Source organism: Apodemus sylvaticus, chromosome 6, assembly GCF_947179515.1.
Source record: "Apodemus sylvaticus chromosome 6, mApoSyl1.1, whole genome shotgun sequence".
Taxonomy (NCBI): domain Eukaryota; kingdom Metazoa; phylum Chordata; class Mammalia; order Rodentia; family Muridae; genus Apodemus; species Apodemus sylvaticus.
This window is the reverse complement of record NC_067477.1, coordinates 25,429,807-25,573,985: the sequence shown is the minus strand read 5'-3', so window position 1 is coordinate 25,573,985 and position 144,179 is coordinate 25,429,807.

Sequence of the window (144,179 nt, the reverse complement as noted above, 5' to 3'; positions counted from 1 at the left end):
CGATAGACGGCCTTTAACAAATAACAAATATAGTTGTACCCACTGGACTTCCCACCATCATGAGCCAATGAACCAAGTACACTTTGCTCCCCCACCCCCTTTTTTAGCTCCAACTGTTCTGCTCATAAGTATTTTGTCTCAGCAAGTGTGGAGATTACGAATCACAAAACATAACTCTACGTATTTACCAAAGAATAGGCTAAAGTTCTTTTCTAAAATGATTATAGCTGGATGCCCTGCTATTTGAAAGGGTTTTGGGTAGAACTGTTCAGAATGCAGAACCTGTGGGACACAGAACTCTTAGAAACAAGTTCTACAACAAAAGTTCAATAATAGTTCTTGTTATTGTTGAATATTGTTTAAGCAGTATTATTTTTGCAGAATCTTGACTGGTTTCTTTGTGTTTATTTCTAGGATCTCATAGCAAATTTCCTGGTCCTCTGTCTCTTGAAGTCCTTCAGCAATCCCTCATTTGTGGTATTTCCTGTGCCTTAGGTACAGTGGTTATGTACTGGCCTTATCTACTGGGGCTGGATACACCATGGTCATTTCTCCCAAATACTTTGACCATATTCTGTGATGGACTGCTGCAAAGATAAGCTTCTTTGATGAGTAGTAAGAGCTGAATTTATCTGTGAGTATAAGTATGACTACTTAGAATACAGTTAGGAATTATATGGGTATGAGTACATGAGAATAAATACTCCTCTAACATTCATAGACTCACTAGCCCTGGGTAGTTGGCTAGGTTTCCAGTGTGAGGCATGATTTCTCTTATGTTGAGCAGTAGTCCATAAATCTAATTAGGAAGCTGATTGTTACAAGCAAGCTATGTGTGCCATTAATGAACCTTCAGAAGCATCTTGCCCATCTGGCCTTTATTGTGATTCATAGGTATCACATATGGATATGACTGCCCATTGCATCTGTCCCTTGATAGTGCTATAATCCCCCCCCCCTTTTTTTTCAATACTACAAAACTTAGTTTTGGGATAATGCATTCAGGTCAGACACAACTTGAATTCTGTGAGTCCAGTGTCTCAATTGTGTGGTGCCTTTAGCAATAGGTACTTACCTTTAACATTCTGAAGGCAAGTAAAGTCATATTAATAGCCAATATTGTTTCAATATTGTTTTGGGAGAGTCTTGGATTCTCCTGACCAATAATTTGAAAAGAGGTTTCTCATGCCTGGTGTTAAGATGTTGTTAAATGGTCTATGGCTTTTAAAGTGACACACTGTCTAAGTAGCCTAAGATATATAATAATTGTATATATAACCATAGACAATTAGTTAAATGGTATCATTTATATTATATGCTATTTGGGATGAATGCTCTCTATTAATGCTGACGGCCTAAAAGATTGACTGGTAAACTCAAGTCTTTGAGGTAAACAGAAGAGGCAGATGATGATCCAGCATCAGTGTACTCTCCCCTGGCTTCTTACCTACAATTTTTAAGAAATAAAAGTAAGTAGATGTCTGACAATGCAGCACAGTGGAAGTGCGCTTGCATAGTACATAGAAAATCTGTTTGTGGTCCCTGATGAATCATAAATAATTATTATAATTAGCAAAATGCACTAATTTAATGTGGCTTCAAAAAGTAACTCAGTTTTATTTTCTTTAAATAAACATGTAACTGGTGTTGCACACTGACACTGTAGCCTTACAATTTTATTCTGTTCTTTTTTTCTCTTGTGTAAGAGTAGTGTTTCAGGAAAATAGTGATTATGTGAAATGGTCTCTCCCTTTTTAATATATTCATTTATTTCCCTATGTTGATAGAACAAACTGATATTTGATGTGTTATACTATAATCTTGATATTCATTTTTGACCTGCATTTTGTAGATAGTTAATTTAAAGCACAACTCATGTGGGCATTTTATCAATGAATTGCACAGCTCTCAAATGCAGTAGACTCACTGCATCTAAACATCTAAAAAGAGTTCTATGTGCTTTCGGAAAGTTCAAAAATCTCCAACCAACCTCCTTTCTCCTCAGTATAAATTTAGAACAGTGTTGCATTTCTTTCAATCTGTTTAGTCAAAGAGACTCTGTATGTGGGGATATCAGCATTTAGCCATCACATTTCTAGAACTTAATGGGATTGATCAAATTTATGATTCAAGATCAAGGGTAAATAATTATTATGTAAGCAATTTCATTTTGGTTACCATAGTAATGAAAATAAGAGAAACCCGATTTATGTTCAGTGTACAGCTTAAAATGAAATGCTTCTAAAAAGCCATGCTAGGAGAGAAGGAGCTCATTTTTTCTACCCATAGTTCTAAATTAAATAAATGATAACACTATTTATAGTAAACTGCTTTCTCTACATTCTGAATAACTTAGATGTTAAGATACAACGTCCTATAATAATGATAATCTACACTCTTTGTCTCTTTGAATATGCCTGCACACTATGTAATCCTATATTTCAAAACAGAAGGATGTAGAACATTGTGCCTAATATCAAGAAGGACAGAGATGAACCAGTGAGACACAGTCATAATTACATGGCTCCCTTTACATAAAATCTATGAAACAAAGATCAACATTCTACATCATTATTATCTAATCTGTCTGATGGAGTGATGTGGAAGAAAGAATTGGTTGAAAAGGTGCCAAGTTTTATATCACTTGAACAATTAATTAATTGAAAATATTTTAAGAGCCACTTATGATTGCTTTTTCTATCTTGATACATCAAAAAGGACTCTTCTGGTTACTTTGACAGCTTAATGAACCATGCTAGTTAACCAAGGGCAGAAAGTGTAAGGAGCTCCAAAATAGACAAAGACATGGCCCAGTGAGAATGCTAGGAAGGGGTATACAGTTTACCATTGATGATCATAATTTAAAGTAAATACTATGTAGCTGACTTCCATTCCCTGTGAATAAATAAACTATCTTAAATTCAATTCTGGGCTCAGAAAGTAATACACTCTTAAAGATATATGTATTTTATGTATATTTTAGGTATATAACTACTCTTTCTTCATGTACATGAAAAGAGGACATCAAATTCCATTTCAAATACTTATGAGCCACCATGTGGCTCCTGCAGATTGAACTAAGGATCTTTGGTAGATTAATCAATGCTCTTAACCATTGAACCATTGCCCTAGACACAGAAAGTAATACTTATATCGATAAGATGTTAACAAATTTGGTGAAATTTATAACTTTACAGAAAGTATTAACTTCCCACAAATCCCTCTCCCTCTCCCTATTCTTCTCCCTCTCCCCTCCCCCTCTGTATGTGAATGTGCACAAGTGTTGTGTATGTGTGTGTGTGTGTTTGTGTGCATGCACACATGCATGTTCATAGAATCATCTGTGAGTGGTTTTCTTTTTGTAGATTCAGTCATGTTAGATTATTAGAAAACCCAGATTAATTTAGATAATTGAAAAGTTTGAAAAGTAATAAATACTATAAAGTGACAAACAAGAAAATTTTAATAAAAGCCGGGCATGGTTTCGCACTCCTGTATTCTGAGTACATGGGAAATGAATGCTGAATGAAGAAACCAAGCTCTGCCTCCCAGGCACATAGCAATTTCATTCAAGGACACTCTGTATGGCATGAAATTCTTCCTTATATAAAGAAAAGTAAACACCAATAACAACAATCAGCAAAATATTATTAAAGCTTTAAATTTCAATTTTTCACAGATTAAAAAATCAGCTTTGAGTTTTATAATATTTATAATATCTTTGATATGGACAGTATAAAAATCCTATGAGAATAAACTAGCATTTCGAATTAAGGCAGATAAATTTTGACTGGTAAAAGCACAACTTTGTTCCTTGGATTTGAGCTAACAGCAAGTATTTCTTCTTCCCCTTCTCTCCTCCTCCTCCTCCTCCTCCTCCTCCTCCTCCTCCTCCTCCTCCTCCTCCTCCTCCTCCTTCTCCTCCTCCTTCTCGTCTTCCTCCGAATCCTCCTTCTCCTCTTTCTTCAGCTTTTATTAGTGGCAGTCAAGTGACTATCATAGATAGCTTGCCTCTGTCTTACAGTTGTATTTGGAGGGAAAGGTATAGTAAGGGGACCTTCAGTAAAGCAGTGAAGGTGAAAACCAAATTGTAGTATTAGAATCAGGTTAATGAAGATGCAAGAAACAGTATACTTATTGACTGAAGCTTCAGGGATCAAGTGAAATGGACCCAAGGCATGTCACATGTATGACAGGTGAGAAGTATGAAAACACAGACTACACTCGCCAAGTCCACTGCGGTCCAAATACTGCTGTCGAGAGCCTAGATGCTTAAAATGGAGCAGCAGGATCCTGTGTTTGCCCTGCCAAAGTTTGATCTCTGTTCTCATAATTTCATCCTTCCTTGATATTCTCCATTCCTTCTTTATGGAATACAAATATTCACCCTGTGTCATTTTGTATCAGAATTATGTGACAATTTAAAAACTGGGTTTATTTACATTTCATTTTGTTTGGGTACAGGTTGACAGCTAAGAGTTTGGCCTGAATCTCTAAAGAGTCTTAGATTTTGGACTATAAAATAGTGTGGAATATTTAAGTCTACAAGGACTTATTAAGTGAATGTTCCATTGTGAGATGAACTTGGGGCTTTGATGTTAAAGTTACAGTTCAAAATGATTTATTTGAGTTGACCAGGGTAGTTTTTTGATGGTTAATTTTAACTTCAGATTTAATGAGATTAGTAAAATGCTTTAAGCTTTATCAGGACACAGCTTTGAGTGCATCGGTGAATTTCCAGATAGGTTTACCTAAGAGGAAAAAATGCATCCAGAATGTGAGCAATAGTTTCCTTTAGGCAGAGACATTGGACTAAATGAAATAGGAAAGAAGAGAAAACCAACTGATTGCTGTAATTTATCTTTCTCTGCTTCGTGCTGTTCCAAGATGTGGGATATAATGACTTAAGAAGTGTAAGCCAAACATCCACAGTACTTGCCCACTGTCATCCTTCTTCACCAAAGTCACACCCTGTGGAATTGTATGAACAAATAGTTTCTTCTTCCTTAACTTGTCTACTGTGAGAAGTTTACTTGGAGCCATAAGAATGGTAAATGATATTATAGGAGAAAGAAATGTTGTCTAGGTCCATATATTTTCATATAAAAAGAAGATATTGATCTGTGAAGATATTCATGAAGGCCTTACATAAATTGTAAGACATAGAATTTGCTGTCATTTTGTGAGACTCATGAGTGTCTTAGAAGTGTTATATTTTGTTTTTTTGTTGTTGTTGTTTTGGAGGGCTATAAATACCTGAGATCACTACAGGGAGATTGAGCTATAGTATATTAATTTGTGTAATTTCATTTTGATAATTATTCCATTGTCTCTCTCAGTCCAAACAACCAAATTCTGTAAATCTTCCCTGTGAGGTCCTTTTCCTTTGTTTTGGACTCAGACATGTGATATGTTTCAGCAAATAGAAACAGTGATGCAATACAGTCATCGGATTGGGAGACTAATGACTATGAGCTATCTGGAGTTTTATTTGTTGTCTCTTGTCTAGGATGGGCTAGTGAAAAATAAAATGTGTATGAAGTGCAGAAGACTCACACAGCAAAGGCCCCCTACATCTAGAAAATTAGGAGAGATCCTTTAAGTGTGAGTGATGCCAACTGTGACCAACTTGTATGTCCAGTCCCAAGGCTAGATTGAGATTTATTTGGTTGTTGTTTACAGCCAGTCAAAAAGTTGTGGGATTGATTATTGTGGTTCTGCAACTGTGCAAGAGGCCTTCATAGTAAATTATACAAGACCAAGTGTGTTGCTACTGTCTGTTCAATGAATTCGGGAAACAAAATGTCAATAGCAGTTGATTTGCAGTAGTTCTGCTTTAGGCACTAAGATACTATTATCCGTTGTTTCACCTATACTTAATCATGCCTTCTACAACTCTACAATTTTAAATAAATAATTGTCATTAAAATCTTTGTTGTTTTATTGAGAAACTGAAATACCAATGCCATCCATTAGTTAAATAAGTCATCTGTGTGTGCAGAGCTGTCAATTAGCAAGTAATTAGCTGCCAAACAATTTATATCGTAAAAATGAAATCTGAACATTAACTCTTGATGCACTTTGAATTGGGTTAGCCATACTGTCAAGGGAATTAAAGTTTTAGTATGAGATTTTTTTTAAAGTATCAAGATTATACTTTGAGTTTTCAGAGTGCCACATAGAAAGTTAAAGAAAAAAAAAGAGTATCATGAGCCAAAGGTCAAGCATTGAAGGTCAGACTAAAAGATTGTGGAAAATATGGTCAAAATGGGAAAGAAATATAGAAAGAAATAAGGGGGAGATAGGAATGTAGGTCCATTTATAGAATGCTTGCTTAGCATGTATGTAGTCTAGGGATTAATCATCCCAAGCACTATGATAACAAGGTGTGGAGACTCATTAGTTGATAACTGCTGAAGAAGGGAGAAACACTTTCTTTTAGGAATATAGGTATCCCTGCCGGAGAGGATGTCCCCACCTCACTGTACATGTGGGCAACACTACTGAGACCCAGTAGTATGAATAACAAAAAAGAAACACATGAAATTAAGAGGATGAGGGAAATGGTTAAGGAGGGAAAGTTGGGAGGAAGTCAATTTTGATCACCGTGATCAAAATACACTGTATAAATCTATAAAATTTCAAAGAATACATACAAATATTAGTTTATATAAATGAAGAGCTGGTTCTGGGTACATGTAAGCTCAGTTACAAAGAGGATGTATGAGGTTTTAAGGTTTGAGTCAGAGACGTAATGTTGGACATAGTGGTCACTGCTCAGAGATGGACACATATGTTTGCCCAGTATGTGGGTATGCTGTGGAATGGACAGTGGTAAACTTTATTAAGCTTCAGCATAGGATTCCTGCATTTGATATTATTATACTTAAAAGAATAATGACATTCTTTTAAGATCTATATATAAGTAGTCGAAATAGATAATAGTCGAAAGTCACATGTAACTATTTTAATTTCAAATAAAATTAAAATGAGTGAATGTCAGGACAGGGAAGTGGGAATGGGTAGGTTGGTGAGCACAGGGAGGGGGGTGTGGAATAGGGTGTTTTTGGAGGGGAAACCAGGAAAGGTGATAACATTTAAATGTAAATAAAGAAAATATCTATTTAAAAAGTGAAGTGCCAAATTTGTAATCCTATTAGTCAGATTCCAAGTTTTCAGTAGTGGTGGCTGTTTACCTAAAGATTTATATAAAAAAGTTATATATATATTTATGTATTGAACAAACGTTTTTAAACCCAGACAATCTTTAATTTACAATTCTTCTGTTATTCTCTTAACTACTCCTGGTTACTTTGACTCCTTAAAAATTCAAGTTGCCAGACCCATTGTGCTTATATTTACATTATCAGACTAAGTTTTAAGTATTTCCACAAGAGGACCAAAAGCATCTTCTGGTTGTTTATCTTAAGATTAGTTACAGCCGAGTTTGTAAAATAGATTTAAGAATTATTTTTCCTATTACAATCATGGAGGAGACGCAAGATTATAAACTAATTCTCTTTCTTGTCTTAGACTTCATGGATCTAGATATTTATTAATTTTCTGCCCTTGTCACTGCATTAGCTGTCAGCATGCATACACTAATTATTGATCACAAAGGACACAAGAATTATCTCTTGCTCATTGTGACCAGCCTTATTCATCCATTAAACCTCTGGCTTAAGTGTAAAGTTCATTGTTAATCATCTGTACTGGCTGGTTTTGTGTGTCAACTTGACACAGGCTGGAGTTATCAGAGAGAAAGGAGTTTCAGTTGCGGAAGTGCCTCTATGAGATCCAACTGTGGGGCATTTTCTCTATTAGTGATCAAGGGGGGAGGGCCCCTTGTGAGTGGTACCATCTCTGGGCTGGTGGTCTTGAGTTCTATAAGAGAGCAGGCTGAGCAAGCCAGGGGAAGCAAGCCAGTAAGAAACATCCCTCATGGCTTCTGCATCAACTCCTGCTTTCTGACCTGCTTGAGTTCCAGTCCTGACTTCCTTTAGTGATGAACTGCCATGTGGAAGTGTAAGCTCAATAAACCCTTTCCTCCCCAACTTGCTTCTTTTTTTTTTTTTTTTTTTTTTTTTTTTTTTTTTGAGGCAGGGTTTCTCTGTATAGCCCTGGCTGTCCTGGAACTCACTTGGTAGACCAGGCTGGCCTCGAACTCAGAAATCCGCCTGACTCTGCCTCCCGGAGTGCTGGGATTACAGGCGTGCGCCACCACTGCCCGGCCCCAACTTGCTTCTTGGTCATGATGTTTGTGCAGGAATAGAAACCCTGACTAAGACATCATCCAAGCCTCAAAATGCCCTACATTTCTGCATCATGATGATAAATATATGCAAGGACTGAAAGAGGTATATGTTAGTGATATCTGCACATTTTGGAGTCTCAGTAAAAATGAGAGAAGAGCCTTGAAGACACTAGCTCAGAAATTGAAATCAGAAACAAAAATACCAAAAATAGGTATAACCTTTAAAAATCACATTACCATTCTCATGTTCAATAAAGGAGCACTGTTAACCAGATAACAATAACACTCTACTCCAGAGCATCATAGAATTTGTTTCTGAAAGACAACTGTTTTAAATTTTTACCCATTACTGGTTAGTAAGTATTCAGTGTCATCATGAATAGTATGAGAAATATATTTTGGACCTGGAGCAGTGGCAGCAGCAGCAACAGCAGCAGCGGCTGGTCCAGAGGAAGGGCCATCAGCAGTAGAACAAAGCTGACAGGGTCCAGGCAGACCCTGCCCCCACGATCACTGGCCATCGCTGGCCAGCCAGGCTGCGAGCAGCGGCGGATTTACCGGCACCTTTCACCACACAGAAGCCACATCAGAACTCTGCCTCCAGCCAGTCAGTTACAAGGCCTCCATATTGGTTCTCGGACGCCAGAGAAATCAGACAGACTGAGGTACGCAAATACAACCCGAGACCAACATCGCGGAGGTCTAAGCCCGGCAGGCTTTACCCTGCACCCAGGCACTGAGCTGGTCGGGGGGCCACCGGTGTGCAAACCCGGCCAGGAGGTTGTTTGCCCGGGCTGACGTGCATGCCCCCACCATTTTGCCTATGGGAAGCTAGAGAGTCCTAGCAGGCAAAACCAAACGAGCTAACAGGCATAGCCCGAGGCAGACATAGCAGGGGTCTCAGACGGTCAGGCCCTGGACTGCCCCCAGGCCCTGGGCTGCTCGGTGGGCCATCTGTGTGCCGACCCGGCCAGGAGGTTGTTAGCCCAACAGGATCTCCCAGCACTCTCAGGGAGGGAGCGCACACACACAGCCATCCTGGCCACCTGAAAGACCCAATTAACACTCACAGCTGAGGGGAACTTTGCTCAGACATTGTCCTGCCAGGCTTTTGCCTAGACTCAGGTCCTGAGCAGCAAGGCTAGCCTTGTATGCACCAACCTGGGTGGAAGTTCCGCTGGCCAGCACAGTGATCAGCATGCAGAAAAGGTCCCCGCAGCGTACACCCCTCAGTATTCCCTGAAGGAGCAAACGGGGCACCATCTGCTTCACAGTCACAATCCGGGGCAAAACACACTAGGGCTGCAAAAGCACCCAAGAGGAGGACAGCACATCAGCAATCTGCAACAGGAGAAACCCTGCCATCAAGTGTTGCAGAAATACCCTTAGAGCCTCTCAGGAGGCTGAAACACCAGCCAGAGACAAGACCAACTAGCTCCAGAGAACAAGAAGACAAGGGCAAATGCAGGAACGCTACTAACAGAAATCTAGGCAACATGGCAGCATCTGAACCAAACTCTCCAATATCAGCAAGTCCTGGTTATGCCAACACAACAGAGAAACAAGATTTGGATTTTTTTTTTTAATTTTTTTTTATTCGATATAATTTATTTACATTTCAAATGATTTCCCCTTTTCTAGCCCCCCCACTCCCCGAAAGTCCCGTAAGCCCCCTTCTCTTCCCCTGTCCTCCCACCCACCCCTTCCCACTTCCCCGTTCTGGTTTTGCTGAATACTGTTTCACTGAGTCTTTCCAGAACCAGGGGCCACTCCTCCTTTCTTCTTGTACCTCATTTGATGTGTGGATTATGTTTTGGGTATTCCAGTTTTCTAGATTAATATCCACTTATTAGTGAGTGCATACCATGATTCACCTTTTGAGTCTGGGTTACCTCACTGAGTATGATATTCTCTAGCTCCATCCATTTGCCTAAGAATTTCATGAATTCATTGTTTCTAATGGCTGAATAGTACTCCATTGTGTAGATATACCACATTTTTTGCATCCACTCTTCTGTTGAGGGATACCTGGGTTCTTTCCAACATCTGGCAATTATAAATAGTGCTGCTATACACCAGTCAGAATGGCTAAGATTAAAAATTCAGGAGACAGCAGGTGTTGGAGAGGGTGTGGAGAAAGAGGAACACTCCTCCACTGCTGGTGGGGTTGCAAATTGGTACAACCACTCTGGAAAGCAGTCTGGCGGTTCCTCTGAAAACTGGGCACCTCACTTCCAGAAGATCCTGCTATACCACTCCTGGGCATATACCCAGAAGACTCCCCACCATGTAATAAGGATACATGTTCTACTATGTTCATAGCAGCCCTATTTATAATTGCCAGATGTTGGAAAGATTTGGATTTAAAATCACTGTTCATGATGCTGCTAGAAGAACACAAAAAGGACATGAATGAATCTCTTAAAGAAATACAGGGGAACATGAATAAGCTAGAAACCCGTATAATGGAAACACAAAAATCTCTTAAAGAAATGCAGGAGAATAAGGCCCAAGAGATAGAAGCCAATAAAGAAGAAAGGCAAAAAAAAAAAAAAAAAAAAAAAAAAAGTAAAGAAATGCAAGAGAAATTGAGTCAACAGGCAGAAGTCATGAAAGAGGAAAAACAAAATTCTCTTAAAGAATTACAGGAAAACACAAACAAACAAATGATGGAACTGAGCAAAACCATCCTGGATCTAAAAACAGAAGTAGAAACAACTAAGAAATCACAAAGGGAGACAACTTCGGAGATAGAAAACCTTGAGAAGAAATCAGGGGCCATAGATGCAAATATCAACAACAGAATACAAGAGATGGAAGAAAGAATCTCAGATGCTGAAGATACCATATAAACCATTGACTCAACTGTCAAAGAAAATGCAAAATGCAAAAAGCTTGTATCCCAGAACATCCAGGAAATCCAGGTTACAATGAGAAGACCAAACCTAAGGATTCTAGGTATAGATGACAGTGAAGATTTACAACTTAAAGGGCCAGCAAATATCTTCAACAAAATTATGGAAGAAAACTTTCCTAACTTAAAGAGGGAGATGCCTATGAATATACAAGAAGCCTACAGAACTGCAAACAGACTGGACCTAAGCAGAAATACCTCCCGTCACATAATAATCAAAACCCCAAATGCACTAAACAAAGAAAGAATATTAAAGACAGTAAGAGAAAAAGGCCAAGTAACATATAAAGGAAGACCTATCAGAATCACCCCAGACTTCTCACCAGAGACCATGAAAGCTAGAAGATCCTGGGCAGATCTCATGCAGACTCTAAGAGAACACAAATGTCAGCCTAGACTACTATACCCAGCAAAACTGTCATTCACCATAGATGGAGAAACCAAGATATTCCATGACAAAACCAAATTTACACAATATCTTTCCACAAACCCAGCTCTGCAAAGAATGATAGGAGGAAAACTCCAATACAAGGAGGGAAACTACACCCTGGAAAAAGCAAGATAGTTACCTTCCTTCATCAAACCCAAAAGAAGATAACCACTCAAATATAAAAAGAACATCAAAAGTGACAGGAAGTAATAATCACTATTCCTTAATATCTCTTAACATCAATGATCTCAATTCCCCAATAAAAAGACATAGACTAACAGACTGGATAAGGAAACAGGACCATACAATTTGCTGCATACAGGAGACACACCTCAGTGTCAAAGATAAAAAATACCTTAGAGTAAAAGGCTGGAAGACAATCTTACAAGCCAATGGTCACAGGAAATGAGCAGGAGTAGACATTCTAATATCAGATAAAATTGACTTTCAACCCAAACTCATCAAAAGAGACACAGATATTCCATGATAAAACCAAGTTTACCCAATATCTATCCACAAACCCGGCCCTAAAAAGGATAATAGGAGGACAACACCAATACAAGGAGGGAAACTTCACCCTGGAAAAAGCAAGATAGTAACCTTTCATCAAACCCTAAAGAAGTTAAGCATTCAAATTTAAAAAATAACGTCAAAAATGATAGGAAGTAACAATCACTATTCCTTAATATCTCTTAACATCAATGGACTTAATGCCCCAGACACAGACTAACTGAATGGATACTTAAACAGGACCCTACATTTTGCTGCTTACAGGAAACACACCTCAGGGTCAAAGACAAACACTACCTTAGAGTAAAAGGTGGGAAGACAATTTTACAAGCAAATGGTCTCACGAAACAAGCTGGAGTAGCCATTTTAATATCAGATAAAATTGACTTTCAACCCAAAGTCATCAAAAGAGACCCTGAGGGACACTTCTTGCTGGTCAAAGGAAAAATACAAAAAAGAAGAACTGTCAATCCTGAACATCTATGCCCCAAATGCAAGGGCACCCTCTTTCATAAAAGAAACTTTATTAAAACTAAAAGCACACATTGCACCTAACACAATAATTGTGGGTGACTTCAACACTGCACTTTCCTCAATGGACCGATCAGGAAAACAGAAACTAAACAGGGACACAATGAAACTAATTAAAGCTTTGGACCAATTAGATTTAACAGATATATATATAGAACATTCTATCCTAAAACAAAAGAATATACCTTTTTCTCAGCACCTCATGGTACCTTCTCCAAAATCGACCATATAATTGGTCACAAGACAGACCTCAACAAATATAAGAAGATCGAACTAATCCCATGCCTCCTATCTGATCACTATGGAGTAAAAGTGGTCTTCAATAGCAACAGAAACAACAGAAAACCCACATACACGTGGAAACTGAACAATACTCTACTCAATGATACATTGGTCAAGGAAGAAATAAAGAAAGAAATTAAAGACTTTTTAGAACACAATGAAAATGAAAACACAACATACCCAAATCTATGGGACACAATGAAAGCAGTGCTAAGAGGAAAACTCATAGCCCTGAGTGCCTCCAAAAAGAAAATGGAGCGAGCATACATTACCAGCTTAATGACACACCTGAAAGCCCTAGAACAATAAGAAGCTATTTCGCCCAGGAGGAGTAGAAGGCAGGAAATCATCAAACTCAGGGCCAAAATCAATCAAGTAGAAACAAAGAGAACCATACAAAAAATCAACAAAAACAGGAGCTGGTTCTTTGAGAAAATCAACAAGATAGATAAACCCTTAGCCAGACTGACCAAAGGGCACAGAGAAAGTATCCAAATTAACAAACTTAGAAATGAAAAGGGAGATATAACAACAGAAACTGAGGAAATCCAAAAAAATCATCAGATCCTACTACAAGAGCCTGTACTCAACACAACTGAAGAATCTGGAGGAAATGGACAATTTCCTTGACAGATACCAAATACCAAAATTAAATCAGGACCAACTAGACCATCTAAACAGTCCCATAATGCCTAAAGAAATAGAAGGAGTCATAGAAAGTCTTCCAACCAAAAAAAGCACAGGACCAGATGGCTTCAGTGCAGAATTCTACCAGACCTTCGAAGAAGAGTTAACACCAATACTCTTCAAACTATTCCACAAAATAGAAACAGAAGGAACACTACCCAATTCCTTCTACGAAGCCACAATTACGCTGATACCAAAGCCACAAAAAGATCCAACAAAGAGAGAGAACTTCAGACCAATTTCCCTTATGAACATCGATGCAAAAATACTCAATAAAATTCTTGCCAACCGAATCCAAGAACACATCAAAACGATCATCCACCATGATCAAGTAGGCTTTATCCCGGGAATGCAGGGTTGGTTCAATATACGGAAATCCATCAATACAATCCACTACATAAACAAACTCAAAGAACAAAACCACATGGTCATTTCATTGGATGCTGAAAAAGCATTTGACAAAATTCAGCATCCCTTCATGCTTAAAGTCTTGGAGAGAACAGGAATTCAAGGCCCATACCTAAACATAGTAAAAGCAATATACAGCAAACCGGTAGCCAGCATCAAACTAAATGGAGAGAAACTTGAAGCAAACCCACTGAAATCAGGGACCAGACAAGGCTGCCCCCTTTCTCCTTATCTTTTCAATATTGTACTTGAGGTACTAGCTCGGGCAATTCGACAACATAAGGAGGTCAAAGGGATACAAATTGGAAAGGAAGAAGTCAAACTATCATTATTTGCAGACGACATGATCGTCTACCTAAGTGACCCAAAGAACTCCACTAGAGAGCTCCTACAGCTGATAAACAACTTCAGCAAAGTGGCAGGTTATAAAATCAACTCAAGCAAATCAGTGGCCTTCCTATACTCAAAGGATAAGCAGGCTGAGAAAGAAATTAGGGAAATGACCCCCTTCACAATAGCCTCAAACAGTATAAAGTATCTTGGGGTGACTCTTTTTTTTTTAATGGGATATAGATTGTTTTATTATAGCCAACCCCAAGACAGTTATCTTTTACAAATCAATTCTCTATATTACTAGTTTTACTAAATAGAATTATGTTAATAAGGTAATTTAAAACATTTAGGGATATCTCATTTTAAAATGCCATAAGAACTAATAACTAAAGGACTTTTAAATTACTAACAATTATCAATATGAATACTGTTGATGCCTTAAAGGACTATTTAAAATAAATTTTTTTTAATTTTTTTTTATTCGATCTAATTTATTTACATTTCAAATGACTTCCCCTTTTCTAGCCCCCCCACTCCCCGAAAGTCCCGTAAGCCCCCTTCTCTTCCCCTGTCCTCCCACCCACCCCTTCCCCTTGGGGTGACTCTTACCAAACATGTGAAAGATCTGTATGACAAGAACTTCAAGACTCTGAAGAAGGAAATGGAAGAAGACCTCAAAAAATGGGAAAACCTCCCATGCTCATGGATCGGTAGAATCAATATAGTTAAAATGGCCATTTTGCCTAAAGCACTATACAGATTCAATGCAATACCCATCAAAATCCCAACTCAATTCTTCACAGAGTTAGAAAGAGCAATTATCAAATTCATCCGGAACAACAAAAAAACCCAGGATAGCTAAAACTATTCTCAGCAACAAAAGAAAATCTGGGGGAATCAGTATCCCTGACCTCAAGCAATACTACAGAGCAATAGTGTTAAAAACTGCATGGTGTTGGTACAGTGACAGACAGGAGGATCAATGGAACAGGATTGAAGATCCAGAAATGAACCCACACACCTATGGCCACTTGATCCTCGACAAAGAGGCTGAAAACATCCAATGGAAAAAAGATAGCCTTTTCAACAAATGGTGCTGGTTCAACTGGAGGTCAGCATGCAGAAGAATGCGAATTGATCCATCCTTGTTTCCTTGTACTAAGCTCAAATCCAAATGGATCAAGGACCTCCACATAAAGCCAGACACTCTGAAGCTAATAGAAAAGAAACTGGGGAAGACCCTTGAGGACATCGGTACAGGGAGAAAGTTTCTGAACAGAACACCAATAGCGTATGCTCTAAGAGCAAGAATTGACAAATGGGACCTCATAAAATTACAAAGTTTCTGTAAGGCAAAGGACACCATCAAGAGGACAAATCGGCAACCAACAAATTGGGAAAAGATCTTCACCAATCCTACATCAGATGGAGGGCTAATATCCAATATATATAAAGAACTCAAGAAGTTAGACTCCAGAAAACCAAACAACCCTATTAAAAATGGGTACAGAGTTAAAGAATTCTCACCTGAAGCACTTCAGATGGTGGAGAAGCATCTTAAAAAATGCTCAACTTCTTTAGTCATTAGGGAAATGCAAATCAAAACAACCCTGAGATTTCACCTTACACCAGTCAGAATGGCTAAGATTAAAAATTCAGAAGACAGCAGGTGTTGGAGAGGGTGTGGAGAAAGAGGAACACTCCTCCACTGCTGGTGGGATTACAAATTGGTACAACCAATCTGGAAATCAGTCTGGCGGTTCCTCCAAAAACTGGGCACCTCACTTCCGGAAGATCCTGCTATACCACTCCTGAGCATATACCCAGAGAACTCCCCACCATGTAATAAGGATTCATGCTCTACTATGTTCATAGCAGCCCTATTTATAATTGCCAGATGCTGGAAAGAACCCAGGTATCCCTCAACAGAAGGGTGGATGCAAAAAATGTGGTATAGCTACACTATGGAGTACTATTCAGCCATTAGAAACAATGAATTCATGAAATCCTTAGGCAAATGGATGGAGCTATAGAACATCATACTAAGTGAGGTAACCCAGACTCAAAAGGTGAATCATGGTATGCACTCACTAATAAGTGTATATTAGCCTAGAAAACTGGAATACCTAAAACATAATCCACACATCAAATGAGTTACAAGAAGAAAGGAGGAGTGGCCCCTTGTTCTGGAAATACTCAGTGAAGCAGTATTTGGCAAAACCAGAACGGGGAAGTGGGAAGGGGTGGGTGGGAAATCATTTGGAATGTAAATAAAAAATATATCGAATAAAAAAAAATAATGCATTACAATTCTTGAAAAAAAAATTCAGGAGACTGCAGGTGTTGGAGAGGATGTGGAGGAAGAGGAACACTCCTCCCCACTGCTGGTGGGGTTGCAAATTGGTACAACCACTCTGGAAATCAGTCTGGCGGTTCCTCGGAAAACTGGGTACCTCACTTCTAGAAGATTCTGCTCTACCACTCCTGGGAAAATACCCAGAGGATTCCCCACCATGTAATAAGGATACATGCTCTACTATGTTCATAGCAGCCCTATTTATAATTGCCAGATGCTGGAAAGAACCCAGTTATCCCTCAACAGAAGACTGGATGCAAAAAGTGTGGTATATATACACAATGGAGTACTATTCAGCCATTGGAAACAATGAATTCATGAAATTCTTAGGCAAATGGATGGAGCTAGAGAACATCATACTAAGTGAGGTAACCCAGACTCAAAAGGTGAATCATGGTATGCACTCACTAATAAGTGGATATTAATCTAGAAATTGGAATACCCAAAACATAATCCACACATCAAATGAGTTACAATAAGAAAGGAGGAGTGGCCCCTTTTTCTGGAAAGACTCAGTGAAGCAGTATTTGGCAAAACCAGAATGGGGAAGTGGGAAGGGGTGGATGGGAGGACAGGGGGAGAGAAGGGGGCTTACGGGACTTTCGGGGAGTGGGGGGCTAGAAAAGGGGAAATCATTTGGAATGTAAATAAAACATATATCGAATAAAAAAAAGAAATATATTTTTCTGTGAAAAAAATTTACCAGACTAGAATGATGAAATTTTATACTACAAGCAATTTAACAAGTGTATTATTGATTAAATCTAGTAGTGAAGAACCTTTTTATTATCTAATATTTACTGTTAGCTAATAATCAGGGTGTCTTCTAAAAACTAATTGCTTCTTAAATGAAATTATGAATGTTTACCCATATTTACTGAGTTGCTACTATAACTAAAATAGGAGCAAAATGAAAATCATACTTGTATCTTATTGGCTCCCCAGACTACCAGTATAGCAAACTGTAATCTGCACAACTAAGCTATTAAAAAACGTGCTATGCCATCAGCCTTGTCCCATTTGTCATCAAGTGGAGAAACTTTTTCCTTTTTCTTTACCAGTGTTTTGAGATGAAAGAATATTATTTCTGTGTGGTTTTCATTAACACCAATATTGTGAGATTGTTTCTGTCTCCTGAGTCAAGCACACTATCTGAACTATAGCTGTCTACCACACATGTTCAGATTGCCCGGGGCAACTGTGACCTGAGCTAATGAATTGTGGAAAGATAATTTTCTCTGCCTTTTCCCCCCTTTAAACAAATTGCAGCCTCATATTTCAACTAAATGACCTTTCTCAAACTCCACAGTGAGTAATTATAGTCCAACAAGGGGCATTTACTATTAACAGAAATGAGATTAAGTTTGGTTGTAACCTTGGGAGGCAACACAGCCAATGATGTTTCTAATTCGAGGTGATTAGAAAGGAGTCTCTTCCAAAGGATGTTGCAAGCACTCCTGGTACTGTGCTTATGAGCTGAGTCTATTCAATGCCACAGAGTCAGCAACTTAAAGTTCCCTGTCTGCATTTTATACCACTAATAATGTTCAAATTAGTACCACTAGAAGGAAGGAGGGATATAAGAAAGATCAAAGAGAACTGGTAAGGAAACACCAGTTCAGGGAAATAGGTAATAAAAGGTAAAGGAGAATAAATGTAGTGTAGCTAATTATGCACCCCTAAATGCAAAGATTGTATATTATGTGCAACAAATTACACTGGGGATTCAGAATGCAGAATGTAGGGGTAGGATTAGTTTTCATTTTTGATATTTACAATCAAGTTGAGCACACAGAAGAAAAACAAATAAAAAAGTAAATACTAACATGTAATAACTGAGGTGATAGAATGAGCAGAATAAAGAATTATATAAATTAATATATCGCCCCCAAAATCACAGAATCTCCTTCAAATAAGCTGAGGCTGAGAGAATACATATAATCTAGAATATTAGAAAGAATATGAAGAAAGGGATAGCAGAAGTGAAATAATTGGAATATGAGAAAGATAAGTACAAGGAAACTACAAGTCAAAGGCTTTTTGTTGGTTATATTTTTAATATTCAAATTAAAGACAAAATTAAATATTCAACTTAAATGCAATTCAATCAAAATTAAAGACAAAAAAAGATTTGTACATTTTTTTCTCATATTGTCAAAGATAACCTAAGAAATTTAGGTTTGATTTAGTTACTACATCTAAGTCACAATTACTTTTATTTCTTTTTTCCTCCCAAGACAGGGCTTCAGTGTGTAGCCCTATCTTTTCTGGAACTAGCTATGTAGATCATGCTGACTTCAAACATAGTGATCCACCTGCCCCCGACTCTAAAATGCTGAGATTAACAGAGTATGCCATTACACATAGCTTCTACCACCTTCAATATGTAGTTCACCCATTTCCCTTAATACTTCAGTCATGGTGGGAAGACAGCTGTGACTTCAGCAATGTTTCCTCAAACTTCAGAGAGTAAATGGTTAAGTAGAGACAAGTCTTTTTTTTCATGTTGTGTTAATAAGAAATACCCTCTGAATGGGTCATATGGGGAGGGGGGAACCGGGAAAGGGGAAATCATTTGGAATGTAAACAAAGAATATAGAAAATAAAAAAAAAATAAATAAATCTAAAAAAAAAAAGAAAAGAAAAGGAATTCCCTCTGTAAATATGTCATTTTTTAAACCTAGGCCAGTATAAGGATACTAAGTCAGTATTTATGCTCACACTTAATAGATATTCACACTTAATAGATATTCATTATCAAGAATTGATTATGACAGCTGCACCTACAGAAAGAAACTGGTAATAGAAGAAATTTAATAAACATATGCCTAAGAAGAATGAATTTGGAGTGAATATTTTGAAATTTTTACTACTACTGATACTACTACTACTACTACTATTACTATTAACCCTTTCAGAAGCCAAATGCCTATTCCTTTAGATTGAACAGGTCTTCCCTGAAGCATCCAAACTAAATTTCGCTCCTTTGTCACTTCCTGATAGTTTACCTCATCTTTGTATAAGAATACACAGCAGTGTAGGAGAATACCAGGACAGGGAAGCGGGATGGGATTAAATGGGGAACAGGGGGAGGGGAGAGGGCTTATGAGACTTTCAGGGAGGGGGAACCAGAAAAGGGGAAATAATTTGAAATGTAAATAAAGAATATATCTAATAAAAATAAAAAAAGAATACACAAAATTTCACAGATTCGTTCTTGAGATGGTGGTAGCTAAAAAATCCAAGATTAAGATGATGGTAGCTGGTGAACCATTCCACACTAAAAGATAGAAAGGGGAGAAAACAAATATAAAGGAAAAGACAGAGTCGCATGCACCTTTCATAAGGAGCCTACCCTGAGGATGATGGTGGATCCTCTCAGTCTAATCACTTCTTGTAGGTTCTGTGCATTAAATTGTCTCAAGACAGCAATTATTCTCAACATATACACTTTAATTACTGCACTTACTCACACCATCGCACCCTGAATTGAAGTTTCTCAGCTTCAGAACTGTGAGTCCATAAATTTGTGGGACACAGGATTTTGGTGCATATTAACATTAGTCAAGAGAGAAAGGACGTGCAGAATTTTGAAACATTATCTGGTTTTTCTTATATTTTCTTAGTGAAATTTCTTCAAGCCATCAATAGATAATAAACACATATAATGGATAAAAATCTACCAGGATATTAAAATTATTTTATAACTCAAAGGCATCATAAATCTGGGTATGTATTTCTCTCTTTTACTGTAGACTATCAAAGTTTTTGAGATGTGATCATAGCTTTCTATATGACTATAATTAAATTAAATTTTATAAAGTTACTTTGAAGTATTCTGGATGTCTCGAAGAATCACACTTGTACAATATTGTATTCTTTATCATCATCTTTGTACTAGGAACACATATTGAAACAGACAAGTTAGGTGTCCTAAAATCACATATAGAATAGGAACTAAGTCCTTAAATCAAAACAGTGACTTCAATGATGAGAAAAAAAAAACTTCATTTATGTAGTTTTACCTTTATCATTGCACCTTACTTTTTCCATTTCTAAAATGAGAAATGAGGAAATACAAAATTGATTAATTAAAACTTAATATGCTACAAACATCTTCTTCCATTGCAAATTTTAATAAGATCTGATGAATTCCAACCCAGCTTTGGAAAATTAAGTAAAAAAGATTTGGCATTTTGTATCAAGATAAATTCTTATTTAATCAAAATATCAAAGCTAGGTATAGAGGCTCATGTTTCTAATCCCAGTACTTGGGTTGCCGTGATGGATTTCCACAAGTTCAAGTCCATTCTAGGGTCTAGAGTAAGACATTGTCTCAAACTAAGAGAAACAAAAATAGGTGTACTATGACATAGTATCTATTTATATAAAACTAAATATAATGTTCCTAAAATCTAACCCACAAATACAGAGGAAGGCAAATATAGAGGAAGGGTTTTCTAAGAAAAATGTAATTTAAGGGAAAAATATGAATTAGAGACATATTTCAAATCAGAATAGAAACTTGAGAGAATAGGAAAGACAAAGATATTTTGATGTAACATAAGAAATTGTGAGTTAATCATGGATAAGCATTAAAACATAAGGCCTGGACTAAATGAGCTGTGGTACAAGATATATGTTGACCTGCTTTTTGTCACTTTCCTCAAAGTGAGAAGTAGAACCCACCAGTCTCTTATGATCCCTGCACTTGGTCTTTGGAGGAGGTGCTTATTTAATTGTTGGTCAATGGAATAAAAAAAGTAAAATAAGAAAATATTCTTGAAACAAATTTCAATTCTGTACTAATTTTAGCCTTCTACAAAGACAGTGGTAATGAATGGCCTGAGACTTGAAGTCACACAGTTATAGAGAATTGCAGCTCCCAAGGAACTCTCCGGCTATTAGTCTAGGAAGATTCTATACTGTAAAAGAGATAAACTCATTTTTGCTGCTCAGGTGTTGGAATCTATTATGCAAACCACTGATTTCAAATTGAGTTCTATAAATGCAGTTTTTACATGCCAGTTATACTAGCAGCAGCATGTGATAAGAAACATTAACCCAATAACAGGAGAGGTCTTAGGCAACAGGTGTTTTAGTCTGTTAAACTAATAAGTTTATGGAAAACAATAAATTCTATTGCATGGCCAGTAATATAATTGAAATTAAACTTTTTAAATGGTGTCTTGCTAATCTATTTTGCAGTTTGTTTTCTGTTTCTACACAATATGTTTTGTTTGTTAGTAGGCAGAACTTCTGAGCTATAAATAATAGAAGATGCTTGTCAATGTTGATATTTAATAAATAATGGGAGTTTAAAATAGAGAGTATTCTTAAATACTGTAGGACACGTAGAGATCATTTTGAAATTCCCCATAAAGCATATTCTTCCAACCTCTCCCCATAGTTTTCAGTGAGAAAGGATGTGCTTGGATAAAAATCAGCCCACTGAATTTTAGGGTACCCAGTACTATAAGCAATTCCTTTGGAATATCTGCACTGTATTTCCACTCATGTTTTCTTTCTTCTGATCTGTGATTTAACATTTTCTCTCTAAAAATTCTACTTGTTCCATATGACTGACCTTCAAATATGTAAATTGTAACCATCATTGAAAAGGAAATATTCCCAAGTCTGCTGATAGTTTTGAAATTTTCTGTTATTGTCTTTAAACTTTTTGTTCATTGAGTTTTTCTGAGATTTCTCCTAATTTTCTATTTTGCAATACTGTTCTAGTTATAGAATGATGTCTTTTTTGGATGTATGTTTGAGCTTTGATCAATGTATCTAAGGTCCATATTGAGCTCACTGGTGACCTTCTAATTCACATTAATCTTACAGTTGGCAAAGATAGCAGGAATACCTCAACCTAAGTGACTGTCTAGCTTGCCCTACTATTCATTCTTTGAACCACATACTTCTTGACCCATGTGCCAGAAAGTGCATTTTTCTTTATTAAATGTCATCTTTTATGGCTCAAGCCACTCTTGCATGCTGTCAGAATGCTTTGGAATCCTGACTCTGTCATCTGGTAAATTAGTTATGTTTTTGATCTTATTGTCAGCCACAGACTTGATAACATGTCTTCTCTGTCCTCATCCAATTCAACGATAAAGATGTTAGTAGGACCACGTCTAGGAAATCACAGTTTTACTGGCAGCATACCAAACTCTGGATGTCGTGCATATCTGAATTTCATTCACCTTATTGAAAATTTACTTATCATTATTAAGATTCTATACATAATTTTACCTTATGTATAAATATATTTTGATTGTGTCCTTTTCCTTTTTCTTTGAGTTGGTTTCTTTTTTTCTTTTTCTTTTTCCAGCATGGATTACTTTCTAGCAGGACTAGCAAACTTCCTGCTCTTTCAATGACTTTTCTTTACTGAAAATAGTGACTACCATCAGTACATTTTATTAAATTGTTTTGTGGATAGAAAGGACATGTGACACATAACTGTGATCAAATTAAATAGAAATTTATATGATGAAAAAAGTAAGAAAATTTTTCATGCACAACTTACTGATGGCAAAGTAGATTTGAGGGATAATAGACTCTAACTCTATTGAAAAATACAAACTTTTATTTGTAGAGAATCTGATTATAGAAAAAAATATATTGAAACTTCAATATTCAAAGAAATAATAGAATAAAGTGATATATTCTCACTTTCAAACAGAAGAATGGAACAAATCTAAGAACAGCAGGATACTGAAAAGATGTAGAAATCAAAGTAAAAGGACCATGGCATAAAGTCACAGACAAGAGATGAATATAATGTTACTAAATTTAAAACTAACTTTTATTAGAACATACGTTTTTATTTTATTCCATCAACTGACTTCAGTCATTATAAAATCCCTTTTGCGGGGGACAGCAATGTTTGAAATGTTTTCATTGTTTCACAAATCTCAGTGGTGTATCTGAGTCATGTGTCAGAGTGGTAGCACACTTTTAATAATCTCTTCATTGAGAAGATGAAATAAAAATTATCATAAAAATCAATACTATTTTCACATATCATTCAAGAGTAGTTGCTACTGCATTTCACTCAAAACCTCAAGAAAGAGATGTGTTTCAATGTAATATCATAAAACTTTTCAACATGCTAAAGCCAAGAGCTCGTAAAATAAATATCACTAAAGTTTATCATGAGAAAACTTAATGACATAGATTGATATATACAGGATACTGCTTTGTTCACTAAGCAGGTAGTTTAACAGAAAAGTGAAAACCAAAGCAAACAAAAAAGTCAATTTCAGTTACTTCAGACAAATGAATGTTTTTATGGGCTCACTGCAGAAGTCTCTCTTTTATTAAGGGTACAATTTTCAGAATTCAAGGGTCAAAAAATTGTTCATAAAAGGAAATATTGATACTAACATCAGAATCACTGACTAGTAGATGCCACAAGTCAAACATTGTTGTCTGTGAGTAATTGTGACAAGAATATAGATTTGAGTGAAGGAGGCCCACATGCTGCCTTATCTTGAAGTCAGAAAAATCTCAGTGGAAAACTTAAAGATGGAATAAAAGTCAGTATTTTCTGAAAGACAGAAAATTTCCTGAGCTTTTTATGCAAATTATTCAGTGAATCCATTTGGTTAAAAGTCAGAATAGATAATATATAAGGAAAAGTGTATGAATGAGTTTGTACAGTGGAACCAAAACAATGCTGATGAGGTATTTAAAGGGCCATTGCTGGCTAATCGTCACTGTACAGTTCACCATCACTGAAAGATGAGAAAGACAGAATTTTATAAATATATATATATATGACATTTTTACAAAAAATCAAGGCTAGTAGACTTAACTGGAGAACCTCAAAGGAAATATGAGAAGAATCTAAATATAAAAAAATGATAGGATTTCAAAAGATACAGAAATTGATTATATTGAGATCAATAAATATCTAAGAATAATTACTACAGAGCAGGGAGCATAGAGGCTAGCGAGATGGCTCAGTGGATAGGAGGAATTTATGATGATGTGATTTCAGATCCACTTGTGCATATAAAAAGCAACGTAGGCGCAGTTGTACCTTTAAAGTCACTGTTGTGCATAAAATGGAAAGACAGAATGATGACATTTTTTGAATAAACCCCCATCACCACCACCACCACCTAAAAGTTCAGAAAGACTCTCTACCTCAAAAGAATAAGATGGAGGGTGACAGAGAAGGTTTTCCGAAATTCTCCACTGGTCTTGGCTTGGGCGAAAATGTGGTTCAGGTTACTAGACATCTATGTTCACATAACACACACACAAACACACACACACACACACACACACACACACACAAACAAACACACACACACTCACACAGGTACCTCACAAAAAATAAGCAAAGAGTAGTACCTGTATTCCTTGGCTTCAAGAGGTGACAAAAGCAACCACCACTGAGAAAGTAATTCCCATGTGGAGTGACATGGAGAAAAAAACTTATACTACTAAGAATGAAGTACATCAGGACATTTTTTCCTCTCTAACTTTACAATGCTAAGATGATCTTGAAACTATTATGAACCTGACATAAATTGGCAATGCTAAAATGCAATTATTTCCCATGGTTTCAATGTGAAATGTCATCCTGGTGACTGTACTTACTTAATAAAAGCAGTCCAGCAATTGTACTGACAGGCATCTTCAGATGCTAAAGCAAAAAAGTTCTTAAGCCACTATCAGGGAGAAAGGGATGTAGGAAGTGATAATGTCAATGTCTATTAAAATCGTCTTTTGAGTCACTAATAGATTACTGCAATGTTGATTATTTCATTGTATAGTATTTCTTTTCTTGTTACTTAGTGAAAAGAACATAATTATTTCTTGTAGATCAACATCTATGATGTTTCCTATACCAAAAGAATGTGACATATATTGCATTATATGTATATATATATATGAAATATAAGAAATATAAGAAATATTTCTATGTAAGTATTTAACTGAAAACCTTTTCACCATATAAATTTAGGTTTTATTTAAGGTAGGAAAAAAAAACACCAAAAATCTGCAGGATCACTTTTCTAACTTCATGAGTATTGTGTTCCAAATATTGGTCAACCCGACCAAGTTTAAAATCAATAAGAAGACAGGTCTCTGGGAATACTTGTGGGGATTACCTGGATCAGGTTACCTGAGGTAGGAAGACCTGCTTACTTTTGATGATCCCATTCTTTTGCTGGTATCTTTGACTAGATAACTGAAGAAAGGCAATCAAACAATAGCATGCTGTCTTTGTCCTCTGATGTTCAAAGGTGAATTTAATTTGTTAGACTCAATGTCAAGTCACTGTTACTGTATGGTCCTGCCACGATAGACTATAATGTAAAATGGTGATGATTTCATTTTATAAGTAGTGTATCATAGCAACAAGCAAGGAAATCAAGACAAAAATGAGAATGTGACACCTTAAGTCATTTGTCTAGGTATTATCAGTCTCAAGATCAAAGGATATTTGAAGAAAAATTCATTCACCACCAACTATATCTTACACTTGAAATGTTTTCAATATTTGATCCATGAGTATATACTCATCCTAAAAAAGGACTCCAAGGGATTGGAGGCCCTATTTTATTAGAGAACTGTCTACTGGGTTCTCCAATATTGCACTCATCCCCATTCTCATAAATAGAATTTTGAAAATGGTATTTGTTTTTCACTGCTCAGAAGACAGTCAGCTGAACACTATTTTGTCTGACAGTTTTAATTTCTGGCTGGAAATTATCATGCAAGTCTAAAAAGAAAAAAAAGTTTCTTTATGATACTGAGTTGCTGAATACATCATTATTGAGAAAATTGAGAAAAAAAAAGAGTGGTGAATGATGATTTTCGGTGCCTTTAATCATTTACCAAATCTGATGTTTATCTAACAGAAATGCATGCGCTGAGTTGAATTTTATGCAAGTAGATAAAGCCTTGGGCAGTCACCCAAGATACTTCACATGGAAGATTAGCATTAACATTTTACAACACCATTAAATACAAAGTCGATGAACATAACCAAAATAAAGCCTGCATCTGTTCTGCTTAGTTTTTGTCAATGTAAAAGAAACTAGAATCACCTGAAGAGAGGGAATCTTAATGGAGAAATTGCTGTCATCTTTCATCGTGGCAGGTTTATGGGGCATTTTTTTTAATCATTGATATGGGTGCCCAGCCCACAGCCCATAATAACCCTAGGCAGGTGAGTAGGGCTATTTAAGAAATGTAGCTGATGAGTTACAATTGTCTAGCCTTAGTGGGAGAAGAAGCATGGAGCTTCACAGAAACTTAAGTGCCAGGGTGGGGGGATACACAGGGATACACAAGTTCAGAGGAGAAGGGGAGGGATGGTAGGGGAAAGATTATGAGAAGGGGTGACCTGGAGGGGGGCAGTGAGCAGGATGTAAAGGGCATAGGTAAAAAAAAAATAATTAATTTTTTTAAAAAAGAAATCTGGCTAAACCAATAAGGAGTCACAAGGCAGCAACCAGGTATTCCTCCGTGGCTCTGGCTTCTGTCAAGGAGGGTCTATAGCTTACAAGTGGAAACAAACCCTTTGCTTGCCCAGTTGCTTTTTTTAATTTTTTTTAATTTTTTTTTAATTTTATTCGATATATTTTTTTAGTTACATTTCAAATGATTTCCCCTTTTCTAGCCCCCCACTCCCCGAAAGTCACATAAGCCCCCTTCCCTCCCTCTGTTCTTCCACCCATCCCTTCCCACTTCCCTCTTCTGGTTTTGCCCTATACTGCTACACTGAGTCTTTCCAGAACCAGGGGCCACTCCTCTGTTCTTCTTATACCTCATTTGATGTGTGGATTATGTTTTGGGTATTCCAGTTTTCCAGGCTAATATCTACTTATTAGTGAGTGCATACCATGATTGATCTTTTAAGACTAGGTTACCTCACTTAGTATGATGTTCTCCAGCTCCATCCATTTGCCTAAGAATTTCATGAATTCATTGTTTCTAATGGCTGAATAGTACTCCATTGTGTATATATACCGCATTTTTTGCATCCATTCTTCTGTTGAGGGATACCTGGGTTCTTTCCAGCTTCTGGTTATTATAAATAGGGCAGCTTTTTGTCAGTGTTTTATCTCATTAACAGAAAGTAAACCAGGACACTATCTTTAAATCAAAGACAAAATTTGCAGTAAGTCATAAGAAAAATTTACTTGATGAATGTACTGAAATTGTGCCATTAGTGTCTTGATTAAAATCAAAGCTTATGTTTTGCTCCATGTTTTTTTCCTGTGATTTATGGGAAGTCATTATTATAAAGTTTATCTTTCGCTGTACGCAGTACTTCATGTCATTAATTTTTCCTGAAAATGAAATTTGGGTAAATCCATCCTTAAGAAATATTCCAGGGATACAGGACATAAAATGGTGTTTCTTATAAAAGCAGCAATGTTTTTCTACTCATAATTTACCTACTTGAGTAATCAAATTTTTTAACCTTCCTTCAGGCTGTTTAGGAGTGATACAACCAAGCAAGGCAGTGGCATTATTCTCAAAGTAGATATTACAGCTTATTCCTGTCAGGTATTAAAACAAATACCTGAGATCTATTCAAAGAGCAAGCTTGGATGGTGGGCTTTATTACCATTCTAGATTGACAGTCTAAAATCAGAAAAGTTGATATCTCTTAAATACAACCTTTTTAAACTTTTAGGAAAATATTTTTTCTCAATTGTTCTGATTCAAATGATTTTCTTCTTTTCTTTTTACTTAAATCTGACAGCATTATTCATTTAGTCAAATACTTCTGAGAGTACTGATTATGAATTCAGAAGAAGAAACAAAAATCTTGAAGTTGAAATGTCATTAGTTGTCTTAAACAATATGAAATGGATCGAGTTTGCTGCCAAATATTAACTGTTGCCTGTATTTCATTTCTCACATAAATATAATTCATCTAGCTATTTACAGAAGCACATTTTGAAATAGGCTTCAAGAAAATTGCGGTCTTTTAAATGTTCTGCACTTACTACATAATATCAGGGCTAATTCAACTTTATCATTTCTACTGAAATTGAAGTAGACTATATATTGTTGTTTAAATGAATTCCAACTTAGAGAATCAATAAGAAACTGACAAATACTCTTTCTTAAATCTTAAGTTCTAGATAATTTCAGATTGAACACTTCATGCAGGGTCCATTTAATATTATTCAAGCACTACAAAGAGCAGTTTAATTTCATCTGGAGTAAAGGCAACCTATGTGTGATAGAATTCAGGTTAATCTATAATCCTCAAAATAGCAATACATAGTCACGGAGTTAGATACAGGAGATAAATAGTTTTTAAAAAGATATAGATGTGGATTTGAGTTGCTTAGTGATATAATCACTTAATCTATCATCTTCTCCAGTATCATCTCAACCCTAGGAACATTTGTTATGAAAACCTGCATTATTTATCCAGATCACACGAAAACTGCCACCTAACAAATAATTATTCTATCTAAAAATCTTTAGTGGGCAATTTTGTAAATAATTCTAAAGATGGACAGATATACAACAGATAATATTCAGTATTTTATACATACATGTATTTAGGTCTATAGATATATGCAATTATGAGGGAAGGATAAAGTGACACTTCATTTAATAATTTAAATTTGTTTTTACTTGTATCATTTTGGATATTTTAAAATAAATTAGTTTTATTCATGAATTTCAATATTTATAAATAGAAAATTATAATTTTCATAGCAGTTATAGCTATGATTTCTTCAAAATCATGAAGACTATACTGCCATAGGAGACAATGCCAAGACATTGTGCCAATGGCACATATGGAGTCAGAGACCATGTAGATATCCTTGGTCCATGTTGTCAGCAGGAACCATGTGGAAGTTCATGATCTGTGTTCCTGCTGACAGTAAAGATGACGGAAGCTAAATGTAGAGTGGTTTTGGTGACTGTACACTCATAGTTGAGGAAAACAGACATAGAAATTTTCTGTGGCAACCCTACTCCAACCCCAACCCAAACCCCCAAAAAAACAGTAACAGCCTAGACAGAATGATATTGAAGAGACTTCTTAAAATATGTGATAATAATTCTGAAGTGTAGCTCTCCACAAGTGATGGCTTCTGGTGGGAGGCATGTGGGTAAGGACTCAGTTTGTATGCACAACCTAGACACTGAGCATTTGACCATTCTCCAGTCAATACATTGGTAACACAACTGAAAAAAAAATTGGAACTTGTCCTCCTCCTCCTCGTTCTCCTCCTCTTCCTCTTCCTCATCTTCGTCCTTCTTCTCCTCTTCTTCCTCTTCTTCTTCTCCTCCTCCTCCTTCTTCTCCTCTTCCTCCTTCTCCTCCTCCTTCTTCTCCTCCTCTTCCTCCTCCTCCTCCTTCTCCTCCTCCCCCTCTTCCTCCTTCTTCTTTTCCCTCCTCTTCTTTTTCTATTTTGGGGAAGTTCCCAAAATTTATCATGGACTGGGGAGGATTAGAAGTGAGTGTAATCAGAATGCATTATATGAAATTTCTAAATCATCAATAAATATATAATTCTAAAAAAAAAAGCATGGGGAGAAACAAAAGAAAAGACCTGTAATAAGATCTGATTTAAACTAAAAAAAATGTAAATTATATTAAAATAATTAAGACTATTTTGGGGAGTTTCTGTGTATATGAGCTCATATAAGTATGTACTTTTATGTGCATGTGAACAGGTACACATATCTTCAAGGAACATATGTCAGAGTTCATTAATTCCTCTATCTCTAGCACACTTTTGGTGAAAAAGACTCTTACTTAAACTGAGGCTCACAAGATCAATGAGACCATCCATAAAGGTCAACATTTTTCCACTTCCACAGCACTAGGACAACAGATACACACTGCAACACTTAGCCTTTTACACGAATGCTAGACACTATTATTTATATGGTAATACAATCATTGTTATTCGGACCATTGCTTATAATTGGATCTATTTTGCCAATGTAGACACATTGGGTTTTATTGACTTAATAATAATCACTGAGGATAAGTCTTGCTTTAACACCATTGAAAACTAATAGTGGTATTAGTTGTGATGTGCAGAATAATTTATGACAGCCATTCCAACAACATTTCTTAGAAAATATCTCAGAAATTATTCTAAATGTGCTCATCATTTTAGACTGTTTTTGAAACCTAACAGAACACTATTGAACTTTATTTTTTTAATAAATAATAATGAGAAAATCTTGATTATTATACTAATATAATGACCCCCTTCCTTGTCATTTTTCTGCTTATTTCCACTAGAAATGAACTTTCATCTGCAAAGCAGAAGATCCAGTCCTGAGTCCTCTGGCAGAGCCTTCTCGTCTCCAGTCTCCGCCTCTGGATCTGGAACAGTCTGGGCAACAGTGCCCCAACTCCAGGCAGTTCAGGAGGCCAGCAGTGAACCCGGAGGTCAGCTGGGAGGAGGCAGCCTGCACTGGTGACTTTGACATTGACAACAAGACCCACTAACACCAGTGAGAACTAGATGGCAAAAGGCAAACATAGGAACATTACTAACAGAAATCAAGGCAATATGGCCGCATCTGAACTCAATTCTCCATTAACAGCATGTCCTGGATACCACAACACAACAGAAAAACAAGATTTGGATTTAAAATCACTGGTCATGATGCTGTTACAGGAACACATGAAGGACATAAATAAATCTCTTAAAGAAATTCAGGAGAAAATGGATCAAAAGTTAGAAACCCTTACAAGGGAAACACAAAAATCATTGAAAGAAATTCAGGAGATTACAGGTCAAAAGATAGAAGCCAATAAGGAAGGAACGCAAAAATCACTTAAAGAAATACAGGAGAACTTTGGTCAACAGGCTGAGGTCATGAAAGAGGAAACACAAAAACTTCTTAAAGAATTACAGGAAAACACAAACAAGCAAGTGAAGGAGGTGAGCAAAACCATCCAGGATCTAAAAATAGAAGTAGAAACAAAGGGAGACAACTTTGGAGATAGAAAACCTTGGGAAGAAATAAGTGGCCATCGATGCAAATATCAACAACAGAATACAAGAGATAGAAGAAAGAATCTCAGATGCTGAAGATACCATAGAAACCATGGACTCAACAGTTAGAGAAAATGCAAAAAGCAAAAAGCTTGTAACCCTAAACATCCAAGAAATCCAGGACACAATGAGAAGACCAACCCTAAGGATTATAGGCATAGATGAGAGTAAAGATTGACAACTTAAAGGGCCAGCAAATATCTTCAATAAATTAAGGAAGAAAACTTCCGTAACCTAAAGAGAGAGATGCCTATGAATATACAAGAAGCCTACAGAACTCCAAACAGACTGGACCAGAACAGAAATACCTCCTGTCACATAATAATCAAAACTTCAAATGTACTAAACAAAGAAAGAATATTAAAGGCAGTAAGAGAAAAGGGCCAAGTAACATATAAAGGAAGACCAAATCAGAATCACACCAGACTTCTCACCAGAGACTATGAAAGCTAGAAGATCCTGAGCAGATAAAAATGCCAGCCAAAACTACAATACCCAGCAAAACTCTCAATCACCATAGATGAAGAAACCAAGATACTCCATGACAAAACCAAATGTATATAATATCTTTCCTCAAACCCAGCCCTACAAAAGATAATAGGTGGAAAATGCCAATACAAGTAGGAAAACTACACCTTGGAAAAAGCAAGATAGTAACCCTTCTTTCATCAAACCCAAAAGAAGATAACCACTCAAAAATAAAAATAACATCAAAAATGACAGGAAGTAATAATGACTATTCCCTAATATCTCTTAATATCAATGGACTCAATTCCCTAATAAAAAGACATAGACTAACAAACTGGATAAGGAAACAGGACCCGACATTTTGTTGCATACAGGAAACACACCTCAGTGTCAAAGACAAACACTACCTTAGAGTAAAAGGCTAGAAGACAATTCTACAAGCAAATGGTCTCAGGCAACAAGCCGGAGAGGTCATTCTAATATCAGATAAAATTGACTTTCAACCTAAAGTCATCAAAATAGACACTGAGGGACTCTTATTGCTAGTCAAAGGAAAAATACAACAAGAAGAACTTTCAATCCTGAACATCTATGCTTCAAATGCAAGGGAAACCTCATCATAAAAGAAACTTTACTAAAGCTCAAAGCACACATTTCATCTAACACAATAATTGTGGGTGACTTCAATACTGCACTTTCCTCAATGGACTGATCAGGAAAACAGAAATTGAATAGGGACACAGTGAAACTAATTGAGGCTTTGGACAAATTAGAGTTAACAAATATACATAGAACATTTTATCCTAAAGCAAAAGAATATAACTTTTTCTCAGCACCTCATGGTACCTTCTCCAAAATTGATCATATAATTGGTCACAAGAGAGACCTCAACAAATATAAAAAGATCAAAATAATTCCATGCCACCTATCATTGTGGAGTAAAAGTGATCTTCAATAGCAACAAAAACAACAGAAAGCCCACATACACATGGAATCTGAACAATACTCTACTCAATGATACCTTGGTCAAGGAAGAAATAAAGAAAGAAATCAAAGATTTTTAGAATTTAATGAAAATGAAGGCACAACATACACAAATCTATGGGACACAATGAAAGCAGTGCTAAGAGGAAAACTCATAGCTTTGAGTGCCTCCAAAAAGAAATTCGAGACAGCATACACTAGAAGATTAAAAGAACAACTGAAAGCCCTGGAACAAGAAGAAGCTAATTCACCCATGAGGAGAACAAAACAGGAAATCATCAAAATCAGTGCTGAAATCAATCAAGTAGAAACCATGAGAACCATACAAAGAATCAACAAAACCAAAAGCTGGTTCTTTGAAAGAATCAACAAGATAGATAAACCCTTAGCCAGACTAACCAAAGGGCACAGAGAAAGTATCCAAATTAACAAAATTAGAAATGAAAAATGGAGATATTACAACAGAAACTGAGGAAATTGAAAATAATCATCAGATCCTACTACAAAAACCTGTACTCAACACAACTGGAGAATCTGGGGGAAATGGACATTTTCTTATATACAAATTACCAAAATTAAACCAGGATCAAATAGACCATCTAAACAGATCCATAACCCCTAAAGAAATAGAAGGGGTCATAGATAGTCTTCCGATCAAAAAAAGCACAGGACCAGATGGTTTCAGTGCAGAATTCTATCAGACCTTCAAAGAAGACTTAACACCAATACTCTTCAAACTTTTCTACCAAATAGAAATAGAAGGAACACTACCCAACTCCTTCTTGAAGCCACTATTACGCTGATACCAAAACCACACAAAGATCCAACTAAGAAAGAGAATTTCAGGCCAATTTCCCTTATGAATATCGATGCAAAAATACTAAATAAAATTCTTGCCCACCGAATCCAAGAACACATCAAAACAATCATCCACCATGATCAAGTAGGCTTCATCCCAGGGATGCAGGGATGGTTCAATATAAGGAAATCCATAAATGCTACCCTCTACATAAACAAACTCAAAGAAAAAAAACCACATGATCATTTCACTAGATGCTGAAAAAGCATTTGACAAAATTCAGCATCCTTTCATGCTAAAAGTCTTGGAAAGGACAGGAATTCAAGGCCCATATCTAAACATAGTAAAAGCAATATGCAGCAAACCAGTAGCCAACATCAAACTAAATGGAGAGAAACTTGAAGCAATCCCACTAAAATCAGGGACTAGACAAGGCCTCCTCTCTCCATATCTTTTCAATATAGTTCTTGAAGTCCTAGCTAGTGCAATTAGACAACATAGGAAAGTCAAAGGGATACAAATTGGAAAGGAAGAACTCAAACTATCACTATTTGCAGATGATATGATCGTATACTTAATTGAAAGAGCAATTCTCAAATTCATCTGGAATAACAAAAAACCCAGGATAGCTAAAACTATTCTCAACAGTAAAAGAACTTCAGGAGGATTCAGTATCCCAGACTTTAAACTTTACTACAGAGCAATAGTGATAAAAACTGCATGGTATTGGTACAATATCAGGCAAGCGGATCAATGGAATAGGACCCAGAAATGAACCAACACACCTATGGTCACTTGGTCTTCGACACAGTAGCTGAAAGAACCCAGTGGAAAAAATTAGTCTTTTCAACAAATAGTGCTGATTCAACTGGAGGTCAGCATGCAGAAGAATGCGAATCGATCCATTCTTATCTCCTTGTACTAAGCTCAACTCCAAATGGATCAAGAACCTCCATATAAAACCTGACACACTGAAACTAATCGAAAAGAAACCGGGGAAGACCCTGGAGGACATGGGCACAGGGGAAAAGTTCCCGAACAGAACCCAATAGCTTATGCTCTAAGATCAAGAATTGACAAATAGGACCTCATAAAACTACAAAGTTTCTGTAAGGCAAAGGACACTGTCAAAAGGACAAAACGTCAACCAACAGATTGGGAAAGGATCTTCACCAACCCTAAATCCGACAGAGGGCTAATATCTAATATATACAAAGAACTCAAGAAAGTAGAACCCAGAGAACCAAATAACCCCATTAAAAAGTGGGGTACGGAGCTAAACAAAGAATTTTCACATGAAGAACTTCGGAGAGCTGAGAAACACCTTAAGAAATGTTCAACATCATTAATCATTAGGGAAAAGCAAATCAAAACAACCCTGAGATTTCACCTCACGCCAGTCAGAATGGCTAAGTTCAAAAACTCAGAAGACAGCAGGTGTTGGCCAGGATGTGGAAAAGAGGAACACTCCTCCACTGCTGGTGGGATTGCAAGGTGTTGCAACCACTTTGGAAATCATTCTGGTGGTTCCTCAGAAAACTGGGCATGATACTTCCTGAGGACCCTGTTATACCACTCCTGGGTATATATCCAGAGGATTCTTCAGCATGCAATAAGGACACATGCTCCACTATGTTCATAGCAACCCTATTTGTAGTAGCCAGAAGCTGGAAAGAACCTTCAACAGAGGAATGGATACAAAAAAATGTGGTATATTTACACAATGGAGTAGTATTCAGCCATTAGAAACAATGAATTCATGAAATTCTTAGACAAATGGATGGAGCTGGAGAACATCATACTAAGTGAGGTAACCCAGTCTCAAAAGATCAATCATGGTATGCACTCACTGATAAGTAGATATTAGTCTAGAAACTTTGAATACCCAAGATATAATCCACAAATTAAATGATGTCCAAAAAGAATAGAGGAGTGGCCCCTGGTTCTGGAAAGACTCAGTGCAAGCGTATAGGGGAATTACAGAACAGGGAAGTGGGAAGGGGTAGATGGAGGAACAGGGGGAGGGAAGAGGGCTTATGGGACTTGTGGGGAGTGGGGACCAAGAAAAGGGGAAATCATTTGAAATGTAAATAAAAAATATATCAATAAAAAAAGAGAAAGAAATCAAAGACTTTTTAGAATTTAACAAAAATGAAGACAAAACATACCCAAATCTATGAGACTTAATGAAAGGAGTGCTAAGAGGAAAACTCATAGTCCTGAGTGCCTCCAAAAAGAAAATGGAGAGAGCATAACCTAGCAGCTTAATTACACACCTGAAAGCCCTGGAACAAAATGAAGCTAATTTACCCAGGAGGAGTAGAAGGCAGGAAATCATCAAATTCAGGGCTGAAATCAATCAAGTAGAAACAAAGAGAACCATACAAAGAATCAACAAAACCAGGAGCTGGTTCTTTGAGAAAATCAACAAGTTAGATAAACCCTTAGCCAGTCTAACCAAAGGGCACAGAGACAGTATCCAGATTAACAAAATTAGAAATGAAAAGGGAGATATTACAACAGAAACTAAGGAAATTCAAAAAAAATCATCAGATCCTAATACAAAAGCCTATATGCAATAAAACAGGAAAATCTGGAGAAAATGGAGTTTCCTAGACAGAGATAAAACACCAAAATTAAGTCAGGATCAAATAGATCATCTAAACAGCCCCATAAACCTTAAAGAAATAAAAGGGGTCATAGAAAGTCTCCCAATCAAAAAAAAGCAGGGAACACAAGGGTTTAGTGCAGAATTATATCAGACCTTCAAAGAAGTCCTAACACCAACAATCTTCAAACTATTCCCCAAAATAGAAATGGAAGGAACACTACCCAAATCATTCTAAGAAGCCACAATTACACTGATACCAAAACCACAAAAAAATCCAACAAAGAAAGAGAACTTCAGGCCAATTTCCCTTATGAATATTGATGCAAAAACACTAAATAAAATTCTTGCCAACCGATACCAAGAACACATCAAAATGATCATCCACCACAATCAAGTAGGCTTCATTCCAGGGATGCAGGGATGGTTCAGTATAAGGAAATCCATCAATGAAATCCACTACATAAACAAACTAAAATAAAAAAAAAACCATATGATAATTTCATTAGATGCTGAAAAGGCATTTGACAAAATTCAGCATCCTTTCATGCTAAAAGTCTTAGAAAGAACAGGAATTCAAGGCCCATACCTAAACATAGTTAAAGCAATATACAGCAAACTGGTAGTCAACATCAAACTAAATGGAGAGAAATTTGAAGCAATCCCATTAAAATCAGGGACTAGACAAGACTGCCCTCTCTCTCCCTATCTTTTCAATATAGTACTTGAGGGACTAGCTAGAGCAGTTATACAACATAAGGAGGTCAAAGGGATACAAATTGAAAAGGAAGAAGTCAAATTATCACTATTTGCAGATGATATGATAGTCTACTTAAGTGATCCAAAAACTCCACTAGAGAACTCCTACAGCTGATAAACAACTTCAGCAAATTGGCTGGTTATAAAATCACCTCAAGCAAATCAGTTGCCTTCCTATACTCAAAGGATAAGGAGGCAGACAAAGAAGTTAAGGAAATGACACCCTTCACAATAGCCACAAACAATATAAAGAATCTTGGTTTGACTCTAACCAAACAAGTGAAAGATCTATATGACAAGAACTTCAGGTCTCTAAAGAAGGAAATCAAAGAAGACGTCAGAAAATGGATAAATCTTCCATGCTCGTGGATTCCCAAAAGCAATATAGAGATTCAATACAATCCTCATCAAAATCCCAAGTCAGTTCTTTACAGAGTTAGAAAAAGCAATTCTCAAATTCATCTGGAATAACAAAAAACCCAGGATAGCTAAAACTGTTCTCAATAGTAAAAGAACTTCTGGGGCAATCAGTATCCTAGACCTCAAGCAATACTACAGAGCAATAATGTTAAAAACTGTGTGCAATTGGCACAGTGACAGGCAAATGGACTAATGGAATAGAATTGAAGACACAGAAATGAGTCCACACACATATAGTCACTTGATCTTCAACAAAGGAGCGGAAAACTTCCAATGGAAAAAACATAGACTTTTCAACAAATGGTGCTGGTTTAACTGGAGGTTAGCATGCAGGAGAAGGCGAATTGATCCATTCTTATCTCCTTGTACTAAGCTCAACTCCAAGTGGATCAAGGACCTCCACATAAAACCAGACACTCTGAAACTAATAGAAAAGAAACTGGCTAAAACCCTTGAGGACCTGGGCACAGGGGAAAATTTCCTGAACAGAACACCAATAGCTTATGCTCTAAGATCAAGAATTGACAAATGGGACTTCATAAAATTACAAAGTTTTTGTAAGGCAAAGGACACTGTTAAAAGGACAAAATGGCAACCAACAAATTGGGAAAAGATCTTCACCAACCCTACATCTGATAGAGGGTAATATCCAATATATACAAAGAGTCAAGAAGTTAGACCACAGGGAACCAAATAACCCTATTAAAAAATGGGGTACAGATCTAAACAACGAATTTTCACCTGAAGAAATTCAGATTAAGGAGAAGCACCTTAAGAAATGCTCAACATCATTAGTCATTAGGTAAATGCAAATCAAAACAACCCTGAGATTTCACCTCACACCAGTCAGAATGGCTAAGGTTAAAAACTCAAGGACAGCAGGTGTTGGGGAGGATGGGGAGAAATAGGAACACTCCTCCACTGCTGGTGGGATTGTAAGATGGTACAACCACTATGGAAATCCGTCTGGTGCTTCCTCAGAAAACTAGACATGACACTTCTGGAGGATTCTGGTATACCTCTTCTGGGTACCCAAAAGATTCCCTGGCATGCAATAAGGACACATGCTCCATTATGTTCATAGCAGCCTTATTTATAATAGCCAGAAGCTGGAAAGAACCCCAGATGTCCCTCAATGGAGGAATGGATACAGAAAATGTGGTATATTTACACAATGGAATACTACTCAGCAATTAAAAATAATGAATTCATGAAATTTTTAGGCAAATGGTTGGAACTGGAAAATATCATCCTAAGTGAGTTAACCCAATTACAAAAGAATTTACATGTTATGCAATCTCTTATAAGTGGATATTAATTAGCCCAGAAGCTCTGAATACCCAAGGAACAATTAGCACTATAAATGACTCCCATGAAGAAGTATGGAAAGGGCCCTGATCCTGGAAAGGCTTGATCTAGCATTGTAGGGGAGTGCCAGGACAGAGAAAAAGGAGGGAGGTGATTGGAGAATGGATGGAGAGAAGAAGGCTTATGGGACATATGGGGAGTGGGGAACTGGGAAAGGGGAAATAATTTGAAATATAAACAAAGAATATAGAAAATAAACAATTTAAAAAATTTAAAAAATTAAAAAAAAGAACTTTCCCATCGTAATGTGCATTTTCCTCGTCACTGCATCAGCCCAGGAAGAGAGAGAGACAATACCTTTCTGCTAGTTATTGACAGAGTCACATTCTTGCTGTATCTAGCTAAAATCATGACTTCATTTTCCTTTATTTTTCTCACCTCATAAATGAATGCCCTGTAAAGTCTGAATTCCAAATTAGATGCCACCATCTCTGCTTATGAATTGTATAATATATCCATTCCATGTCAGCCTGTGTTCCTTATCTGTGTTCCTGCTATATTTTTTTTTCACTGTGTAGAATTGCTTCTGTATTGGTCCATTTCCCCACATGGGGACATCAACAAGGAGACATCATACAATTTTTAACTACAAATTCTATACATTGTGTTCAAGATTCTATAAAAAGAGAAAATAAATGTTTCCTTAAAAATTTGGCAAAAGTCTGAAGAAAAGATGCCTTTATGCTGTTCTCTAGACAAGCCAATTCTTCAAAGTAGCATTTATTCAATTATTCCGACAGTTCACTTTAAGTCTTTGCTTATTTACCCACTACCATTTACGAGATACTTCTCTGGGTTTTAGTAATTGTATTGTACTGTGTGTTTGTGTGTGTGTGTGTGTGTGTGTGTGTGTGTGTGTCTGTGTTCATATGTTGTGTTCTTGTGGGAATACAGGTGAGTGTATATCTGCATACCACAGGTATACCACCTGTATACCAGAGCACATCAGCAGAGATCAGAGAACAGCTTCAAAGTTTGGTCCTTACTTTCCAGCTTGTTTTGAGACAGGACCTATTTGCTTTTCCACTGACCTTACAAAGGCTAAGTTAGAAGCGTCCATAAATTCTCTAGACTCTTCATCTACTCTCCATCTATCTATCTTCTCAGAATTTCCCTTTGAACAAAACTGCGTGAATTCTTGACTCTATACAACATCTTCCTTGAAAATGTATCAAGTGACATATCCAGTGAAACCACAGCATGCAGTCCTCCATAACAGAAAGGGAACAAATCCACATACAAAATAATCCAAGAACAATTAGATTCACAGTCTCTGAAGAAAAGTATTATAAATAAAGTGTGTTATGTTGGTAGTTGTGAACAGCTAGTCATTCAAATGGTTCAGAAGCCACCTAAAATCGACAGAATATTATGAAAGGAGTAAGATGTTTGCTTCAACACATTTATTTGTTTTATTCTTTGCTTCTTTTCTAATTTCTTCCTTTCAAGCCTTTTGTATTTTCTTTCTTTCTTTCTTTCTTTCTTTCTTTCTTTCTTTCTTTCTTTTTTCTTTCTTTCTTTCTCTTTCTTTCTTTCTTTCTATATCTCTCTCTCTCTCTCTCTCTTTCTCTCTCTCACGCACACACACACACACACACACACACAAACACACCCACATCATTGTGTTTGTTTTCACCATGGTGAGCCATTGTTTTCCCTTTCAACTTCATAGCATTTCATCATATACCACATCTCTCCCACTATCAAATATACTGTAAAAATGTTGACTTAAAGGTTTGACATATTTCCCCCACTTCAAAGATTTTATATTTTTGGAAATGATGACATTGGCTTGCACTAGACTTCTACTGGTAAGGAGAAGAGCTTAGATCCAACAGAGTGTCATTCCATTCCTGACTGAATTTATCAATGCTAGAGTCATGCGCAAAGGAAGGTTGATAGACCACAAACATGTTCTTTTTCCTTACTTTCTGGTCATTCTTATACATTCAAAAATAGTGATCAATGAATATTAGCTAATTCTATAAGTAAAATATAGATATATTTTTGTGTTGTTTTGTGAAGCACAAGCTAAGGTCGAATATTTTTTCTTTCTTTCATCACTTTCCAACTCGTCCACCTGATTTGAACTCCATTTCCTTTCAAACTCATTGATTTTCTAACACTACTTCATCTTCAGACTGTAGCTCTCAGAGGAAGCCTCACTGCTGCATTAGATTGATCCTTGATCTGGCAGAGTGTCACCAAGTGACTTGATTCGTATCTTATTTTGTATCTTATGGTTACAGAGTTATTAGTAATGTCATTTCTAGCACATGTCCACAGCCACTCAGTTGTCACCTTTGTAACTGACAAGTTTGCAAAGTGATCAGCATGTAATTCTTTTCCTCAGAGTTAGACTTTGAACAATGATGTGTACACTAAATTTCCATGTAAGGTCCTATAATGTAGATACAAACTTGATTTTCTTCTCCATTTTTAGATAAAAACTTAGTAACATTTATTTTATTTTAGATTGTCTAGGGGGGAAATGTTTTCTTTGGCTTCAGGATCCACCTCAATGTAAAATACTACTTCCATTTCTTCCAGTTTTATAATGGAGTTTTCAGTGAATATTCTGTATCAGTCTTTGGTGAAATGCAGGCATTCTACTAGTTGCAATTTAGTCACTACTTTTAATTAGGGATCACTGTCTAAGGGTCCTGAGATCCTTAGTCTTTCTTGCATTTAATCAGTATTTTTCTGACATCATAGAAGCCCAGAACGTTTCCTCATTTATTATTAATGTAGTGAGTATTCTCTGAAAATCTACTATATGTAAATCCCATTGTTGGTGTTTATACTAATCTCAGCAAATACAGCAAACATAAACACTTACTTTTATACAGCTTACATCCCAAAGTGGAAAAATAAATAAGACAATCAAACAAATGCAATCATATTATTTGCTAAATACTCTAGAAATTAACATAAAAATAAAATTGGCTTAAGATCTGCTAGACAGGATTATCATGTGGCAGTTAAATTATGAATGCAGTGTCAACAAGAACCTGAAGGGGAGTCAGTAACTTTGGGCACTGACTGCAGGAACTGAGGGACAAGACATGGATGGGTATTTTGTAACTGCAAAAAAAAAAAAAAAAAAAAACAACAACAACAACAAAAAAAAAACAAAACAAAAAACAAACAAAAAAAACATAGTGTGCTCAAATGCCCATGAGTAGTCAGAGACCTGGGCTATTCTAGGAAAACTAAGATGACTACTATAGCATGAATAGAATAAAAGGAATATTACAAATTGGAATAGGCAAACAACAGGAAAGAATTGGACACCTCACTGCCTTTGAGCAGAAGTTATATGATTGAGCTTAAGGAAATCAATGTGTCTATCACCATGGTAATAGCTGCTAGGTGGGAAGCCGGCAGACTAGTTAGGGGATGAATGAAATAACCTGTTACAGAGATTTAGTGTGCACTGGGATGGTGCAATTTTGGGAATAGCTAATGAAATGGCTTTGATTTGAAGGTAGAACTACTGAAATGGTGTTAAGAATTGAATAGCTGGAGCTGAAGGGAGTTGCAACCCCATAGGAAGAACAACAATATCATCCAACCAGAACTCACAGAACCAAGTCTGCTGGTCTATCTCCAGCAGACTTATTCTGGGAAACCAGCCAGGGAAGAAAGTAGACCATTGAAGCAGGCAATGAGTTCAAATCTTCACCTCTCTTCTTTCCTTTATATCTAATCCCTCACCCCACCCCCACCTCTCCACCCCACTCTCCTACAACCCCAAATTCTCCAGTCTCATCCCTAGCTCTGTACCAGACTATCTGCTGTGCTCTTTTCTCATGCTCAGCCCCATTCCCAGGCCACTAAGAAGATTTTGTAGTGCATCCTACTTTTCTCCCTAATGTGAATCCCCATTGCCAACTTCTAGCCCATTCACATTCCTCAGTATCAGGTCCCAAATCATTGGAACACATTGTAACCCAAATCCACAGCATCTAACACTAAAAGGATCCCTCAAACATTTATTTACCTGCAGGCAATAATGTGCTACCATATTCTCAAAATAAACCAAAAAGTACAACAGAAACCAAGGAAAAATTGCCCAACCAATAAAGATGACAACAGATATCAGAAGCTGGAATTACAATCATCCCATATCCACATGCCTATATGTTAGGGAAAATACAATCCGAAATATCTAGAACAGGATATACTTCTCAAAACTCAGAAATCCTACTACAATAGGCCTTGAGAAACACTAAATACCTGAAACACAAGATAAAGACCTTAATATAAACTTATGACTATGTAGATGGTCTTAAAGATAAAATAAAAAAAAATTCTTGTAAGGAAATCTATGAAAACACAAACAGTGGAAGAAAATGAATTAAACACTTCCACTTTGGAAATCAGTCTGGCGGTTCCTCAGAAAACTGGACATGACACTTCCGGAGGACCCCGCTATACCTCTCCTGGGCATATACCCAAAGCCTTCCCTGGCATGCAATAAAGACATGCTCCATTATGTTCATAGCAGCCTTATTTATAATAGCCAGAAGCTAGAAAGAACCTAGATGCCCCTCAAAGGAGGAATGGATACAGAAAATGTGGTATATTTACACAATGGAATACTACTCAGCAATTAGAAACAATGAATTCACAAAATTTTTAGGCAAATGGTTTGATCTGAAAAATATCATCCTAAGTGAGGTAACCCAGTCACAAAAGAATACACATGGAATGCAATCTCTGATAAGTGGATATTAATTAGCCCAGAAGCCCTGAATACCCAAGGCATAAATTGCATAACAAATGACTCCCATGAAGAAGTATGGACAAGGTCCTGATCCTGGAAAGGATTGATCTAGCATTGGAGGGGAATATAAAGACAGAGAAAAAAAGGAGGGAGGTCATTGGAGAATGGAAGGAGAGAAGAAGGTTTATGGGACATATGGGGAGGGGGGATCTGGGAAAGGGGAAATCATTTGGAATGTAAACAAAGAATATAGAAAATACAAATATTTAAAAAAGCCACACTTTAAAATGCTAAGAGATATTATCCACTTAGGTAAAAATATATAATATATATAGTAAAAAAAAAAAAAACACTTCAAGATTTGAAACTAGAAAGAGAATCAGTGAAGAAAACCCCAACTGAAGAAGTCTGAAATATATATATATATATATATATATATATATATATATATATATATATATATATATATATATATATATATATTAGGAACCAGAGCATGAACCCTGGAGGTGAACTTCATCAACAAAATATAAGAGATGAGTGAGAAAAAAATCTGAGGCACTGAAAATGAGAGAGAAGAAATGGACACATAAGCCAAAGAAAAATTAAATCTAATATATTATTATTGTGAAATATTCAGGAAATCTTGAACACTGAAAAGACCAAATATAAGTATAGTAGGAATAAAATAAAGGGTAGAAACCCAGGCACAAAAATTAATTTTAACAAAATTTTAGAAGAAAGCTTTCCTAACCTAAAGAAGGAGGTACTGATCAAGGTACAAGGCCAATCAGAATACCAATCAAACTAAAGCAAAGAAAGAATTCTTGGCACAAAATAATCAAAATACTAAGTGTACAGAACAAAGAAAGACAATTACCCAACAAACAAAATGTTAGAAGAGAAAAATACTAAGAAATACGTAGGAAGATCTGTTAGAGAAATATGTGACTTTTTGAGGGAAAAAAATATAAAAGTAGAAGGGTATGAACAGATGTTTTACATCTAATAAACAACTGACGCCAGACAAGATTACTCTATACCTTGTGAAACTGTCAATCTTAGTAGATAGATAAAGAAAGACAACCCACATGAAAACTATGGAGTACTATTCAGCCATTAGAAACAATGAATTCATGAAATTCTTAGGCAAATGGATGGAGCTAGAAAACATCATACTAAGTGAGGTAACCCAGACTCAAAAGGTGACTCATGGTATGCACTCACTAATAAGTGGATATTAACCTAGAAAACTGGAAAACCCCAAACATAATCCATACATCAAATGAGGTACAAGAAGAAAGGAGGAGTGGCCCCTTGTTCTGGAAAGACTCAGTGAAGAAGTATAGGGCAAAACCAGAACGGGGAAGTGGGAAGGGGTGGGTGGGAAGACAGGGGGAGAGAAGGGGACTTATGGGACTTTCGGGGAGTGGGGGGCTAGAAAAGGGGAAATCATTTGAAATGTAAATAAAAAATATATCGAATTAAAAAAAAGAAAAAAAAGAAGTATCAATCTACAGAAATAACTAGAAAGAAAATGTAAGCATATAAAGGTTAACTGCACACACTCACACACACACACACACAAATAAAAACCCACAAGGAATAATCTGGCCAAAAAAATCAAAAGAGGGAAACACACACACACACACACACACACACACAGAGAGAGAGAGAGAGAGAGAGAGAGAGAGAGAGAGAGAGAGAGAGAGAGAACAAATTAATATAGCAGAAATCAGTGAGCACTGTTAATTGGTAACTCTCAGCATCAATGGACTCAATTCCCCAGTAAAAATCCACAGGCTAGTCCAATGAATGTGAAAATAAGACTTATTTTTCTGTTGCAACCAAGCAACACATCATACCATCAAAAATAGATATCACTTCAACATAAAAAGATGGAAAAAGCTATTTCATGGAAATGGACATAAGGGATGAGCTAGTGCATCCATTTTAACATCTCCAAAATTATACTTCTAACAAAATCTAATCAGAAGAACACTACATCCACATCAAAGGAAAAATTCACGAAGAAAACACTAAAATTCTATGTACCAAACACAAGGACATCCAAATCCATAAAAGATATCCTACCAGAGCTTAAATCACATATTGCCCATCACACACTGACAGTGGGGAACTATCATGTCATCTGCAAATAATGCTAGTTTGACTTCTTCCTTTCCAATTTGTATCCCTTTGACCTCCTTATGTTGTCGAATTGCCCGAGCTAGTACCTGAAGTACAATATTGAAAAGATAAGGAGAAAGGGGGCAGCCCTGTCTAGTCCCTGATTTTAGTGGGTTGCTTCAAGTTTCTCTCCATTTAGTTTGATGCTGGCTACCGGTTTGCTGTATATTGCTTTTACAATGTTTAGGTATGGGCCTTGAATTCCTGTTCTTTCCAAGACTTAAGGGTTTCATCATTTAATTTTTTTTACTTGCTTGATTACAGTTACTGTAAGGTATGTTATTTTAGGATATTTGAAAGGTTTTACTTATTTTTCCATTTTCCCCACTTTTTCTCAGTATTTTAATCATTTGTACATAGAATGGTTACTGATTTTTATGAGTTAAGTTTGTATTTAGCTACTTTGTTGAAAGTGTTTATGAGATGTAGGCATTTTAAGAGTCATTTATGTATACTATTATATAATATGAAATAGAGATATTATGAATTCTTTCCTTACAATTATGTCTCCTTAATATCTACTGTCTTAGCTACGACTTTGAGTATTATGTTTAATAGATATGGAAAGTAAACAACCTTGACTTATTCTTCATTAATGTAATCTGAGTTTTTTTCCACTCAAGTTGATGTTTGCTATGGGGTTTCTGTAAACTGTCTTTATCATGGTGACTATATCCCTTGTATCACTGATCTCTACAGGATGTTTATAATGACAGGGTGTTGGGTTTTGCCAAAGACCTTTTATTCATCTTATGAAACTATTGAGCCATTTTTGTATTTCTGGTTGTTTATATAATGGATTATATTTATTGATTTATTTATGTGAAAATCATATCTCCATCTCTGGGATGAAGAATAATTGATCGCAATACATAATCTTTCAGATGTTTACTTGGATTAGGCTTACAAGTATTTTATTGGGAATTTTTACATCTAGGTTGATAAAGAGAATTAGTCTGTAATTTTCTTTCTTTAGGAGTCTTTATGTGGTTTAGTGTTTAGGATAATGATGGCCTTATAAAAATGAATATCCCTTGTTTTCACTTTGTGCAATAATATTAGATGTTTTGTCATTACTCTTCTTTAAAGTCTGATAGAATTCTGGGCTAAAATAACCTTACCCTATTTTTATTTCATTGTCAGATTTTAAGTACAGATTCCATTTCACTATAGGTCTGCTTCAGATCCTTGTTGTATTTTAACTGAACATTGGTGTATGCTTTGTATTGATAAAATTATCTGTTTTCTTTGTTTAAAATTTGGTGAGATGCAATTTTGTAAAAAAAATGATAATTCATGAATTTCCCTGGTGTCTATTGCTGTGTCTCCCTTTCATCTCTATCATCTTTAATTTTGTTAGTTTGGATCTTGTCCTTTACTGTTTTAGTTGTTGTAAATAAGTGTTTGTCAATCTTATTGATTATTTCCAATAACTTTTCATTGATTATTTTCTATTTTTCTTTTTCCACTGTATCAATTTCATTCCTGAATGTGATGATTTCTTGCTGTCTTCACTTTTCACCTGTTGTTTCTCCTTTCTGCTCTGTGTCTTTCAAGTATGAAGTAGCTGGTATGGGATCTCTGCAATATTTTTATATAAGCACTTGCATGGTCTGGCCCTTTAGAATTGCATTAATTGTGTTCCATGTGTTTAGGCATGTGTGTCTTCAATTGCATTTGATTCTAGAAAGGATTTAATGCCTTTCTAAATTTTTTTCCTTAACCCATATATCATTCAGTGGTGCATTATTCAGTTTCTATGAATTTGTAAGCTTTGTTTTAAATGTATGTATATATATATATATATATATATATATATATATATATATATATATGTGTGTGTGTGTGTGTGTGTGTGTATGTGTGTGTGTGTGTATGCATATGTATGTGTATGTGTATATGTATATACACACACAGTTTTAATCCATGATGGTCAGATAGCACACAGGGAGTTATTTCAATTTTTTTCTTTTTATTCTTTTAATTGTTTTATTTATTTACATTCGCCTTCCTTGTCCTTCTCCCACCATTCCTCCTCCCATTCCTGTAGGTTAGTAACACTGTTGCTCCACTTGAGTCCTTGTCTACCTACTGGAGGAGGACTGTTTGAGTTCCTTCGCCCCAATTTTGGGCATTTTGGCTAAAATTACCCACATTGAATCCTGAAAGTCTTTCACCTCCCGTGTCTCTGGTACTTTCTAGAGGGTCCCGCCTCCTCTTGCCCCCATGAGGATGATTATTTCCATTCATTTTCCTGGTCCTCTGGGCTTCTCTTCTGTTCCCCCCAATACCTGATCCTGGTCCCATTTTTACTCCCTCTTCCCTATTCCACAAAGGTCTCTCCATCACTCGGCCTCCAGTGATTATTTTCTTTCCCCTTCTAAGTGGAATTGAAACATCCTCACTTGGTTCTTTCTGCTTGTTAAACTTTTAAAGTTTGTGGGTTGTTTTCTAGGTATTCTGTGTTTTTTGGCTAATATACACTGATTAGTGAGTAGAAACCTTGCATGTCCCTTTTGGTCTGAGTTAGATCACTTAGGATGCTATTTTTTAGTTCCATCCATTTGACTGCAAAATTCATGATGGCCTCATTTTTAATAGCTGAATAGTATTCCATTGTGTAAATAAAACACATTTTCTGTGTTTATTCTTCTGATGAGGTATATCTGAGTTGTTTCCTGGGATATAAGCCTGCAATGAACATAGTGGAGCATGTGGTCTTGGTGCATGGTGGGACACCTTTGGGATTATGCCCAAGTACAGTATAACTGGGTCTTCAGGTAGAACTATTTTCAATTTTCTGATGCACCTCCAGATTGATTTCCATAGTGGTTGTACCAGTTTGCATTCCCACCAGTGATAGAGGAGTGTTCCTTTTCTCCATATCCTCATCAGCATGTGCTGTCACTTGAGTTTTTGATCTCAGTCTATCTGACTGGTGTGAGGTGAAATCTCAGGGTTTTTTTAATTTGTGTTTTCCTGATGGGTAAGTATTTTGAACATTTCTTTAAGTGTTTCTCAGTCATTCATGATTCCTCTGTTGTGAATTCTGTTTAACTTTGTGCCCCATTTCTTAATTGGGCTATTTGGTTTTTGTGAAGTTAAGATTTTGTTGAAACTTTCTTTGTGTCTGAGTATTTGTTCAATTTTGAAGAAAGTTTCATGAAGTTCTGAGAAGAAATAATATTCTTTTTTGGGGTGAAATGTTCTGTAAATATTGGTTAGGTTCATTTGATTTTAAATATCAGCCATCTCTAGCATTTCTCTGTTTAATTTTTATCTAGATGATTTGTCTATTCATGACAGTGGGATATTGAAGTTCCCCAGAGAATGGAGCTAGAGAATATCATACTCAGTGAGGTAACCCAGACTCAAAAGGTGAATCATGGTATGCACTCACTAATAAGTGGATATTAACCTAGAAAACTGGAATACCCAAAACATAATCCACACATCAAATGAGGTACAAGAAGAAAGGAGGAGTGGCCCCTGGTTCTGGAAAGACTCAGTGAAACAGTATTCAGCAAAACCAGAACGGGGAAGTGGGAAGGGGTGGATGGGAGGACAGGGGAAGAGAAGGGGGCTTACGGGACTTTCGGGGAGTGGGGGGGCTAGAAAAGGGGAAATCATTTGAAATGTAAATAAATTATATTGAATAAAAAAAAATTAAATGATGAAACCCTTAAGTCATTGAACAACAAAATCAAAGAAGATCTCAGAAGATAGTTCTCCTATGCACTTGAATCAATAAAATTAATATAGTAAAAATTCTTATTCTACCAAAAGCTATCTACAGTTTCAACACACTCTGCATCAAAAATCCAACAACAGATCTTGAAAAAACAGTTTTCAGTTTCATATGGAATAATAATAATAATAATAATAATGTCTAGCAAATTACAATCTGAATAACCACAGATATAAGGTAATAAGTAAGAAAAATCAAGAAAGGGACAGATCTCTCTAGGAAAAGGAAATAGAATAGACAATCACATATGAACAACTTGGGGAGGGGTACTGCAACTGGAGGATATGTATGTATGTGTATATATATCCTAAGTAGTAAAAGAACTGCTTTAATAATATCACCATCTCTGACTTCAAATTGCACTCCAGAGTTATAGTAATAAAAACAGCATGTTATCAGCATACACAAAAAAAATACATATTGTAGAATGGGCTCAAATTAAAGTCTTAGATATAAGTCTATGCATATTGTACACCTGATTTTGATAAAATAGCTGGAAACACAGTATTTCATAAATAGATCCTCATGAAAGTGCAAAGTTTATGCATGGCAAAGAACACTGTCATTCAGACAAAGGCTGAAGCCTACAACAATATTTTTAGCAACTACAATATTGTAAGAGGTCTAATATACAAAATATTTAATTAACTCAAGAAACTAGATATTACAAAAAGAGTAAGCCAATTTAAAAAAAATGAGGTACAGATATAAAGAGAGAGTTCTCAATAGAAAAGATTCAAATGTTTGAGAAACATGTGAAGAAAGGTTCAGCACCCTTACTCATAAGAGAAATGCAAATCAAAACTACTTTGAGATTTCATCTTACGCCAGTCAGAATGGACATAATAATGTAACTAACAACCCATGCTAGAGAGGGTATGGAATAAGGGCATTGCGAACCCATTGCTGGTAGATGGTCAAATTTGTTCTGCCGATATGTAAATCAGTGTAATGGTTCCTCTGGAAGCTGGGAACTGATTTACCACAAGATCTAGCCATACCATTCTTTGGATTATATCCAAAGCATGCATCATCATACCACAGAGACACTTCTTTAACCATGTTCATTTCTGGTTCCTTTAGTATAGCCAGAAACTGAAAATAATATAGATATACATCAATGGATGAATGGATTAAAATAACTGTGATACATTTGCAAAATTTAATATGAATCAACTTCTTTTTTTTATTCGATATATTTTTTATTTACATTTCGAATGGTTTCTGCTTTTCTAGCTCCCGACTCCCCGAAAGTCCCACAAGCCCCCTTCTTTCTCCCTGTCCTCCCCCCACCCTTTCCCACTTCCCCGTTCTGGTTTTGCCCTATACTGCTTCACTGAGTCTTTCCAGAACAAGGGGCTACACCTCCGTTCTTCTTGTACCTCATTTGATGTGTGGATTATGTTTTGGGTATTCCAGTTTTCTAGGTTAATATCCACTAATTAGTGAGTGCATACCATGATTCATCTTTTGAGTCTGGGTTACCTCACTTAGTATGATGTTCTCTAGCTCCATCCATTTGCCTAAGAATTTCATGAATTCCTTGTTTCTAATGGCTGAATAGTACTCCATTGTGTAGATATACCACATTTTTTGCATCCACTCTTCTGTTGAGGGATACCTGGGTTCTTTCCAGCATCTGGCAATTATAAATAGGGCTGCTATGAACATAGTAGAACATGTATCCTTATTACACGGTGGGGAATCTTTTGGGTATATGCCCAGGAGTGGTATAACAGGATCTTCTGGAAGTGAGGTGCCCAGTTTTTGGAGGAACCGCCAGACTGATTTCCAGAGTGGTTGTACCAATTTGCAACCCCACCAGCAGTGGAGGAGTGTTCCTCTTTCTCCACATCCTCGCCAACACCTGCTGTCTCCTGAATTTTTAATCTTAGCCATTCTGACTGGTGTAAGGTGAAATCTCAGGGTTGTTTTGATTTACATTTCCCTAATGACTAATGAAGTTGAGCATTTTTTAAGATGCTTCTCCGCCATCCAAAGTTCTTCAGGTGAGAATTCTTTGTTTAACTCTGTACCCCATTTTTTAATAGGGTTGTTTGGTTTTCTGGAGTCTAACTTCTTGAGTTCTTTATATATATTGGATATTAGCCCTCTATCTGATGTAGGATTGGTGAAGATCTTTTCCCAATTTGTTGGTTGCCAATTTGTCCTTTTGATGGTGTCCTTTGCCTTACAGAAACTTTGTAATTTTATGAGGTCCCATTTGTCAATTCTTGATCTTAGAGCATACGCTATTGGTGTTCTGTTCAGAAACTTTCTCCCTGTACTGATGTCCTTAAGGGTCTTCCCCAGTTTCTTTTCTATTAACTTCAGAGTGTCTGGCTTTATGTGGAGGTCCTTGATCCATTTGGATTTGAGCTTAGTACAAGGAGACAAGGATGGATCAACAGCATTCTTCTGCATGCTGACCTCCAGTTGAACCAGCACCATTTGTTGAAAAGGCTATCTTTTTTCCATTGGAGTTTTTCAGCCCCTTTGTCGAGGATCAAGTGGCCATAGGTGTGTGGGTTCATTTCTGGATCTTCAATCCTGTTCCATTGATCTGCCTGCCTGTCACTGTACCAATACTTTGCAGTTTTTAACACTATTGCTCTGTAGTATTGCTTGAGGTCAGGGATACTGATTCCCCCAGTCTTTCTTTTGTTGCTGAGAATAGTTTTAGCTATCCTGGGCTTTTTGTTATTCCAGATGAATTTGAGAATTGCTCTTTCTAACTCTGTGAAGAATTGAATTGGGATTTTGATGGGTATTGCATTGAATCTGTATATTGCTTTTGGCAAAATGGTCATTTTAACTATATTGCTTCTACCGATCGATCCATGAGCATGGGAGGTTTTCCCATTTTTTGAGGTCTTCATCCATTTCCTTCTTCAGAGTCTTGAAGTTCTTGTCATACAGATCTTTCACATGTTTGGTAAGAGTCACCCCAAGGCACTTTATACTGTTTGTGGCTATTGTGAAGGGGGTCATTTCCCTAATTTCTTTCTCAGCCTGCTTATCCTTTGAGTATAGGAAGGCCACTGATTTGCTTGAGTTGATTTTATAACCTGCCACTTTGCTGAAGTTGTTTATCAGCTGTAGGAGTTCTCTAGTGGAGTTTTTTTTTGGTCACTTAGGTAGACTATCATGTCATCTGCAAATAATGCTAGTTTGACTTCTTCCTTTCCAATTTGTATCCCTTTGACCTCCTTATGTTGTCGAATTGCCCGAGCTAGTACCTGAAGTACAATATTGAAAAGATAAGGAGAAAGGGGGCAGCCCTGTCTAGTCCCTGATTTTAGTGGGTTGCTTCAAGTTTCTCTCCATTTAGTTTGATGCTGGCTACCGGTTTGCTGTATATTGCTTTTACAATGTTTAGGTATGGGCCTTGAATTCCTGTTCTTTCCAAGACTTTAAGCATGAAAGGATGCTGAATTTTGTCAAATGCTTTTTCAGTATTCAATGAAATGTCCATGTAGTTTTTTTCTTTGAGTTTGTTTATGTAGTGGATTGCATTGATGGATTTCCTTATATTGAACCAACCCTGCATCCCTGTGATAAAGCCTACTAGATCATGGTGGATGATCGTTTTGATGTGTTCTTGGATCCGGTTGGCAAGAATTTTATTGAGTATTTTTGCATCGATGTTCATAAGGGAAATTGGTCTGAAGTTCTCTTTCTTTGTTGGATCTTTGTGTGGTTTTGGTATCAGCGCAATTGTGGCTTCATAGAAGAAATTGGGTAGTGTTACTTCTGTTTCTATTTTGTGGAATAGTTTGAAGAGTATTGGTGTTAGGTCTTCTTTGAAGGTCTGAACAATCTGCTCCTGTGCTTTTTTTGGTTGGAAGACTTTCTATAACTCCTTCTATTTCTTTAGGGGTTATGGGACTGTTTAGATGACTCAACTTCTTAAAACAAAATGAAATCCTAAGGTTTGCAGGCAAATGGACATGATTATCCTGAGCCAGGGAGCCAAGATCCAAAATGGCAAAGATGGTATGCAATTATTTATATGCTGAAGTTATATTTTAGCTGTCAAGTCAAAGATAAGCAAGGTACAATCTGAACAGATAAAAAGTAATGAGTAAGAGAATTCAAGAGTGGGACAGATCTCTCTAGGAGGAGGAAGTATAATAGACAATTATGAATGGACAAATTCAGTAGGGGCACTGCAACTGGAGGCTCAAATGAGGCACAAAGAGGATGAGCAGGACAAAGGTTGAGATAGGAGAGGGACAGCTAAAATTATGGGTCATTTGAGGGGTTGTGTGGAAACTTGCTATAATATGAGCTTCCTAAATTATGCACATATCTCAAAGGTATCCAGATGAAGTCTCTAAATAACAGAGGAGGCAGAGCCACAAATGAACATCTTTTATTACTAAATAAAGCTTTCATTCCCTTATGTGGAAAAGGTCACATCTAATCAAGTTGTTGGCCAAAAGGTTTTCAGGGGAACCTCCAAACAACCCAGCATTTTATCTCTATCTGCAAACTCATGGTAGGGCCCTTTTGCTGAAATTAACACTTGTATGTCATTGAACATGGAGAAATCAAGCAGGTACTGGTATAGAGCTTTCAAACCCATTTAATAACATCCTCATTACAGGAAGGTATTCTGCATACTATCAAAAATAATCATGAACATGAAGTCAGCTACAAAGCCATCAATCCACATTAAAGTTCCAACAGCAAGATACACAATCAATGCTGGCCCAAAGCTTGTGATAGTAACCAAACAATTTCTGATTTAATTTAAGTCCATGAGATGGAACATATACCCAACACTGCTCAGGTGACCAAGAACCTGATACAAAGTAGCTGAGAGACCCATAGGAAAGCCAAATGTCACTTTCTACAAAGTAGCAATATACAGTTATTAAGAAGAGATCAAAGAAGTTGATTCTAATGTATTAAGTAATATGAAGCATCTGAAGAAGCACTACAGGAGAATGTTAAAAATCATTTAGAAAAAGAAAAAATGAGAAAGCTTCATGGTGGGACAAATGAAAACTAGAGCAATCAGGGACTCCTAGAAAGGACTAGAAAGTGTCCATTGCAGTTCTCTGTCTCAGCAAAAGGCTGCTTAGTAAAGGAGTAAAGATCAGCCCAGACACGAGCTACTTCGTATGATTATTTCATGAATAGTTCAAGGGATCCTTAGTATCTGTGGCTTTTTCTAAAGTCTGCCTCAGTGAAATAATTCAGAGTATAATGAACTAATCTATGTTAAAAAATAATATTGGATAAGCTGGAGAGAGAGGGTTCCACAGTTAGAGTTTAGAGGCTTCATTTCTAAAGGGCAGGAACACAGTTTCTAGCATTTACAAGGCAGATAAAAGTCCTCTGTAACTCAAGTTCCAGGGGACCTGATGCCATCTCTGAGCACCAAACATATAAGTGATGCACAGATTTTTATGCTGGTACTACACTAAAACACATAAAATAAAATAAAAGTATAAAATAGCTTTCAAGAAAAACAGACTATTAGACTGGGTGATTATTTTGAGAGAGAAGAAAATAATGCAAATATTTGAGAACTTATTCCCATCAAACCCAATGAAATTTTCTGGAGGGAAAGAAAGTGATGCATAGATAAGGTAACTATGAAATCCTAAAGCTGTCACTCATATTCTTATATCACATCTTTGATTACATGGAGGAACCAGGCTGTGTCATCTAGTTTGCTTATGGAGTAATTGTATGTGATAACTCTAACCTAAAGAATTATTGGAAGTTACTGCAATATGTCCATGATTCACACTACTGAAAGATCTTTAGATAAAGACAGTAATCTACCAGTTTAAACATTTTTTCCTATAGGTTGATATTTAATTTAACTCTTTCAGAATGCAAATACTCAAATACACTATTTTATTGCCATGATTTTAAGAATGGTTAGAGGTGATTTTCCTTGATATGCCTTAAATGTTTGCCTTAGAACTCACATTTATATAAGCAGGGGCGGGGGTATAAAGAAGGCTTTCTTATCTATCTTTGCCTCTTTTCCCAAACTCTAGAGCTACTGTGGTTCAGTCATACCATTTCACCTAGTGACTCAACAAATGTGTCAAACTCTCATATTTGTACCTTTCCATGATTTAAGAATCTATTTCTTTCCTTCTATTATAAGCCTGCTCAAGAGAGTTCCTACAATTTCAAATTTTATAGAGGACTCTGAGAACTAAAAGCATGATATTCCTGATTATCCCCAAACTTATTCTAAAGATACATTGCCATATACATGAGTCTGGAATGTGTGTAGGTTTAGATGGAAAAATTCTTCTTCCAATAATCAGACTGTGGCCTGTTGTTCTAGCACATCAAGGAATTGAGTGGAGGGGAAAATCTAAAACAGTTTTTATCACATTTTTGATGGCCTGGAATGCAGAGATAAATGTAAAATCTTTCTCAATCTTTCTTCTACATTTGTAGTTCGACCTTTGGGTCACTACCATTTGGGTCACTACCATCACATATCAAATATCCTGTACATTACGAATTTATATTAAGATTCATAATAGAAGCTGGGTGGTGGTGGCACACGCCTTTAATCCCAGCACTTAGGAGGCAGAGGCAGACATATTTCTGAGTTCAAGACCAGCCTGGTCTCAGAGTGAGTTCCAGGACTACACAGAGAAAAAAATCTTCACCAACCCTACATCTGATAGAGGGCTAATATCCAATATATACAAAGAACTCAAGATGTTAGACCCCAGGGAACCAAATAACCCTATTAAAACTGGGGTACAGATCTAAACAAAGAATTTTCACCTGAAGAAATTCAGATGGTCAAGAAGCACCTTAAGAAATTTTCGACATCATTAGTCATTAGGGAAATGTAAATCAAAACAACTCTGAGATTTCGCCTCACACCAGTCAGAATGGCTAAGGTTAAAAACTCAGGAGTCAGCAGGTGTTGGCGAGGATGTGGAGAAAGAGGAACACTCCTCCACTGCTGGTGGGGTTGTAAGATGGTACAACCACTTTGGAAATCAGTCTGGCGGTTCCTCAGAAAACTGGACATGACACTTCCAGAGGACCCTGCTCTACCTCTCCTGGGCATATACCCAAAAGGATTCCCCGGTATGCAATAAAGACACATGCTCCATTATGTTCATAGAAGCCCTTTTTATAATAGCCAGAAGCTGGAAAGAACCTAGACTTCCCTCAGTGGAGGAATGGATACAGAAAATGTGGGATATTTACACAATGGAATACTACACAGCAATTAAAAACAATGAATTCATGAAATTATTAGGCAAATGTTGGATCTAGAAAATATCATCCTAAGTGAGGTAACCCAATCACAAAAGAATACACATGGAATGCAATCTGATAAGTGGATATTAATTTATCCAGAAGCTCTGAATGCCCAAGGCACAATTAGCATAACAAATGATTCCCATGAAGAAGTAAGGAGAGGGTCCTGATCCTGGAAAGGCTTGATGTAGCATTGTAGGGGAATATAAGGACAGAGAAAAAGGAGAGAGGTGATTGGAGAATGGGTGGAGAGAATAAGGTTTATGGGACATATTGGGGGGGACTGGGAAAGGGGAAATCATTTGGAATCTAAACAAAGAATATAGAAAATAAAAATATATAATAAAAAAGTTTTCAATTTTATTTTGCAAAAAGAAAAGAAAAACCAAAAAAAAAAAAAAAAAAAAGATTGATAACAGAAGCAAAATACAGTTATGAAGTAACAGCAAAAAATTTTATATAGTTAGGGGGCTACTACTACATAAAGAATTGTTTTAAAGGGTCCCAGAATTTGGATGGTTGGTCTATATGTTAGAAGGGTGGAAGGAAGCCAAAATGAGTGGCTTAAAAAATGGGCTGACACACTTTACCAGCAAAAAAGTTATCAACACTTCCACTGAATTCTCTGTTAGGAGCAATTTCTAGCCATCCCAAATTTAAGTAAACACTACATAAACCACAAATCCCGATTGGCTATATATATCAGAAACCTTGGGACAATAATTACTCTTCAAGATTTAGCAGTCTTTCAATGGATAAGAATCAATTTTCAGAATGGATTACTTTGACTGAGGAAAGAATTAATAGCATTCCAGAGAATAGTTGATTAGATCATTTTCTTCTACCAGCATCATCTGCAAAGTTTTGTTAGAGATTAAATGATGGAAGACTTGCCTTGTCAAGCCAAATATGGAGAAAAAATGTGGGGAGTCTGTGCTTTCTGTCCGTCCTATTCAATGCTTTGCTCATTAAGAGAAGTGTGTCTGATAAAGAAAAGACAACTACCATGATCATCACAGATGTGACCCTCATTCTCACCATCTTCTCCATCATCATTTTTCTAGATCCCATTAAAATCACATCTGCACAATGAGATGACCACACAGAAAATCCAAGCCAGGAAAACACAGTACACACAATGACTTCAGGAGAGTAAGTGCTGGACAGGAAAAATAAATCATGTGTTTGTTTCTTCTTTCTCCCACAGAGAAGAAGAGTCACATTTTGTGGTTTTTGAAGATAAGATTATTTATGCTATTATCTTGGGCCCTCATTATATTATACCACTCGATGTCTCTAAGTTAGGCTCTGGGGAAAAGAAAGTTTGCACAAAAGTATCAAAGGTTACCAAGCATTCACATACATTGTCTGATATTTCACTGAAGTCCTTTAAAAATAATGCACATCTGCAAAAGGAATCACTGAAATAGAATTGTTGTATAGCTGCTCCTCAGGCATGAATAACTGCCATTGGCAGTAAATGTCATTGTCATTGACTTGGTAACAGTATGTTTTTTGAGTAAATGACTTACTTGTTTACAAGGAAGAAATTCAAGAAGCATCTACACCAAAGAATCAGAACAAGCCGACCCACCCTTTCTGAGGCTTTATAACCAATGACCATCTTAAATAATGACTAAAGATTTGTATTTTATGGGTAATGTGTAGTATGCTGAACAAAGATCGATTTCAAGCCTCTTCTTAAGTTTAACTGACGGAGAGAAAGGAAGCACAACAAACACAACCTCACAAACCAACACAAACTCAGTATCTTCTCAGGCATTGCAGGTAGAGAGATGATTTCCAAGGCATCCATACCTCATAACACCAGCTTCAGCCTACCTGGGTATGTTATTACAAAGAAAAAATGAGAGCTAAAACAGTGGAAAGAAACACATTAAAAGAAGATAGCTACATAAATTTTCTTGCAATAAAATAAATTATTTCTAATGAGTTATGCATTTTAAAAGATTTTTCCAAATGCGAATGAACTTGTCAAAGTGATCTATTTTCTTAGCAAACATGATTATGTTGGGAAAAAATATATATGTTTGTGGCAGTACCAAAATCATTTTAACTAGTTTTCAAAATGAGAAATTTGATTATGAATTATTATACTTCTTTGAAGTTTTCTATAATAGAACTTGAATTATTATAAACTGGGTGTTTTCCTCTCTCTGTGAAGTTTAGCTTAAAATATTTGATGTCTAAATTATAGCCATAGCACATAACATTCTTTTTATAAGGCAATAAACAATAGTTGAGTGGTTACGTTGGAGATGCTTGTAAGATCATGAAAATGAATTATATCATGTTTATCTAGCAGTTTGCATTTTCCAACACTTTCATTAACTCTGATTTCATGAGTCTTTGCAAATTTCTGTGAAACAATCCATAATAAAAGGTTTAGGCATAAGTCGTGGTTTTCAGGTGAATATTGAAGCATGGCCACAAAATAAAATTAAAAAACATGAATTTTTAAGCAAACCCTTCCTTTGCTGCAAGGCTCTAAACCTATGTAAATTCTCTGTGCTGAAGCACTGGAACTTCTGAGACAATTGGATGTTAGAAAAGTCACTAGCTGGGCTGCTTTACGTTACACTTTCATATGCTAAACATATGTTGAAATATGTCCTATGTTGAATCTCACAGTGTTCAACTAGAAATTCCAGTGGTTACAAGCCAAGATTTGGCCAGATTATGTAACAGAGAAAAGAAATATTAGGTTTTGTATGGTATAACCAAAATCAACCCTGGCAGACATGTATTTTTAACATATATGGAGGGGTTGAGGGTTTTCGAGGAGGGGAGAAAACCAACAGGGAAAAGTTTTAGCATTTGAAATGTAAATTAAAATTTTATTCAATTAAAAAATGTATAAAAAAACTTTAGCTATCTATGTACCTTTTGAAATAAGATTATAGTCATGTGACTCTCTGCTCAGCCAACCAAACTGACATGAAGATAGTTATAGATGAAGGCTGATTGGAGATGGTATCTGCCTTTTCTTTGTTCTGTTGCCTATGTTCTGCCTAATTTTACTAATTAGTTCAGCATTGAAGGTGATACCTTAACCAACAAATGCACAGGAGTAAGATAGCATGGTCAAGACATTGCAGGTGCAAGAGTTGCCTATTTTAGCAGCTACCTAAATTATTAAAGCTTATGCAGTATAGATCTTGGAAGAATAGAAAAATGAACTGTACACCTGAACCAGAATTCATGACAGTGACTAGGGATTAATTATTTTTTAAAATTTTTATTTTATTTTTTGGGGGGAGGGAAGTATTCATGGCACAGTTTCACAGTGTAGCCATGGGTGTCCTGGAACTCACTCTCTAGACCAGGCTGGCCTCGAACTCAGAAATCTGCCTGCCTCTACTTCCCAAGTGCTGGGATTAAAAGCATGCGCCACCACTGCCTGATTTGGAGATTAATTAAACACTGTTTCAGCTACACAGCATGTATGCTGGCCTAAGAGTTATTGTGGATGTAGCCACATCTTAAAGTTCAAACTCAAGCAGGAAACTGTGCCTTCTTGATAACAATGACATATCTCCTCCTATGTAATATGTAGCAGAGCACAGAAGGGTCAGATCAAAAAGAATGTGAAAAACAATAGGAGAGCAGGGCAGGGCAGGCATAGAGAAAACTGGTGGTTTACTATCAACCACAGAAAGAAATGGTTTGAGACATTTGGGAGAGATATTATGGCTTTCAGTACATGTAATAAATAAACTGGTTATTAGAGCTTTAAATGGGACAGATTTAATAGATTTCAAGTAAGGCAGCTCAAGGAAGAACTCTTCATTTTTATGACCCTTGAGTACATAAGAAAAGTTAGTATCATTCCCATTGCACATTCACATTAAGTTTTAATGGCAGAGATGATGCTTTTAAAGATACCTTAAGAAAACAATTTTTTGTTTGTTTGCTTGCTTGCTTTTACTTAATGAAAATTCAGCAGAAACTATTCTCATGCTGAATGCTGACACTCTGGTATCAGAAGGCTGATTCCAATCTTAACTCATGCAATAAACAAGATGTTACATTCTTATGGTGTTAAGCCACACCACTGGATTTAGAACAGTCCAACTTTTCTGAGTTGGGAGCCTTGCACTGACACTTTCTCTTTTTTCTGAAGTTGTTCATCATAAAGAATGATGGGAGAACAGGGGGAGAGAAGGGGGCTTATAGGACTTTCAGGGAGTGGGGGGCTAGAAAAGGGGAAATCATTTGAAATGTAAATAAAAATATATCGAATAAAAAAAAAAGAATGATGGGCACTTTCCTTAGGGAAAAAGTCCACTGAATCTGCTCATGGACATATTTCAAATTGTAGAAGACCTACTATGTTTGAAATGGCAGAGTCTTGGTTAGAAAGATTTTTTCCCCACCACTTCAAACATCAGTGATAGACAACTTCCAACTAAGAAAGGCAAATTGTTCTTAATAGCTGAGTAGTATTCCATTGTGTATCTGAACCACATTTTTGTATTCATTCTTCTGTCATGGAACGTCTGGGTTGTTTCCAGCTTCTAGTTATCACAAACAAGATGGTGGGGCATCTTTTGGATATTGTCCCAAGAGTGGTATTGCTGGGTCTTCAGGTCCATCTATTTCAAATTTTCTGAGGAACCTCCAGATTGATTTCCAGAGTGGTTTTACCAGTTTGCAATCCCACCAGCAATGAAGGAGTATTCCTCTTTCTCCACATCCTCACCAACATGTCCTGTTGCCTGAGGTTTTTTATCTTAGCCATTCTGATTGGTGTAAGGTCGAATCTCAGGGTCAATTTGATTCCTATTTCTCTGATCACTAAGGACTATGAAAATTTCTTTAGGAATTTCTCAGCCATTCGAGATTACACTGTTGTGAATTCTCAGTTTAGTTCCATATCGCATGTTTTGATTGGATGGTTTTGTTTTTTTGGAGGTTATCTTCTTGGGTTCTTTATAAATTTTGGATATTTGGATATGGCTGTGGGTTTAGTGAAGATTTTCCTAAGTTTTGCAAGTAAATGTATGGAACTAGAAAATATCCTTAGTGAGATAACTCAGACTGAAAAGGACATGCATGGTAAGTACTCATTAATAAGTGGATATTATCCAAAGAAAATGTAAAAAATGCCCAAGATACAGTCCCCAGAACTCAAAACATTCAACAAGCTAAAGGGCCCAAGTGAGGAGGCCTCATTCGCACTTGGAAAGGAGAAGAAAGCAACCACAATAAATCATGGAGAGAGAGACCTGGGAGGGAAAAGGGATTGGGGAGAGGGAACTATGATCTGGTATGGGATGGGGGAAGGACTGAAGCCCTGAGGGCCAACAGAAAGAATGGAAACAGGCAACCTCAGGAGGTAGGAGGTTGGGAGGACCCTCCAGAATATATCAGAGACCTGGGAGGTAAGAGATTCTCAGAACTCAAAGGGAGGGACCTAATATGAAATGCCTGATAGTAGGGACTGGGAACTTGGAGAGCCTACCTCCAGCAGAAAGACAGGGCATTAAGTGAGGGATGGGTTGCCATCCCACAGTCAAAACTCTGACCCATAATTGTTACTATCTGAGAGACTGCTGGGATGGAATTGGAGAGGAAGCTGAAGAAAAAAAGGTCCAGAAATAAGCCCCAAGTGGGATGCAGCTCAAGGAGAGGCCCCAAGACCTGACACTAATACTGAGGCTATGGAGTGCTCACAAAAAGGGACCCAACATGACTGCCCTATGAAAGACCCAACAAGCAGCTCACTACTCTGATGCAGATATTTGCACCCAATCAATGGACAGAAACTGATGACACCTGTGGTTGAATTAGAGAAAAGCTGGAAGAAGCTGAGGAGGGCTACTCTATAGGAGGACCAGCAGTCTCAATTAACCTGGACCCCCCAGATCTTTCAGGCACTGGACCACCAACCAGGCAGCATACACCAGCTGATATAAAGCTCCCAACACATATACAGAAGAGGACTGCTGGGTCTGGATTTAGTCAGAGAAGATGTACCTAACTCTCAAGAGACTGGAGGCCCCAGGGAGTTTAGAGATCAGGTCCTGTGGGGGCTTGGGGTGGGAAATCCTTGTGGAGAAAGAGAGGCAGGGAGGAGGTATGGGATATGGAACATATGGAACAGTCAGAAGGGGACTAAAATCTGAAGTTTTTAATTAATTAATTAATTAATTAATTAATTTAAAAAAACAGGCCATAACCAGTTGGCCTCTTTGTGTGAGCTTTTAAAGCACACTGAAAAAACACCTTATATCAGAAATTGGTTTTAATAAGATTTCTTTTTCCTTTATCCATCAACATATCTTACCTGAGATAAACTTTGAAATTCACATGCACATTTATACACTCACACACATAAAAAGAAACTTACATGACAGTTTATCTTCTCCCTTAAAGGTCTTAATTGAGATTGAAAGCCAGAGGAGCAACTGCGAGTCTCCTGAAAGAAAAGGACTTAATTAATCACTGGATTAACCTGAGTAACTTTGATTTTCTTTCTGAATTTATCTTGAAAATGGCATCTACCTTCCTTGACAATGATTAGAACATGTATTTGTTTGATATGTATTAAAATCCATGTTGGATTTTTATAGTCTACGGTTCAAAGCTATAACAAAATCAGCTGGATATTCTTGACAATTTTAGGTGTCAAATGTTAGAACTGAACTGATTTTTTTAATGGGTCATTCTTCTAGTAAATTTTAGGGAACGTAGGAAGGATTACAAACTATTTTACAAAATTCTTCTTTATATTTTTTGATTTTGTTTCTGTAGTATCATTTTTTTTGTTCTGTGCTCCTATTCCACGTAAGCAATAACATAATTTGTAATCTCATGTCTTCCCAAAATATTGGGTGCTTTACTTTCCCTATGATAAAATATCATAAGAGAAAGAAACGTGAGAAGAAACAGGTTTGCTTTTGCTTATGGATCCACATGGCTAAAGTTTGTCATTGTGAGGAAGGCTTGGCATCAGTCAGAAGGAGGTAACAGCAGGAAGCAGGCTGACCATATTTTCCCTTACCCAGAGTAAGGAGTAAGAACAGGAAGTAGCCTAGGCTATGAAAACTCAAAGACCATTGCTGGTGGCCTACTTCCTTCACCACTATGCCTTACCAAATAGCACTGCTAACAGGAGACCAAGTGTTCAAATACATGAGCTACTGGGACAGGGGACACTTCTCCTTCCAGTCACCATTCCTATCCTTCCAAAATAAGTTCTCATTGATTTACTTGCAATGTAAACTTACCAATTTCATGAAAGACAGATTGTGACCTTGGTAATTACATCTTTCTCCCTACTACTGTTTTTATAAAATGAAAAAGCAAGAATTACTCAAAAATTTTCCTTAAATAGCTTTATTCAATTACATTTTAGTGTTGTTCTTAAACTGTATCTGTATTTCTTTCAGAAATACATATTAATATATAAAGCCCTTGGCACAGTGACTATGATAGTAAAATGACCACATTTCTTAAAGCCACTAGCAGTGGGGTTTTTTGTTTTTTGTTTTTTTTTTTTAAGATATTTGTTTAGGGCTTGCTTTCCAGACATGCACTTCATATTTTTGTTGGAGCATCTTCCCTTGGGGAAGGGAAACAATGTTTAAAAGAAGCATTTGCATCAAAGAAATCATAGTCCCTACTGAGGCCTGCTCAAGGACAAGAATATATCAAAAAGAAAAGACTCTTTGTCCTATGTCGAGGTTAAATACTTACCACTCCTCGGGAAAGCTTACATTTCTTTTGTGTAATGTGTCTGTGAATGTTTTATGAATCCAACCGAGCTGAAGAGTCAAGTTTCTTCGACAGGCACAGTTTATTCAGAGGAATAAAGATACAGCAGAAAGTTATTGATTTTTGAGGGATCTACGTCTTGTGAAAAATTAACCAGACATTCCTTCAAGATCGATACGATTACCCTTGCTGTTTCAGAGTTGCAACCCACAGTCTGACTGAAGAACAGCTCCATTGCAGAGGGCACTGGTCAGCTCAGGGGTCTGTTAAAAACCACAGAAAGTGGCATTTCCTGTTTATTCTATCCCTTTCCTCCTTCCATGTTTTCTAGTGCCTCATTTTATATATATACATATATATCATGCATCAAAAATCCTTCCAAATTTTTTGGCATGCAGCTAATACGTAATGTGTTCCACTCTATGACGTATAGTGTAGAAATGACCCCCTCAGTCTATGTTCACATGTCATAGAGGGTAGTAACATGTAAATTAAAATTCATCTCTCTCTCTCTCTCTCAGACTTTAATGTTGCTTTCTATTTTTGGTTACCACTCTCTTGTCTGGAATGTACCGATTCTGATTATTTTTTTTTCCTTTTTGTGTTTTGTTTCTTACATCTGACAATGGGCTACCCTTTCCTGTCTCTACTCAGAAACAAAAGGTCTCATTTTCTTTAGCACTGAATCAATATAAAGTCATATTTTATGCATTCCCATAATTCTATCTAGTTTACCATCAAGTAGTTGAAGCCTATTTCCAGCAACCTGAACACCCAAAGGAGCACCAGAACACTGCCACCGAGGATTAATAACATTTCTCCGAAAGAAATGAGCTCTTGGCATTTGGGAGAACTTCCTTTTTATAGGCTGTGTGTACTTATGAATTGCATTTTTCATCCATAGTCCTAACACATAAAAGCCGAGAACCTAAATAATACTATTCTGTGGTGCTGCCTATTAGAAATATCTATACACAAAGTTTAGAGAAGTATCACTGGCTATTTTTGAACATCTAGTTGACTGTGAACTGTCTGCCTTGATTCCTGAAAAACAGGTTTTATATTGCCTCTGAAAATAAGGTTGTGGAGGAGATTCACAGCTTTTGTCTTTTGCTGCCACTTTAGGCCTTGGTCGCTATGGGAACCCTTGATCGTGCCATGTCAGCAATGTCTTTTGATGCCTTGCCCATCAAGTTTCCTGAGTGTCTTCTGCACATTTCTCTTGCTCTTGCCATGATGAACAACATGCAGCCCAGCACATTTAGTGTTCCTATTCATTAACCCTCCAGTGATTTTAGCATGTTCTGTAGGGATATAGTTTGAACAGATATGCTCACTTCTCATGTTTTTGTATTTTTGACCTTTTTAAGAGTTTTGTTTTCATTTGAGATTGCGTCAAATTCTCACTTCTTTCTATTCTACAAACATTCTCATGTACCCCTTTGTCTTCTTTCAAATCCATGCTGTCATTTTGCTTGAATATTCTTTGTGTGTGTGTGTGTGTGTGTGTGTGTGTATGTGTGTGTGTGTGTGTGTGTGTGTGTGTGTGTGTGTGTGTTTCTAAATGCATAATCACAACACTCTCAGCCCATATAATGTTGCTTGCTTGTGTATGTGTTTCAGGGCAATGATTTGGTATTAAATGACCAACTGGTATATTCTTCCCTGGTGAGGAGTACTTCTTTTAGTCACATCTGTTAAGAATTGGTTCTGATTCTGTCTCAGTTCAATTTAGCTCCTAAAGGCAGAGTTCCCAGACACAGAGGGTCTCCACCCCACCTGGATTTGATTGGCAATAAAGAATTGCTGTACAGTTTTCGGAGGAACCGCCAGACTGATTTCCTGTGTGGTTGTACCAATTTGCAACCCCACCAGCAGTGGAGGAGTGTTCCTCTTTCTCCACACCCTCTCCAACACCTGCTGTCTCCTGAATTTTTAATTTTAGCCATTCTGACTGGTGTAAGGTGAAATCTCAGGGTTGTTTTGATTTGCATTTCCCTAATGACTAATGATCCAGAAGATCCTGCTATACCACTCCTGGGCATATACCCGGAGGATTCCCCACCATGTAATAAGGATACATGCTCTTCTATGTTCATAGCAGCCCTATTTATAATTGCCAGATGCTGGAAAGAACCCAGGTATCCCTCAACAGAAGAGTGGATGCAAAAAATGTGGTATATCTACACAATGGAGTACTATTCAGTCATTAGAAACAATGAATTCATGAAATTCTTAGGCAAATGGATGGAGCTAGAGAACATCATACTAAGTGAGGTAACCCAGACTCAAAAGGTGAATCATGGTATGCACTCACTAATAAGTGGATATTAACCTAGAAACCTGGAATACCCAAAACATAATCTACACATTAAATGAGGTACAAGAAGAAAGGAAGAGTGGCTCCTTGTTCTGGAAAGACTCAGTGAAACAGTATTCAGCAAAACCAGAACGGGGAAGTGGGAAGGGGTGGGTGGGAGGACAGGGGGAGAGAAGGGGGCTTACGGGACTTTCAGGGAGTGGGGGTGGCTAGGAAAGGGGAAATAATTTGAAATGTAAATAAAAAATATATTGAATTAAAAAAAAGGGAAAAAAAAGAATTGCTGTACAGCCAATAGTTTGGCAGGTAGATTGAGGTGGGAATTTTAGATTTGCAGGGGCAAGAAACAGGGAATATCACCAAGATTTGGAGAGAGACAGATGAGATTTAGAGCTGCAGAAGGAAAATTATCTGAAATGTAGGTGAGAAGAAATGTAGCCCCGGGAAAGGCTATCCAAAAGCTTCTTGGGCAGTACAGACTACGGAGACACCCAGAAGAAGCCAAGGCCATAAAGATTATTTGTTTGCTAGCCACAGGGAAAATTAAAACTTCCCAGGCTTTGAGCTAGCCAAGGCTTTTTAAAATTAATTGGCATGGTGTGTGTGGGTGTAGGTGTGGGTGTGGGTGTTTCAGTTGCCAATCCAGAGGGCTCTGAGCACTAGGCTCATCACGTGTTAGATGCCTGTGTTTTTGTCTAGGGTCAAGGCTCTCTTAGCATTGTTCCTTCCACACTAGCATGAATAATGGTGTCTTTCTTGCTTCCTGGGATGACCTTAAACTATTGATTTCTCTGCCACCACTTCTCGTAGGTTGAAATTTTAAGTACATGGCATCCAAATTTCTTGAATAATTATAAGTATCATTCATTTTTTCAGAATAGCTCACTAGGAAAAATTTACCTTTTCTAGCTTTTCATAAAGCCCATTATTTAGATAGTCATTGATCAAATAAAAAATATCTGATAGGTGATTATTCTATGACAATTGGGATGTACATTGAAATGAGAATGGACTGTATATTGAAGTTGTAATTAAATTAGCAAAATAGAATAATACTGATGATGATCACTTAAATAAACTCAATTTAAAAAAAAATCTGAAACAAACAAACAAAATCAAAACAAAACCAAGTTGAAGATGAAAGCAACAGCAGAAGTGGCCTTGTCAATAGCACTGTGCCAATTATCCAAAGGAACTGGTAATTAAGAGTAATTATCAATGAAGAATTACTTGGAACACACAAGGAAAATGAGGGGCAACACACACACACACACACACACACACACACACACACACACACACACACGAGGAACAGTTTTATATGAGCAAAACAAGTGAAATAGAGACTCCAAAGGCAAACAGTATGGAGAGAGCACAAGTCAGTGATCTTACCCAGTGATAAGCCCTGGATGCTACAATACCAACATGACAGGCAGGATGCCTCCACTGGATAAGTAGTGGCATGTCTGTTATGGGAATAGCCACTAGTTAAATATGAGTCCATGCTAGAGAGAATGCATGCATGGAACTGTAAGCCTTGAGAAAAAAATGCTGAAGAGGTCATGAGCTCTCTTGGTGGGTGAAACTAGGTAAATGGCCATGTTGTCAAAATAAATTCTGAGTTTATACAAGTAGCTTTGTGCTGTTCTCAACCTTGCACAGAGAAGCTTCCTTTTGTGATGGGAAATGATTAATGAAGAAAATCACAAGTACTTTCTCTCTCATTTAGTTTAATGCTCCATTCTTAATGCCTTTACCAAGTATTTCCCAATGTGATCTATTTCTTTTCAGTTAAATAACTTAAAATAATATATTTCATTGAAGTGGATATTTTCTGGGATTTGTATCTTTTAAAAACTATAAAGGACAGTTTTTAACAGTTACAGCTAAGTGGAAATGTTAATAAAAGAAACCTTGTAGTGAGTATTTGTTCTCTTTTTTCTAAACTCTAATTGTTCATTATTCACATATATCTTTTGACAATGCCTATGGCTATTTCTGGATATGACAATTCAAAGTGTGTCCTAGTTTTTGTTTTCCCTTTTATGTCCTTGGCCCACAGTCAATGACTTCTTAAATCTTTATTATAAACATTAGAGGAAACTGATTCAGCCACTAATCCCAGTGCTGAACAAGTCACACGCCATGTATCTCAAGCTGTTTGGTATAATAGTTTGTTAAACACTAGTTAAATACTAGCATCAGCTGGTCCTCTCATTTTAGCTTAAATGTCTCCACTTCATTCATTTACTCATTTGCTTATATATTTAACTTGTGTGTGTGTGTGTGCGCGTGTGTGTGTGTGTGTGTGTGTGTGTGTGTGTGTGTGTGTGTGTATGTTGGGGTTGGTTTAGTGCAAGTAAGTTTCCAGGTGATCTTCTGCATGTGTTTGTATGGAGGTCAGAGGTCAACTTCAGTTTATGTTCTTCAGGAGCCCCAAACTTTGGCACTTGAAACTGGAAGTGTCATTGATATCTGTGGCTCTCACTGGGCGGGGCTGGCTGGCCAGTAAGCTTCAGTGATCAACCTATTTCATTTTCCCTAGAACTGGGCTTATTAAAGTAGATCTCCCCACCCCATCAAGCATGCTTTTATCTCTAAGTGCTCAAACTCCAGTCATCATAAATCAAGTGCATTGCTAATTGAGCTTTTTTCCCTGGGTCCCAATTGTCTCTGTTTCAAATCATATCTGCCTTTTAATCCTAAACAAATTCTGATCAGAAGAAATTTTCTTGAAAAATGCCTACAATCAGGGTGAATTGAATAGAAAGAGGCCAATCCTGCTCACATGCCTGTTTTCCCTTTTTTATCAAAACGGAATTGTTTTATCAAAACACTTCAGTAAATCTCCTCTAATGTCTCCTGGTACATTACAATCTTGAAAATGTACCACTAAATATGCCCTGAAGAATGGATAGTGAATATTTTTATTGGATTCTATTAAATGTTGAATAGTATATTTTAATTTAATGAAGATTTCAAGCCTACACTTTAAATGGATAACATTGTAAATGATCGTTTTGGGGTTTTTGTTGTTGTTATTGTTTTGGTTTGTTTTGTTGTTGGTGATGGTTTTGATGTTTTGTTGGTGGTATGCTTAATTGTGTGTTTTGGTTTTATTTAGGGCTGTTGGGTGTTTTCTTCTCTTTCTAAGTACTCTTGAATCCTGAAATAGAAGAACAAACTAAACAGGCAATCTTTCTTACTAAATGTCATTGATGAAGCATAGATTTCTGAGAGACAGGACAAAATCATTCTTTCAGGATTCAAGGTAGTTCAAATTAACTTTGCAAGAGTGACTGATTCATTTATTTAATACTGTATTGGAAATACTAAGGTCAAAAGACAGTTGGCCATCTTGTTATCTCATAGTATATTGGAACAAAAAGAAACAAGAATTCATTCATATATAAAAACATATTTATACATGTATAGATACATACATACATACATAATACATATATATTGATCATGTACAGGACTGATGAATGGTAATGAATTATTATTATTCATGATTACTATTTTTATTAACTATTACAGTATCACAAACAATATTCAATGGCTTAAAAGAAAAGCCATTATGTTTGTCATATTCAGTAATCTTATCTGGATCGAACTGTGACAGTCTCTGGTACAGCACAAGGAATTATTTGCCTGAATCCAGCAGCCTAGGCTGCTGAGAAGAGGAATTAACTTCATGGTTATGTAATTCCTTCTGTCTATTCAGCCTTTCCACAGAGCATGTGCATCTAATTTCCCTGTAGGATTATTCCACATCTGTCTAGCATCAAGCCTGGCTTTCAATATGAAATCTCAAGGCTGAAGTTCACAGAAGCAGAAATATTCAAGACTGTGTGTGCTTGGTACCTAAAAACAACAAGGATAACATTCTTTTATTTCATTCAAAAATTTAGCTCCCTAGTCGGCTGAGTTCTAGAGGAAGAAAGAAAATGAATGTGATATTTTCTAATTTGTGAAGTAGGAAGACACTTGAGAAAGCATGTTATAACTACTAAAATACTTTTCTTCTTTGTGATTTATCTGAGTGGACCAAGATTGAAAGCAAAGGTAAGTTAGAAAGCAATTTTCACCATGCATAAGAAAATATGACTGAAATAAGTCATGGCAATGTTATGGGGAAAGAAGTAAATTATTTTAGAAAGATTCCATGGAACAAAACTGACAGGAATTAACACTAAATCCGAAGTATTTTCAGCCAATGAGAAGTATCCATGTCGCATGAATAAGCGTGAGGGTGCTGTGATTTATAAATATGGAGGAGTTAGTTGGGGAAGCTTAGGTTATCAAGAAATTTGGATCTCTTCTCTTTCAACTGCCTATTCAGCATTCAAATGGATCTGAAATATGAGAAGTGAGGCAATTCAGCTCATGATCCAGAAAGTCCCAAAGGGTCTATTCTTTAAGAACCCTACATCTGACAGAGGGCTAATATCCAATATATACAAAGAATTCAAGAAGTTAGACCCCAGAAAACCAAATAACCCTATTAAGAAATGGGGAACAGAGCTAAACAAATAATTTTTACCTGAAGAAATTCAGATGGCTGAGAAGCATCTTAAAAAATGTTCAAGATCATTAGTCATTAGAGAAATGCACATCAAAACAACCCTGAAATTTCACCTCACACCAGTCAGAATGGCTAAGATCAAACTCAGGAGAAAACAGGTGCTGGCAAGGATATGGAGAAAGAAGAACACTCCTGCACTGCTGGTGGGGTTGCAAATTGGTACAACCACTCTGGAAATCAGTCTGGCGGTTCCTCAGAAAACTGGGCATGTCACTTCTGGAGGACCCTGCTATAACACTCCTGGGCATATACCCAGAGGATTCTCCAGCATGTAATAAGGATACATGTTCCACTATGTTCATAGCAGCCCTATTTATAACAGCGAGAAGCTAGAAAGAACCCAGGTTCCCTCAATGGAGGAATGAATACAAAAAATGTGGTATATTTATGCAATGGAGTACTAGTCAGCCATTAGAAACAATGAATTCATGAAATTCTTAGACAAATGGATGGAGCTGGAGAACATCACACTAAGTGAGGTAACCCAGTATCAAATGATCAGTCATGGTATGCACTCACTGATAAGCTTGCCTAGAAACTTGGAATACCCAAGACATAATCCATACATCAAATGAAGTCCAAGAAGAACAGAGGAGTGGCCCCTGGTTCTGGAAAGGCTCAGTGCAGCAGTATAGGGCAGTTCCAGAGCAGGGAAGTGTGAAGGGGTGGATGGGGGAACAGGAGGAGGGAAGAGGAATTATGGGACTTTCGGGGAGTGGGGAGCCAGAAAAGGGGAAATCATTTGAAATGTAAATAAAAAATGTATCGAATAAAAAAATAACAATGATGAAAGAAAAATAAATTATTTTTTTCTTTACTAAAAAAAAAAAAAAAGAAGAAGAAGAAGAATCATTGGCTATTGTAATAACACTAATGAAAGGGCATAAGTAGGTGAAACCCAGAGAAAGAGACCTTGCAAAGGATATGAAAGGATAACATACTACCTTTAGATTACATAACAATAATGCTAACTACAGGGACATTTGAGCAACATAAGGGAGGTTGCAAGGGCAGGGAGACAAACTGTGAGTCTAGAAAAATAACAGCCATGCTTTCATGTAGCACAATTGTGAGAGGGAAGAGGACTTGTGCAACACTCGGGAAGAGAAACAGTAAGATAGTGTTCTATAAGAGGGCAAGGTATTGTGAAAGACTTCTATTTGTTCAATTTTCTTCTGAGGCAGGTCCATATCAATTACCAGCTTTAGGCTCTGACACCAACTCTTTCTCTTCAGTGGTGTCTAGGTAATTTGAAAATTATGAATACAGTGTATACCTTGGTTATTTGGAAATGTGGAATTGTTGGCTTCAAAGCTATGGCTGTTTTCTTAGCGTGGATAAGACACTTCACCATTAAAATGAAGCTCTTTGGGCATGTCTTGGGAAGATTTAAACCAGTAAGTAGGCTTAGATATTTCTATCACCATTTAAAAGTTCAAGTTCTTTCATGTCCTCTCATGACTTCTTGATTTACTATTTTGAAAATAATTTTCTAAACTAGTCCAGAGTCAGATGCACAAAAGACAATGGATTAAAACACTTCTATTAGTGCCAACAAAAACTTTGATAGCTTAAAACACTGTTCTTTTACTTTGGATTAAATAAACCCCTGCTGCCCCCTAGTGACAAATTACTGTGGAACAAAATCTGTGGGTCTCCTGTTTATCTAATAAATAAAGTGGACAACAAAATGCAGGTGTTTTATAAAACTCAAACTGTCACCTCTAGTTGCATAAATTGCTTGAATCATTTCAATCAGTGTAACTCAATTCAGGAATTATTGAAATGGCGTCCATGATCCCTATGCAATGATTAGGAGAAGGATTGAAGCTGCTGAATGGGATTGCAACCCCTTGGGAATAGCAAAAGTATCACCTCGCCAAGACTCATCAGAGCCCCCAGAGCCATGGGCACATATGCAACAGAGGACTGCCTTGCCTGGCCTCAGTGGGAGAGGGTGCATCTAATCTCATAGAGACTTGATGCCCTAGGGAATGGGAATGCTGGCAGGGGTGATGTGGGGGAGGGAGGGAGAGTAGCAGAGCATCCTGTCAGAAGCAAAGGGGAAGGGGTAGGGATTGAAGAACTCTTGGAAGGGGGACTATAAAAAGGGGCAACATTTGGAAAGTAAATAAACAAATGATTTAATAAAAACATGGCACCAATGATATTTCATATGTTCATTTTAAGTTATTTATTCATCTTAATTTCTAACAATCTGGATTTTAAAATCCACAAACCCAAGCATCATCCTTGTGCAAATATCTGGGTTTACTAAACCTTGAGCAGATTTAATAACAACAGAGTGAGCCCTTTGCAACTTAGAAATTGTTGTTCCATGTTTAATATCTTCATTTTTCTTTCTTTTTTCCTGGCTGTGAAAAGCAAAATGGCTCTGTGGCCCAAAGGAAAACACTGAATCGCCAATAGTAGCACCATTCATATAGGCCTTTGCGACTCTTCTGACTTGCTTCCCCACGGTTGGAATAATGATGATGATGATGATAATAATAATAATAATAATAATAATAAATATCCATCATCACATTCCTAAGATTCTCACAGCTCAGCTTCTTGTTTTCAAACAGCCTCCCAGAGATAGACATATATCACTCAATGTGAAAAATCCAAATTTTAGAAAATAAGAAAATATTTTAAACTTTAAGAAAGATAATGTATTTCTATTATTAGCATAAAACCTTTGACTTGAGGCTGTTTTAATGGAAATTATCTAAGTAAATTGCACTTTAGGATTATAACCATTAAAAGAAGATGCCAGAGAGGTAAGGAGCACAGACCGTCACTGTGCGTGAGCCAATGAGGGCATGACACACAGTGTGATTTGGGGATGAGAGTGGGGGTTGACTTCTCCTTTGGAATAAGAAGTGAGTTTGCAGTTCTTATCATTTTGAACTTATGGATCTGGTACAATTCTTGCATAATTGTTCTGTTCTATGCCAGATCCATACACTGAACTATGGCCTTATAGATTCTCTCCCTATACATTGTAAATGTAAGTTTCTGTATCATTCCTCTCCTTCTGAATGAGTTTCTTCACAGTTCTTATTTCTCCCTTGAATCCTTGTTTGTATCGATCTAATATCCAAGTTTTAGTAAAGTGCTCCATTATGGGACAGGTGTAAATGCACGTATTTATCGAAGTGAATCAGTCTATAAAGCAATAGCAGTTAAATAAGACATTGACACATCATCAGAGAACATAAACGTGTGTTCCATATTGATGTACTTGTTCTCCATTAAAATGTGGCAACTGATAATCAGTCAATCAATCAAATCACAAACATGGCAGAATAGAAGAGCATAGCAATTTGGATGTAGTAATCGAGCCATCCTAAAGAAATGAGCAAAAATGTTAATAAAATTAGGTGCCTTTCTCTACGTTTTGATTTGTTTTGTTATAGAGTCCAGCTAATAAGAGAAAATAGTTTGAATATAAGAAAAAATATATCTGTAATGCCTTACAGAGTGGCTTAAATGTGCCCTTTTATAAATACACTGTATTTACTGATTTAAACAGGGAGATTCATTTTACTATATGTTAAGACAAAGTTTCCCTACAGGCCAAATGATGTTGAAACTTCAGGGAAAAGTAAGTGTAAACAGAGCTTGTGGGAGGTGGGAAGACATAAAAGAACACATTAACAAATTGTGCTGAAATCATTCTTGAGAAATTATTTAGGCTGGGTTAACTGGATGGAATACTATTGGAAATAAGCAAAAAGACTCAGGAACATTTGAAACTGGTAAGAATTTCCTTTACCTACTGAATTTTGGTACACATTCATCACATGTATTGGTGAAATTGTACCACCCAGACAGGACATGCAGTCATCATTCCTTCCAGGTGTTTGAAATAATAAACTTCAGCAGGTCCAAACACAGCTGGGTATTTTCTAATAGTATGTACCGAATTCAACATCAGGCAGTGTGAATGTGCTTGGTTCCACAAATGTAAACACAGCATCAATAAAGTACAGTATCATTTATTTAGAGGGACAAGAAGCTGGGAGATACTCACGGGTGTTTCAATCACTTGTCTTTGGCTTTCTCTATAGCTCTTCTCACGTCAATACACATTTGCTGCTTTCTGTGTCTGAGCTGGACAATGGCAATACAGTTATTCATATCTGCTCTGACTCATTTATAATAACCAGAGAAATTGAAAGACTGCATTTATTAAGCACATTTTCCAGAAACAAACTGCATGCATTGCATGTTCAGAAGCAATGTGAAAAGGTTTGAAAATGCTGTCCAAAACCATTTGCAAAGGGAACAAGAAACTACAGAGAGTAAATTTGCTTTGGAAACCATCAAGTGTGACATTAACGAGGTATTCCCACAGGCAATACTATTCTTACCCTCTAAATTTAGTTCTTTTATTAGTGTATTCTTACATGAAGACTAGAAAAAATTCCAAAGTTGGAATTGATGCCTGAAAACATCTCAGACTGTGTCTCTATCATATTAACATCAACTCCTGAATGCTCACTGTCACACAGGTATCTGATCCAAATGTGATCACTGATTTCTTTTGAATCCTATAGCTATATGTTATCAAATATTGATGGTAGAAATGAATTTCAATCATTAACTCCAAATGTTAACACCTCCAACTTCTACTTTAATCATATTTTATAGGGGGATGTAAAGACACTTTACTTACCATTCTCAGATAAGGAGTGGTACAAAAAAAATATTATGCAACTGTGTGAAACCAGATTTTGTTTGAATACAGAAAAACAACTGAACTAAAAGATTTCCCAGTCAAAAATAATGACTGCAAAATAATTATTTCATAGGACACATGATGTAATGGAATCAAGAGGATGTAGACAGGATATAAGGTAATAATGTCTTAGTGAAATCATGGCAAATCCATTGTTTCCAGGAAACAAACATCGTTCTTATTTATTGGATTATTATTACCATTGCATGGCATTTCCTCAGGGAGACAAAACTAAATGCCTAGTCACCCTAGTTAAGAATCAAGGATGAACACAAGTCCTGATTCTACCCATCTAGCTTATTGTATTAATGAGATTATCCAGGTTACTTAGAGAGCTAGAGTAAGAAACTTTTAATAAAGTAAGGGTGATCCCTGAATATCAGTATCATCAAAAAGTGATCTCCCAACTAAGAATATGACTTCTCCACAGCCAAATAAATAGAAAGTCACCTTTACTTTTTCTTCTGTACTGTATCATCTATAATTTCCCAAAACTATAAAATATGCAACCCAAGAATTACACATAGTTGTCTGTGAAGCAAAGAACAGGGCAGCTGAGATCTCATGCGCAATTCTGATGGTTTGTTCTATCTCTTATTAAATTGGAGATTGTAAAAGGCCTGATCCCGTGGGTCTCTTATGTGTAGTCTTGAAGAGGATAATGACTATCATGTTCAGATGATGATTATGGTTAAGGTAGATCAGATGACTATGATATAGGACACAAATCCTTCCACAATCTACATCACCTGATACTAGTAGATCTAGCAAGGGAAATTACTAGAATCTCCCATTACACATAAAGAAACTAGTCAGTGGCCAGGTCAAGTTATTTTTCTAAAATGTTTCACCGAGCAAGTGAATACATTAAAATATAAATCATAAGTATTTAATTTAAAGTTTAATTGTATTTGTAATTACTCATATATGTGAGTAATGTCAATATGTGGGTAGGTGTTCATGAGTGCAGGTACTCACAAAGGCAGAAGGGGCAGATTCATATTCTCCCCATTACAGATGAAGAAACTGGTCAGTGAATCATGAAAGCTTTAATTATAGGTGTTACTGAGCTGCCTAACTAGAGTGCTAAGAACTAAACTTTGGTTCCCTGGCACAGCAGCAAGTGTCAAAACCAGCGAGGTCTCTCACCCCTATAACTATTATCCCCTTTCAATCTACAGGTTGGAGCTGTGAGATTTAATCCAGCAGCAAATGAATGAGATTCCTTCTTTGCCATATTTATCTCTTTTAGAAAAAACATTTTCCTTTTGTGACTTCCAGAATTGTAAGCTTAACAATTTCAATTCGCAAACCAAACATGGATTACTATAGAAACGTTTCACAAGTCAGTAAGCTCTGGCATCATCCTGGATCCTATACATCCTGATTCCCTTTTGTTTGTTTCTATCCCCGAGGTCACCCTGACCACTGACTCCTTTAATAAGCACTTCAAGCCTTAACACTCCTGTACTAGCTAAGTGGACATCAATTTCTTAAAACCCATCCCCCTTAATATTTTTCCCATTCTCAGACTTTGTACTTTCTGTTTACTGTCCAAAAACTTACTGCTCTCTGTTTTTTAACGCCCTTTTAGTTCCATTTCGGATCACATATATAACAGGCAGTTTCACCATGGAAATCTGCTGCTCTCCACATTCTTAACCAGAGTTCATTAGTCCGTGTTGTTTCACTCAGTGTGCATATGGCCTTAAACTAAAGTGCATATTATTTGCTTATTAATTGTTTTAAAAATTCTCTACTTGAGTTTAAGTGTTAGGAGGTCAAGAGCTACTGCTTGTTTAGTCACCATAGCAACTACAGAGATGCCTGTTATATATCGAAGCCGAAAGAGATGCAAGGATGACACATCTGTTCTTTCACGAATGCTCATATTTATGTGCTAGATTCCAATGTAACTTCGAAAAGGAAAAACCTGTCAGTAGGAAAAAAAGCAATATTAAAATAACCAATGAATTATGGAAATAGGTCACATTAAGTATATAACAAGCAAAACTTTGGTTTGACAACCATCCAGCCAACTCATAGATAGATGAAATGATATCCTTACTGGACCCTATAATTCCAAAGCATCCATTTACTTTTGCTCCTGTATTGCATGAAATCATGTCAATGATAAAACGGAACTCTGGGCAATGGAAAGCAAGGACGAGAAATGTGCCATGGCAGCTCTGCCACTCACAGTCAGAAGCACTTCTCAGAAGGGGCATTTTCTCTAGGTTCTGAAAACTGAGGAGGGACTTGACAGGTAGATTAGAGTGGCAGGGAGACATTCTCAACCAATGGAAACTATATGTCAGAAGGGAAGGTATGTGAATAAACAAAAGTCCATTTAACACCTACTTCATAAAAATGGTCTCAGCTATGGCAACAGGGATTTTATAAGTCACATGTAACAATATCCACAAACAAGATTTGGCCACTAAAATTTAAACCAAGACATTGATAGCTATCATCCAGCTCACTGAGAGAGTAACAAATTGACACTGGCCTCTGCCTCCCACAGCAGACCTATAAATTGAGTGTTATGCCTAGACATCAAAAACCTCACTGGCACAAATTGGGGTAGAGCTGCAGAATACAAAAGTCACCTCTGGCTTAGCTAATAGACATTCATGAAGAATGTAGCTTACCGTCGGTCATTATATTTGTGTTCATTTGAGACACATTGTCAGATCTACAAGGTTAACTGTTCATTGAACAGCACCACAAAGTCCAAGAAAAAGAATATGAGTATTGATTGTCACACTTCATAAGGTGAATTGGCCTCAGAAATCTCTTCTCAAAGCTGCATCAATATTTGTATCCTGATATCACTGGGAAATTGTTCCTGTGAAGTATATAAGCTGTTGTTCAAGAATTTGTCAAAAAGTAACTCATTATTGATGTAAATATTACAGCAAAGCTACTGATTGTCCAGACTGGGGTCTTAGCATTAAAAGCTCACTTCACAGACAGGTCTATATTTCTTATAAAGAGGCAATATACTTACAGGCAATGTGCAGGAGCTAATGCATCTCAAAAGCAGAGTGCATACCACTTTCTGGCATGAGTCACTATTCTTAACAATTTTCCCTAGCATGAACTAGAAATAAGTCAGCTTTAGCTTTTTTTTTATTTCTGAGATTTTAATAAAATTGTATCATTTATCCATTCCTGTTCCTTTACTAACTCTTCAAATATACTCTACTCTATCTGTATATATGGATGTGGATATAAGGATGTATGTATGTGTATATGGATGTGTATATATGTATATGCATATAATATATACTTACATATATGTATGCATGTGCATATATGTTATATATGTATATATGTATATATGCATATATGTAAATATATTTCTAATATAACCTGCTCAGTCTGCATATGTTTACATATTTTTTTTCAGGACTGAACATTTGGTATTAGATAAGCAATTGGTGTACTCTTCTCTGGAGACTGTCTCTTCAACTCTCCTTGGAGACATATAGGAATCTGTATATCATTGAGACCTTGTGGGATTTTTTCTTCTCTGGTTTGGCATGCCTATTATTTTCCTTTAACAAATCATATTTAAATAGTTATGTTAATGAGACTCTATGGGTATAGAAGATTACTCCTACACATAAGACTCAGGGAACATTGTTGAGGAGGGCATAAAAAATTGTAAGATACAGACTATAAGAGAATTTCCTATGAAATTGACTCCACTTAATTTGTTTCAAATGCTAACTTTCACTTAGAATTAAAAGTTATAATGTATGAAAATGTGCAATTATGTGTTTGTGTGTATATGTGTCTATGTGACTGCACCTATGTGAAAGTATATGTTGCTATGGCTTTTGCTCATGCCATTGTTGATGTGTTGTATGTGCCTCTAGGCAGGGTATTACCCTTTACTTGCTTTTTAATAACTGAAGTGAGAGCAGGTATTAATTACTAGAAGTCAAGCAATACTACAGACATTTTCTGATGAATTATTGCTATGGTTTCTTTTAATAGCTTGAGTATTAAACATCTGAAGGAAGTTACATACTATTTCTAACTGTATTAGCATTGAATCATTGCTTCTTCAAGAAATAAAATGGTTTTCTCTGTTTCATCACTTTTTATTCCATGATCATATGCATGTAAATGTCTTTGATAATTTTAGCCCTTGGAAATTTTGCATACTTACAAAGAATGAAAAGGGAACAGAGTTAACCAACCAATCTAACATCCCTGTCCCAAGCAGCCAGTAGGAATACATTTGTGAGGTTAAAAACTGCTATGATTTGAACTAGGGAGCTATTAAATGTGCCTTTATAACTCAATGAAAATATTAAATTCTGTATATAGAGCTCTGTTTCTACATCTCAACCAGCCTTTGTTTTGACACAGAAGGATTATTAAATCTAGGAAGCCCTAGAAAAGGACCAAGAATATATCTTTGTGAGCATATTTGATCTTTTAGGCTTCTACTAAGTTATAAAATTTACATAATTCTTTGTTGTAAAAGTTGTTGAGCTTGCCTTGAGAGGAAAGCAAGAAAAGTAGGTTATTGCTCTCTGTCAAAGCAATCCGACAATTTTCCCAACAAAAAATTATAGATGCCATTTAAAATCCAAATTAATGAAATGAACTATTGTATGCAATAACCAATGGAAGCAAGGATTTTAGATTGTCACTAAGGACCACCTATTTTAGAAAAAAAGAGGAATCAGGCTCACCAGTATGTTTATAATAAAACTGATGAAAATCCTACTTTTGAAAGAAATCAAAAGAAATGTATAGAAAAGATGATTATGTCATGTAAAGGCAGTGTTAAGGACATATAAAAATAATCCCTTAATCTTATATTCAGAGAAATGCTAGTTACAGAAGTAAATGCATTGAGTTATTCTTCCTTAAGTATCAATTATTCTAGAGAAGATTTCATGAATATATTAGAGAATAAAGATTTTACTTCAGTTAACTTATAACCAAATGAAGATGTATAATAATGTAGTAAAGATACTTAATAATATAATATATTAAATATTAATAAAGAATACATAATAACAATAATAAAATCAATTGCTTTGGGGATGTATAATTTTATCTTAGCTTCAGACAAAGAGAACCCCAGATGCAGGTAGGTGAGACAATGCACTCACACAAATGAGACGTTGAAGGTTAGTACCTAGCTCAGAGGTGAAGAGCATCCCTTCATTCACTCATATGTCAGCCTTCAACAGAATGGATATATGACCTTAGAAATGTCAGTTTAAACTATTCCTTTAAAAAAAAGGAATCTTCAATTCAGTGTATAAATTGCATTAAAGTCCCTATAGAATGTGAATTTATTATTACCTGTAACTGGTGGGTCTACCTAGGCCTAGGCCAGTTTCCAATTTAACAAGTGCAATGCTATTAGGATTAATGGTCAGTGTCATTTCAAAGGTCATGGTTTAGTTTTCTACAACTACCTTAAGCCTAGTCACTGTCACATATGGGATTTTAAAAACTACTCAGATCATAGCCATGGAGAATTGATTTCTTTGTCTTCTAAAATAGAATGGTGACATTGCCTTTGCCTCAGACCAGCATGATTTGAGAGGTACTTGGTCACTGGAATCCACACTTCTGCAACTGGAACCCTCCAGAAGCTGCCTGTGAAGGCAGAACACTATCCCGGATGTCCACCAATGCCCTTCCTATGTAGGAAGACAACACTTTTGTCTCAGTTGCTATAACAGAGGAACTGAAAAACTCCCTTTGCCTCCCTCTGCTTAGCTATTTATAGGGCTTCATAAAGTCTGTGCTGCACAATGCAAAACTGGCCTATTAAAAGCAGAGAAAGCTAAAGCAATCCTACTATTGTCTAGAATATCACTAGTCCGAGCTTCCTGTTATGTGGCCTGACAGTTTATAAAGAATCTAGTTCTAAGATTCTAAGAAAGATGGCATTTTAATTCTGAAATCCTATAAACATGAAATTTCATAAAAATATATTTTGTATGTGAAAATAATATGCGTTTTTGTACTATCATATTTTTGCAAGTTCTATGAAGTAACCTTTTAAAACATAGCAATGTGCTTTGTGTTAATGGCCAAGAATGGAGATAGTTACATTTTTTATTTTCTCTTCTTGGTATTGCATAGAGTACCCAAAGAGAAGCTGACATTCCTTGAGCTTAGGAAGCTATTTATCTTAAACCCTGTGTACATTGGCAGAGAAGAAAATAACATGGGAGAATGTCATCAAAATAGAGCCCAAATGACTGGAGAGTAAGAATACCATATGTGTAATGAAGGGCATATCCGAATATGCAGTTATGGTCACACAAACACAGAACATTCACAAAGCAGTTACTCAAAACCTGGAGTCTTTCATATAGCAGAACTTTTACTATTTCCATATCAGATTCTTTCATTTGGCAGTAAATGCGATTTTGAGATGACAGAACATGAAAATAGCCTGGGTTTCACAAAGCCTCTACAAATCAACTCGTGAATTAAAGAACTAAGGGTGAAATGGGAGCAAATTTTTTTTTCATTTTTAGCCACTGATGAATTTGTATTGTCATCATGCACACATTCCCAATGTGACAACATAATTAGCGAATAGACACGAAGAAAGACACACAAATGCTCATTCATATGCACCTATAATATACTTCCTTTACAGCCTTGAAATGAGCCTAGAGCTATAATCTTTGTGGAGCTGCCATCATGGGGGAAGGTAAAATGTCCAGACTACATAAAGCACACAGAACACATGATCTTCTTTAACATATGAAGATGTGCATGCATTCTGATGCCTTAAGTATGAAAAGCAGATGTTTATTTTAATTCTCTTCTTCTTCTGGACCACGCATAAGGGAGTTCCCCTGCATTTGTGGGCATTAGCCCTAAAAAAAGTACAACTTATCCACTTTATTCTCAATAGTCTATCTGCCCTTCTTGTATTTTCATCTCAGCTTCTTTTATAAAAGTATTTTAATAATCTACTTCCAAATGAACTTATTCCTTAATTTTGATTGTGACTATTTTGTCCTCTATATTTCATATGCCTATTCTGTTGTATGAAGTATTTCTGTGGCTTTAAATAGTCTTTTTTTAAGAATGAATATTAAAATCATATATATATATATATCATATATATATATATGGATCAGAAGTTTTCTTTGTATGTCTACCATTAGAAATATCATGCTATAATTCATATGTGATATAAAACTTCATCTTCTCTCTAATATGCTGATTTCTTTATCTCACAAAAAGGCTTTACAGCCTGGTGAACTTGTTGAAGAAAAAAGTTCCAAATCAGGAAGATACTATCATTGGCAATAGAGAGGCTTTGTTAAACCATTGGTCTTGACAATATACTGTGTGAGGCTGGAGAGATGGCTTGGGAGTTAGCAGCACTGTCGACTCCTCCAGTTGACTTGGGTTCAATCCATAGCTCCCACATGGTAACTAGCAATGGTCTTTAACTCCAGGGGATTTGACAGCCTCATACAGATAGATCCACATGTTGATAAAACAACAGTGGGACATAAATAAAAATAAATAATTCATAAAAAATCTAAAATATTATTTTGGGAAAGTGTGCTGTTTGACCTTTAGCCACTATTGTACTTCTCTGGGTCAAACTTGGAGCATACATTTCAGTTAGACTAGGATGTAAAATGCCACAGCTAGGATCAGTTAAGTTAAAGACATTCATTTCTCACAAGCTTGGGCTCCGGTGTCTGAAATGATGGTCAGGTTCTGAAAAAGGCCTATTATTCAAAGGGTGATTTTCTGCCTATGTCTGTCTTACCTGGTAGTCAGAAAGACAGTGAAAATAAAAAGATAGTGTATGTGTGTGTTACAGAGACAAAGAGAGACACACAGACAGAAGCAAAGATATAAGGACATGGAGAGTAGAGCAGAGGAGAGGAAAGGAGAGGAGAGAGAGAGAGAGAGAGAGAGAGAGAGAGAGAGAGAGAGAGAGAGAGAGAGAGAATATCTTATGCTTCTACTAATAAACATTCAAATTCAATTCGTGAAGATTCTATCCTTTTTTATTAAATATTATCTTTATTTACATTTCAAATGTTATCCCTTTCCCTCCTTTCCCCTCTGAAAACCCCCTAACCCACTCCCCTCCCCTTGCGCACCAACCCACCCACTCCCTATTCCCTGTCCTGGCATTCACCTACTCTGGGGCATCTCATCTCTCTCACAGAACCCAGGGCTTATCCTTTCTTTGATGTTGAACAAAGCCACCCTCTGCTACATATGCAGCTTGAGCCTTGGGTTCCTCCATGTGTACTCTTTGATTGATAGTTTAGTTCCTGGGAGCTCTGGAAATACTGGATGCTTCATATTGTTGTTCCTATCCAGATCAATTATATGTAAACTGCTCTACATGGTTCTTTACTTGGGGCAGTGCGAATGGATATATGCTCTACCTTTCATCAGTAGCAGCACCATAATACCCATCAGCACAACCATCATATTACTAGCCTCATGATTTTCATCATGTTTGGGTTTGCACCCTTCATAGCCACCCTATGAGAATGTATGCATACTTTACATACACAGTAAAATGTATTTAAAATTTTCAATACAAATATATTACCTGTATTTTTATTTGCATATGCATGAATGCATTTAAAAATATATCAAGTAGTTATTTTTCTTCTATTTGTCTCTCACTAGTACAAACAATGTGTGTTTCTTCCTCAGACTGTTGCGATAGTGTTCTAGTTGGATTTGTTTTCTTATTACCTTATGATTTTCAGTACAGAAAAACCAAATGTACATGCACCAATAATTTGCTTCAATATAATCACATTGTAGCTGAGAATAAGATTAAGATACCATACAGTTATTAAAGAAGCATTATAGATTGTGAGCATATATCCATATTATAATATACGTATGTATACACACAACAACACATGCATGCACAGACACACACACACATTTCATTCTACTTTGTTCAATGAGAAGACTCATTATCTTACTTGTTGTGTTTACAAACAATGTTGTCAGAAAAAAATACATATTTTTTCTCTATCTACTGTATCTGTCTTATCAAAATATATTTGTTTATCTTAAATTATCTTAAAATAGAAATGTATACCAACCCAGGAGAATGATGAAAATTTTGGATTATATAAATATTCATCTCTTATGATAATGAGGAATATAGGGAAAAGTGGATTGCACATTTAATGAATACATGCAGAATTTGCCATTATTTCTGAACAAATAATAAATGACAACTACTTACACAACATTTATGTTATAATAACTACTATAGGCTATATGAAGATGATTTACAATTTTCCTTCATATAGATATTTAAGATTCATACAATTGCTTGGTGGATTGAAATAATTTCACTATAAAATATCCCTGCAAATTTCTAGTAATTTTATTTTAACTAATGTTTATTCTACATTTATAAAACTGTTCTGCTTTAATTTTATTACTATATATCGATAACCAATACACATACATTTTCCCTCATTTTTTCCTGATGGAGATCCAATCTAGTATATTCAATGTGTTAAGCAAGTACTCCGCTGCTCAGAAAGTTTCCCATCCATCGTCCCCTGCTTAGTGTTCACCATCTACAAAGTTATGTTTGAAGGGTTTTCTATATTTTTTTAAAATATAAGTGGTTCATGTTTCCAAATATATTCTCTTACAGCTTGAATTTGATTGGTGTGGTTATAAGGCCTGCATTGAGGTGACTGGTCCCTCTGATGTTTGGTTGTATACTTGTTGCCAGTACTCTGTTTGCCTTCACATTTCCATGCAGCCACATAGACATTTTTAGGAAACAACTTAGATTTTTCTTCAGTGTATTTCCCTATTTTTCTATAGCTTGATTTAAATGATCTCTTTTAGTGATAGGTGATGCATGTCACTGTCTTCGGTATTTGTCTTTATACTTCTTAGGATGAGGGATATGTGACTCTATTTTCCTTTTTAAAATTTAATCATTTAAAAACTATATACATACACTTACATATATGTGCATATATTAATCCATACTGTTTGCAAAACTCTTTAGTCTTAACAAAAATATTTACATTCCTTATTGTTATAAAATTCCTATTTAAAACAGTCTAAACAAGGTGACTTCTTTTAGAGTTTGTTAGTGAGGAACACATTTATTTTGTTCCTTGCTGATGTCTTTTTCTGAGTCTGGGTTGAACAATTTTTTTTACTAAGACACTTAAAACTTCTGCCTCCTCTGAACTCCATGTTTTTCTGTAAGAAGTCTCTTTTCAAATTGTCTTCTTCCAATTGTTTGATATTGTATTCTATTTATTTTTACAAAACCACACAGGAATTTATCTTCATTGTGTTTTTGTATTCTTTTTCTCACTATTTCCAAGAAATTGCATTCAAGCATTGTAAAACGGGGATGAATTTCTTTGTAGATTGTTGAATTAATGCTTTTGTGTGTTGCTTATGTTTGTAAATAACATGCTTAGAGCTTCTGTTCTTACATACCTAAACTAAACATAATTAGGTAATTGACCATCCTTCTATAGATGTGATCATTAGAGATGTTAATGTAGTTTCTCTGAAATCAAGCTTGAGAAAGTTGAGCTCCAACAGTGCTAATTAAAGAAAAGCCTCATCAGGAGGTAAGAGGCCAAAATATAGAAAGCATAATATTTCAGACTATGTAAATGAGAAATTACAGTTTTAGTACATTATAATAGACTTTTTAAAATGAGAAACTAGTTCAATCATATGAATGGAACACTTTTTATATCAGAAAACAATATGTGGATCTTTTCAGATTAAAGCATCATGCCTTATTATTAAAATGCCACTTTAAAAGGAAAGTTGAGGAGGAGGGCGACCCCATAGGGAGATCAGCAGTCTCAACTAACCCGGACCCCTGAGATCTCTCAGAATCTGAGCTACCAACCAGGCAGCATACAGAAGCTGGTACTGCCCCCCTCACATCATACCTGCAACCCATATACAGCAGAGGACTGCCTGGTCTGTTCTCAGTGAGAGAAGGTTGCCTAGCCCTCGAGAGACTCGAGGACCCAGGGAGTGTGGAGGTCTGGTGGTGGGGAGGACATCCTCTTGAAGACAGTGGAGAGGAGGAATGCAGTGAAGAACTATGACAGAGGGAACTGGGAGAAGGAAAACAGCTGGACTGTTAAAAATTAAATGTAATAAAAAATAATACATGTATATTTTCATATTAAAGCATCATGTCTCATTATTAAAATGCCATTTTAAAAACATATTTTTAAAGGTTAAAAAAGTCTTTACATTCTATTAGACTAAAAGAATCATCTGGGTGAAATAAACGCAAGGATAACCCAGGAGACTGATCGAAAGCCTTGCCATTCAACTCACAGGGGTTTCCAAGCCTCAAAATGAGGGCTTGTCTTCATGTATCTTGTTTTATTGTATTTAGTTGTTGTCTCTTGGAGACCTGGTCTTTTCTGAAGGGAAACAGTGAGGCATTGGATCTAGAGGAGAGAAGAGATAGAGAGGAGAAACTGTGGTGAGGATTATGAGAGAAGAATCTATTTTCAATGAGAATAAATAATGATTAAAGAAAAGCAATGACCAAAATGGCAAAAGTAGAAGAGTCTGCACCTGCCCAGCTTTACAGGGCTAACAGTGAACTGGCCAAAATGAAAACGCCCTCATGCAAACCTGAACTAGCTACTGCACTGTTTCAGAAGTCAAAACAAACAAAACACACACACACAGATACACACACACACACACACACACACACAAACCCAAATAATAATTGTGCAGTAATTCTATAAAATGGAGATCTGGTAATTATATTTAAAAGGAGTAGAACTGATGAAAGGTTAAGGAGAGCTAGAGTCATGATGTACTCCAGGAAGGAGCTGACAGGTAAAACTTTTCCTAGTTTCCTCAAAATGTAAACACACTTGCATGGAGTTCTCAGAGCTTTAGAGATTATCAAAAACCATTTGTACATATCAAGTCTGCAGAGGTCTCTTTTTCTGTTCTCATTATTTTTTGGTTGTTTTTTTGTTTGTTTTTGTTTTTTGTGAGCATTCTGTTTCTGAATTCAGTTTCTCAAGAAGCACAAACACAACCTTTTCTACTGACAGACAAGCCTAGAAGCTTTCTCTTCTTATTGCTGGAAGTCACAAAGGCTTTAATCAATTCATTGACATAGTTAGTCCTTTGTCTACTCAATTTGTTCTCAGGTGTAATGAATGAGATTTTTTGATTACTTAATTTTGTAAAATGTTTTATGCTCTTGGCCAAATTTTCTTATAAACTCCACAGAATTTTCTGCTAGAGATATTGCCCACAGGTTCAGCTCAGCCGCACTCTTTTATATTACTATATATTTGCTTTGTCTCAGTGCCCACAGCTGATTCCCTAACAGTTTTTCTATAAAGTGGGTCATAAACAAGCCTTTTGGCTTTATATTAAAAATAAAATTTTCCTTATAAAGTGTCTTTTAGACTATGTTTTGCTAAGAATTTGTTTTCTTATAAAACGCTGCCTTGAGCTTCCACTTCAAAAGTTAAACTTCGCTGAATGAACAGAAACTTTTATATACCATGCAAGAATTAATTATTCCACCATGCACCCCCGCCCCCGAACTCAGTATCTTCTGTCTACTGAACAATGCAGCCTCATAGTCAAATACTTCAGACTTAACACTAGGAGTGACTTCAGTTGGACATATTTCCAGAATATGTTAATTAAGTTTGTAAGGGTAACATCTAATCCATGATCTCACAGGACTGGTGTCTTCTTAAGAAAAGACAAAAGCAGTATAGATCTCGCTACTCTCGTTTTACAAAGAAGACCCCATGAGAGGACATAGAGAGACTCAAATTCTATGCAAGCCATGAAGGTAAGGGGCGGGGGCACTAATCATTCCCAGTGTTTCCTAGCACCTTAATCTTGGATTCTAGCCGCCAAATTATGAGATAATAACAGTTGTTTAGATACCTGAACTAATGTCTCTATTAAATAGTCTCCTCTGTCAGTGCAAAGATAACCCTTTGTTTCGCTAGCTGAAGGCCTGACTTGTACTTGATGCATTATAAGCGTATCAAAATCAGATTCTGAATATGTCACTGAGCATGGTACTCAGATTTTCTTTTGATAATTATATTAGCTGGTCATGGGTCCTTGCTATAGAAATAGCAATCCTTTTATCCTATGTCCTTTGTATGTAATGATCTTATGAGAGACTGACAGAGATGCCACATGTATGTTGACTAAGGGAATAGAGAAGCCACATGTTTGCAAATTGAGTTGCATTCAAATGATCAAATAATTCTGGCTGCTGGCTGTCTTTCTCTATGGTTTACTATACTGTTTGCCAGGTTTGAGATGCTCTCTATCGGATCTTGGGTCAGAATACCCATTGGCTGTATCATATGCATGACCTTCAAGCTTAGGCAAATGCCATTGAGGGATATCTAAACACAATACATTCAGGAATACCAAGTCTTGAGGCCTGGGGTGTGGTTAATACATCTGACTATAGGTGAGGTGATTCTAAGTTCAGCTCCAGGTTGCACTGTGGGGACTGACATTCATTTATTTTTCTCTGGAGATACAATTCAGTGGTAGACATGCTTGCCTAGAATGCAGAAGATCCTGTGTTTCATTCCCAGTGCCACAAATAAAAGTAATAACCAAAACAAAACTCATTCATTTTAGCATGTTGTTTAGCACTGACAGTACCTGCAAAGCATGTAATATTATCATTCATAATTTCCCAATTAGGAATCTGATATAAGGGACAAAAGATGTTCAGAAACACATCCATCCAGCCATGTTACCATATAGAAAGTCTGGGCTCAGAGACTATGTTTCTCACATGCTGTCTGTGCTACATCTTTTTTATTTTGTGACCAATTGATTTCTTTTTAGTTTCAATTAAAAAGAACTCTTATTTAGTTTATTAAGGCAAGATGGCCATCCTAAAGGCAGCTACTCTATGTCCAGTGAACAAGAGCAAGTGAAACTTGGTGATTGGCTGACAGTAATGGAAGAGCAAGCGATGGATTAGGTATCAGCCCAGATTTTGGAAACACTTCCCAAAGAAGTTTTGGCATTGTTTGCTAAATAAAATTGAAAGTATTGTGAGCAAGACAAAACAATGGTTGTCTAGTACAGCTTCACATCTGCTTTGCTCCTTCCCAATGGATGTAATCAAGAATACAGAAAAGAGTCATTTGAATAACTTTCTGCTTGTGTGGCATTCTTTTAGCATTTGTGTCAAAAAAGCATTCTCATCAAACATGAGTAATTTACAGATTATATTTGGAACAGAATAGCACTTTACATACCATTGCTTACATAACTAGCAATGTGCAAAATATTTGATTTTCCCCTTGCTTTCTTTGGCTGATTTTTCAGGGTATTCCAAACAGCTAAGACATATAAATTTGCTTAATGCAGATTCAGCAATTATAAAATATTAATAGATGATTTGCGTGTACTTTATAGAAAATATGCACTCATACTCACATATGCACATTTATGTGCAAAATTTGAGCATCACTGACAAAAGCTAATACTATAGTGACACACACTCTCATCCCCATTTCAGCCTAAAGGAACTGAGTATGCACCAGCTTGAACAAGTAAAGTTGACCATTTCTGCCTTTTGAACTCAATAAATACATGTGGGTACCGAATTATAGTGAAATAAACCTTTAGTGATAGTAATTCCCTGCATTCAATACAAAGGCTTTTACAGTCTCTGAGTATGTGGGCATATATCTCATAAAACAACTAGTTTAAAGAGGGATTAGCAGAATCTAAGGTTTCTTCAACTGTGGTTTACTAATGAAAACAGAACCATTGCAATGCTTGGCCGAGGGTAGAAAATTAGAGAGAGAATGTGCTTTGAAGGGAACATGAAACAAGGAACAAGTAAAGTAGATGGCAAGGTGTAGTAAAAGCTGACATAATTCCATGCATGACCCCATTGCACTGGCAGTGAGTCAAAATTCCAAAGCCCTGGAGTCAAGAAAAAACAGGTATCTCTGACATCATGAAAGATAAGAATTCATCCAGAAAATCTAGTCTAGAATGTACCACAGTACAGTTTTTGAAACCATTTTGTCTTAGAAGGCATTATCCTTTAAGATGCTTTGTGCTTATGGTTTCCATAAAATCAGCAGCTAAAGAAACATTGATGTGTGTGTTGGGGTAAGAGGGGAGACAAAAGAGCAACATGGAAAAGCTATCATATGTACCAGTAATGTAGAGACTATTTCTATCAGGTTAAAAACTGATTCACACACCTGATAAAAGCAAGGATGGAAAACTATATAGCAGAAAAGCAAGAGATGAATAAACAAAAGGAGTTAAGTGGATTATAAGATATTGATGTTAATATGTGCAAAATAACAACAGAATTTTAATCAGGTTAATATATAGGGTTGTGAAAGTCAAAGTAAGCTTCTTTCAGGGAGGAGAGAAATTGGACATTTCCAATAGTGTAGCAAAGACTATCATCAGGTAGTCACAAAGATTTCAAAGGTCAGACAGTTAATATGGCTTATGCTAGAAAAGATGCACTTGAAAACTAATATGCAGTGTTTGTATGATGAGTCTCTGGGTGGTCTTGTACACTAGATCCACTACTTCCCAGTTTATTATGCAAAATTTACATCAGAATCTGTGTTTTTGTCTGAATCACAAATGTTCCCAGACCTCATTGATCCCCTTAGTAATGTTAATGGAAGCTGGTAGGATCTTTCCAAAGTCGAGTTGGATAGGAGGCCTTTAGATCAATAGAGATGTGGCCTTTAGTAATGAGATTGGTGGCAAAGCCTTTGTGTTTCACTTTTGTTCCATGGCTCTTCACAAATGTCCTCTCACCATTGACATCCAATATTCTCACCACAAGCTCATATAAATGTCCCTCATTCCAGCCACCGAATCTATGGACTCAATGAACCACTTTTCTATATGAGAGCTTGGTCTTGACTATTTGTTACAGTAGAGACTAACACATAAAAACTAAATAAGAATAGATATTCTAAAAGCTAACATGTTAAAGGTAGACTCAAGATACAAGAAATATCAAGATGGTGAATTTTCTATTAACTTCATAATTCTTGGATTTAGAATGGGCCAAATCAGGATCTTGGGAAAGCTAGGAGTAAGTGACAAAAGGCCAAATGAAAGTGTGCTTTTTCATATGTCATCATCATATAAGTTTTTTTTATGCAGTGGATGGGAGGAAAGTCAGGAACTCACAAATAGTCTGAGTTCGGAGTAAGTAATTATAGAGTACTCAGCCACAACAGAGCTTCTATACCACATACACTCCCACAGGCTCAGGGGTGCTTCTGAAAGTAGTGGGTATAATGATAACATCCTGGGGCTGAAGAGTACTGGGTTAAAACAGGGTCTTCTGGATATTAGGAATGTTATTCAAACAAACTCACAGAAGCTGTGGTTGTCTAAATATGACCTGCACAAGGTCAGTCCCATCTACAACCCAACATTGATCAGAAGCTCCTGTGTTGAAATCTCTAACTGAGGAGCTATGAATGGTTGATAGCTTATAATGACAGAAGAGAGTTTCATTCCAGGATGTGGATCCTTGTAGGCTGGTCATGGTCCAGGGGCTATCCCCATGCAAAGAAACATATAGACAAAGAACTGGAATTTATGTGTTTTTAAAATTAGAAATACAATAAAAAAGAACATGAAAATAAAAGAGGGGCAATGAAAGTTATGAAGGAAGCAGATATGGAAAAGAGAATCAAGGAAGAAATATAAAAAAGCAGAAGAGGTGCTTATGATAAAAATACATCTCATGTATTTATGCAAATATTATAATAAACCTATTGATGCAAGTTTTAAAAACTACATATTGTTGAAATCAGTCCCTTATAGGGAGAGATCAACTGAAGAAGGGGTGAAGTGATTTAATAAAAGACTACTGCTTACAAAATTTAGAAATATTTGTGATCTTTCTTCTTCTAAAACATTCCTCCTCTGGGCAGTAAAAGTTACTTGGGTGGGAGGACAGGGGGAGAGAAGGGGGCTTACGGGACTTTCGGGGAGTGGGGGGGCTAGAAAAGGGGAAATCATTTGAAATGTAAATAAAAATATATCGAATAAAAAAATTTAAAAAAAAAATCTTCTCTTTTTATCCCCAAATTCTGGAAGTATTAACTAAATATTCTAAACTTTTTCAACAGAGAAATAGTTGGTACAATTGCTATTAGATTTTCCAGCATATAGCATGCATCTAGTTCCTAAATACTTAATCAAAACTTCTAAAGTTCTACATTACAAGATAGAGTTGTACTAAAAATTAGATACAGAAAATTTTCTTCCTTCTATCTCTTGGAAGTTTAATATAAATCTGATATCACAACATATCATCTGTTAAAATCTAGTAGGATAAATAAGATCTAAGACTGGGATTTTCACAAAGGTTATAATTAAAAGTTGATTGTGTCTTAAAACATATTCAAAAATATTGTAATTATCTATTAAAATGTACATCTATTTGAAGAATAGCATTGTGGTATATTTGTCCTTCAGGATACCATGTTCATTGTGTAAACTTTCTTTGATGAAACAGTAAATATGAAGTTTTATAAGCACATGATTTTTAAATTCCATACATTGTTTTTGCAGATTTCTTTGTGAAATCATTTGTTATTTTATATACTAAATATTTTTTAATAAAAATTTTCTCGACTTCTTTAAGGTAGTTTCCTCAAAAGTCAAACTTGGCAGTTGTCTTTCCATAGTATGTATAAAGGCTTACCAATAGTGTGGAATTTCATCACATTCCATTTTTCCCTGTTCAAACAAATTATAAGATAAAAAAATTTTTTTGCTGAGGTAGGGCAGAGAATAGGGTACACTTAGAGCTGTGCACTATAATAACAGAGTAAAATGTCCATCATGAAATATCTCCAAGTTGAAAGACACTTTCCAGGGTAGCATATGGAGAGCATCAACTAACCAGCAGGGCAAATGAATGGCCCTGTAATAAAATATGTTTTCACATGCAATTAAAGCTGCTGTCACACTTCATTGCATAGACAACTTGAAGTTCATGGTGATGGAACATGAGGTCAGTTTCCTAAAGCAGCCCAAGTTACAAATATGCAATTCTTTCCCAGAGAGCCCCTGGAGCTGGGGAACTTTCAGTGTTGAATTTTGTCACTTTCCCGAAGGGAAACAAGCAATATCCCTCCTGGAAGCAGACTTTCAAATGGGATTGCCAAATAGTCCTTATGGGTAGGCATTGCCACAGAGGATCCATCCAGATGGCAAGAAACAGAATGGTGATGAAATCTCCACCCAGGAAATGTGTTACTTATAAGATGTCTGGAAGATAGCTTTTAGTTTCTGTCACAGGGAAAAGGGATTGATGGCTTTGCTAATAATCACTTCCAACACATGTTAAGGACAGGATTCTGTGCTAAGGTCATCTATAGAAACTTGCTTGGTCCTGCATTATGAACCACAGACATCTGAAAATGAAAATAGCAAAATTTTATGTTTAATGATTTAGTGATGGTGTTAGATATTAAAGGAACATAATGCTTGTCAGTAGCTGGTTTTCTGGGTTGTAGAAATTAAACAGTTTGAATGGCCTAAATGAGTTACTTATGTTTTATTCAAATATCACCTCAATACTTTCTCAGTCAGGTTTGTCACAGAAATTTTACACTTGGGATAGTGGTTCAACTTGTATGGTTCAGACACCATAATTTTCTTGCCAAATTTGTTTCCCTCTCCTTTTCTTTGTAATGGTATACAAATTACAACATGTCTAAGAAGCATTTCTCACACATATTTATGATGAAGACAAGATGCATAACCTATGAAATTCCATCTCTCTCAAGAACTTGATTGTAGTTTTTAAAGATTTATCAGAACATTGACATACTTCTTTTTCACTTTTCAGATTAAAATTATGATTCTTCCTTCCCTTTATCCCCTCTTTTTTATGCTTCTTCCTGTAGTCCTGTAAATGATGTTGTCTCCTTTTTACCAATTGTTATTGCATTTGTGTATGGTTATGCATACATATATGCATAATATATATTTTTCTGGATATAACCTGTTCAGTTTAAATAATGCTACACACACAAGCACACACAAACATACACACACAAATATATATATATATATATATATAATACATATATATTATATAATATATATATATAATTTTTCAGGGATAACTATTAGGTACTAAACAACCTTCCTAGTTTTCCTCCATTTCCTATAAGCTTGAGTCCTATGTGGCCTCTTGGAAGTTTCACATGCCCCAGCACATAACCTCATGCCCATGAACCAAAGGGCATTAGTAACTGGAGTCAGTAGGTTGAAACATAAATTATACCTTGAGCACATGAATTTGGGAAGAAAATGTGAGAGGAAATCGAAGGGGGAGTCATAGCGGGGGGTAAGGGTGAATGGGATCATGATACATCACCCACTTCTACACAACACTTTCAAAAAATAAAATACAAATTGAAACAGCAGCAGCAACAACAACAACAAAATAAATACAAGTAACATTGTTTCTTCCTGCCTTTATTTTAGCCTTCTCTGTATGCACTGGGTGTATCAGAAACCACAGGGCATAGCAAAAATGATTCTGATTAAAGAGATAAATGCTTCTCTCTTCTTAGATGTACCACAACCAATGTAGTTCACCTGGCATGTAATTTGTTATTGTAAAAGGAAGTGTCAACTTCCCTTCTTTGAATTCTGAACAATAATAGCTTTTTTTTTTTTACCTTTTCTTCTAAACTTTGGCCTTCCTCTCCCTTGCTCATCTAGAACTCAATTTCCTGAAGCTAATCTTACAGCTGTCTGCATTCAGCTGTGACAGAACTGTCTAAGGACTGCAAGGTCATGTTGTCAGCGGTCAACATATAAGCTGACAGTTTGAAAAATCAGAGAGTAGGCTAACAGACCACGGTACAGTTAATTGCACCATTACTGTAGACCTCACACAATCTTCCAACCCAAGGACATGAGTATTTAAAATCAAAGGAAAGAAGAATTGGTGTTTTATTAACAATTTCATAATATCTTCTTTAACTATGAGTGGACTGCAATTTCTTAAACTATACATTCTAATTGTGTGCATTTGAGAGCACACAATCATATTCTGCAGATTTAGTGAAGCAGAATTCTAGGACTCCTTATAATTTAAGAGGATTTCTTTTCCCTTTGAAAATTTTTAACAGGCTTGGAAAATGTGTGTAAAATACTAATGCTGATGACTAAATAATTATATAAAATACATGTACCACATGTACCACAACCAATGGCGGCTTAAGAGAGGTCACTCAGTCCCACACAGTCAGATGCTGCATCTCTTTCTTAACTCTGTCTGTCTGTCTCGGGCTCTGTCTCTGTCTCTGTCTGTCTGTCTCTCTCTGTCTCTGTCTCTCTCTCTCTCTCTCTCTCTCTCTCTCTCTCTCTCTCTCTCTCTCTCTCTCTCTCATATTTTGGTCCTACCTTTTATACTTTAGTTTTGTGGATTTAACTTTGAGTTCCTAACAAACCTAGAAAGTTAAAAAGGAGATATTGGGGGAGGGGGTAACTACCTTAAAGGAGGGAGATATTAGAAGAGAGGTAAATAAAAATGGACAGGGTGTAATTTGAAGACGAAAAAGGATAAGTGTGGAAGGGTGTGGAGGATGAAGAGATGAGGGACAGAGCAGAGCACTGACCAAACTGAGGATGTGTGAACTAGCAAAGTGGATGGAAACCTATTCTTAAAAAAAAAAAAGTTAGAAAATCAGTTATTTTATTTATTTACAATACAAATGTTATCAACCTTCCAAGTTTCCCCTCCACAAGCCCCCATCGCCTTCTTCCTCCCTCCTTCCCCTATGAAGGTGCTCCCCAACTGCCTACCTACTCCTGCCTCTGTGGTCTAGTGTTTCCCTATCCAGAGTCATCAAGCCTCCATAGGACAAAGGGGCTCCCCTCTCAGTGATGCCAGATAAGGCCATCCTCTGCTACATATCCAGCTGGAGCCCTGGGTACGCCCTGTGAACTCTTTAGTTGGTGCTTTAGAAAATCAAGTGGAAAAAGTTTCAGGTCAACCTCGTTATCAACCAATCATGAAGTCACTCCTACTAGTAAATGCTAGTGGCACTCAACTCCATCAAAGAGAAATATGTTCACTCAAAACGACTTCAGAAGCCAGGAGCCAGAGGTGGAGCACCTCATTGCCACTCACTGGTGAGCCAAGCAAGGAACAAGCAGCTGAAAGATATACCCATCAAATGATGCTCACGATATTCAGTGCTCTGCTCCTCCAGAGGGCTAAAAAGCAAAAACAAAAACAAAAGCAAAAATGTGAGCACTGCCTCATGTATATATAATGCCAAAGCTATATGCTTTCAACTAAAGGACTTCTCTAAGAGTTATTTAAAAATAAGCCCCCCCCCCCACCCAGTGATTTCCTGACTAAAACACTTAGATGTGTTTCTGTTAAGGGTTAGGAAAAATCTCTCTCTCTCTCTCTCTCTCTCTCTCTCTCTCTCTCTCTCTCTCTCTCTCTCTCTCTCTCTCTCTCTCTCCCTCTCCATCCCTCTCCACTCCCCCCTCCCCCCTCCCCCTCTCCCTCCCTCTCTCTCCCCTCCCCCTCTCCTCCCCCTCTTCCTCTCCCCCCTCTCTCTCTCTCTCTCTCACACACACACACATACATACACACACACATACACACATACACACCACATACACACACAATATATATATATATATATATATATATATATATATATGCTGAGTTTTTGAAAGCTCTCCAAACTCTTGGCAGTAATGTGAAGTTACACTTTCCTATCTCTTAGACTATATTTAACCTATGACAAATTAAAACTAACAGATTATGACATCAATCTTGATTAATGTAGCAATTTGGGAACAGAGATACAGAGACTTGGATGAGAGCTGAGACTGTTGCAGATAAACACTGTGAAATGGTTAACAAAAAGTCAGTGAGACAAGAACACATTCACTAACGTAGAACTTCCTATAAGCATATTCACATTTCTTGTTTTCGTTTTTTTAAAGCACTTCTCAGTTTTGGGAAAGCTTTTACTTAATGCTGAAGCCCAGATAACCTCTGAGTTCAGCACAAAGTGAGAGACTCCCTTGTTAGCAGGTTTTCTTTTTGTCTGACCTTGTCCTGGGGATTCCAAGCCCAACACTTGCCTCTGTCTGAGGAATGTCACATCCCCTCAATCAGTTTATAGGATCAATTTCCTCTCTCCTGACAAAACTTCTTCAGCCACCATCTGAGATTCCTGAAAATCTTCACCATGTTAATGAGGTTTTCCAGGTACATCTAGCCCCGAGGCAATGACCCTTGCCTAGTCTGAATGTCCCTACACTTGATATCTCGAAACGTTATAAACCTTCAATCCCCCTAAGTAAGTTGACCCCACTACTGACACGTGGTCCTGATGCCACCATTCACCATGCATACTCACAGGGCTTTCAAGTCCCCTGTTCATTGTCTCTCCCACTGCCTTGCTAGAACTAATAGGCCAATGATCAACAAGGAAAGGGAGATACACACTCAGTGACATATTTACCATGAATGATACAAATACATTTCTCTTTTGTTAAATCTTGTAGAAGCATAATCATATCCATTCAAAAATATTTATATGACTTTTATTAAACAAATTATTTTTCAAGTATTATTTTGCTTGATTAACAACTATGTATGTATATGCACTGGCTATGATTTTCTATGTTTCAATTATTCTATTTTATAAAAATAGTCTATGATCATATACATATGTTTTCATTAGCCAGTAGTCATCCCTGGTACTTGTTTATGAATTCCTTGGTAAATAGATTATAATAGGTTTCTATAATATTTAAGCAAATTTATGTATCCATTAGGAAGCAACTGCCTTCCCGTGTATGCGTTCCAGTGAATGTGACTTTCACCATTCGGAAGTCATCCCTTGACAAATCAACTTCAGATTGTGTTTCTCATCTCTTTCTGATAACATGCATGATTCTGTGGAAATATTTGTAAATGGAATTAAACCAAATATTGTGACATACCCCAGTCATTGTGGGTGATTAATTCTCCTGATAGCCTGTACAAACTGCACTCACTGATATTCTTAACAGAGACTAAGGTTTCTAATTTATTTCTTGCCCACCTCACACCAGAACACCCCCTTTTTAACAGTCAGGGTCTCGCTGGGATCCTCATTAGTATCCCACTAGCTCTTCTGCCAGGCAGCCTCTGAGGCCTCAGCATCACCTCAGAAATCATTAATGTTACTGTGCTGCAGGCTCCACCTGCCAAGCTCAGAGTAATCATTTTAGAACTGAAACCAGCTCCTCCATAAATGAGCATTCCGGGGGAGAGAGAGTGGGGACGAGAAAGCTAATGTGCTTGAGTCATCTTCTCCATTCCATGGAGATCATAAACAGAGTTCAGGTGACAGATGCTCGCAAGGATTCTGGCCCTGTGTGGAGAGCAGAAATGCTCTAGTGGGAGGAGGGGAGCAAAGTGACATTCTCTGGATTTATGAAGAAGAGACATAAATTTTATTCGTTAATTATTTATTAAAATCATATCCTAATTGCACTGTAAATGTATCCCCTGCTCCGCCACCTTCAGATTCCCCTCTTACACAGCCCCCTTTCTCTCCTTCTCCTCTGATAAAAGTTAGAACCTCTCTAGGTATCACACTACCCTGGCACATTAAGTGACTTCAAGACTAGGTGCATCTTATTCCACTGAGGTTAGACAAAGATACCCAGTTTGGAGAAGAGGAACCACACAGTCAGGCAACAGATTTAGGAACCCTGATGTGTCAGGAATGGGTACTAGGTCCAGCTCATATATGCTCTTTGGTTAGTGCTTCAGTCTCTGGGAGCCCCCAAAGGTCTGGGTAAATTGACCCTGTTGGATTTCCCTTTTAGTTCCAAGGACATCGAATCACAAACTGTCTTCCTTAAAGTATTTCACTTCTATAGTGCGTACTTTTGCCTACAGTCTATGGGGATATATAGGCCCTGTGGCAATGTAATAGTCTATTCTAAACAAAGATAATGAAATACCATTCAACTTTAAATCAGAGCAGCCATATTTTCTTTTTTTTTAATATTTTTATTTTCTATCTTCTTTGTTTACATCCGAAATGATTTCCCCTTTCCCAGATGCCCCCTCCCCATATGTCCCATAAACCTTCTTCTCTCTATCCATTCTCCAATCACCTCCCTCCTTTTTCTCTGTCCTTATATCCCCCTCCAATGCTAGATCAATCCTGTCCAGGATCAGGACCCTCTCCATACTTCTTCATGGGAGTCATTTGTTGTGCGATTTGAGGCTTGGGTATTCAGAGCTTATCAGAGATTGCATTCCATGTGTAATCTTTTGTGATTGGGTTACCTCACTTAGGATGAAATTTTCCAGATCAAACCATTTGCCTAAAAATTTTGTGAATTCATTGTTTCTAATTGCTGAGTAGTATTCCATTCTGTAAATATACCACATTATCTGTATCCATTCCTCCTTTGAGGGACATCTAGGTTCTTTCCAGTTTCTGGCTATTATAAATAAGGCTGCTATGAACATAATGGAGCACGTGTCTTTATTGCATGCCGGGGAATCCTTTGGGTATATGCCCAGGACAGGTATAGCAGGGTCCTCCGGAAGTGTCATGTCCAGTTTTCTGAGGAACCACCAGACTGATTTCCAAAGTGGTTGTACCATCTTACAGCCCCACCAGCAGTGGAGGAGTGTTCCTCTTTCTCTACATCCTCAGCAACACCTGCTGTCTCCTGAGTTTTTGACCTTAGCCATTCTGACTGGTGTAAGGTGAAATCTCAGGGTTGTTTTGATTTGTATTTCCTTAATGACTAATGATGCTGGGCACTTCTTAAGGTGCCTCTGGGCCATCTGAATTTCTTCAGGTGAAAATACTTTGTTTAGATCTGTACCCCATTTTTAATAGGTTTATTTGGTTTCCTGGGGTCTAACTTCTTGAGTTCTTTGTATATATTGGATATTAGCCCTCTATCAGATGTGGGATTGGTGAATATACTTTCCCAATTTGATGGTTGCCGTTTTGTCCTTTTAACAGCGTCCTTTGCCTTACAGAAACTTTGTAATTTTATGAGGTCCCATTTGTCAATTCTTGATCTTAGATCATAAGCTATTGGTGATCTGGTCAGGAACTTTTCCCCTATGCCCATGTCCTCAAAGGTCTTCCTCAATTTCTTTTCTATTAGTTTCAGTGTGTCTGGTTTTACATGGAGGTCCTTGATCCACTTGGAGTGACGTTTAGTACATGGAGATAAGAATGGATCAATTCACATTCTTCTGCATGCTGACCTCCAAATGAATCAGCACCATTTGTTGAAAAGGCGTTTTTCCACTGGATGTTTTTGGCTCCTTTGTTTATTGCTCTGTAGTATTGCTTGAAGTCAGGGATACTGATTCCCCCAGAATTTCTTTTGTTGTTGAGAATAGTTTTAGCTATCCTGGGTTTTTTGTTATTCCAGATGAATCTGAGAATTGCTTTTCCTAACTCTGTGAAGAACTGAGTTGGGATTTTGATGGGGATTGCATTGAATCTATAGATCGCTTTTGGCAAGATGACCATTTTAACTATATTAATCCTGCCGATCCATGAACATGGCAGATTTTTCCATTTTCTGAGGTCTTCTTTGATTTCCTTCTTCTGAGACCTGAAGTTCTTGTCGTATAGATCATTCACTTGTTTGGTTAGAGTCACACCAAGATACTTTATATTGTTTGTGGCTGTTGTGAAGGGTGTCATTTCCCTAGCTTCTTTCTCAGCCTGCTTATCCTTTGAGTATAGGAAGGCAACTGATTTGCTTGAGTTGATTTTATAACCGGCCACTTTACTGAAGTTGTTTATTAGCTGTAGGAGTTCTCTGGTGGAGGTTTTTGGGTCACTTAAGTAGATTATCATTTCATCTGCAAATAGTGGTAATTTGACTTCTTCCTTTCCAATTTGTATCCCCTTGACCTCCTTATGTTTTCTAATTGCTCTAGCTAGAACTTCAAGTACTATATTGAAAAGATAGGGAGAAAGAGGACAGCCCTGTCTAGTCCCTGATTTTAGTGGGATTGCTTCAAGTTTCTCTGTCTAATTTGATGTTAGCTACCAGTTTGCTGTATATTGCTTTAAGGATGTTTAGGTATGGACCTTGAATTACTGTTCTTTCCAAGACTTTTAGCATGAAAGGATGCTGAATTTTGTCAAATGTTTTTTCTGCATCTAATGAGATTATCATATGTTTTTTTTTCTTTGAGTTTGTTTATGTAGTGGATAGCATTGATGGATTTCCTTATATTGAACCATCCCTGCATCCCTGGGATGAAGCCTACTTGATCATTGTGGATGATCGTTTTGATGAGTTCTTGGATTCGGTTGGCAAGAATTTTATTAAGTATTTTTGCATTGATATTCATAAGGGAAATTGGCCTGAAGTTCTCTTTCTTTGTTGGATCTTTGTGTGGTTTTGATTTCAGGGTAATTGTGGCTTCATAGAACGAGTTGGGTAGGGTTCCTTCTCTTTCTATTTTGTGGAATAGTTTGAAGAGTATTAGTGTTAGGTCTTCTTTGAAGGTCTGATAGAATTCTCCATTGAAGCCATCTGGTCCCGTGCTTTTTTGGTTGGGAGGCGTTCTATGACCCCGTTTATTTCTTTAGGGATTATGGGACTGTTTAGATGATCTATTTGATCCTGATTTAATTTTGGTGTTTGATATCTGTCTAGGAAACTGTCCATTTCCTCCAGATTCTCCAGTTGTGTTGAGTATAGGCTTTTGTAGTAGTATCTGATGATTTTTTTTAATTTCCTCAGTTTCTCTTGTTATATCTCCCTTTTCAATTCTAAGTTTGTTAATCTGGATACTGTCTCTGTGCCCTTTGGTTAGTCTGGTTAAGGGTTTATCTATCTTGTTGATTTTCTCAAAGAACCAGCTCCTGGTTTTGTTGATTATTTGTATGGTTCTCTTTGTTTCTACTTGATTGATTTCAGCCCTGAGTTTGATGATTTCCTGCCTTCTACTCCTCCTGGGGGAATTGCCTTCATTCTGTTCCAGGGCTTTACGGTGTGTCAATAAGCTGTTAGTGTATGCTCTCTCCATTTTCTTTTTGGAGGCACTCAGGGCTATGAGTTTTCCTCTTAGCACTGCTTTCATTGTGTCCCATAGATTTGGGTATGTTGTGTCTTCATTTTCATTAAATTCTAAAAAGTCTTTAATTTCTTTCTTTATTTCTTTCTTGACCAAGGAATCATTGAGTAGAATATTGTTCAGTTTCCACGTGTATGTGGATTTTCTGTTGTTTTTGTTGCTATTGAAGACCACTTTTACTCCATAGTGATCTGATAGGAGGCATGGGATTAGTTCGATCTTCTTACATTTGTTGAGGTCTGTCTTGTGACCAATTATATGGTCGATTTTGGAGAAGGTACCGTGAGGTGCTGAGAAAAAGGTATATTCTTTTGCTTTAGGATAGAATGTTCTATATATATCTGTTAAATCTAATTGGTCCAAAGCTTCAATTAGTTTCACTGTGTCCCTGTTCAGTTTCTGTTTTCCTGATCGGTCCATTGAGGAAAGTGCAGTGTTGAAGTCACCCACTAGTATTGTGTTAGGTGCAGTGTGTGCTTTGAGCTTTAGTAAAGTTTCTTTTATGAATGAGGGTGCCCTTGCATTTGGAGCATAGATGTTCAGGATTGAGAGTTCTTCTTGTTGTATTTTTCCTTTAACCAGCAAGAAGTGTCCCTCAGAGTCTCTTTTGATGATTTTGGGTTGAAAGTCAATTTTATCTGATATTAGAATGGCTATTCCAGCTTGTTTCCTGAGACCATTTGCTTGTAAAATTGTCTTCTAGCCTTTTACTCTAAGGTAGTGTTTGTCTTTGACCCTGTGTTTCCTGTAAGCAGCAAAATATAGGGTCCTGTTTACATATCCAGTCGGTTAGTCTATGTCTTTTTATTGGGGGCATTGAGCACATTGATGTTAAGAGATATTAAGGAATAGTGATTATTACTTCCTCTCATTTTTGATGTTATTTTTTAAATTTGATTGGTTAACTTCTTTTGGGTTTGATGAAAGAAGTTTACAATCTTGCTTTTTCCAGGGTGAAGTTTCCCTCCTTGTATTGGTGTTTTCCTCCTATTATCCTTTATAGGTCTGGATTTGTGGATAGATATTGGGTAAACTTGGTTTTGTCATGGAATATCTTAGTTTCTCCATCTATGGTGATTGAGAGTTTTGCTGGATATAGTAGTTTTGGCTGGCATTTGTGTTCTCTTAGAGTCTGCATGAGATCTGCCCAGGATCTTCTAGCCTTCATAGTCTCAGGTGAAAAGTCTTCTGTGATTCTGATAGGTCTTCCCTTATATGTTACTTGGCCTTTTTCTCTTACTGCCTTTAATATTCTTTCTTTGTTTAGTGCATTTGGTGTTTTGATTATTATGTGACGGGAAGTATTTCTGTTCTGGTCCAGTCTGTTTGGAGTTCTGTAGGCTTCTTGTATATTCATGGGCATCTCTCTCTTTAGGTTAGGGAAGTTTTCTTCCATAATTTTGTTGAAGATATTTGCTGGCCCTTTAAGTTGTAAATCTTCACTCCCATCTATGCCTATAATCCTTAGGTTTGGTCTTCTCTTTGTATCCTGGCTTTTGTATTCTCCTGAATTTCTTTCAATGATTTTTGTGTTTCCCTTGGAAGGGCCTCTAACTTTTGATCCATTTTCTCCTGAATTTCTTTAAGTATATCCTTCAGGTGTTCCTCTACCAGCATCATGACCAGTGATTTTAAATCCAAATCTTATTTTTCTGGTGTGATGGGGTATCCAGGACAAGCTGTTAAAGGAGAATTGGGTGCCTCCAGGTGCACACCTGGAATTGGGTGCCTCTTGCACTTCCTGGAGACAGAGTGCTGTGGCCCAGGCTGTTCAGATCCTGAAGCAGACACCTGAAGGCTCCCGCAGAGGCCTGCTAGACTCACCAGAGCACACTGACTCCTCCCAGCCGGCCTCCTGGGTGCCCCTCTCCCAGCCATACTTTCTTTTTTATTTCATTTTATTTTATTTTATTTTTATTTTATTTTATTTTATTTTATTTTTTATTGATATATTTTTTATTTACATTTCAAAGGATTTCCCCTTTTCTGGGTCCCCACTCCCACAATTCCCATAAGCCCTCTTCCCTCCCCCTGTTCCTCCATCTACCCCTTCCAGCTTCCCTGTTCTGGAATTCCCCTATACTCTTGCACTGAGTCTTTCCAGAACCAGGGGGTCACTCCTCCATTCTTTTTGGACATCATTTAATTTGTGGATTATGTCTTGGGTATTCAAAGTTTCTAGGCTAATATCCACTTATCAGTGAGTGCATACCATGATTGATCTTTTGAGACTGGGGTACCTCACTTAGTATGATGTTCTCCAGCTCCATCCATTTGTCTAAGAATTTCATGAATTCATTGTTTCTAATGGCTGAATAGTACTCCATTGTGTAAATATACCACATTTTTTGTATCCATTCCTCCGCTGAAGGACACCTGGGTTCTTTCCAGCTTCTGGCTACTACAAATAGGGCTGCTATGAACATAGTGGTGCACGTGTCCTTATTGCATGCTGAAGAATCCTCTGGGTATATGCTCAGGAGTGGTATAACAGGATCTTCAGGAAGTGTCATGCCCAGTTTTCTGAGGAACCGCCAGACTGATTTCCAAAGTGGTTGCACCATCTTGCAATCCCACCAGCAGTGGAGGAGTGTTCCCCTTTCTCCACATCCTCGCCAACACCTGCTGTCTTCTGAGTTTTTGAACTTAGCCATTCTGACTGGTGTGAGGTGAAATCTCAGGGTTGTTTTGATTTGCATTTCCCTAATGATTAATGATGTTGAACATTTCTTAAGGTTTTTCTCAGCCCTCCGAAGTTCTACTTTCAATCTTCATGATTATAGGGTTTTGTTGTTAGAAATATCTTCCATTCATTGGTTTATCCAAGTCTTTGACTCCGATAGACATTCCTAGAAACCTGTAGGCTACTTCAACCAGGGAATCTAAAAGTCAGCCTACTACTTTCTTCCTCTCCCTTATCTCTTCTAAACCCAAAAACCATGTACCACCCATACTCCGTAGCAGGCCACTACCAGCACTCCCTTTCTCTCTGTCTTTATCTCCAACAGATCATGAAAATCTTCTCATTCAACTTCCCTGCCCTCTCTCATCCTCTTATTCTAGCCCCCAACATCAGAAGACTCTCTCTTGGTCTCTGCTAGACAAACCTTCCAGAGAAGCAAGTAGGTGAGCTTAAGGTCTTCACTTCTTTCCACAATATCCAGCCCATGGCCTCAAAGCCTGCTTTGTGCTAGACTACTTATAGTGATCTCTCCTCACTCTCTGTCACCATTGATTGCCAGGAGTCTCATCAGGTTCTGGTGAAACACTTTACTTTCCTCCTTCCTGTAGACCTCTTAAAGACCCCAGCCCATTCCCATCCCCTAATTGTCAGCTCTCAATACCTAGAGACGCATTTGTCACAGAAGCCTGTGTAGCCACACCTATCAGAATCCCTACTAGGCAACACAGAGATGCCACACCATCCTAAGAATTAGAAGGACCAATAAATATCAAGGCAGGGACAGGAGGGCTAACAAAGACAAGACCAGATATCAGCACCAAGAGCTGTAATCAACCCATGTTCATATGCATGGATGGTATCATTAAAACACAATACAGCCAGAGAACTGTTTCTCCACTAGAAATCAACAACCCTACCACAATAGGCCCTGAGAATTTCTACATAACTGAAGCACAAAACAAAGACTTTAAATATCCTTTGTGCATATGATAGATGTCCTTAAAGAAGAAATCTACTAAAAGAAGAAAACAGTAGAAGGGAATAAATAAAAGTTACAAGACATGAAATATGGAAATAGTATCAATAAGAAAAAACATTGAGGAAAATCTCAAATTGAAAAAAAATAAGGAAATCAAGCAGAAACCTCAGATGCAACTCTCAACAATAAAATAAAAGGGATAGAAGAAAGAATTTCAGACACTGAAAACACAATAGAAGAAATAGACACCTCAGTCAAATTTAATGGTAAATCTAAGTATATATATATATATATATATATGCCTGGTACAAAGGATATTCAGTTTCAGTGATTTGGAAGAGCATTTATTAGTCTTATTAATACTCTCAAAGCACCAACTCCTTTTTTTCATTGATTTCTTTTTTGTTTCTGTTTTATTTATGTCATCCCAGAGTTTAATTATGTCTTATCATCTACTGCCTTATAGTGTATTACTACTTTTTGTTCTAGAGTTTATTTTCTGGAGAAGGATGTAAGGAAGCTTAAGATCTCAAAGAGAATTCACCTAACCTAAAGAAAGTAATGTCTATTAAGGTACAAGACGCATAAATAACACTAGATAGACTGGTCCAGACAAGAAATTACTCTTGACAAATAAGAAAACACACAAATAGAAAACAAAGAAAGACATATTTATAGCTACAAGGGGGAAAGACCAAATAAAATGTAAAGGAAGACCTGTTGGAATAACACCTGACTTCTGTAATTGCTAGAATGGCATGGATAGATGTTCTACAAAGTATAAGAAAGCAAAGATTCCAGACAAGACTATTATACTCAGCAAAAATTTTAATCTAAGTAGAAAGAAAAGACTCCAATGAACAGAGATGAACACAGCCAGGAAAACACAAGAAATAAATAATCCTAGATCAGACACCAGACAGATCTGACAGGAAGCGCCAGGTACACAGACATATCCCAAGTCTAACAGCGCTTGGGTCTCAGTCCGTCAAGCTTCTACATACACCCAGGGCCTGGACAAATCTTCAGTCTGTCTGTGTGTCAGCCCTGTTAGGTGACATTTGCCATGCAGACTGATCTGCATCTGGAGGGGGTCTCCACCATCTTGCCACCTGGATGCCAGACTGATCTGACAGGCAGTGCCAGGTATACAGACATATCCTGAGTCTAACATAGCTTGGGTCTCAGCCCATCAGGCTTCTGCCTGCACCCAGGGCCTGGGCAGTTCTGCAGACTATCTGTGTGCCAGCCCTATCAGGAGACTTTTGTGATACAGACAGATCTACACTTGGAAAAGTTTCCCACAGCATCCACCATCTTCGCTCCCTGACAGAGCAGATGGGCAGCACTAGGTTCACAGAGACAACCCGAGTATTGCTTGGGGCAAGAGACACCAGGGCTCCAATGGCACCCAAGAGTAGGGCAGCATATCAGCAAACTGTGCCAGGGAAAACCCAGTCATCCAGTGGTGCAGAAATAGTCTTACAGACTCACAGGAGGTTCAAGAACCAGTCAGTGACAATAGGACCAACTAACACCAAAGATAACCAGATGGCAACAGACAAACGTAGGAACCTTACTAACAGAAATCAAGGCAATATGGCAGCATCTGAACCCAATTCTCCAACAACGGAAAGTCCTGGCTACCCCAACACACAAGATTAACAAGATTTGGATTTAAAAATCACTTGTCATGATGCTGTTAGAGGAACACAAGAAGGACATAAATAAATCTCTTGAAGAAATACAGGATAAAATGGATCAAAATTTAGAACACCTTACAAAGGAAACTCAAAAATCATTTAAAGAAATTCAGAAGAATATGGGTCAACAGATAAAAGCCAATAAAGAGGAAATGCAAAAATCACTTAAAAAATACAGGAGAACTTGGGGCAATAGGCAGAAATCATGAAAGAGGAAACACAAAAATCTCTTAAAGAATTACAGGAAAACACAAACAAACAAGTGAAGGAACTGAGCAAAACCATCCAGAATCTAAAAACAGAAGTAGAAACAACTAAGATATCACAAAGGGAGATAACTTGGGAGATAGAAAACCTTGGTAAGAAACCAGGGGCCAGAGATGCAAATATGAACAGAATACAAGAAATAGAAGAAAGATTCTCAGATGCCAAAGATACCATAGAAACCATTGACTCAACAGTCAATGAAAATGCAAAATGCAAAAAGCTTGTAACCCAAAACATCCAGGAAATCCAGGACACAATGAGAAGACCAAACCTAAGGATTATAGGTATAGATGAGAGTGAAGATTTACAATTTTAAGGGCCAGCAAATATCTTCAACAAAATTATGGAAGAAACTTTCCTAACCTAAAGAGAAAGATGCCCATGAATATACAAGAAGCCTACAGAAATCCAAACAGATAGGGCCAGACAGAAATACCTCCTGTCACATAATAATCAAACCCCAAATGTACTAAAAAAAGAAAGAATATTAAAGGCAGTAAGAGAAAAAGGCCAAGTAACATATAAAGGAAGACCTATCAGAATCACATCAGACTTCTCACCAGAGACCATGAAAGCAAGAAGATCCTGAGCAGATCTCATGCAGACTCTAAGAGAACACAAAGGCCAACCAAGACTACTATACCCAGGAATCTCTCAATCACCATAGATGGAGAAACCAAGATATTCCATGACAAAACCTAATTTATATAATATCTTTCCTCAAACCCAGCCCTACAGAGGATAATAGGTGGAAAATGCCAATACAAGTAGGGAAACTTCACCCTGGAAAAAGCAAGATAGTAATGTTCTTTCATCAAACCCAAAAGAAGATAACCACTCAAATATAAAAATAACATCAAAAATGACAGGAAGTAATAGTCTCTACTCCTTAATATCTCTTAACATCAATGGACTCAATTCCCTAATAAAAAGACATAGACTAACAAACTGGATAAGGAAACAGGACCCTACATTTTGCTGCATACAGGAAACACACCTCAGTGTTAAAGGCAAACACTACCTTAGACTAAAAGGCTGGAAGACATTTTTACAAGCAAATGGTCTTAGGAAACGAGCTGGAGTAGCCATTCTAATATCAGACAAAAGAATGACAAATTCTTACCTCAATTAACCTGAAGGTAGAAAGACGATATCCAAATTAACAGAGCTAGGGATCAGAAGGGGACATAAAAACCAATAATGAGGAATTCCAAAACTCACAAGGACATGCTTTAAAAACCTGAACTCTACTAAGTTGAAAAATCTTTTAAAAAAATGTTAAAGTTAATTTTTTGATATTTATCAATTATCAAAATTAAATTAAGATAATAGAAAAGGGGAAATCATTTGAAATGTAAATAAAAAATTATATCGAATAAAAAAAAAGAAAAAAATAGACCTATGATCCTTAGCTAAATAGAAACAGTCATTAAAAGTCTCTTAACACCTCACCCTCCCCAAAAAAGCTCAGGGACAGATGTTTTTAGCACAGAATTCTGACTTTCAAAGACTTGTTAATGCCAATACTCCACAAATTATTTCACAAAATTAAACAAACATATGGAACATTGTCCAATTCATGTTCATCAGAGAAGCCTCTTACTGTAGCACACAGAAACAAATACGAAGACCCATAGTCAGAAATTCTGTACAGAATGAGAGACTTCAGGTCAATCAGACCTAAAGAGAATGTCTCTATCAAATTCCTTACCTTAGTGCTCAGGCTGTCAATCAGAAGAGGACATTAAGATCTACAAGCCAGAAAAGATGGAGGACAACAATAAAACAAAGGCACTTACATCAACAGAATCTATGTACATATGAACTCACAGCATAAGATGATGATCTTTTAGATGACATAAAGAGGGCCTGAATAGGACTGTATCAGATGGCATGTTAGAGCTGGAAGAAGTGGACCCATGTCTTCATCCCTAAGTCAGAAGATATGTCTAACAGATAACTGCTTGCAAATGAAAATTTTGTTTATCCTCAAGTCCTCTTACTGTGAAAACAAACAGCTCTTAAAGATAGCCAAATGGGCAATATAAAACTAACACTACTTTTCTTAAATGTTCCTTACCTCATAATGCTGTGTCAGGGCTTTTTATTCTTTTTTATATCTTTTTTCTTTTCCTTTTTTCTGTTTAATTTTATCTTATTTGCTACTTTATTTTATTTATATTTTTCTCACTTTTTACCCTATAAGTACCTTAGGTATATACCATGACTTCCAGTTCAGTATTTTTATGGAATTCCTGAGTGTGCACATGAGAGAATCTCTTCATCTACTTGTCTCTTATTAGTCCTTTCCCTGGGCTTTTTCCTTTCTTTTTGTTTATTTTGTACTATTGTAAATGTGTGTGTGTGTGTGTGTGTGTGTGTGTGTGTGTGTGTGTAGTGTGAGTGTGTGTATGTGTGTGTACTATCTTATATTGTACCTTAATGTCATCCCACAAAATACTGTCTATCTTGTAATGAGAGAGAAAAAGTGGTAGATCCAATGGGAGGTGAGGTGGGAAGGAACTGGGAGGAAAAGAAGGAAGGGAAACCATAGTTAGGATATATGATGTGAGAAAAATACTTATTCCCAATAAAAGGGGGAATGTGAAAAAAATAAATTAATTAAAACAAAACAACACAAACAAAAACACACAACAAAAACAGAAAAGCTATAATTGCCCCTTATGCAAAACTGTCTTCTTCACTTGGGAATTCAGAGTCCATTGTAGGCTTACTGTTATCATTTGGGCATGAAATATCCCATAACATGGATCATGTGTTGAAGGCTAGGTCTTCATATGCAGTGTCTAGAAGTCCAGCTCTGGAGAAGAGATTGGATCCCAGGGAGTTGGCCTAACTGTGTTAATCCCTTAATAAACTTATAATTGAGTTGATTTTTGAGGCAATGGGAGGTAATGATAACTATAGAAGATGATCCCTGACTAGAGGAAGTAGGTCACTGAGGGCATGTGTTCCTCTGTCATGCCTTTCTGGCATTATGTTTAAGCCTAGCCTTAGTTTCATAGCAAAAGAGAAGCTGAAGAGAAACTTTACCAATGAAGCAATGAGCCTAAATAAAAGTCTCACTCTGTATGTTACTTTGTTTATTTAGCAACTGAAAATTAAAAATAAAAAAGTCTAATACTTCCTGGTTTCAAATGTAATGTAAAAAGAAAAACAAAGTTCAGCCCATATAATCCCTAGCTCTTGAATGCATAGAAAAAGATTTGTAAGAAAAAAATTGACTGGCCACCTCTTATTCCCCAAACTTTATCTGACCTGCAGAGCAGGAAGCATACAGGTTTCATTCCTCTCCTACCCCCTGCTGTCTCTCAGACCTCTACTGTCACATCACCTCTCCGATTGCCCTCTCTGCCTGCCTTCATCAGTCCTGCTGAAGTGGAAACATACAGGTTAGATCCCTTCTCAGCACCCATCCCCCTGCCTAGTCCTCTAGTGCACACCCATGAACCCAGAGTAGAATCCTAACCACACCAAACTCTGTTGCCCTACCACCTCTCTGCCTGCCTTCATCCTTTCTCTAATTCCCTACCCTCAATTCCCTCCACAAGGGAACTGCTGGGAGACTTGCCCTGCACACCAAGTTCCATTATCAAGACTGAGAATGTCCACCAGAGGCCAGGTGTACCAAGTGTGGCACTCCTTCAGGAATACCTGCTATAAGGACAAGCAAATAGTCCTTGGATGTTTAAGAACATCCAAGGACAACTACATGGCTAAAGGTCAGTGTAAGAACAAAACCAACAAAATTGGGCAATATGAAACATGCAGAGCACATATCCTATGACAACAAGCCCTGGATATCCTTATACAATTAAAACACAAGAAAATCCAATCTTATATAGATAATAGAGGACATTAAAGAAGAAATGAATAAATCCCCCAAAGAAATAAAGGAAAATACAATCAAACAGGCTAAGGAAATAAGACATTGGAAAACGGAAATAGAAACTATAAAGAAAATACCAACTGAGGGAATCTTGAAGATAGAAATCCTAGGGAAAAGAATAGGAACAACAGATCCAAACATCACTAACAGAATAGAAGAGATCGAAAGAAAGTCAGGCATAGAAGATAGGCCAAAAGAACTTGATACATCAGATGAAGCAATGGTCAATTCTAAAATGTTCCTGACATAACATCCAGGAAATTTGGCAAACCATGTAAAGGCCTAACCTAAGAATAATAGGAATAGAAAAAGAAGAGTTCACCTGCAAGGACCAGAAAACATTCTCACCAAAATTGTAGAAAAAAATTCCCAACCTAAAGAAAGAGATGCCGATAAACATGCAAGAAGCTAACAGAATACCAATTAGATTGGATCAGAAAAGAAATCTTCCTATCACAAAATAATCAAGATACTAAATCTACAGAACAAAGAAAGAATAATAAAAACTGCAAGGGGAAAAGGCCAAGTAACATCAAAAGGCAGACCTATTAGAACTACACCAGAATTCTAAATAGAGATTTTAAAAGCTAAAAGAGCCTGGACAGAGTTCTTGCATGCTCTAAAAATGGTAGATGCTAACTTACCTAGACTATTATACTCATCAAAACTCTCCATTACCATAGATGGAGAAAAAAGTTATTTCAAGACAAAACTAAACTTAAACAATATGTTTTCACAAATCCAGCCCTATAGAAAATATTAGAAGGAAAACTCAAACCCAAGGAGGATAGTTATGCCTAAGAAAACACAAAAAATAAGCAAATACATACCAGAAAAAAAGCCACAGTAAATGGAAGCACACACACACAAACACACAACAACAACAACGACGACAACAATCTAGGCATGGTGGTACAGGCCTTTAATCCCAGCATTACAGGAGACAGAATCACTCAGATCGCTAAGTTCAAGGTCAATCAACAGAGCAAGTTCCAGGAAAGCCAACCTTGGCAGTGAGGGAGTTGGAAAACAGAAAGATCATAATAGAATAAGGTAGGCAATGTTCCAGTCCCAGCAAGCAATAGAACACAGCAGCTTCAGTCATGTGACTCTGGCTTTAGAGTGAAAAATAGAATGAACTACTAGGACAATTGATGATGGTTAACTGGAGCTAAGAAATTAGTGGTGATTAAGAAGATAGCCGCATCCTTGAGGTGAAATCTTCTAGGAAGTATTTTCTGAGAACACAAAGAAACTGTGTTCCAGAGATAGCCTAGGTTGTACCTCATGCTGCAGCTGTACTTGGTACTGTGTAAGAGTCACCCAGGTGGTATGGTTTTGAATGCATGAAGGTGTCATAAAGGATAGCGGAGGCTTACCACTGCGAGAAGCCATGAAAGGCCATTTGTTAAGGTGCAGCCCCAGTTGTATTTAATGGTTCAGGACTGAAGGGGTCATGCAAAGGAGCTGAATCTTAGCACCATGAAGAAAGCCTATGAGAGGTTATTGGTGAGGACTGGTTAGAGTAGGAGACACCAGTTTATTAGAGATGACAGTACTACTGGATGATCACCAAGAACAGCAGTGGCAGTAAAGTGGATCAATCTGAGTTTAGAGTGCTACAGAGGGCAGCGCTGAAGAAGTGATGCCAGCTCTTTGGAGGATCCCAGAAGGTCTAGTGTTGATCCCAGACATTGACACGAGAAACTGTAACATGAAAGCTGCTTTGAAGACTGCAAGATGTTCGAGGTGTCAGTGGCACAGGATGTCTCCTGAGGAATGCCGCTAACAGAGAGTAGAATCAGCAGAGGAAAAGAAGTTTGTTACAGTTAACAACGATGAAAAAGGAGCTGGAGATCTGAAAACTGCTTTGGCATCAGACATGGAGATGCAGAGGTTAGAGTTTGTCCAGCTTGTTTTCTGTCTTGCTTTGGAGGATAATAGCTAAGTGTATGATGAATCTCAGAAGAGATTTTTGGGGATTTTTGAAGTTGGACTAAGTGTATCTTTCTTATTATGCTATGGCCTCCATAAACTCATGTGTTTGAACAAAGCAATGGGGGCAAGGGCGTGGAATGTCATGGCTGAATATGCTTGACCCAGGAAGTGGCACTATTTGGAGGTGTGGCCTTGTTGGAGTAGGTGTGTCACTATGGGTGTGGGCCTTAAGACCTTTACCCTAGCTGTCTGGAAGTCAGTCTTCTACTAGCTACCTTCAGATGAAGATGTAAAAATCTCAGCTCCTCCTGACCAAGCCTGTCTAGATGCTGCCCTCCTCCCCCCTTGATAATAATAGACTGAACCTATGAACCTGTAAACTGCCCCAATTAAATGTCCTTATAAGACTTGCCTTGATCATGGTGTCTGTCCATGGCAAAAAAAAAAAAAACCCTAAGACATACCACTTACTAAAGTTAAATCAAGTCAGGTGAACTATTTAACTTTTTAAACAGTCCTATAATGCTTAAGGAAATAGAAACAGTCATTAAAAGTCTCCCAACCAAAAAAACAAATAAGTACAGATGATTTTATTACAGAATTCTAGAAAAAAATAAAGAAGCAAACACACAGAGGATTAGATGGTTCTTTCAAAAAAGAGCTATTATCAATACTCCTGAAACTCTTCCATAAAAGAGAAACAGAAGAAAGAATGTCAAACTCATTCTATAAGGCCACAGTTACCCTGGTATCTAAACCATCAAAAGGTCAACAGAGACAGAGGTTTTTCAGATAAACTTTAGGAACATTTATGCAAAATTAGTGAATAAATTCCTCAAAAAACAAGTCCAAGAACATATCAAAAATATCATCTACCATGATCAAGTGGTGTCATTCCAAGGATTCAGGAATGGTTTAATAAAAAATTTCTATAAATATAATCCACCAAATAATCAAACTAAAAGAAAATAAACAAATAGTATTACATTAGATGCTGAAAAAGACTTTGACAAAATTCAGCATCACTTTCTATTAAAAGTCTTGGACATATAAGGAATACAAGCAAAGTACAGAAAACTAAAAGACAATATTAAATTAAATAGAGAGAAACTTAAAGCAAGCTCAATAAAATCAGGGACAAAACAAGGGTGCCCATTCTCTCACTATCTACTTAATATAGTATTTGAATTTCTAGAAAGAGCAATAAGAGAACTAAATAAAAGAGATCAAGGGGATGCAAATCAGAGAGAAAGAAGTCAAAGAATTACTCTTTGGGGATGATGTGATAGTACTCATAAATGACCCCCAAAATTCTACCACAGAACTCCTATAGCTGATAAATACCTTCAGCAATGTGGCTGTATAAAAAAAATAATTAAAAAAGTCAGTAACCCTCCTTTATACAAATAATAAATTGACCAAGAAAGAAATTAGGTGAACAAAATCTTTTACAATATCCACAAGTATTATAAGATAGTGTGTAACTCTAACTAAGCAAGTGAAAGATTTGTATTACATGAACATCAAGTCTCTAAAAAATGAAATTGAGGAAGATATGAGATCAAAAGATCTCCCATGATCATGGATCAGTAGAATTAACATAATAAAAATGGCCATCCACTAAAAGCAATTTACAGATTCAATGCAATTCCCATTGAAATTTCAACACTATTCTTTACAGATCTTAAAAAAGCATTTCACAACTTCATATAGAAACAACAACAACAAAAAAAAAAAACCAACAAAACAGGATAGCTAAACGTTCTTATACTATCCTTGATCTCAAGCTGTACTACAGAGCAATAATTATAATTACTGGGTGGTATTGGTATAAGAACAGACAGACTGATCAGTGGAAACAAATGAACCCACATACCTACAGATACTTGATTTTCAACAAAGAAGGCAAAAATCATACAACAAAAATAAAAGTATCTTTAAATGATGCTGGTCTAAATGAATGTCTGCACATAGAAGAATACAAATAGATCTATATTTATTACACTACACAAAAGTCAATCCCAAGTGTATCAAAGACCACATCATAAAACTGGATTCACTAAATTTAATAGGAAAAAAAAGGTAGGGAAATTTTTTAAGTCAAAGGACACTGTCAATAGGACAAAATGGCATCCTGTAGATTAGTAAAGGATCTTCAACATCCCAACATAAGGTAGAGGGCTAACATTAAAAATATATAAGAAACTCAAGAACGTAGACACCAAAAAGCCAACTAACACAGTTAAAACATGGAGTACAGCTCTAAACAAAAAATTCTCAACAGATGGCTATCAAATGGCTAAGGAACAATGAAAATGAATAGAAATATGTAGCAGTGGGAGTGCAGAACAGAGGGAACCACTAGAAAGTCCCAGAAGCAAGAGGTTCCCAGGACCAAACAGGGATGACATTAGCAGAAATACCAAACAATACTGAGATAGAACCGGTAGAGACCACCTCTAGTAATAAGCACAGCCCCCAGGTGAGGGATGGGGTTAACCACCCATCTTGAATTTTTTAAACCAGAACTGTTCTTGCCCATTGGAAATGTAGGGACAACAAATGGAGCAAAGAATGAAAGAAAGGCCATCCATAGACTGCCCCACCCAGGAATCCACCCCATTTACAGACACTGTTGCTGATACTAAGAAGTGCTTGCTGACAGGAGTCTGATATAGCTGTCCTCTGAGAGGCTCTGCCAGTACCTGAGTAATGCAGGTACAGATAGTCATGCCAACCATCAGACTTATCCTGGGGACTCCAATGCAAGAGTTAGGGGAAGAACTGAAGGAGCTGAAGGAGATTGCAACTCCATAGGGATAACAACAATATCAACAAACCACAACCCCTCCACACACAAAAACAAAAACCTCCAAGAGACTAAATTATCAACTAAAGAATATATATATATATATATATATATGCATGACTTCATGGCTCTAGCTACATAAACAACAGGGATTATCTGGAGGGGGGACCCTTGGTCCTGTGGAGGTTTGATGCCCCAGCATGGGATGATAGAGGGTTGAGGTGGGATTGGGTGGGTGAGTAGGGGAGTACTCTCTCAGAAGCAAAGGGGAATGGGATGGGAAGTTGTAGAGGGGAGACCAGGAAGGGGGGATGACATTTGAAACATAATTAAATAAAATAATCAATTTTTTAAAAAAGAAAAAATTGTTCAACATCCTTAGTAATCAGGAAACCGAGAATCAAAACAACTCTGAGATTCCATCTTATATCCACCGGAATGGCTAAGATCAAAACCTCGAGAGACAGCATATGCAGGTAACGGATATGGGACAAGGGGGAACACTACTCCATTGCTAGTGGTGCTCCAAACTTGTATAGTCACTTTGTAAGTCAATTAGATAGTTTTTCAGCAAATTGGGGATAGTTCTACTTCAACATCCAGCTCTACCACTCTAGAGCATATACCCCCAAAATGCCCCACTATACCACAGAGATACTTGATTGACTATGTTCATAGCACCTTATTCATAAAAGTCAGAAACTGGAAAGAACCTAGATGTTTATCAACTGAAGAATGGATAAAGAAAACGTGGTACAGCTACACATTGGAGTTATTAAAAACAAAGATATAGTGATTTTTTAAAGCAAATGGATGGAAGTAGAAAATATGCTGAGAGCAGATAGAGCCTTGGAGCTCACAGAGCCTGGGTTTCCAGTCAGGGAGCATGCAGGGGCTGGACCTAGAGCCTCACACCTATAAGGGGACATTAGCCATAAAGTGGAGTTTAGCCATGTTTCAATCCTCAGATCCAAAGAAACTGGGTAATAAAGAGGTCCCAAGGGAAGATTCACAAATCTCACACGGAAAAAGAAACTAAATAGTCATCAACTGTGGATGGAGAAAGCATACAGGATAAGAGAGGAGGTGAGAAAGCTAAAGGGGATGGTGATCAGGGGTGGGGAAAGTAGGGGCAGAGATGGCTGGGAATTGGTGGGGGTATCTCTGGTGACTAGCTGAAGGTTTAGGACAGAGGAAGATATGGGGAGTCTATGGGAGTGACCCTAGAGGAGATTCCTACCAGATGGTCATACAAACACTGAAGTAGCCATCTCCTATATCTGGGCAGGACTTCCAGAGGAGGAATGGAGAATCAATACACCCACAACATTCTTCAACCTAAGATTTGTCTTGCCTACAAACTGTGCATGGATAAAGATGGTGCAAAAATTGAGAGACAAGCTAACCAATGGCTGCCCCAACTCTAGCTCTATGCCATGTAAGAGAGCCAACACCAGACACAATATTGATACTCTGCTATGCTTGCAGACAAGAACCTAGGTTAACTGTTTCTTGAGAGGCATTGAGCAGCTGCAGCAACCCACAGCCAAATATCAGGCAGAGCTTGGGAATCTGTGGAAAAGTTGGGGATAGAAGTTAACCAGCCTCAGGGGTCAAGGGAATCTCAAGAAGACCTACAGAGTCAACTAACCTGGGAACCTTGGAGCTCACAGAGCCTGGGTTTCCAGTCAGGGAGCATGCAGGGGCTGGACCTAGAGCCTCTACATACTTGGAACAAATGTATAGCTTGATCTTCCTGTGGTTTCCCTAACAAGTTTAGTGGGGACCGTCTAAGTCTCTGTTCCCTGCCATTGGATTCCCTTCCCTCCACCTGGACTGCCTGGTTGGGCCTTAACAGGAGAGCATGTTCCTAGACCTCCTATGACTAGAAGTCCCAGGGTAGGCTTGTACCCAAGGGGGCACTCATCTTCTCTGAGAAGTGGATTTGTCAATGGGAGAAGAGATTTGTAAGGATGGGACTGGGAAGAGAGGAGGGCAGTCGGGAGACTGATCAAGATATAAAGTGAATAAAAAGTAAATTAATGGGAAAAACTGAAAAATGACAGTTACAAAACATCACCATGGACAATTGCTCTGATTTTAAGCCTTGTTGTCCAATGTGTTTGACCCCACAGAACCTGCTTTAAATCTCCAGCCTAGGGCAGTAGGAAATTATTTGGCATAGTAGAGCAATCAGGCTCTGTATATAACAAAAGCCACAGAAGTTGGAATTTAAAAATTACTAATTTTTTTTAAAAAAATTGCTGAGTTTGTAAGAATAATCCCATAGCAAGGGGAAAACCTCATGGGTATCTGAGGGCCCTGACTTGTGAGTAAATGGGAAATTATGGCTGACCACTATCCTGGTTAACTTCTCTTATCAGCTTATATACAATTGAAAGTGATGAAGTCATGTTTTCTTCCTGCTGGACCCCTTTATCAATCAAGGAAAGTGAATGTCATGAAATAGCAATTTTCTGCAATTGGACATGCAAGGTGGTAGAAAATGGAGAAAACATGTGTCCCCATTGAGTTAGTTATCCATCAAATGTGCTATGTGTGTGCCTGCATAGGACAGGGAAGTTGTCTTCTATGCCCTGGCCAAAAACTCTCCACTGAATGAATACTATCCCCTTGATCATTTTGGTCTCCCTACTCAGCTCCTCATCAGTGATGCAAAGAGGGGCAATAGCAGGACAGTATCCAACAGGAACACCCACATCTTCCCAGGGTTCTATGCGGACAAAGCAGAGAGATCAATTTTCAGGAAGAAAAATAGTTCTTTGGCAAAAAGCTCCCTACTTCACATCACACAGCATGGTGCCCCTTAATACATCATTTATGTAACAATGATGCATTGTAAATCATTTCAAGAACATGAAACCCTATAGGAGGATAAGTCCTCAGAGTAAGAGTCTCTGAATCATCTGCAGACCTACAGTCTTCAAAACAGCTTCATCAATACCACCAGTTCTGCTTCTTACAGTGGCTTTGGCATAAGCACAATATGCCCTTCTTCTCTTATTGGATCACCATAGGCAAAATAAAGGGTTTAAAAATATTTTCTAAGATCTTATTTCTAAGATTTCAGAAAAGTGTCTATTGCATAACTGTCCTTTTAACTTCACAATATATTCCTTGTAACAGTGTCAAGTAAAGATATACTAATTTTAAAGTTCCTCTCTTTGTATAACAAGGTTGTTACCTTATAAAAAGGATATATTTTGAATATGTCTTCTATAGTGTAAGACTATACTATAATATGAAAAAATTGGAATTGACGCATAACTTTAGACCATATTGATATTTCATAAACAAACTCCAAGTAATACTTGGAGACAACTGAGATTCTAGTTCACATGACATAAGACAGAAATAAATAATATAATAGAGTGAGCTCTTTGGTGATAGAATGCCATGCTGTGTACATTAGCTTTTAATCACTGTGATGACAAATTCCTGACATATCCTACAAGGAGAAAAATTTATACTGATTCCTGTTTACAAAGTTGTCAGTACTTGTCTGTGACTGTGTACACTGTTTCTCAGACAGGAAAGGAGTAGAACATCATCAAGAGTTGTTTGTAACCTTTCTATTGTTGCTACCCTTTCACATAGTTCCTCATGTTGTAGTGATCCAGAACCTCAAAATTATTTTGGTCTCACTTCTTAACTATAATTTTGATACTTTTGTGAATACTAATGTAAATATATGATATGAAGGATATGTGATATTAGTCCCATAGGAAAATGTTGTTTGACCCCAAATGTCCTGACTCACAGGTAGAGAACCACTGTTCTAGAAGGATGTACTTCAGAAAGGTTACTAACTTATGCAAACCATAAGCAATAAGCAGCAGTTTATTTGGGGGGGAAAGAAGATCCATCAAGAAAGATGCTCTCCCAATGACTTTCCTTCCAGTTAGGACTAATTGCTATCAATGCCCAGTAATGCCAAAAAACTATGCATCTATCAATAGACTAGTCTGTTGATTAGGTCAGGACCATCATGATTCAATCACTTCCACAAAAGTCCACCTTTGAACATTGCTCTGGAGACTAAATCTTGACGTAGTGCCAATTCTGAAATCTTCTGGAGGTATTGATTATGGTTATTGGTAGACAGAGTTGCACAGAAGGGCTTGAAGCTAGAGTCACCAATGATTCGGGGCTAATTTTGTGTGAATTTTCAATTGCACACACCCTTTATTATCATGATGTTTGTTAAGATATCATCTAAGAAATCCTTCCTATCTTGAAACCTTAACACATGTGAGCCTAAAGCAGGAGCCTTAATATCTATTTGAGGCCAGCATAGATTGCAAAGTAAATTCTGTGCAAGTGTAAGATACAGAATGAAACCTTTCTACATATAGACAGACAGACAGACAGACAGACAGATTTGAATACATATGCATACAAAAGAATTTTTAAATCTTTCCTATAAATACGAATCTTGCCACAATTATGCGAAATTCTGTAGATTGTAGATCCAAAAAGGCAAGAAGTAATCAAGCCACCTTCTCCAAATTTTCATTTTTCTTATCAGATGATAACATGTGTGAGAGCAACAAACATACTTAAGATTGTGTTGATATATAGGAAGCTCAATTCTGATTCCAAGATCAACACCAGTGTTGTCTCGGATGTTATTTTCTGATGGTGTTAGTGTTTACTTGTTTATGCCACCAAGGCTATTTGAAGTACTTTAGATGTTCCCTTAGCTTTGTCTGGTCACTTCTCAACTGTTTATCTCAAAATTAAACTAGCTTCATAGCATTATTATATGAAACTGTATAGTTCCTCTTTAGTAAGTAAGCCTCAATCAACAAGGTCCCATCTATATAAGTCACTATTATGAATATATTGATTAGTTTAGTCACTGCCATGGGACATTTAGAATAAAAATATGAATGAATGTAGGTTTTATTAACATTCTCAATGGTCTTTAAAGCAGTTGTCATCGGTTTCAGAGAATTAGACTTTATGTAAATTACTATAGTTTGGAATATTGTCTATATTTTGGCATATTAATATATTTTGTATATATGAGAATATATTGTACCCAATGCATTCATATATCTTTTACAGACTAATTGCTTATGTATATATAATTTGATCAGTGTATGTACATACCCATATAATTCAGATTTAAATGATGATACTAGGATTAACATAAAAAGAAAAGACAAGAGGAGTAGCAAGAAGAGGGAACAAGGTAGAGGTAAAAGCAGCATGGGAGGGAAATGGTTAAAATAAAATAAAGCAACACGTAAATATGAAAATGTTGTTATTCTGAATGCTAACTTAAAAAGCAATTTTGAAAGCAAAGCATAAAAGCAACATTAAAAAATTAAAATAATTAAAAAGTTAATTAAAAAGTAAAAATGCACAGATGAATATTTCAAGGAACTTATTTTTTATTACAAAACACCTACTTAATGCATAATTAGCTATACAATGCCATAGTGCTCTTTCATTTTCTTTTCTCCAAATAAGTTGGAATCAGCATCAAAGATTGAGTCAAGAGAGGCACAGAGAACTGGACCAGGTAATCAGGGAAGATAAGAAAATAATAAAATGAAAATAAAATCCAATTGCAAAGAGCTTCACAACCTGTCAGTCAAAAATATTCAATAAAATTATCATTATTTTTTATTATTAGCAAAGAAGATACCATCTAGAGTTTATCCTAATGTCTCAGTTATCAGCACATGCCTCTCAGCTATGCATACATGACGTGTGCATTTCCTCATACACATTAGTGGGTGCATATGATAGAAGTCAGCAAAGACTAAACTTTACAATGAATACTGTACTGTGAAGTGACAAGGAAGGAATCTTTCTGAGTTATAAATGGATGTCCTTTAGGCTGAGTAATGTTGCATGCTAGTGAGAAAATGGTTCATGGAGTATAGAATCATTATTTTCCTTAAGAGCATTGCATCTGCTGCCAGCCTCCTCCATTGCAGAATGCACTGCATGTGCTTTGTATTCTGCTGACTATGCTGACTATGCAGGGCCTGTGACAGTGTGGTTACTCTGAGGTTAGTCAGTGGGCAATGAGATACTGGCAGGCTGGAGATGCATACACAGCGAGCAACTGGATCAAAACACTGATTCTACAAATTAAGTGCCTCGTTTATACATTTGTAACAAATATGAGGGAATGAAGTTCCTTGCTTTTCTACTGCGTTCCTAAAGATGTTTTCCTCTATCTCACTGTTCTTCTTTGCCTCGATATTTTTTTGTGACAGAGAGAAATGTGGCTCCAAAAATTCAGTTCCTTTTTTTTCCTCGATGACTGAAACAGTGGAGGTAGCTAGTATGACGTTACTGGTAAACAATTCCCACCACAACTAATAAAACGATATTTACTAAATACTGATGCAGGGAATTCTATGCAACTAAAATGCATAAAGAAGGGCTGAAATTCCTTTGTAAAAAGTAAATTATTTCTTGTTCAATTCTGCACAGGAACAGAAACCTTTCTAATTTTTTGCACACACTGCTCCTTTCTATCTTCCTCACATTCCTGTGAGTTCCCTCCTCCATAAAAATCTCCTTTCCATATCTTATGCTTGTAAACCATTAAGCAGGCAGGGCATGATTTTTGACAACCCTGAATCTAGACAGGATGAGATATTAAAACGTGTGTTAATATGTTATAAAACCTTTGTGGTTGAAAGTGCTAATAGCACAAGAATTCTCTAAAATTCTATGAGAAAATAGGAATATAATTGTTTCTTCAGTTTTGTGATTTCTTAAGGAACACATCATTTAACCAGGTATTTCTTCTCCCCTCTCCTACCTGAATCTCAGATTTCTCCCTTGTAAGTTTCTTCTTTGCCATCTTCCTTTCTTTATCTTTCTTTCCATCCTTTCTTCCTTCCTTCCTCCCTCCCTCCCTCCCTCCCTCCCTTTCTTCCTTCCTTCTTCATCAATAACTTTACATGCCATCTATTTTTCTAATATATATTGAATTTTATAGAAAAATATGCCTTTTTCTAATCTGTTAGATATCAATCAGATACCCTATTATATCCTAAATATAAACATATTCAGAATCAATTATTTTATACTTAAAAAATTTTAAGTCTAATCAGTTATCTTGTACTTAAAATCTAAATGGAACAATTTTTTCAAATCTAAAGGAATAGCTAACAATGATGAACTAATTGGACCATATGATAGATTAAAAAATCACTGTTTTATTTCTTTGTATTTTAGGCTTATGAATGAATTGAAATAATTATAGAATAGTCTTTAATATTATTTTATTTCTTGTAAATATAATCATGATACCTTTCTGAGAAGTACTTGGAAAAGTTAAATATTACCTTGAACAACAAATGAGGATATTTTTAACTGAGAACCTATATATATATATATATATATATATATATATATATATATATATATATATGCACTTAATTTAGAAACATGTGTTGGGCAGAGGTAGGAAGTAGGAGCTTAGTGGTCAAGAGAACTTGGTCTTGCAGAAATCTGAATTGTCATTATTAGCACTTCAAATCCAATTATCTTGGTTTCCTCTTCCAGATTCCTTAGAGTACCTGAGTTCACATGCACATACCTACACGTGGGCAGAAACATAGATCTAGTTTATATATGTGTGTGTGTGTGTGTGTGTGTGTGTGTGTGTGTGCATTTAAAAATATATGAAATAACATCTTCAGTCCTTACTGTTCTTTTGTATCTATTAAGTGGTTTCAAAGTCTGTAGAGTAAAACTGCCCTGTCCTATCACATGACAATTCCACTTCTGTCGAGCAAAAGTACTGGGATCATGTGTCTGCTTCTCATGAGATACTCATCTTCTCATTGGATGGATTCCTTTGATAATCTTAACGTGTATCATGCACATTTGTTGTGAGAACTAATTAAGTTTAGATTGAAAAACTATGTAGTAGTACGAAATGCAAGGAAGATGGCAATTGTGGTTATGGTGGAAAGTAACTTCAGTTTCAAAAAGTAGCTGGATTGGTGAAAGTACAAGGAGTTTGGGGTTGTTGGATTAAGAGCATCTCCACTAGTATATGACAAGTTTCTAGCTCCAACCTTACTCCATAATTACACAAATAATACAGTATATCTTTGGAAGAAGTACATACTAGTTAAAGGAATATGGTCTGCAGGAATTATAGAGTGTTGGACTATAATTTTCACTGTGGTGTAATAAGTTCTTGCACTTTAATAGTAAATGCCAACTAAAATATCTTATAAAAAACTTCCCCAATAAGTCTGTCACATTTAGGTGGGGCTCTATCTATTTGTAAACTTTGTTTAGATTCTGTGTGTGTGTGTGTGTGTGTGTGTGTGTGTGTGTGTGTGTGTGTGTTAGGAAGCACCTACTAAATTTTAATAGTAATAATTTATTCACATAGTAATACTAAACATGCTCTGTGCTATCTCAGTGTTTAAATTATTATGAAATTCTTAGCACTGCACCCACTGCTTGAATCCATGAACACCTTGGCCATTATTATTATTAACTTACCTCTGAGTTTTCATTCATATTTTAAAATGAGAACATCTGTTACCTATGTTTCATTTATCTATTTATTTTCCAAAGGAATATATGAAGCAGTGGCTGTGTTTCATCTTGAAATGGACAATATATTTAAACACACTAAATGGTTAACCATATGTTACTGTATACTTGTCTAATAGGAACAGTATGTACACTACAGATCAGACTTTCAAAGGTATTTGGAAAATGCTGTCATCAACTCACACACCGTGTGCCTAAATTTCTAAATATTCTTAATGACTATTTCAGATGGGAATGTGGAAAAATTATTGTCTATTTGCTTTTCGTCGGTGTTTAAAATGGAAGTGACTCTTATTTATTCGATTTTGCTGCTCACATTTGGAATATGCAGAATTCTGTATTGTACTGGTTGGCTTAAGTAATACAAAACTTGAGTTTCAATGCCTAAACAAACATGGTTTTGTTTTTCTTACATCACAAGAAGTCTGGATCATGTTTTTATTGGCATTGATTCAGTAGCTATTATCAATGTTTTCATCACTGTAATTTTATAATTCCTGGCATAATCAGATGATTGCTACAACTCTAGACTCCAAGTGCATGTTCATGTCCGGGTCAAGGAAAACATAAAGCCACCTGAAACTACCTGCAATGTCAGAGAGAAACAAAGTGCTACCAAAAATTAACCAATGCATTACAATATTCATCTCCATGGTAGAAATATTTGAGACAGCAACACCTAACTCGATAGAAGACCACCACAGGAGTATTAGCTACCCTTCACACATGTGCCCGTGAACCTATAGATAATGGTCCAGAACACCTGCATTTGGGGAAATAGAAAGCTCTAAGCATCATTTTACTGGGTCATTCTTGGTAAGTAGGTGCTTCCAAGTGAAGGCTTCTTCTTTTTATGAAAACCTATAAAATCATAAATACTATACTACTTTACTAGGTGAGTTAACTTCGAATGGCAGAGAAACATCTAAAAAATGCTCAACTTCATTGGTTATCAGGGAAATGCAAATCAAAACAACCCTGAGATATCACCTTATACCAGTCAGAATGGCTAAGATTAAAAATTCAGGAGACAGCAGGTGTTGGCAAGAATGTGGAGAAAGAGGAACACTCCTCCACTGCTGGTGGGGTTGCAAATTGGTACAACCACTCTGGAAATCAGTCTGGAGGTTCCTCAGAAAACTGGGCATGCCATTTCCAAAAGATCCTGCTATACCACTCCTGGGCATATACCCAGAGGATTCTCCAGCATGTAATAAGGATATGTGCTCCACTATGTTCATAGCAGCCCTATTTATAATAGCGAGAAGCTGGAAAGAACCCAGGTATCCCTCAACTGAAGAATGGATGCAAAAATTTGGTATATATACACAATGGAGTACTATTCAGCCATTAGAAACAATGAATTCATGAAATTCGTAGGCAAATGAGCTGGAGAACATCATACTAAGTGAGGTAACCCAGTCTCAAAAGATCAACCATGGTATACACTCACTAATAAGTGGATATTAGTCTGGAAAACTGGAATACCCAAAATATAATCCACACATCAAATGAGGTATAAGAAGAACGGAGGAGTGACCCCTGGTTCTGGAAAGACTCAGTGTAGCAGTATAAGGCAAAACCAGAACAGGGAAGTGGGAAGGGGTGGGTGGGAAAACAGGGGGAGGGAAGGGAGCCTATTTGACTTTCGGGGAATGGGGGGGGGGGCAGAAAAGGGAAAATCATTTGAAATGTAAATAAAAAATATATCAAATTAAAAAAAAAGAAATCTCCAACAAAATATTCCTACAATATATAAAACAGCATGCTCATTAGAAGGCCCATTTTTGATGCAAAAGGCTAAAGTAACTTTTTATTTTGCTGTTTGTCATTAATGTTCTTGTTAATTTTATAATATATTTTGTTTTGTTATAATTTGTTTCATTGTAATTTGTTCACAAACACACACGCACACTCACACACACGCACACATACAGACACACACTCATGCACACACACACATACAGACACATTACATTTCACATCTGTGTGAAATGCCTTTGTACCCATCCTTCCTCAGATAGTCTCCTCTCTGTTCTCATGTTCTTTTTCTGTATCTAGAATTTGTATGATAAACACATGTAATTTATCTGGGTGTGGTTTATTTCACTTATTACAGTGATTTCCTTCTCCATCCAATTTCTGCAAACTGCAGTTGTGAATGGCTGTTTCCTGAGGAATAGAGTGTGATCATCCAATCCAAAGGTAGCAATCAAGATGCAATCATAGGACCGGCATCATTAGAATGTCTGTAGTGATATGCGACGCCTACTGGATGTTGACAGAGCTTAACCAATATGAGCCCGTGATCAGTATGATTGGCAGCACACTGATATTTGGTGTGATTTTCTGTGGATCAGGTTTATGTCCATATGATTAAATCCATGACAAATTTCCATGCAGAGTACTGAAACTGGCTTGAATATGCTGCACATTACCAAAATTACTTTGATTAAATCCATTTCCTGTTCTATTAATCCTGGAACACCAACACAGTGAAAACAAAATTATTTTTTTAAGTCTGAGAGAATTTTTCTTTTGTTATTTGGACAGTTATTATTTACTTCATGTACAGGAAACTCGAGCTTGTAGTTTAAAAAAATTATTGAAACTATAATTGCTCTTGATTCAACATTATTATACCTGGGGATATATGTAAATGAATCTAAGCCAGATACATCAGTGATGTATCCATATTTATTGCAGGACACTACAAGAATCAAATTATGTAATCAGTCTAGAAGTTTTTCCACATAGAAATGGATGTTACATTTATTTACATGAAGGTTTGAGTCAGCCATAATGAATAACAAAGTTGTGGCATTCAACTGATAATAAATATAACTGGAGATCACCAACTTAAAAAAAAAAAGGGAGACTCAAAGTACATATCTCATGTTTTCTTTTATGTGTGGTACTTTGATTTTCTGTATAACTATACACTCATCTGACAGGAAAATTATTTGGGAACAAAAGAGGTACTAGTGAGGGGGTGACAGGAGAAGGATTAGGGGCTGATATTACATATACTTGAATGAAATTGTGATAATGAAACTGCATCTTATAAAATGAGAATAATTTTAATTAAAATACAGTTATGGCATGGTTGTCCTGGTAGCTCAGAACATGTAATACCAAGTAATGAATCAGCTAAATGCTTAAAAGTAGTCACATAGGGGAAAGTGATGTTTTGGACAGGCAGGTGTGGTAGAATTTCAGATGAAATAGTAACCGTTGCATGCCGGCTTTAGAAATTGGTATAAGAGAAAGAAACAAACAAACAAAGGCAGAGGAGAAAGAAAGAGGAGAAAGAAAGAGGAGAAAGAAAGAAAGAAAGAAAGAAAGAAAGAAAGAAAGAAAGAAAGAAAGAAAGAAAGAAAGAAAGAAAGAAAGAAAGAAAGAAGGAAAGAAGGAAAAGAGGAGAGAGAGAGAGAGAGAAGCCATTCATGGAAAGAGCTGAACTATTAAATAAAAATTTAATAACCATACCTTCAATCTTAATTAAGATTACTCTGTAATGGCCTTATGAAGATAAAACAAGAAAATTCTTGTGATTTGTATGGGAAAGCCCTGATCTATTCCTGTCTCTTGACACTAACTGTCAAAATACATTCTCAGAGTTTGTGCAGGTTGCTCAATTATGATGCTCATCCAATCAACAAGCCTCACAGGAAGTTCATACCATTTACAATGGATAAACAGCCTTCTAACCTTTGAGAAATCTGTTTAGAGTCTCAGAGAATTATCAATATTAAAACACAATTTGCTTTTAATATCCCTTGGGGGGAAAGTTTATACTTTTCCTAATTTATTGAGACTGTTCCCTACCTAAGCTGAAAGCCATGATGGATATATCAGTATTCTTTGTTTTTGACAAATGATGACTTTAACCAAGCATCAGTTAGGATGCTTGGTGGCGTGATATCTAGAAATTAACTAAGTAGCTTGATCCTTATCATAGGAAAAAAATGTCGCACTGTTCATACTCTGAAGAAGGTTCATATAAATCAGTTGTCCCATAACTCATAAACTGAAGAAGTGCTTCATTTTAGTTGAACAGTGACAGTTATTAAAACATAACTATTCTGGTTTTGGGGGGAAAATAATTGTTTCTCTAGATTCTTACACTTCCTTGTGGACTTCAAGAAAGGCCAACCAGGAACTGGCCATTTTCTATCCATCACCTGTCACTCTTGTTGTTTGTTGATTTTACATTATACTATAATTTTATTTCTCCCTTTCCCATCCCCCTACAATCCCACTCATAAACCAGTTCTTTCTCTCCTTCAAATTCATGCCTCCATTTCATTAATGGTTACTGAATGTATATTTTCAGGACTGTTTGCCAATGGACAAACAATTGGTGTTCTCTATTCCGGCACAAGGCACCTGTCCCATCCACTCCTCTACTCAAAACTCCCTAGTTTCCTTTAGAAATAGCTAAGCTTAGCACAATGACAAACCATTTCCTCATGATTTCCTTCCTCTCTTTGACCAAATTAAATTAACCTATAATTACATGGCAAATTTTCTGCTTTCTTGAACTAGAGATCTCTCCTCTGCTGTCTTTCCTTGACTCCATCCTCCAGGGTTAAACCTATCCAATTGCAGAATTACTCTTTCCTTGTTGGGCTCTTTGCTGACCTCATACCCTTAACTAGTATTAGTTTCAGGGAACAAAAAAATTGCAGATGCATTCATTCATTGGTCCTAGCATTTCCTATACTGCCAGGAAAATGCAAGAGCTGAGACTCAATATGCAATGTGCGCCTAATAAACCAGATGATCACATGGTAACAGTAGAAGAAAATTAATACTGCTAAAAATAGAGTCATGTTCTGGATTTTATATTTTAAGATTCTACTTATTGGTATCTGGCACAACATGATGGCTCTCCAAGTAACTCTCTATACTGTAAAGTTAAAAAAATGCAAAATCTGTGTACTGGGGCTTGTTGGCATTGCCAATCAATTCACATGTCTGAGTCAAAAGTAGCTGAATACACACTAGGTTGTATCTTTTTCTGTCAGGCCATGACTGCTGTATATCACCTCATGAAGAAAGAAATATCCTTTGAACTAAAACTGCTTTGGGTGGTTGTTTTCTCCATAGTCATTTTTTCAAGGCCATTGCTAAAAAGAGGGAGAAATAGAAATGGACTCCTTGAGGTGTTTGTCTTCCTGTAATAATCTCACAATGTGCTGTCCCTAGATATTATTTTCTGGCCTTGTGTAATTCAGAAGTTTCTTTACATTAGTCAGAAAAGTATTCCTTGGTGGATGCAATAGGATCCAATTCTGTTAAACTAGAAGCAGCATTACCACCTGTCACTCCAGGCACTACATGCCTTAGATGAATGAAACCCAGAAAAACACGGCTGGTTATGAATGATCTGAGTGGCTCTGAATTTCTATTTGATACAGAATTTTTTTTTTATTTAGCAGACATAGGAAACTATGGATGCCACAGAGGGATTAATCTATAAAGTTCATGATAACCTTTTGTGGGTCTATGTTAAGAAATTCCATATCAACTTTAACAAGTAAAAGGAACCAAAAAAAAATTAAACAAATCTTAAATCCTGAAAATGGAAGTTTAAAGAATCATGATCTAAAAGAACAGCAACCAGCTGGAATACTTCTTACAAACTAACGGGCAATTAAAAAGGACTACTTAGTGATGTAACAAATAATAAAATTTAAATTAGAGATTTATGATCATCACTTCTCGGCCTTTTGGCTAAGATCAAGGGTAGAGATTTATGATCAGAGCTAGAAATAAGTGCAATTATCTGTGATTTTATTACATGCATGTGTACATGAGTATGTGATCAAAATTAACCAAAAATTATCATCATTTATCTAGGGGACTTAATTATTCTAAATCACTCATGATATTAATATTTTATTATAGTACTACGTTCAAAAAGATATTTTATTGAATAGTCATCAAGGATTGTGCATGTTTGTGTTGGTTCTTATATTAAATGCTTACATTTGGCCCATGAATCGTTGATGTTTATTTACATCCCTTTATCCTTTGTGGCCAAAAGCATAAGAATAGAATTTGGGAAATTTCTAAATTCATAAGAATTCATAAGAATTTACTATATTATTCAATAATATACTAGTTTTCACCAAAGCAAATAAAATTTATTGTCTCTGGCAGTGTACTAATCATTTGGAATAATTTCAATAAGTATAACCACAGTAGAAGAACTTTGTACTTATATAGCATTTAATAGCTTGTGAAGTAATGACTTATGGGCTTTCTTGTTGCTTCTTCAAGGAAGTAGGAAAATATTCAGACTATTACATATGCTCTGTAGGTGAAAAAGACAGGCTTCTGAGATTATAATCAATATTGTTTTATTTATGAATAAGACCTGAAATAGAAGATAGTATTATTATTCTCTATGACACCAAGGGAAAAGAATCATTGAGAATATATGACTTAAACTTATAAATAAACTCATAACTGATCATAAAGTTTCTGCAAACATGTTTTTGAAACAAAGACATTAAAATAAGTATAATTGGTAAGTTTTCACACAGTCTCTATTTTCCTGGACTGAACTGGGTAACTGTGGAGAACTTTGGGTCATTGGTTAACTGTCAGGACTTTATAATTGCAAATCTTTGTTTGATTAAAATAAATCATAACTTCTTGTTGAACACACATATGCACACATGACTATGTGAATATAATTGTCCCTAGAGATAGATGTCACATAGAGTCACTTTATTGACTAACTCAAGGCCAAACCATGTGACACATAAGAGTGAATGATTATCAGAAACCCGCTTTAATTCAAATTCAGATTTCAAATGGATGGGACTGATTCCATATTAGTTGTTTCTGTTGTTTGGTGAGTTTCTACTACTGCCGTTTGTATTGTACAAAGATCTAGGACCAGCTAAAAGTGCACAAAGATAAAAGAGATGGTGAATTAAGTATATTCTTATTGTAATTTGTTTTTATTGTCAAAAGTAAATTAACTAAAAGTGGAAGAAACAAATAAACATTTCCAGGAAACACTGCCTTTCCTCTTTGCTGTAACTTGTTACCATTTCGACTGACATCACTGTAAAATGCTTTTCCTTAACTGTGTATTTATATTGATTTTACTTTATGATCCATGAATCATCTCTGTGATTTTTATTTCTGCCCATACTAAGACCACCAATAAGTCAAAAGCAAAATATAGCCATTTTCTAAAGTAGTTTCAATTTTCATGATGAATCAACCCAGTTTTGAGCAGACTTCTAACAGTAAGTCTTTTTGTCTTTTTTTTTTTTAAAGTAATTGCATTTGTTCAACACACACACACACAAACACACACACACACACACACACACACACACACACACACACACGGTTCTCTCCAAACCCCAATGCATATGATTTTGCTAGATGTTGACCGGTCATGCATTCAAATTCCTTTTTCATTTTGCTGGAATGGTTCAGATTACGTTGAACCTAAATGAGCTCCTTACCTTCCTTATCTTGAGACTTTAAATTATTTACTTGAGAATCTAAGTATTTACTTGGGTGAGACCTGAATTAACCAGGCATCCTGGGAATGCTGAACCTTCACATCCTCTGCACATCTGACTAACCTGGTGGGTGTCACATTCCAGTCCATTCAGAGAAACTCATGAAGGTCCATGGACAGGTCATCACTACCATGGACCAGCAAGTGTAGCATGCTTACACCACTTAGGAAGTTTCTTGCTAATCTCCTTCCCTCTTGTCTTCTTTCTATATTTTTTCTTCCTTTGGTTCCTCCTCCTCTTCCTCCTCCTCCATCTTCTCCTTTTTAGCTCATTGTAGAGTTTAAATTATGCTTCAAGCTTTATATTAGAAACCTGAAATTTTCATCATTATCATCATTATTACTGTTATTATTATTATTATTATTATTATTATATCTGTTTTTCATGGTTCATTCATTATCCCTGCCCCATCCTCTTACTGTTCCTCATCCCATTCCTCCTCCAAAGTCTCCAAGAGAATGTCTGCACCACACCCCACCAGACTTCCCCACTCCCTGGGGCCTCAAGTATCTAGAAGGTTAGGTGTATCTTCTCTCCCTGAGGCCAGACCAGGCAGTCCTCTGCTGTATATGTGTCGGGACCTCATATCAACTGGTGTGTACTTCCTAGTTGGTGGCTCAGTGACTGAGAAATCTTGGGGGTCCAGGTTAGTTGAGATGGATGGTCTTCCTCCATCATGGTGGTTGCCCTTCTCAGTTTCTTCCAGCTTTTCAGTAATTCAATCACAGGGGTCCCCAGCTTCTGTCCATCAGTTGCTTGTTTTCTAACATTTTCTTCATGTCTTTTCACTTATGACTCATAGTGAGCTATGTGGAAACGATGAAGAATCATTGAAAATACCATGGAAAATACTTCAAAATATAAATCCTTCAATATCAAGAGGTTAGCCTTGAGATGATATGTGAATGAGTACAATTCTATAGACTACATGTCATATGTATGGATTTGGAAATTATATATATATATATATATATATATATATATATATATATATATATATATTAAAGTAATGAAATTTAAGGAAAAGGAGGCCATGGATTTGATAGAGAGCTAAGGGTTTTCATGGAAGTGCTTGCTAGAAGTAGGAAAAGGCCATCCTCTGCTACATATGCCGCTGGAGCCATGGGTCCCTCCATGTGTATTCTTTGGTTGGTGGTTTAGTCCCTGGGAACTCTGGAGATATTTGTTGGTTCACATTGCTGTTCCTCTTATGGGGCTGCAAGCTTCTTCAGTTCTTCCAGTCCTTCCTCTAGCTCCTCCATTTGGGATCTTGTTCTCAGTCTGTTTGTGGGCTAAGAGTATACACCTCTGTATTTGTCAGGTACAGAGCCTCTCAGCAGACAGCTATATCAGGCTGCAAGTGTTTATTGGCATCCACAATAGTGTCTGGGTTTGGTGACAGTATATGAGATGGATCCCTAGGTGAGGCAGTCTCTGGATGGTCTTTCCTTCAGTTTCTGCTCTATACTCTTTATCTTGAAAGGCCCTTGGACCTGAGAAGGAATGATGCCACAATGTAGGGGAATGACAGGTCAGGGAAGCAGGAATGGATGGGTTGGTGAGCAGTGGGAGAGGGGATGGGATAGGGGTTTTTCTGAGGGGACACCAGGAATGGGGAAAACATTTGAAATGTAAATAAAGAAAATATCTAATACAAAAAAAGAAGTAGGAAAAGGAAAGGAAGACATAAAATAATCATATTATAAATTCCAAACAAACATCGTTATAAAAATTTCTTGAATGTAAAATGAATGGAACAAGAAGTCACACTAATGCCTTTGATAGTTTTCAAATGACTTGGGCAACATTCGTTTCTCAGTTGTACAAGGAAACTAATCACATAATGTGGTAATGATGTGGATAAACAGCCTTTGCCTAAAGAAATATGGTAATAATATAAAATGTATTTTTTTCATGAAAAAGGGAGAACTGTGCAACCACATACAGTCATGAACAATTCTTACTAACACTGATTTTCATATCTGTAGTGCTTACTCATTGTACTGGAGTTTGAGTGTGACTCATTTGCTAGGCAGTTGTTCTAGTGGTTTGGTTTATAGTTGGCTTTGGGTGGATCTATGAACCTCTTTGATTACATTATGCTTAGTCCAAATGATAACACCATATTTTATAATTTCCTTTAGTTCTCATTTTAAGATAGTGAAGATTAAATATACAGGGCACATTTTTCAAAAACAGTGAATTCCACACTGTGAATGAAAAATAATGAGGCGGGGTGCATGGGGATGGGAAGAGGAGGAGAAGGGAAGAAGGAGGAACTATGGAAAGTAAAACACATATACAGGGCTACATAAAACAAAATGAGAAAGGATATCTCCCAGTCATAAAGTGAAAGGACACTCGCTCTTAAACCAACAACAGTGGAAAGAATGAAGGAAAGAAATCAAATAAAATATCTAAGAGAGAAATGATGACTTTGTAATCCCTGTGGCGATGATTTGGTTTTTGTTTTACCTTCTCAAATTGTTTCTCTACATCTCCTGTGCCCACTACAGAAGTAAACAGTACATCTGCAGACAGCATTTTACACACACAGCAATTTGTATGATAATTTTTTTCTTGATTGCAATTTACTCTTTAAAAATGCAAATTGTATAATTACTGTCAAACAAATGCTCTTCATGTGAAAAACAACCCAAAAGATGCATAAAAGTAAATAAATTTTTGCAGAATAATGGGTTTACAGATGTAAATAAAATGAATATTCTAGTGTATTATTTCAAACCGATCTGTTATGCCAGAAAAATACACTAGCCTCAAAATTATTTAAAGCTTGAAATCCCCAGGTTGCTGTTGATAAATTTCTCAGCCTTACAACAAATCCTCAAAAAACTGTTGTAGCATATGGAGCATACTTAGTTCTTCTCCTTTTGGTAAATTGTACTTCAGATCTGCATCTATCTGAGCATGGCAGAAAACATAAGGTAAGTTTGATCTATGATCCTGGCCAACTTCACAAACAATTGAATATCTGAGGTTAGTATAGCTATTGTGTATATGTTCCTATTCTATACTGTCTCCATATATTGCTATCTTTACTATTTTATGACAGACTTGAAGAGGAACAATTAATTTCTTAAAGCAGGGTATTGTCATAAGTATATAAATTATTTTTAAAATTAGCTGTGCTTCCCTGAGCACCTGCAATGTGACAAGACCCGTGCCCATTGAATTATAAAGCTTAATGTTATCAGATCTTTTCCACTCCCCAGCTGGAAAGTCACACTGGCATCTAATTGAGAGATAAAAACTGTTAACCCAAGGCTGATTAGGAGGCATGGCACAGTTGAGAAGTCACAACCATCTCATCCTGAGGCCAACACATGCACTGTGATAGCTTCCTCAGGCATAGGGGTGAATCAGCCCTTGTTACTAGTTGGTTTACCTGAGCTCAAAACTGAAAGGATTAATTGGTGTTCTCCTCAGTAGCTTACATCCTATAAATGAAAATGCTAAGATAGTTACTTGCCAGTGTCACAGAGTTGCCCTGAAGGGTGGCCTAAATGAATGTTGGAAGCTGATACATTACATGAATATAAACTGGAATTATTTAATGCTATTAAGTTTGTTCACTTTCATTATTTTTCAAGCATGTAGTTTTCAGTATTAACCAGACAAGAAAGTGAAAAATACTGTCTTTGAAATAAAAAAAAAGACAACCAAATCTTGAATCTATTATTTAGTAGTAATGGGAACTACATTAAGGGCTGAGAATAATTTATTTTCCTCTACAATAAGGATGGTAATTTGGGTTTTATGGGATTATTGAAAAACAAGACATGAGGCAAGAAAAACTGTTTGAACTTAGTAGACACCAAAAGTGTTTCTATTATTAGTTTATGAGCCAGATTGGTGTCTGAGCATCATATCATTCCAGAAAATCTTGAATTCATTATATATTTGAATGCTGCTTTTCATGTAAATTGCCTATACATAAGTAAGTATAATCCCTTTTTTTACAAATAGGTAAAGTAATAACTGAATTTTAAGCATAGCAAAGTGTAGCTGGAATGTATGGTACAGTATTAAGTAATGTTCACATGTAACCTGCTTTATGTTGCTTTCATGTGACAATCCAAGGCCATGAGAGACTCTCATAAAGTTTTGACTTACAAAGTTGTTGACGGTAATCACTTAAGTGATCCTTTGATATCCATCACTTTATAGTTCTACAGGTCAACTCTTTTTTGCCAACTATAGGTTTTAGTGCTTGGAAAACAAAGAGGATTCTCACAGAATTCTAAAAACATACTTCTTTGGAAAGAGATACACTGGGTTCTTTCTCCCGATTATGGCAAAGGGTAGATGCTGGCATTTTTTGCCTTGCCTAGAAAAAAAAAAATGGTTTCCTAATGCTTTCTTCTCAATGATTCTAGGCTTGTGTCAAGTTGACAATCAAAGCTAATTAGGATGCTCCATCTACTGTCAACTTGACATACAAGCACACCATTTAGGCTCTATCAGTTCACTCTCTATATGTAATATCTCATGTTAATATTCTAATTCAAATCAAAGTCAAAGTTTTTCAGTCCTAGTCTTAGAATCCAAATTCTCTCAGCTGTGGATTCTTGTAAAATAGAAACTTACATTTTTGTCATTTATAAAAGAAATGAAGCATAATACGTATGATCAAAGTTAAGCCAAAATCCAACAGTGAAAAATCCAAATTCTGTAGCTCAATATCTGACATCTGACTTACTTATTCTGTGTTACAAAGTGTTTGGGCAGGCTCCTTCTCCACCTCTGTATCCACAGCACACACAACTTGCAGTGCAGCTTTAAACTGACTCCATCACTTCACACCTGACTCTGGCATGACAGTCATCCAACGTCCTGGGATCCTCCATTGTTACTAAGGCTACACCTTTGCCTCAGGCATCTCCTGGTCTCATCACATGGACTCTACTCCTGCTTCTTAGAGCAAAGTCTTGTCTTCTTTCCATGATCCGGTATGCCCTGTGACTTTCATGCTTTTTACACCGATACTATATGGGAGACTATTCTATACTGCCAAACTGAGCTGCAAAGATGACTTTTAGTTTTGACTACCTTGGACCATTAGCTTCTGTGCACTCATCCTTTGAAAAAGACATTCTTACCATTGAAGTGAGACAGAGAAGAGTTCACTCAAGTGTGCTGATCTCTTAGCAATCATACCTAATTCTTCTTTCTTATCTGACCATGAATCAGAGATTTTTTTTGGAAGAATAGAATTATCTACACATTTATTCTCCATTCCATACTTCACAGTATATTCTCCTTATGCTCATCCTTAATACAGAGCCATAGTGGAAGGCATTTTCGAAACTATAATGGCAATTTAACTAAAGGAGACCTGGGACAGAACTCTATAGTTCATCTCCTTTCTTTGAAATTATTTTATTCATTTTGTATGTTAGAACATATTACATAAATATCTAAGTATTTAGGAACTTACTAAAAGGAAATGATCACTGGTGCTAATATTTGCTCATGAGAAGTTTGGCCCTTTCAGATAATCTATTTATTACCTATCAACCGTCACCCAAAACATGTAAGTTTCATTTGAGATTGATAAGGACTAAATGTCTATTTCTACATTCCCATATTTTCTAGCCTACATCCTCAGAGTGATGGTATGTGGAAGTAAGCCTTTAGAGGTATCCAGGTTTAGAGAAGACCATAATGATATAGTTCACCTGATGGTCCTGGTTTAGTGATCTTCTAAGAGAATGTATACCACAATGCAAATTTTCTTCTTCCCTCCCACACTATTAATCCTCTCTCTCCCTCTTTCTCCATATCTCCTTGTATTCTTTCTCTCTGAGAAATAACTTTCTGTCAATTAAATAGATCAATTCTAAGCCATTCTTCTACAATTAAAACAACTACCAGGGGCTGTTGGTTTATAATTCCTTTAGACTAGATTTTAAAATGTTGTGAGTACCTGAGAAAAGTTTACAATTGATAGAAAATATGACATTAATTTCAAGAAGATTCTTGAAGCCAAGAATTGTTAAATTATGCAGAACCTTACCCTGGGTGTATTTTTAAAATAATGGAATGTTTGGCCAAATGTCATAGCTAGAATGTAACTTGATGCCTGATCTCAGAGTCTCAAATGATATAGTTCAGGAGACAAAATTTATAAAGAGGTTAGGGAAACAATCATACTGTGGAAATGGAAAAGTTACCTATGTGTTACTTAGTAATAAGCAGGTGAAACAGAGCCAGAAAAATTGTTGTGATTCGTCAATTTTACCTTCTTGTCACTATTATCATGAAAACCAATCTGGTCATTCTTATGGCCACTGGATCACTGTCTTTATTGCATTTAAATGTAATACAGAATTCAGAAATCTATATTTATTTGTCATAGTTGTTGGTTGATGGAATACCAAGCTTTGCCTTATTTAGTGGAAATATGCTCAAGCTGATATTCAAGTTCATATTCAAAGTCCCCAGGCAGTTTGGTTGCCAAGACTGTTCTGGAAACTTTGCAAACAAGTCTCTGTGGCATTTTAGTACTTCTGCTTCCAGTATTGGCTGAAACCCCATTAAATGGATTTCTGATCATTATACTGAGAAAGAGGATCTAAGATTGTTCATTCGGCAACCAGGCATACTCTAGAGATAGCAACACATTCCTATGCCCAGCAAGGCACCAGTTCCAGATAATTAAATTGTAGCTAAAGGGCATATCAAAGAAATGATAATATCAAAGAATTAGGAGTCCCCAACTGCATCCATTAAGACTATTTAGTAAAGTAAATTATGTAATATAATATGGCAGAAAATATATCTTAGTTCCTTCTTGACTGATCCTGTATTTACTATAAATAATAAAGTTAATTTTTTACTTTCATTAGAAACTCTCAAATCACAATGGCTTGAAGTAGAAGGGTAGATATCAGAGAATTAGGAACTGTGGAATACTAGAGAATGAGCACTAAAGTCTCATATAAATTTAAAATCCCAAATGCTTAATGATCAAGAACAAATTGTTTAGTTTTGGTTTTATTTCTGTGAAGAGATACAATGGCCACAGCAAGTCATATAAAATAAAAAAAACTTACTTAGAGTTGGCTTACATTTTCAAAGATTTAGTCCATTACCATTATGTGGGGAGTGTGGCATCATACATGGAGACACAGTGCTAGAGAAGTAGCTCAGAGTTCTACATCTTGATCCACATACAGCAAAAGGAAACTGTGTCATACTGGCTAGGGTTGAGAATAAAAGACCTCAAAGCTCATCATTACAGTGACACAATTCTTGCAACAAGGCAATATGTGCAAATAGTTCCACTCCCTATGGACAAATAAGCCTTTAGGAACCAATTCTAGTTAACTACGACACAAACAATACATTATGATTGGCAGAAAATGCTACTGAGGTTTATTCTTTTTGATTTTAGGGGAAGAAGAGTTTGGATGTATTCACTAATAAGTGGATATTAGCAAAAAAAGAAAAGAAAAGAAGAAAGAAGGAAGGAAAGAAAGAAAGAAAGAAAGAAAGAAAGAAAGAAAGAAAGAAAGAAAGAAAGAAAGAAAGAAAGAAAGAAAGAAAGAAAGTAAGTTAGAGATCTTATGAGGTCCCATTTGTCAATTCTTAATCTTAGAGCATAAGCTATTGGTGTTCTGTCTGTTCAGGAACTTTCACCCTTTACTGATGTCCTCAAGGGTCTTCCCCAGTTTCTTTTCTATTAGTGTCAGTGTGTCTGTCTTTATGTGGAGGTCCTTGATCCACTTGGAGTTGACCTTAGTACAAGGAGATAAGGATGGATCAATTCGCATTCTTCTGCATGCTGACCTCTAGTTGAACCAGCACCATTTGTTGAAAAGGCAAAGTTTCTGTAAGGCAAAGGACACTGTCAAAAGGACAAATTGGCAACCAACAAATTGGAAAAAGATCTTCATCAACACTATATCTGACAGAGGGCTAATATCCAATATATACAAGGAACTCAAGAAGTTAGACCCCAGAAAACCAAATAACTCTATTAAAAACGGGGTACAGAGCTAAACAAAGAATTTACACCTGAAGAACTTCGGATGGCAGACAAGCATCTCAAAAATGTTCAACATCATTAGTCATTAGGGAAATGCAAATCAAAACAACCCTGAGATTTCTCCTCACACCAGTCAGAATGGCTAAGATTAAAAACTCAAGAGACAGCAGGGGTTGGCGAGGATGTGGAGAAAGAGGAACACTACTCCACTGCTGGTGGGGTTGCAAATTGGAACAACCACTCTGGAAATCCATCTGGCAGTCCCTCAGAAAACTGGGCACATTACTTCCGGAGGACCCTGCTATACCACTCCTGGGCATATACCCAGAGGATTCCCCAGCATGTAATAAGGATGCATGGTCCACTATGTTCATAGCAACCCTGTTTATAATAGCCAGAAGCGGGAAAGAACCCAGATGTCCCTCAACTGAGGAATGGATACAAAAAATATGGTATGTATACACAATGGAGTACTATTCAGTCATTAGAAACAATGAATTCATGAAATTCTTAGACAAATGGATGGAGCTAGAGAACATCATACTAAGTGAGGTAACCCAGTCTCAAAAGATGAATCATGGTATGTACTCACTGACAAGCGGATATTAGCCTAGAAACTTGGAATACCCAAGACATAATCCACATATCAAATGATGTCAAAGAAGAACGGAGGAGTGGCCCCTGGTTCTGGAAAGGCTCAGTACAGCAGTATAGGGCAATACCAGAACAGGGAAGTGTGAAGAGATGAATGGGGGAACAGGGGGAGGGAAGAAGGATTATGGGATTTTTGGAGAGTGGGGATCCAGGAAAGGGGAAATCATTTGAAATATAAATAAAAAAATATATCGAATAAAAAACTAAAAATCAAAGATAGATATCTGTATTAGTCAAAAATCTCTAGGGGAATAAAATGTACAGAATGAGAGGTGAGGAGGAGGATGTACTAGAGGGGCTTACAGGCTGTGGTCCAGCCAGTCCAGCAATGGTTGTCTGCCAAAGGAACATTCATGAATCCAATAGTAAGGCTAGAGATAGGGCTCAGTGGTTAAGAGCCCTGACTGCTCTTCTGAAGGTTCTGAGTTCAAATCCCAGCAACGACATGGTGACTCACAACCATCCATAACGAGATCTGATGCCATCTTCTGATGTGTCTGCAGACAGCTATAATGTATTTACATATAATAAATAAATAAATTTTTTAAAAAAGGAAGGAAGGAAGGAAGGAAGGAAGGAAGGAAGGAAGGAAGGAAGGAAGGAAGGAAGGAAGGAAGATAAAGAAAAAAGGACAGGATAGAATATCCAAGATCCACAGAACTCCAAAAGGTCAACGAGGGGGAAAAGGCCTGTGAGGGCCAGCAGAAGGAATGGAAATAGGCCATCTTGGGAGGTAGGAGGTTGTGGGGATGCTCCAGAATTTACTAGAGACCTGGGAGGTGAGATACTCTCTGGAAACAAAAGGAGGAACCTTAGATGAATGTGGGGAGGGGGAACTTGCAGACTTCACCTCTTGCAGAAAGTCAGGGCATCAAGGGAGGGAAGGATTGCCATTCCACAGTCACAACTCTGACCCATAATTGTTCCTGTCTGAAAGAACTACAGGGATGGAAATGGAAAGGGGCTTGAGGAAAAGAAGGTCCAGCAACAGGCCCAAAGTGGGATCCACCTCAGTGGGAGGTCCAAAGACCTGACACTATTACTGAGACTATGGCGCACTCACAAAATGGGACCTAGCATGAATGCTCTGTGAAAGATCCAACAAGCAGCCGAAAGAGTCAGATGCAGATATTTGCATCCAACCAAAGGACAGAAGCTGCTGATTCCTGTGGTTGAATTAGGGAAAAGCTGGAAGAAGCTAAGGAGGAGGGCAACCATGTAGGAGGACCAGCAGTCTCAATTAATCTGAACCCCTGTGATCTCTCAGACACTGCAACACCATCCAGGCAGGATACACCTGCTGATATGAGGCCCCCAACACATATACAGCAGAGGACTACTGGGTCTGGGTTAGTCAGAGAAGATGCGCCTAACCCTCAAGAGACTGGAGGGCCCCAGAGAGTTTAGATGTCTGGTGGGGATTGGGGGGTGGGAACATCCTTGTGGAGACAGA